Here is a 144,179-nt window from a genome sequence, read left to right as displayed (position 1 = left end):
AGGAAGGGAAAAATGTATCAGTGACATCTGCTTTTTGCCCTCCATAGCTGAATGCATTTTCACCTCTCTTATCTATACCCTGATGTGCTTATGATGTATTCCAAAAAGGTACAACAGCTCACAAATTGATGGATAGCAATTTTTCCCCATGAAAATTACTGTGACACAGGAGTGATGCAGGAAGGGACTTAAGAAATACATACATTCTAAATAGATACAGCAAGTGTGCATGAGGTGGGGGATGGAGAGGCAGGAGTCAGATCATCCTTATCATCTGGAGAAGGTGTTTTTTTTAGCAGCTGGTTTTACAGCAGCTAAGATCTTTTGAAATCATCCTTCACCAATCAATTCATACCAAGCTCTGCTATCTCTTGTCACTGTGCTGTTTTTCTGTCCTTCCCTCTGGATGGTCTTGCTGACCTTGATTCAGCAGAGGAAGATGACGAGGATGAAAACAGCAGGTGATCCTGATGATTATGCTGTATATCAAGAAAAGAAAAATCAGAGCCTAAGCAGCACGGTGACTGAGAGAACTAACAATTACAAAGCTTAATTAAAGCCAGTGAAATTGAGTGTCTGAGAGAGGAAAGAACTTTTAGCCAAATTGTTTAAGTTTGATTTTGTTTCTGCAAGAATTATTACTTGTAGCAATAGCATCTTAACTCATAAAAAGACAACGTTAATCTTTCTATTTTCACACAGTTCAGTACAAGAATATTTAGATTAAATAAGGGTAATATTTTCCATTTTTGATCACTCTGTATTAAAAAGTAAAAAAAGTCTTTAAATACAACAATCTTTCAGAATGCTTACATCAACAAGCATTGGAAAGAGAAAATAAGCCCATTTTTAAGCATTGTAAGATTGCATAAAATGCAAATACATCACCTGTCTACAGTCATACCAGCAATTAAACCCCCCCCCAAAAGCCACAACTTGATAATACAGATTATTTATACTAATGCCTCTGCAACATATTTAAGCAGATTCTAAAAGCATGAAGTAGTCAGTTCAGTTTCATTTCATTTATTCATGTAATCGTTATTGCCACACCAAGTATTTATTGTATGAAGTGAACGGTACTTACTGAGAAGTAACAGAGTGCTATTGTAGCCATGAAAAGCAGCAAGACCTTTCTGGATGTTCTCACCAGGACTGGTAACATGCTTGCTTCAGGATGTCTTCTCACACAGATTTGCAGTTTCTCATTTCTACTATGTGCCACAAAGGAAGGAATGCTGTATCCTCACCCTACACATAATTTTCTCTGTTTTACTGTAAAACTGACTAATATGGGGTTAGAGAGAGGAAGACAGCCATGTACCAACAGAATGCAAGGACCGCAATTCTACACTGCCTTTACAATTGTGGCTCAGTGGCAGATGCTTATCTTAGCTTCCAGCCATGCCTTTCTTAAGGTTCTGGGAAAACTGTGGCCTCCAGAAAGTTTGTAAGCTAGAAAGCAGGACCCAAGTCTGACGCATACAGCACTCATTGTCTTATGCTATCAATATTCTTCTTTATGTGTAAGGTAGAAGATTCCTGGCAACACAGTTGCAGTCAAGTCAGTCAGTCCACAGATGGTAAAATATGACCACAGTATTCCTATCGTGAATTCCCCAGGTATCCATAGGACTGTGAGTCAAATTGTGCTGCACTTTGGTAAGGGCTAACTCTGCCCAGCTCTGCCAAGCAGAAAAGGCCAAGTGTAAAGTGACATTGGCTAGACAGAGCAGGTGTCATTGCCTCAGAGGGCTTCTCTTTCTCATGTTGTCAACATAAGCTCTAAATTCAGTGATAAATAGAGAGCGGGATATCAAGCCTGAGGAAAGCCAGGTAATAATGATTCCATATTAGCTGTTAAAAAACCTCATTCAAAACACAAGATCCAGGATCCTGCAGAACTGCAGAGTGTTCTGGGCTTCATAAAGACACAGATTCAAGGTTTTAATTAGCACTGTGACAGTTTCGAAACTGCTGTCAATCAATCTTTGAGAAAAAAAACACTTGTCAAGTTTGCATGCCCAGGGAGAATTAAACTGAAATTAAAGTGAATTTTAAAAGATGCGAAATAATTAGGGCACCAGGAAAAAGAATTCAGAGAAAGAGAAATCTGTGAGAGGAAAAGCATGTTACTAATTATGCTTTCTACTTTTTCTAATTAATCCCCATTCCAGTCTCAGCTCACCTTTAATAAATCTAATGAATGATTATACAGGGAGTGTTATACTGCCCAATATTTGGTTATGCAGATCTGTCACATCATGTCCACACACAAAAGCATGCCCAAATGACCAAGCGTGTGCCCATCGGAAATGCAGTAGATGGTCTACACTATATGAATGAGATTCATATAGTTTATTAGCATATTCACCAAGCCCAGTTTCAAGTGCAAAAGCAAAGTTGTGCATTCCCTAAAGCCTGCCTGAGAAGATTACAGGGGATGTTCACACAGAACAAAAGGGTATTAGCATCAAACACTTCCATTTTTCAGCTGGTGCAGCTCCAATGCAAAATCTGAAATCTGGGAGGATTGCAAACCTTAGCTTATGAAAGACAGTTGTGGGAAAGACATAAGACTCTTGTGAGACAGGCATCCAAAATGGTGAGCTAATAGAGACTATACAAAGCAAAAGCAACAAGGTAGCGAAGCATGGAGGAAAACCTTACATTTTGTTCCAAACAGACAGCTGCGTGAAGGGAATGCACAAGAAACTCTCACTGGAGAAGACAAGCAAAACTTTTATTTCACTAGAGGAGAAATGATAATGATTGTCATAGCTCCTGAAGCTACCACATTCATATAAACACATATATGGGAGTGAGGGGATGTGCACACATGGGTGGTTTATAGATAGAAACGTATACAAAACATACAAAATGTCCTATATAACTATATAAAAAACCCCTTTATCTACAAGGTCAGTAAAGAGTTGCAGTGTCATTTATACTTTTTAAAAACAACCAGCTGTTCTTGGTGCATACCTGAAACATCTGAATTGCTGTAAGGCAAAGATCCGGACCGTATTGTCTTTGCAGACAGGTCTAAGAAACAGAACTAAATTACATACCCAGTGAATAGGAATGATATCTATAACTGTTGTGGTTGTCCCAAAACATAGTTAATAACCTATGTCTGCCTCACTAAGCAAAAAGGAGCATCCTTCTGCAGTGTTTTGTGAACTTGACAATTAAGCAGCAAAACAGGAAAAGGAAAACTCAGCTCCCAGATGGCAAAGCTGATCAGTTCCCACTCACTGTCCTACATCATAAGCCCCAGCTTTATCATTAAAGAAATATGTGAGGTCACTTCAAATTTCCACAAACTGCTAATACCTCAAATTGCCAACATAAACAGATTTCCATGACCCCTACCTGCCTTTATGTACGTACAGTTCTTCAATTGGCAAATATATAGTATCTGAAAATGTATTGCAAACTGAAATGGTGTCAACTACTTATTTTAGCCCCGTTGCATTGAGGCTTTATTTGCTGATACTTCTAATAAATGTCCTGTGAGAAGTATGCTTCTAAAATATATTTATTGTCTACAGTTTTAACAGAGTTGTCACTGCAAACAAGCACAGACAAATGCTGTGACACTTGAGTTCTTCATTAGAACAAATACTGATCTATATATTTTTCTTTTGTGTATAGAGAGTAAAGCATCAGATAGCTTCAGAAAGTCAATTAAAAAGAGAGATGGTGCATCTTAATCACAGGGCTTTTCCTATCTGTTTTTTCCAGTAGTTACTTAAAACCACTAACCTGAAATCAGTCACATGCCGTCTTCAGAAGTTCACTCAATCAAAGGGCCAAGCTCTGAGTAATCAAAGATCTTAAATCACTGGAGCGCCCAACATCAGCCACAGGAGGATTAAAAATCCAGTAGCCAGAACTCAATTCTTCGATCTAGCGAGCACCAGCGCATTATGAGAAGTCCCTAAAGCCCTAGATCACAGCCCAGCCTTTGCCTACTGTGGAGCTAAGTGGAAACAGTCTTTAATTCCTTAGGAGATCCTATCTTGCCAGATGAAAATAGATATTGGCCTCTGTGTGTAGGATGATTAGAAGAATGGAAAAGGATTAAACAAGATGCAAGGGGAAAGGCTCAGAGTGGCTCATTTACATGGTATTACTGCTGACAGATAGGTGTTAACAGAACAGAGCAACCTAAAGGCAAAACTGTATCTGAATTAAAGCTGTATTTATTTACTCAAGTTATAAAGGGATTAAGTCCTGTTTATTTTACCACATCCAGCACTGTTTTATCTATTAAGCACTTTGATGCTTACTCAATTGTTCTGTGTCATGCATTGCACAGCTGTTTGGGGATGTGTTTATCTTTATTTAAAACAGAAGCTTTTAAATGTTTCAAACATAAAATATAGATGCTAATGGCAAGTTAAACATTCACGGCTGTCTTCTTGTCTCCCAAAATGGAGACATTTTTAAAACAGACAATGGGAAAAGTAAAAAGCACATTTATAAGTACTTTGAAGATTCCTGACAGGAAGAACTAGGTACAGGAGAGTATGTGCGAGACATGCGAACAGAAAGGCGGCATCACTGACAAAAAAAATCATTGTATTTTGATTAACCTCTAATTATTCAAAAAGCTTTATTTAGGCAGGAAAATGATTTAGCAAAATTTTGATCCAACCCAATCTATCAGTCATTCTGGGAATCAGTGAGTCTTCTCTACATTTCACTCTGAGTGAAGCCTTGCCGCAGCTGCTCTCAGGTGACCCAGTTCTCAGGGGACTACAGAAACTTTCCCTGTTCTGACGGTACCACCAGAAAATCAGTTATGTGTAAGACCCAGTCTCAGTGCTGTGCGATTGCTCTTATACCCTCAGCTGCTTCACTTAACGTCTCAACTTTGCACATGATCCTTATTGTCTTCTGGGAACTGAAAAGGCAACTGTACTTCTTTGCTTGCCCATCCCTGCTTGTGCTTCAGCACACCTACTTTCCTCCTCTTCTCTTTCTTCTTCTCCTTTTCATTGCAGTAATACCCCTTTGCAAGCATTTGTGTCATAGTCCAAACCTTGCCAACGCATTTTGCACGAGGTATGGTGAGAGTGGTGAGAAAAGAGGAGGGGATGAAGACAGACAGGGGAATAGAGAATCTTTCAGAGTTTGATTTTTCAGTCCCATACAGACCTACTGTTGCTCGGCCCTGTTATGGATTTGCCTAGGCTCATAGTCTCCAGAAGATCATATTTACAAAGCCATCAGGACTCACTCAAGTGCAATCACACTTAATCCTGTCAGTAACATCAAGAGTTTGGTCTTAAAATGCTACATTTCCTGGTTCCAGCTGGGACAGAACTGATGCAGTTAGCTGTGGGAAGGGGCTTCTGCATGTTTCTTTTCAGCAGGGGAAAAAAAAAAAAGAGCAAGTAAAAGACAATGGAAATAAATTCTATCCCAAATGGTCCAAGAAATAGTAACATGTTTCTACAATCTGAACACTCATCTCCCTGCAAACCCTAAGTACTTGGTAGGAAAATCTTTTATTAAAGGCGTCTCAGTCTTCTTTCTGGAAGGCTTGTTACTCCTAGGAAGCTATCCGTGCCATGATGGACAGTAAAATCTGTGCAAACACTTATGAAGCCAAGCCCCATTCCCCAGAAAGGTCATCATCAAATGGGCAAGAAAAACAAGCAAGCAAGCAAGCAAACACCACCCCACCCTCACCCCACCCCAAAACCCAACAAACAAACAGAAAAAGTATTGAAGACTTAAGTAATAGATTCAGTCCTGCCTTGAGAAAGCACCTGGGAACCTTCACGCCATGTAGGGCAAGCAACCCCTTATAAGGGTCTAGCAGCTTCTCTGTAGCTGGATTCATATCTCCATGTTCACCACAATTAGGTCCTCCTCCCAGTCACCTGAGCTGTCCCCAGATCTCTCAACATGCTCCTCAACCATCCCAAGCACTTTTTGCAGTAATGTTCCTGACCCTGCCTGCAGCTGAAGCATGACCTACTTACAGTTCATTTTGAAAGAAAGTGTGACCCTGACATTGTTGAAGATTTTTTTCTTGGTAGTGCAGTTCCTTGTAGTCTCCTACAAAATCAGACTTTGCCATTAATACTTTAGATGTGAATACTGGCCCTGTTACATCAGGTACACTATTATGCACAAAGGAAACAAGATTGAAGTAAACAAGATTTCCAGGCATTAAATAATAATAAAAGAACCCAGAGACTTTAACTAGCCTGTTTATAGAGCTTCAATGCCTCTTAAAATAAATAGGTCAGTGTTGATAAAAGACTGGGCTCTGATTTTATCCTTCTATATTTTCAGAATGTTTTCCAGCATCCAAGCACAATATGAAGAAAAACCACAGGCCTATCTGTTCATGCTTCTCTAGCCCTAGTATTGATATTAATGCCAACAAAATTAGTAATTTGACAATTAGTTTTCCACTTACCTGAAAAGACATGAAAGGCAGAAAGAAAGTAGTTTAACTAGATTATAATGTGGCTGTGACAAGTCAGGTTCCTGTCATGTTACAGCCTTCCAACTTTAACATTTTCATGTCTGCTTGGCAGGTTATTAAAATAAATGAGGGTGTGTTGGACTGCTGTTGCACTTTTCTCTAATGGGAGTTCAGGAATTTGCAAGCCACTACTGTAAATTGACCGATCGTGAAGTCTGAAAGAAGTTGGCTAAAGTGGACAATTAGGAGCATTTCTCCACAGCTGAGTGAAATACTCCTTGTTATTTTAATAATTCAGGCACAGGCTAATTTTCGGAGGCTGAGTTTGTCAAGATAATGTGCCTTGTGCTTGTCTGCTTGTCATTTTTAACTCAATCCCACATGTTACAGGTGCAGTCTAGCTTACAAAACAGGCAAATCACTCACAGTGGAATTTGCATACGGAATATAGATATATTGCACTAAGGAAAAACAAACCAAGAAGTCAACAGATAGCTGTGATAAGAATGCACATGATGGTAAAAACTTTTGATGTTTGATAGTTGTTGCATCCCTCTTTATGCTGATATAATTAAAGGTTTTATTTGGCACTATGCATACACAAATATGTATAACGTAAAGCATCATGTAGATTTCTTCACAAAGAGAGATGGTAAGGCCACAGGAATCCCATGTGACATGCAGATGTTACTGGATAGACTCAGTTACCTTTTTCAACGTAAAACATCTGAATGTCAAAAAATGTGGAACAAGCAGGGAAAAGTTACTTCCTTCAGCTGAGAGGGTGAAATCTTTATGAAAGATGAAGCAACTTCTATAGACATTATACCCAGCTTCTGAAAGCAAAGGCTACACTACTGAGCCAGAATTTTGAAACCTCTGATTCTCTTTTCTGTGTCTGAGAGACAGAGACACACTGTCTTCTTCTCTGAGAGACAGTGAGAATGTGATTCTTGTCATGCATTTACCTCTCATTTTCTCAAGGTGGCTTTTTGGCCATATAGAAGTACATGTCTAGGTCCAAGCTGGTTGAGAAATTGTCTAACTTGTTACAAGCTTCTGCTGAAGATTTAAGCCTTAGCAATCAGCCAGGAGAACTCATTCCAAGACAAACCAGTTGAAAACTTACAGTAGACAAAGCATTTCTAGGACAGCTTCTTGAAGGTCAGCTCAGACCCCTAAAATATCAGCCTATAATAAAGGCACCAGGAACAATATCATCCTAAGAAACACCTTCACACTGCAGCAACTTCAGGGAAGGCACTGTGTACCCTCTTTTGCATGCCTTGCTAGCTTCACAACCCCAGAAGCCCATTATGATGACTGTCATGAATGGACACCCAGGGAAAAAACACTGTACTTATGAGAATGCATTTAAGACGTTTACACAGAGGATAAAGAATTTCAAATTACTTGTGAAGGCTGGGCAATAGATGCTTCTTAGTCTTTTCCACCATGAGAAACACACACATACATATATATGTATGTGTATATGTATCTGTTTACTTATTTATGTATACATGATCCCATATTTGTACATATACATTTACCTATTTTAAGGTGCAGAAAAATTCATTTCATCACTGCTGTTTTATCACCCAGATTTCTCCCTTGAGGTCATGCAAAAGAGCTCTTTGCTAGAATGCGACTCAACATACCACTTTGATCTCACCAGTAAAAAGAGTCATGATGCCACCTGATCTCTGATGTTGCCACCACCATCCTATATTCCAATAGTGATGGAGCAATACTACCATCTTCTACTATGAAACAAAACTGAAGGCAATTTTATTAACTGGATTGAGAGATGGATGATACAACGTGAATCACCAATGGCAACAAAGAAGAGCCCGTTAAAACTTCTAAGACCTTGAAAGGTGTGGCAGAGAGTGGTATCAATTCTTAGAATAATGCACCATGAGAGTTCCTGTTCTCAAGCCATTCCTAGAGACACTCTAAAACACAAAGAGCAATATGAATTCCAATAGTTGCATGTAAACCAGGCTATTCATGTGCAAATATGAGCATTCCCCATATATTATTCATTTCTGATTGCATTTTGAAAGTTTCAGTCATTCGGTCAGGAAGCAAAATCAAGCCTCAGCAGCTGAGGTGGCCACTCACTCAGCATGAGGAATGAACAGCACAGAGTGAATAGCTGAACAAACAGTTCACTCTCCAAGACTATACATATAAAATAATTCCTGTAACAAAGCATATCCATAAACAAGCAACTTGCACTCTGCAATTTGCAAACAGAATTCACAGAATGGATTCTATGTTAGAAATTAGTCTGGCCTCTGATCTTCACACATAAGGAGCAACAGTCTTTACGTCAGACCTAAGATGTTGCTAAATCATGGAACAGCAGAGATGAGGATTTTAAGTCTATGCACACTATCACTTTTCAAGAATTTAACTTCAGAAACTTCAGAAAGGAAACCATTGCTGTTGCATCTGGACTTGACAGAAGAAAATGTCTACATACAAGCCAAAGAACTTGCTATCTCTGCAAGGAAACAATGAGCAGTAAGGGCAGCCATCAAAACTCATGACTGGTCAAGTAGAGAATCCCGAAGACCAAGAATCAGAATCAACACAAATCAACACCTCAGTTCAAGAGGTGTCTTCAACTGGGAATAAACCAAAGCTAACATATCACAGTATTACTGAGATGGCAAAAGAAATGTCTACAGTCTCATTCTCTTTGCAACTATCATCCTATGGTATCTCAAGATGAAAAAGTTAAAATCTATCCCAGGAAAGGCAACAAAATGAGCAGAAGAAACATGTAAGCTGGTGGCTTCACTCCTCCTGCAAAAGAAATGTCTCATCGAGTTACTAATCCCTATTTACTCATCTTTTTTCCCTTCTCTCCAGCAGATTTTAGCAGAAAGTTTCTTTCCAATGTGTTTTTCAGCCCTGCCTGGTCCTCTTCGAGGAGAAGAACTGCATTTCTCTTTGTGTATCAAGCTTATACTGTTGTAAATATGATAGTTGTGTTGCTTTATATTAGGTTGCAGGATCAAGAGGCATGACATCACTTCTGATAGTATAGATTCCATGCCTTTTTGGGACTAGATAGCATATACTAAATTACTTTTGAAAAAGGTTGGAGCATCTTGCCTACCTGTGGTTCAAAAACATAAAAAGTCTCAAAACCCCACAAACAAACAAACAAAAAAGTAAAATAAGTAATTTCTGTTAAAGACAGTCAACAATACAAATTAAGTACATGATTTAAATATCAAGAACCTTACACCTCACATTTAAAATTTTTAAAAATAGCAAACATGGTACATGTTTGGTCCTAAAAAAAACATCTTAGTGGCCAAGGGGAAGGAGGGAATGGCCATTATCAACAAATGAGACCAAAAACTAACCATAAACAATTCCACAATATTTAGAGGTTAAGGAACATAATCACAAATTATAGCATAATTGTTTATATGTCTATCATCAAGCAAATCTGGGTTTACACACACTTAGTCTCTTTAATACTAGAGGGAAGATCTTAAAGCATATCAGTTTATAGCTGTTACTTTACAGAATGAGAGAACACTAGTGTCTATGAATGCAGATATTCCCTATATGTACATGCAGATGTAATATTTTAATACAGATGCAGCGAAAGTCCTTTTATAAACGTAAAAATCTTAAAAATACTTACATTAAAATATTTGCAGGCGGAACTGATTTTGAAGCAGAATATGTACATTTTTGTGTACTGTACTCTCAGTCTGGTTAATATCTGCAGTTGTTATTTGCAGAAGCATACAATTGCTAATGTCTGCATTTTATTACAAATATATAGATTCAGAACCCTGAATTTTCCAATAGAACATCAGAGCAACTACATTTCTATTATCATGTTTTACTCCTCTTTTTATTCAACATAATTTCTAAACAATTGTACTGTCTGGTCAATTTTTACAGCTTCATCTGATATTTAATAAACAGAAACTGCAACTCTCATACACAAAAGATATGATACCTCTTTTTAACAGGAAAACTGTAGTTCCTTCAAGTATTCATTTATGAGTCTATATAGAGAAAAACATAAGTTCAAGACCACTTAATTCTGCATTGTTACACATAATGAAGGCTGAGAGAATAAGCATTTAACATTTATAGACATTTTTTAATATAAAATACATAGCATGACTCACCTAGTATGTTTGTAACAGAAATGTTAAAAGATAATTATCAAAGATGTTAAAGAATTGTCTTGATATTTCTAAATCTCCTACAGAACTCCAACCTGCCAACATACAAGGACAAAAAGCATAACAAAAGCTTAATGACTCTTGTACATCATTATGTACTATTAAAAATAATCGTATCTGATGTAATCAGTTTATGTTCAAATATATATGGCACTTGAAGCTACTTTGTGATATAAAGGTTACATTCCTTGGTGTTTGAGATTTTATCTACCTCAGCCCATTGCAAAAATGGTTGTCTAACACCTAATAAGTGAGCCAGTGGAAAATGTAGAGGTATGCTAAAGTGTATTTTCATACATTTCCCCCCAAACTTTAGGGTGACTGCAATCTGGTTTGGAATTCACAATTCACACTTTGAACATAACAAATAAGATTGGTTATGTCATACCATATTATACCATGATATATGTGGATGATAGTATGCAATCATATATTATTATACACTTACATAACTTTGCAAAATATAAATAAGATTGCATATTAGCATAAAAAGAACCTTTCCACAAATAACTTTTCTCTTACTGTCTTTTCCCCTTCAGGAAGCTCTTACAGAGAAATCTGTCCTTTACAGAAAAATTGTAGTTGTTAGTTCCAATAACTTGGACAGCTAAATAAATATTTACAATATCAGAACATACAGTAAAAACTCATTTGCATGGACCTAGGTGACCTTATATGGATTATCAATTTTTGCAATTAGTGTGTGAATAAACAAACAGGATTAAAAAAGTCAAGGATACTGCATCACAGAGTGTACTTTGTTCCTTTATTTTGACAAGTACAGTTTTGTTTACATTGTGAATAATAACACTACCAATCATTTTATAGTTAAAGTGTTATGGGATGTTGTTGAAAAGAATGTACTTTGAAAATACATCTGCAAGGATACAACGGGGAGATAAACTCAAAAGAAAATTTGATATCTGTCTTTTCAAATGAGTTTGAACTTTTTTCCTTTCATTTCACAGCAAAATTTCTTTATATTTCATTTTAATTTCAATTAACCACAAATTTTTTTGCAGTTATCAGTTGCTGAGGCAAAATAATATTTTTTTTTTAATTTCACACTTCCACATCCTTTTCCCTTACTTTACTCTTTTTCCGCTGTTTTCAAGGGTATTAACTTAGTTGTGTAATGTCTGGCAAAGCAGATTCTCCATGCTTTGGCTTACTCACCTACAAAAACTGAATAACACGCTGATTGTGCAGAATTAGTATGATGTTTAATCAACCTTCATAGAAGCACTCAGCTTCAGAATCTTTCGAGCACGTACATAGGAAGTACCAACACATTTGACTTCCTACGTTTGCAGCATCGACAGAGTGGTAAAAAAGGAGTGGAGTTCCACTTATTAAATGTTAAAATTATTAATGAGTCATGCTTTTCACATTTTAGAGACAGAACATTTCTCCAGGTCAGAGCTGCGATTTTGCTAATGCAGCACTGAGTGTACTGGAAGCGTATTAAGGTATAAATGAAACTCTGTAGTAGTGCTCCTGAGACTGATTGTCAGAGATTTCACAGTATGTTCCATTTTATTTTTCTCCAGTGTGTAAAAAATGTTAATGCTTAAGAACAGGATGTGCTATATGTCATCAAATCATCTTTTTAATGTCCTCTGTTCTGAACTATGTTTCCTATGCCCAATACTCTTATCAGATTGCTAACAGAGCAGCTGCTTAAGTAACTGTTAAAGATTTCCAGAAGTTCATTCCCAAAACATATCAAATGCTAGACAAACTTTATAGCAAGATGTTCCCACCCTCAAGCCCCCCCCCAACCATATGATGGGAAAATGCGTCAGTGATGTTCCTAATTCATCACCTCTGAAAGGTGATGGACAATCAATCAGGCTATATTCTTGCAACTAGAGATCACAATTAGAAAGTTTGTAACACTGTACTGCTTCATAGATATGATAGCAGTTGTAGTACAGATGCTTAGTAAGAAAAACACCATGTTTTTCTCACCGTTAATGTTGTTTCTACTTGCTAAAATACATCTCTTTAAATAGATTTGTTGGTTAATAATATTTTAAATTAATGTGTTCTGTTGATCATTAAAGAACAGATTGGAAACTGAAGTAGCTGTGCCTAATTGAGTAACTATTACTACTACAGTAATAGGATGTGTGAAGCATTTTATTGGCCTTCTTTGCAGATTGTTAATTTAAATGGATGGCATAGCAATAAACCAGTTCGAGTTAATCAGCTGAACAAAACTGTAGAAAGACAAGTAAGGATAATTTTAATGCTAACTCAGAAAACTACAGCTGTTGTAAAATATAATAATTAATAATTAATAAAGTTGATGAGAAACTAATTTCTGAAAAATGGAACATCATTCTAAAGCTACTCATGGGTAAAAGTCCCTGAATTTCTTCAGCATAATGGCCTGAAAGGGTCTCATATTCTAATGAGAAAGACTGAACTGTAGCAAAGGAAGCTGGTATTTCTCAGCCTCTGTACTTGTAGTGAAAGCAACTGCAAGGGCTATGTACAAGCCAGCAGCCCAAAAGGGCAACACTTTCAATTGTAAAACCACAGAAAGCTGCTTTATGTGCTTTCAAAATGAATTAAAAATTTCTTTTACACCTACCCAAGGTCTCAGTTTTTCACAGACCCTTAACAAAAAGTGTGTGTTCAAATTATCAGTACTAAATAATATTTTTTGTACAAGTTTTCTCAAATATGAACAGAAATTTTGGAGTTTGGGATTCTTTTTTTTTTTTTCCCCAGCAGTTAGAAATTTATAGTATACATCCTAAAGGACTAGGACCCTGGCCCTACTGTCATTATTAATATAAATTCATCTGCAGTGTGGCACCAGTTCTATCAAACTTTTAAAAATTCTGTATATCCTACTTCTGTTTGGAACTGGAAGGGCAGTGGAGGGAAGACTCTTGTCTCATTATTAACATCTGTGTAAATAGTTCCTCACCTAAACATTCACAGTGTTGGATGCTCATTGTGATCCATTCTTTGGGAACCTTTGCCTATGCATCCCTCACAACCTACAACTTCAAGGACCCTACAGCTATTAGAGTGTTCCAAAACAGCACTTCTTCATCAGAGTGTATGGGAAACAAATAGAAAAAATTACATTTTTAACAGACAACGTTTACAGGTTGCAAAGTTCTTCTTGAAGTCTATTCACCTTGTGACCACCATAGCAATGGGTTGTCAATAACAACTGTTTGTTGCCTTAAAAGACTGCAGAGAAAAAGACTCCAGGCCAATTTAGTGTACAAGATAAGATATTGTAATCTCAGGCCTGAGGCCCAGGGAATACACATGACACGTGTGCTTCTAGACAGTGGTTCTATGATTTTATAATAAGGTCCATCCAATCCCAGATTTGTCCACTCCCGGTTCTGGCCCCTGACATGCCCCTTCTGTAATTGGGTCTGGGGGCATATGGGACCCCTTCTTCCTCATCTTTCTCTTCATCACAGCATGTCCAGTTCTTGGAGCTCCTCCAAAGTTCTGGGGTTTGAAGGATGCTTTGACTATGATGTATCTTGTTGTCCAGGCCAGGGTACAAATGTTCTTAAACAGAATGATGGTCTACCTTGAGAGAAGTCTAATCAAGCTAAGGAATTTAGAAAGTTTGATATGAAAGGGGGTAGTAGGGTTGGGTAAATGGGTAAACTACTATGTTAAGGGTAAGGGATATAATACAGTTACATTAAAATCTACATTCACTACACAACTACTTCTAAAATCTACAAAAGTTAAAAAAAACAAAAAGCTCTGAGGCATCAGTTCAATAAGTCAGTGGAAAAATATTGATAGCAATTTGGTCCTAAATTCTTGCCTGACATTTGTTCAGGTTTAAACTGGAAGTCTCTTTAAAGTTGGTGTATTGTAATCTGATTACTCAAACCTGCAGAGCACAAAGGATTACAATCTGTAAACACGGTTTCTAGGTTAATGTGGGGATCTCAAGGGGAACGCATCATTACATAAATGCATTGAAATCAGTAGGACCAAACAGCTGTAAATGGTCTGCTGAATGTCAATCAAGTTTAATAATGGTCTGGATTTTAGACTAAATAAAATCACTATAATCTGAAAGCTTTTACCCTAACTCCATGGACGTTTGTTGGAGGTCCTATACAGAGCCACTCACTTCAAATCATGAACAAACTTTGGACTGATAGCTAACACTGCCACAGAATAAAATTTGTAATACCGGGGATAATTTATACAAAACAGACCATGACTCACATATTAGCAGTTTTGATGTTTCATAGATCTATATTAGAGGAGACAATAAAAATATCTTTAGTGAAATTATGGGCACAACAAATATTGCATCTCTTCAGGTTCTATGAGTATCAGCTTAATAGCAGGGGATTTAATATTACATCTTATAAAAAACTCTGCTTACAAGAATAGAGAAAGCAAGAAAGCTGGCTTGTGTTTTTGCATAAATTCCCAAAGTGGAAGAAGCAGCACCTATGTTAAGGCACAGACAAGAAAGATATGTATATGCAGGCTTTTAAAGGATGACATGTCAAAGACATTGGCACAAATACGCACTGGGCCACTTAACCCAATAGAATGAGGACTGCAACATTTAAAAATTCCCTTGTCCTGAGTCTTCTCAAGATCAGAGAAATGTTTAAAATAAACTACAAGGTGAGGAAAACTAGAAGACTGGGTAAGCAAAATGTTGTATTTATCTGCTTTGTCAGCCTCCTTTGAACCAGCAAGCAGAACAGCCATGAACCAGCACAAACTCAGAATGCCATGGAGATGCAGATGCCTTTGAAATGTGTTCTTAAACATCTGTCTGGGCAAACACATCAAGAGGGCTTCTCCTCTTACCAGCCCTTTGCCAGTCTGACACTGAAAAGTTGTCATTTCCATGAAAATGCCAGTCTTTACTCAGGAATGCATCCTGTCCCTGTGAGGGACAGAGGGGTCCATATTCTTTATGTGCATACTGATGGTATCACAGAACTGGACAATGTTTTTGTTGTAGTTTGATATGCTTCTTTGCTGATATACTGTAAATGTACAAAAGTATTATTGCTCTTTCTCAGATGGAAACTACCTTTTATTGGGTGCAATTTTATGATTATCACCAAGAAAGGCAAATACTGGGGAAATCATTATTAAACACAGTAGGCATGACTTTTCCCATGAGTCTTGTGGCAAGGTTTTTTTTTTCAGTAAGAAATCACTCAAATCTCTTCATTAAAGATTCCTTAAGTTTTTGGAATTATTGTCCTCAACCTGCTAAAAAAACAAACAAACAAACAAAATCAACAAAAATAAACCACAAAACGCCCACAAAACCAACAACAAAATATTCCTTTTACTCTTCTAATCATCATAATTTGACAGCAACACTGATCCATAAAACCCCTTCCTGCAGGGAAGCCAGCTGCCACAGCACTCCCAATGCATGACAGAGATCAGTGAATGATGGTGCACACCCCTGACCTCCAGCTATATATACTATATATACTGTGTATATACTATGTGGGCACACAGATGGGCAGAACCACTCTGCAAGTCTCCACTATAATGATATTGCAGAAAGTAGGAACGGGAAGTTCTTCTGTGATCCCATTCCCATTTCTCCACTGTTGTGGTGGACAAGGCTAATTGGTGAACAAACCAGTAGAATCTGCTAGGTCACCTAGGGAGTTATGAAGGAATGGTAGTTTTACTCCCACCCTGCTCCTTCTCTGGCAAAAAGAACTTAAGAAAACTTGGCTCTTCCAGGTGTAACAGCACTCCTTCAATTTAAAACATTGACATTCTTGCTGAATACTCCACAACTGCATCAAAAATCATCCTGCCTCCAGATATGAAATAAAAATCTCTTATTTCCCTGCTTACATTGTGGCACATGATCAATATAGGCACTTGCATTCATGAAGGTACAGTCATCTTAGCAATAAAAAAAGTCTGTAGAGCAAAAGCTCCTGCTCTTTAAGAAGCAATTTATAATAACCACCAAAAGCTGAATAACCAGAGAAAATTCATAATGAATCTTGCCTAACACTACATCATACAGATAACTCCAAATAAAAGGAAAGTTTAATTTATAAATATAAAACTACTCTCATCCTGTGTTGATGTCCCTTTTCTCATATTCCACAAGTCACATAGTGAAAACAAGAATCTGATGCTTTGCACCCTTGGGTCCTATTCAAGTTTGTACAGAAATGTAGCTATTTTTGATGCTGAAATATTTTCTGGCATCAGGGCCTGCTTGCAGCTAAGTGCCAAATGCTGCCAGAATATCTCCCTCTCTCCTCCACGCAGTATTGGACAACACAAATTGCTGCTCATCCAGACATGAAAACCATATATGGATGCAGCCTTCAAACAAGCGCTGAGCACTCCAAATCTTCTTTTGGATCCAGCTGCTATACACATCTGTCTGTAAGTACCAAGCTAAAGCTTATTTATGCTTTGTCAGCAAGCAGACTTTCTGCTCCAGGCTTCCTCAATACCCATATTATTAGTCCATTCAATGCTAAAGTATCAGAGGATAAGCAGGAAGCAAAGCTGCTCTGGTTCCTTACTGCAGTGGAGAGGTGGAAAAGTAGCAGGAAATCAGGATATTCAATAACTGCACACATAGGTGGCTTCTCCTCTGAAAAACATCAAAACCAAAGGAGGGAGGAAAGATTAATTCCTTCACCAGAAATCTTCTCTTCACTTCCCCTAATGGCAGCATAGTCTACCTCTTCACAACATCAGTAATTTCCAAAACTTAAATACAATTCTCATCAAAGACCAAACACCATACCGATTAAAAACCAAACAAAACAAAGAAAAAACCAACCAAACAAAAACAAACCAAAAAAAAAACACTAGCAGAAATAATTTTAGAAGAGATTGCTAATCTTTTTGTCATCAAGCCATATTTCATAAATTTAGCATTATTTTGGACTTCTTCAGGGAGAGCTCTCTGTCTTCCTTGCCTCTTCTTCCTTGCTATCTCAGTCTCAGTATGGCTGTTGTGCTTCCCCTACCACAAGAATGTGTTGGAAAGGGTTTCTTGGAATTGGCACCTTATACTTCCTGCCTCAGAATATCCCTGCCACCTTATCTCTCACTGCTTGCTGAAAAACTGGCTTCCCTGATGAATAATCAGTGCCCTGAAACATTTAGGAGTCAATGTGATCTCTAAACCACCCATTTTTGAGAACTTAGAGACATTGGTAGAGTAGCAAAAGTGAAACAGTGTACCTAAAAGGAAGGAAAGGAAAGATGAGAGGAGCTACAAAACAGCCTGATTTCAAGACCCTAGGACTATCTATTAAGCAATCAGCATTTAATCATATAAGAGACAAAGAATTTGCCAACACATCAAGAACCTGTAGCATCAGTTCGAGCTACTTACTTTCCTTGACAACATAACTGGAAAAATGGGAAAGGAAAAGCAGCAGATGTGATACACTGATTTTTCTAAAACTTCATGACAGTCTTGTAAGTGGACCAGCAAAGGCAGTGGAGATTAACTCACAATAGAGTGAGCACGCACTTGATAGAAAAAGTGCTCCTTAGGAATATCAATGTTAGGTTGGGAATACATTTCAATTGGAATAGAACATGAATTTGGCCAAACTCTCTTCAACACACTAATTTAAAATTTGAATGTCAGAGCAAACCAAATTACCAGTTTGCAGATGCCACTGATCTGAAGACACCACACCAGGGATCGAAGTGGTATCAAAATGACCCTAATAGGTCAGGAAGATATTCCATAGGCAAATGCAAAGAACTGTGGCCTGAAGAAGTGAAGTGCATAATAGGATATAAAGAATAACTGAATAGCTAGTGCATAGAGATCCATAAATTGACAGACTCAATATTGTGATGTTGCTGTTGTGAAAGGAAAATCTTTTTTAGCATTTTAGGACTGTCATATATATGACCAAAGTGATAAAGACCATTTTACTCTGTGTTCAGTCAGCTTGGCTGGAACACAGCAGCCACTTCCCAGCACCATACTTTAAGAAAGCAGAGAAATAATGGAAATGCTCAGGAGAAAAATGGTGATAGGTTTGGGAAACAAACAGGGACCAGCAAGGGCTGGTTTCTCCACAAGGTAAAGGGAACCAGACAGCAAGGTAGGCAGAGACTTCATCAGCAAGGGCACAGACCTGCAGTACCTAAAAAGGAAGAGCAAAGTAGGTCTAATGGCAACAAGATTCCAAACTAATCAACAAATCTGTAATGCTGAGGCAGGTCTACAGTGAAAACAGGGAGTTAAATCCACAAGTCCGTGTTTGGTTTAATGGAGTATGTAGCCATAGCTGCAATAAGGGTCAGGTAGCAGCAAGGAGCAAGGGTCTGAATTTAAATACAGCACTCAAGCAAAAAAAAACCAACAAAACTTCTGACAGCTCTTTCTCAGGCTTCCTTTGCCGCATCTGGATCCAAGGCCACGTTGCTGGGCCGTATCAGCCCTCGTGCCCAGGCTGCTAAACCCACAGAGTGGAGTGGATGCACTTGGAGACCAACAAATATATAGGAAGTGACATGAAAACCAGTGTAGCATTGATTTACCTTTCTTCAGTAGGTACCTCCTAATATTTTCATGGTTTTAATAAATACTATCCACAAATTACTACTCTGGCAAAAATCAACATTTTTAGTTGCCTCTTTAGGAGTGCTAGTACAATTCCAAGGTAAAACAACTGAATCAGCATAGTAATATAAATCCTGACATATGCATGGAAAATACTAATATACTAAAAAGAATGTCTTCTTGGAAAGAATACATATAGAAAATTATAGCAAATGAATTTAAATGTTCTGATTGCTGATAGTAATTGCAATGTTTTTAAATGTTAATATTGTTTTAATAAGCTAAATTTTGTTAGGCCAATTGTGAATGCATTCTGTAACTGTAAATATCATTATTAAAGTCAAGAGGTTTGCAAGTATTCTTAGTGATAAAATGAAATTACTTGAGAGTATGGCATCAGTTGAGTAAAAATCATAATCAAAATGAATTAAAATTGTATCACTAATTCGTAGCAATGCACCAAATATTTCCTTTTAAAAAAACTTCAGTATTTCCCAGCTACACCATTACAGGAGTGGCATACCTGGATTCCATCCGGGGATCAACTACATCCCTTTATAGTAGATATTTCACCTGACCTTCTAATCTAAAGCTTGTGCTTGCTACTTTACAGTCAGCTTTTCTTCAAGCCAACTTGTCAAACACATGGGTCATGTTTTTCAAATGCCAGCGATAATCTGAAGTACGATCACCCAGAATGCCTTATCTTCGGGAAAGCAAGAGGTGGGGTCATTCTCTTCTGTTAAGAAAACAGAAATAAGTGTTCAACATGACAAGTCTCAGATCTCTGAGACTCAGCTAGCCATGCAAAGCTTCACTTATCAGAACCCACAATTCCCGTTCAGCTCAGATTCCTCTCTCCTTTCGAACTAAAAAGCTATCTGCCAGCTCAAACTGCTGCACTGGGCCTGGGCCTCCCCACAAAAGTCCTCTAAAAAAATGGAGCTGTTCCCCAGGCCTGCCATGTTCCTACTGCAAAATACTTTGCTCAAGACTCAACGAAAGGGTCAGCAGTGGCTGATAATTGACTGGTGAGAAAAACAAATAGCAACTCCAGTACCAATTATTGTTTTAACTATAAGGAAGTTCCAACACTGCTGAAATCAATGGCCAAAGATCCAGAATAGGATTTTAGTTTTAAGATCACCTCATCTTTATAATAAATGTGAGAAGTTCTCCACTGTGTCTAATTCAAGTGTTGCAAATTTAATGTGTTATCTGTTGGATAAGACTGTGATTTTCAGAGCTAGTCTATGTAGGTGATGGAGATGATGTTGCTTTTGCATTTGCATTGTATCTGTCCAACATTAATCTTTACATGAACTGGCACATACATGAGGAACTGTGCTGTTTGTGGTAACTGCTATCAAATCATTCAATGTATACAATATTTGCAACTGAGTCCTTTTAATATTCTACCACAGAGTGTATAATTGAATGGATTAAGTCAGTTTAGCTGATGCTTAAAATGACAGAACTTGTCATATTATACTATGCTGGGATGTTGTAAGAATGTGTCAAAAATTAAACCTAAAGTTTGGTGATAAATCAGACAGATTATGAGGTGTTATGTTAATCAATGACATTAAGATACCTCCCGTTCCCTGTCTTCCAGAGCTCAGAGTAGTTTCTGATACTCTGACACATTTTTATAAAAGGGCCTTTACATTATTAACCAAGAAGAGTGAATGATTGAAAAAAAAGCTCAGAGTTGTGAGATCAGTTTGTCAGGCAATAATATCTGGAGACAAAACAGTGAGCTGACCAAAAGTACTGAAGAAAAAAGGACAAATAAGGACCTTTCCCTTTGGATATGAAATAGGGCAGCATTTGATATATTCAAATTCTCATCATTTTCTCAATCTAATGCTTTCCAAATCCTGCCCCCTCCCCAAAAGAAAAGGTGGTGTGGTTTTTCATGTTGAAGCTATTCCTTCTAGATCCTGGACTCCAGTCCTTGTACTCCTATTTTCATAAAAACTTACTGAAGTGTTTCCTCTAGTTCTTCTTGTTAAAAAAGACACATAAGATACTTTTATTTCATGAAAGTTACGAGAATTTAACAATTAATAGTATATTTTTCATACTAGTAGTGCCAATTATATGCTGTTTAAGCTTATCATCTAATTGCATGGTAGTGCTGGCTTCAGAGACAGCATGACATTAAGTCAGACTTGTGCTGCATCCCCCAGTAGTGGAATATTCAATTATTTGTTCTGACTCATGTAATTCCCTGTATTCCAAGCTTGTTAATGTCATTACAGGGCTGAAATAAAGTGATTACTCTAAATGAGTATTTATCCAATAGGCAATGCAATTCCTGCCTCCTCTGGCTGACAACAGATGATTGCAAGTGTTCTCCTCTACTCCCTCACCTGCACCTCCCCCTCCTTCCTCTGTCAAGGAGGACACCATAACATTGTGGTGCTCTGTGAAATACTGTCAGACGGTGTAAAATATATATAATAAAATAAAAAAAACCTGCAACCTTCCCCAGCAGAGTTAAAGCTAATGACCACTGCTTCCACTCCCAGTCAGTGATGACAGGTTGAACTAACTGATAATGGCATGCCTGCTGTTGAGCTGGCCACTTATGTTATTTCTCTTGACATGGTTCTGGGGAAGGCCTAATTTTTTTGACATTTGACCATGCAAATTTGAGTCCTGATACATTATTCTGCATTTACATCCTCCCAGTGTTGCTGTTTAAAATGTGCTACAAGCTCCTTGAGCTCAGCTAATAAAGGCCACAGAATGAAAGAAAGTTAAATATGAATGTAAGAGGAGACCTAAATGAAGGGCTAGCTTGTACATCTCAGAGATGACCTTCTGGAAATGAGCAAGTGCAAAATCCTTTTTAAAGCAAATGGTAAGAAGTGTAACACTGATTTTTTTTCTTCAAAATTTTTTTCAAAGATTCTAAAATATTCACAAAAAGGAAAACATTAAGTTTTACATAGACATTTCTTCAGTCAGCAATTCAGCTGTGTGTATTTTAAGTCTAGGTTCCATTAATGACTCTTAGTAATACACCTTTTCCAAAGAGACAGAAATTCATAGTGCTTCATTAAATATAAGGAAAAAAATATGGCTTGCTCTCTAATTCTTTTCACTTGGTCTTAAATTTTTCACATTGTTGAAGTCCACCTGTGAGCAAACTCAACTTTTTTCCATCTCCTAAAATTAATTTGTATAAATTTACTGCTTATGAACAGCAATAGCTTGACAGCTCTGAGAAAAAAATCATCTCCATTAATTACAGAGAAGGTACAGACGGACCTGTGGCTCCTCGGCTAAGGCTTTTACATTAAAACTAAATGCATCATATGCAGGGAGACCTCAGAATTACATGGGTCTTTTATACTTCTGTAAGTCAGGGAAGTTGTGGTAAAACTTTAAATCCCAGGCTCTTCTCTGTTGTCTTTTCTCTTAAGTGACTCTGTTTACTACAACAAACCTGTTGTTGCATAAGCCAATATGCACTGAAGTCAAGAGAAATTTTGGGGGGTTTTGTGTTCTGCTTCACTCTCACGTAAAAACTCCAGGAATGACATGGCTGCAAGAGGATTATGCTGCATCCAGATTCCAGTGTCTGGCATGTGGTTAGCACATGGAATATATCAGACTTCCCCCGGTCAATCACTCTTGAAAATAATGCATTTTATAAAGAGCACAAATCAGCATCTCTACAAACAAACAAAATAGAAATCTAACATAATAAAGAAAACTTTAACCACTGTGCAATCTGGACCTCCAAGGGAGACATCCACAGCTTGTTTTTAACTATACTCATTTATACTCTCCTTACTTTCATTTTAAGTTCACCTGATTTCACATTTGCCAATGACTAAACACTGTGCAACACAAAATATAAGACACTGTCTCTGTGATCTTGGTATGTTTCAGCTAGAAAATTTGAAGATATTAATATTGTGCTGTATTTTGTTGCAATTACATTACACTATATCGTATCATTACCAGTTTTGGATATCATTTTATAAGGAAAGCAAATACCAAGAGACTGATTTTATTTTTGTTTTATTTCTGATATCAGCTAGTATCAAGACCTGGTTTTCAAATTATTTTTTGGTACATATATTAAATAGGTACCTAAAATTTAGCTCATACTGTCCAACAGTGGGGAAAAAAGCCATCAGTGATCTTATTATCAGTCACTAACCATGTAAATATGAAGGTACTTCCTCCAGTTTTCAAATAAGTGTTTCTTTTGCAAGACCAAAACCAGTAACAACTTGATCAGTTATCTTGTAGTAACACTGAGGTCAAGGAAGATGAATTTTTTTCTTACTTACTTTAAATGTATGGTCCCTTCAGAAGACTCAGTCAATTTGCAGAAGTACCTGATTGTTAATCCTCAGTATCTCTCCTTCTCACCTGATCCACAAGGAATAGCTCCACGACAAGGAAGCCATTTGTCCTATCTGTTCCCAAGACTAAGGCAGAGCCACTCACCAGTCTCTTCTCCTGTCTCTGTGGCTTACATGGACAACAGGAAAATGCCCTCTCTTGCCCTGTGAAGAAGGAGAGGACTAGCAGGCAAGCGCACAAACCTATCAAAAAAAGGTGTATAGCAGTCCAAATAACTGTCTGCATATGCCCATTTTTACCAGATTATCCCTGCTTCTCCTATGATACCTCCTAAGTTGTTTCTTCAAACTACCTGGAATAACCCAGTTTCTTCTTTCCTTTATTTTTACGGAAACATAATTAAAAGTAAATGGTGGATTCGTAGCACAGTATGGACCAGAATTTGCACATCATTTAACAGAAGCAAACCAAAACAGAAACAAACTGGAGCATGCATTCATTGTGCTGGATAGTGTTGTGAGTGAAATAAAGGGAGGAGAACAGCCAATAAATTAACTCAGAAATTAATTAGATTTCTACTAGAAAGTCATCACCTGAGCAATTATCAATATCTGTAGTTGCTGAGAAAGTAGCAGTAACAGCACCCAACACATTGAAAAATCCTGTACATTTTTCTATTTGTACATCTGTCTAAAATATGTTCTCATTCTGCTAAAGTATGAATCATCTTGAAAATCCCGCCATGTGAAACAGCTGGCTATGTAATACCTTCTCACCATTTACCTCACTTAAACTACAGAGGATATAATATAAGGCACCTACTCCAAATTAAATAGCATTTCCCACTGTAATTCTTTAATTCCATGAAGACTGATACCTGAGATACAACTTGAACATCCCTATCAGATACCCATCCGACAGTTTTAAAAATGACAGTGTGGGTATGTGAAGTCACAAATTTGCTTTGTAATTTCCCTTAGAAAACTCAACAGACACCTGCAACATTTGCTGTAGTAAAGGGAAATCACATTTTAGCACTGTATTTCCCTGGAGGGAGAAATCATGAACATCCCAGAATTCATCACCAGTCTGGTTTTGTAATCCAGTAACACAATAGCCATGAATCCAGTGACACAGAAAATAAAAGATCTGAAGCAAACAGTCACCAGTTTTTCAAAGAACTGTGGTGCAGACAGTTTTTAAACACTGCAAAGCATGTTTGTCTGGGAGAAAAGAGTTCCAAAGGCACAGTGGCATGAGTGGAAACTAGAAGAGGGAAAAAGGACACTGGTCAAAGGTATAAACACCCTCATGATCATGTTTCCTCTCCTTTTACTATTGGAAAAAAATTCCACTGAGTGCAAATGCTGCTCAGTAGTTATTTAGTTAGAAAGGCTGATGTCCAGCTTTGGACATCAATGTAAGCTCAAGGGTTTCTAGATCTACCCAAGCTGTCTCCATTTCACATCCAACAATTATCACCTAAGTACTTCCCAGGGAAATGAAGAACTAAAATAAATGCTAAGAGATGACAATGGAATGGGATCATATTAACCCCTTAGAAAAGAGTAAAAACATGAGAGTTGCTATTTTGTTTCAAATACATAAAGTCTCTTCTCAAGGTCCATTTATTACACCTCTCCTATACCAACAAAAGGCAAGTTGGAACTAACAAATACCCTACAATTCCAATCTAATTAGTATAGCACATAACAGCACTGCCTAAATTGCATGGGTTGTCTTTTCACAGCTTCAATTTAGCCTATTTCTACAGCAAATTACTTTAAATATTAGCATTTTTCCATTTATATCTCAGCAAATAATCCACATTTTGTAGCCATATTAAAAACCAGCTACTTACTACACAATTCATCAGCTTTTTTTTAATGGAAGGTGACTTAATAAAGAGTAATGCAAATATTTAAGTATTAGATACACATATATATATATACACTGCCCTCTGCGGAATGGAATTATACCACCTGGGATGTTCTCTTTCAAGTAAGATCATGTTATTAAAATACATAAAACAGATTTACAAACATTCAACTGTTATCTATGTACTCACATAACTTGAAGAATACATTCCATCCTTTCCTGAGCTAGGATCATGTTTTATGGAATCACACTATATACATTGAGATTTTCCCACTGTAATTGAAAAGTATTTAGCCAGCAGCTGCATCTTTAAAAACACATCCTGAACTGCTGACCAGTTATGACAACATCAATAAATCTCCCAAACTGGGACGTCTAATGATCAGTAGAATTTAAGAGCTATTACAAGGATTTCAATTAAACTCACAAAACTCACAGATAAGTGAGCAGCAAAGCTTAGTCAGGTTATCAATAATAAAATCGGAATGACAAGTTCAGTTAATGCCTAAAAAGAGAAAATTGGTCTATGCAGAGGAAGCAGGTAGATCCCTTCCAAAGACCACTACTTCTTAAAATCCCATCTCTTTACAAGATTAATACAGGATTAATATAAGTGCAGCTGTATTTTTGTCACTTTAGCTATCCACAAATATTCTGCTTCTACATGACATTACCTTAATGCTAGCTAGGTATAACTTGCCATGTTCTGGGGTTATTTGCTGTTGCAATTTTAGCTTGCATTCATACTTTGTCCCAAGCCAATAAATAAAAAAAATCTTACCTGACTAAAATAACTTTTGCCAGAGCCATTTTGATCTTGCCTGTCCCTACTTGCAATTTCTGCTACATTTGCAGCTTCTGTTATTAATATATATAACCTCGATTAAGCAATAGAGTTAGGCCACAGGCTTTCTGCTCTCTTCTGCTTTTGTGCTCTCTTAGACTACAGTCTTTATGCTCAGGCTACAGAGTTATGTGGATTTTCCATTTTTCAGAGAATCTATAAAGTAGCAGTTAGTTAATTTGGAGAGAAGAAGGAACAGCAACATACAATGCCAAACGTGTAACTCAAAGGCATAAAAAATAGTTTAGAGCCTAGCCTGAACCAACAGAGAACAAATTAACAGCCAGAAGGTGGACAGCAAAGATCAGGTAACCAACCTGAAAGAGCAAGAATGTATTCCTGACAGAGAGGCTACAGTGACACAAAGTGGAAAGGATATGGCAATAAGGAAAAATTGATAAAATCTCAAAGACTCTATGTCAAAATACACTCACTGGTTGTTGCTTTTGAAAAGAAAAATCTACACCAAAAGTAAGAGAAAGACCAAGGGCTGCAAGTGCCCTGAAACACAGTTCAGCACTGCAAAGGGAAATACCTCCTGGATTATCCATAAAAAACTCTACCCAGTTCTCTCTGCAAAAAAAATAGGAAGCAGTATGTATTGAAAGTAACATGAAAGGAGGCAGGGAGGCAGACTTGGGTGGGAAGTGGAAAAGAGGCATGGTTAAACAGTGAAGCACATGCTCCAGATAACTTCAGGAGGCTCAACAGTAGCTGCAATAAGGCATTACCAACACTTCAGACAAATCTGAAGTAGCTCTGCTGTAAAAGAACATCCTGGTATAGAACCCATAACTAACTCCTGGCAAACCTAAAAGCACCAGTGCCATTTCTGTGTAGGACTTAAATGGCTGGACTCCCTAGGAGATGAAGCATGTAATGACAGCAATGTAATGCAGAATGTGCCACAGACAGAATATTTCAGAGTGTTGTCAAGAAGCAACTGGATCAAACACAGTCTGATCTCAATACAATGTTTTATCAACATGCCTGATCTTCCCCAGATAGGACATCTTCTTTGACTTGGAGCAGTTTCCACTATTCCCAGAGGAAACACGGGATTTGGACATTTTTCCTGGACTACAGAGCAGAGGCAGTAGCTTGGACTACTTGCCAGATGCCCAGAACTCAGACATAAATGACTACTGTGTGTATGCATAGCACCCTGGATTTACCACTCAGATGCAGAGGAGACACTCTGGGTGCACAGTGTAAGCTCAGTGAATCCACAACATGTGAGATTTGCTACACACACGGAGCTCGCACACATGGCAAGCCTGGCACGACCAGTCTGTCAGAGGCATTGCATGTGCACAGCATTGCGTGTGTGTGTCTGTGTGTCTGTGTGTGTGTGCAGGCATGTATCTGGGTGTTAAGCTGCTGGGCAACTGCAGTCCCAGCTGCACTACAGCCAGCCTGGTGGGACATTTACAGGTTCACTGTACATACAACTGACTTGAGCGCAGCAAACCTACCTGTAAATGTCAACACATTCCTGATCCAACAGCCCTGCAGCCAAAATCATCATGGAGGTGTAGAGAGTAGCAGGTGCCGTTGCAGGAAACAAAGTGACTTCCCTATAAACAAGAATAGGGATGGAGTATTTGTGAAAGGAAATACCAAATTTCTACACTCTTTCCCTCCATTTCATGAACTTGCTTAAATACATGGTGGCTAAATCTCCTTTAGTTTTGCAAAGGATATCAAGTCTGCAGAAATGTGATGTCACTCTTGACCTTGCAGTTGAAAATAACAAAGCAGCAAATAATACAGATCATAGTTTAGTCATAAATAAGCTGGCCCAAATGAGTTGGTCCATCTATAGGAACCAGTGCTATGCAATGAGACTGTCCTGAAAAAAAAGATATACTTTCATTAATCCACATAGCTTTCTGTGTAGGCCAATTGCCTCTTTATGGAGCTAATTAGAGCAGAGCACATTAATCCAGGCACTCTCCTTATCTTGCCAGCTGCTCCACTGAGATGCAGAACACACTTGTGTCCTCGCGGCCAGCCACAAGACAATCGCATGAATGTCTGCTATGAAAAATTCATTGTTAATACCCATTCCATAGCTGGCAAGCTCTCATTTGTTACCAGTCCCATCGAGTGACTTCAAAAGATGAAGAAACTGTCCTTGCAAAACTAACAATCTGGCTGCACATTTAAATATGACAAACACAAAGGTGGATGCATTAACCAGATCTTTTCATGGAGATGATGCCTTAGAATTTTTAAGATTTTGAGCTTTTTGTGGATTTTAATGTAGCTGTGTAGTAAATACGGATTTTTAGTATGGCTGTGCAGTTTCTCACATTTTAGAATAGCAGTTGACACTTACCAAACTCTATTCTCACGCTTCATAGCAAATTTTCTAAATTCCATAGGCTTATTTAGTGTTCTTCTCAAGGAAAGACTCCAGCAAACACATCCTGTTTAGGACATATGCACCTAGACTGGAACAACAACATATCATTGTAGCCAAAGCAATCTTGAAGGCCCAGAACCTTGGAGAAGCTCCAAAGACAACGCGTGCCGTGAGGATGAAGAAGATGAGGAAGAAAGGGGTCTTGAGACCTCCAACTCAATTCTGGGGAGGCATGTCAGGGGGTAGATCGGAGGAGGATCTAGGGGCAGATAGTTCTTGGATTGGATGGATTACTACTATAAAATTGTAGAACCCCTGGACACGGGTGTGCAGCTTTGTACTCCATGCACTAGAAGGCCTTCATTCAAAGAGCTGCTCTCTATCTTATCTCTACCAACACTGTCTGGACACAATGTTTTTCTCCCATTTTAGGCATCAGAGGCGAAAGCAGAACAAACATCAGGGAAATGAAACTGGCATCCAGGCTACCCAGCTTATAGCAGTGATGCTAGATGAGTGAGTTCAGATACTTTACCAAGGCGTTCACACAAACCATGAGAAAAAGTTCTTTCCTATGTGTCACAATCTCTTCGCTAGTGTTTCTGGAGTGTGAAAGTGCACCGCCCTGTTGTGGGGAAAAATCAGGCATTCCTCCTTCATAAAACAGCTGCCAGAATCTTCTCAGAACTGGCCTTCATATTTGATTACACTCCTGAAAAATTATTCTATTTGTATACAGTGAAGGAGGTATAATTCACTTCGGTTTCCATTTGACTCCCAACTTCCATTCGAAAGTGGTCCCTCTGCTAACATCAGTATTGTTTAGTGTTGTTTCAGAAGTCAGATTCTGACCATTTCATGGCTTTGCTATAATGGTCTGTTGTGGTTTAGGAATGGTGTTCTCCAATGTAGTACTCCCATTAAAACCATGTGCTCCTCCCCCCTCCCTCTTCCCCTGCGGGGCGCTGGAGAGGGGAATTGAAAGCACAAAAAGCAAAGATCACAGGTTGAGATTGATTCACATATCAAAACGCTCACCGCAGAGCCTGCAACCCAAGTGCAGCCACACCACCCCAACTGCAAGAGAGACCTTCCCTCTGGAAAGAGATTACCTTCCCCTCACCCCTGACAATGAGGCAAGGTGGTACAGAATAAACTCTAGGTCCTGGCCATGACCCCTCCTGGCTACTGCAAAAATCAACCCTGTCCCGGCTGGAACCAGAACATGGTCATACTGGGGAAAACTGATTATTCTAAGTAATAAAACTATAAAGCACAGCAGCATTTGAAGATATTAAATCTTACACTTAAATTTTGTACCTTTTAAAAACTTTGGATAGCACATAGAATTTGAAAGCATCTATTTATTTGTTTTAATTCTCTCCTTGCAATGCCATTTTTCTGATAGTCTTATGAGGATTCGGCTGAATCAAATGTAAGTCTTTTTTTTTCTAATTTTTTCCCCAAAAGGAGATGGAATCTGTTCTGTAGCCTCATTTGCAGTAATCTGGAGCTGCTATCAGGCTTTTGATCAGACCAAGCCTCACAGATGGGAAAGTTCTACTTTAAAATTCCTCACGTGTTTAGAGATGTCAATAAAGTTCTTTTAAAGTGTCAGAAGCAATTGCTCTGTTTGTAGTTTTGCAAATACCAATTACAATGGTATCGTCTCCAGTCAGGAGAGGGTATAAAGAAACAACTAAATGAACCTTTCCTATTCCCCTTCCCACTCAGACACTAGACTGCACACAAACACCTAGGCATAGAAAGAGATGCACACACGCACATGCATGTCACCCTGCTTCTTTGGAAGGAATATATTAAAGTATTTGCACTGTGGAATAATGAAGGAAGTATGTAAATACAGCACTCTATTCTTTCAGGAAAAGCTTTTAAAATGCACATACTCCACTCCCCCTAAATTATGGTAGAAGATGGGTCATAATAGCTAATGTAGTAGGCAAGAAGGGAGAATTGAGCACAATTCCCTAAACTCGATAAAATAAGCAATTACTCTTGTTATCTGAATGGCTCTGTCAGTGGAGAAGTTGTCTGTGTCATAACAGAATCTAACAAAGGCTGTTGCCTTTAAGCATCAAAGGCTTTGGCCTTATTATCTTTCTAAGATGTGCATGTATAATAAGTTTTCCAAACAAATGGTGAGGAAGCATCTCTGGCAAAATATAAAATGGTGATAAACTATGTCCAAATGATTAATTCACAGAAATTCTCCATCACACTGCAGCTACATGTGCCCATCTCTTCTGTTATGCCCTTGGAGATTTTCATACTAAACGTATGTGCATATTTTTCATGGCCACTGATATTTGAATTGCAGCCTGCTCCCATGCAGAACATAAAACACTTCAAACTGCATAATGCTGACTAAATTATAAGTTCTCCAGTGGCCTGAGGTAGCAAGGGCCATAATAATGAGTGTGCTTAAGTGGTTTGTGTAGATTTTTTTCCCCTTTAATTTTAATGCCCTGACTTGCTGCTGCCTTTTCTAAAGCTAGGGATTGTCTCATACAATCATAACAACAGGGAAATAGAAACTGCATTATGCTTTGAAAAAATGCAGGATGCAAAGCAGAAGCTTCCATCATCAAGCACAGTGATAGCCAATTCAGCCCTGTCGGTCACAAGGAATAGAAAATGCTTTGGTGACTTTGTCCATACCTGTAATTATATTTGGACTGTTTCATACACAAAGTCGATTCAGACCACATTTACTGCATACACCAAAAAGCTGCGACCCTTCCAACCACATTCATATTGCACATGCAAAAAGAAAAAAAAAACACATCTGAAATCTCATTTGATTAAAACTATAACGAAACCAGGTAAATGAAGCCTGCAAAAATACCGAGAATTTTATTTATGGCATTACAATAGGTCAAAGTGGACATCTGTATGAGCTGTAATGAACACTTAGTGATTTTGCAATGTTTTCAGTGTTCTGGTATTGGTTATTTTTCTTGGGTTTACTCAAAAGACAAATGGACAGAAATGCTTACATAGCAGCAATGCTCACTTCCATGGTAATTGGAAAAATATACACAAACTGTGCTAATATCCACGGATGTTTACAGTCAGGCAGATAAAAAGAGACTGGGCACATGTTAACTGTTTCCATCAACTTCCCCCACCTCTAAATAGAGACCATATTTGGCTAGCACATCGAGGAGCAAGGAGCTATTGATTTCACAAACCAGCACAAAGGAAGACAGGCTCCTTGCAAAATCTTTTTCATGTGCCCCTCTTTTGTTCCACAGTGTTTTGGGAAGTTCATTTCTACATTCCCTGCTCTACAGGATTCAGGCAGATGTTTAAACTCACTTCTCACAGGAACCAGATTGACCCCCATCTGCACCTAACCACTTTATCTAGCCTTAGGTCTGAGGCCTTCTTTGCAGACAACTGCAAACTGATGAAGCTCAAGTTCTCCTCTATCAATATGGCTACACAAATCTTTCTCTGGCAGCAATTCCTGGACCTCTTCCTCACTGTGAAAACACAGACCAATATTCTTTTGTAAGAGTTAAACGGAAGGAGTGAATATGACAGACTTCTGCCCTACATCCAGGTTGCTCCAGAATCCTGGTGTAGAGCTCCTGGGTCAGTAAGCAGTAAGGGCAGCTCTGCTGTTGCAGCAGAAAAAGATCTTCAGTGGCTCTGACAACTGTCTACAACAGGTAAGAACTGATGCAACACCAAGACCTCTCAGGAAGTATCATCTCTTCTCTCTGGCCTCTCTTACACATCTTGCATATTCTCTTTCCATAACTGAGAGAAATGAATACATCTTTCATGTGGCTGTTTAATTCCCCATCGTTTTGGACACTATTCAGCCATTTTACTTACTCAAAGCAAGTCCAAAGTGAGACATGAAAACTACCTGTTAGTTTTCAGAGAGTACAACCCTACTTGTTGCAGTGTCTTGACCCTCTGCAGCTATTTTCTTCACTTTAATTTTATACTTTGTGATTCAGGCATTGGGTTGCAAATATAGATTAAATTTATTTATTTATTTTGTCCTCATATATGAAATAAAAGTATGGTTAATTCACTGAGTCACAGCATGGCTGAGGTTGAAAGGGACCTCAAGAGGTCACCTGGCCCAATGCAGGGCAACCTAAAACTAGCTGCCCATTACCATGTTAAGATGATCATTGAGTAACTACAAGGATAGAGACTCCACAACCACCTGTCTCTGTCATCTTTGCACCCTCCTTTCAAATATTTGTACGTACTGATGAGATCCCCTAAGTGGTCCTTTGCTGAACTCTCTCCAGTTTTCATTCTGCCTCACTTTCTGCTCAGCCATTCTATACTTCATCAGCTTCTCCATGAGAATCTCATGGGAGTCAGTATCAGAAGCCTTATGGAAGTTGAGGAAGACAATATCCACTGCTGTCCCCTCATCTACTAAGCCAAACATTTCATTGTAAAAGGGTATCAATGTGGTCAAGCATGACTTCCCTGGTGATGATTTACTTGTCCTTCATATGCCTGGAAATTGTTCCCAGGTTTAGTTGCTCCATCACATTCAAAGGGATTAAGATGAGGCAGCAACTGGCCTATAGTTCCTTGGATCCTCCTTCTTGCCCTTCCTGGAGACAAAAGTGACATTTCCTTTCCTCCAGTCCTCAGATACTTCAAGTGACCATGTTGCTCAAAGATTATCAAGAGTGACCTCTCAATGACGTCAGTTCCCTCAGCTCTTATCAGTGCATCCCATCAGAGCCTGTGGACTTATATATGTCCAGTTCGATTAACTATTTTCTAACCTGATCCTCTTCAAGCAAGGATAAACCTTCCTTGCTCCAGACTTTCCCCTTGGTCTCTCAGTCCCCAGATTTCTTACTAGTAAAGAGGTGAAGATGACATTCCATTCAGTACCTCATCCTCTTCCACGTCATGTATTACCAGGGCTCTTGCCCCATTCAAAAGTAGACATGTATTTTCCCTAGTCTACTTTTGCTATTTATGTACTATGAGAAGTCTACTTGTCACCTTTAACATCCCCAGCTAGATTAAATTCTAGATGGATTTTGGCTTTCCTAACATCATTTCTGCATGCTCAGACAGTTCCTCTTCTTTTTATGTTTGAATTTTGCCAGGAACTCTTTGTTAATCCATCCTGGCACTTTTGCCTGACTTCCTGCTTCTTGCAGTGGATTGTTCTTGACCTTGGAGGAGGTGGTCTTTGAATATCAGAGCTTTCTTAGGCCCCTTTTCCATCCAGGGCCTTATCCCACAGAGTCTATCTGAACAGATCCCTGAAAAGGCCAAAGTCTACTCTCCTGAAGACATGATCTTGCTTTTTGCCCTCTTTCCTCTTCTTAAGATTCTGAACTCCATCATCTCATGGCCCCTGAAAACCTCACATCCTCAACCAGTCCTTTCTTGTTTGTAATTATGAGGTCCAGCAGAGCACCTGTCTTCACTGGTTCCTCAATACTCTCCAGGAACCTCCAGGACTGCATATGTCCGTCTGTGTTGTTCCTTCAGCATATATCAGGTGGTTGATATATATATATATAAGGCCTACAGAAGGCCTTATCCGTTTGTTCTTCCTGCTTATGCCTGCATATGCCATATAGCACACACCTACTACGGCGTCAGCCACATTGGTGCGCTCACTAATTGACACCCAAAAGCTCTCAACTGGCTCATTGTCCATCCTCTAGGCAGAGCTCTATATACTCCAGCTGTTCTCTCACATTAAGGTCAACTCCACCACCTTATCTTTGGAGCCTGTACCCCTCCATTGCAGTACTGCAGTCCCATGAATAATCCCACCTTGTCTCTGTGATTCCAACGTCATAGCCCTTCAGCTGCACAAAGGTCTCTCCTTCCTGGTGTTTACTCGCCATGCTGTGTGCATTAATGTGCATGCTCTTCAGAGAGACACCCCAGGAAGCTGACTTCCCAGAAAAGGTCTGAGATTTTTTGATAATGATGCCTTGTAAGCATTTCTTTGCTTATGTACAAATGGTTGAGGTGACCCTGCATAAGCCCTGTTTTGTTTACTTTGTTTACTACCATTCTGACCGCTGTTAATATTAAACAAGGTCCTGAAAGCCCAGTAAACAGGACGATGTTTGATGTCTGAGCAATTATTTTGACTATAAGCATACATGGCTATCCGTAAGTAATGACACATATCATTATAATTATTCATGATTTTTGTAGAAAAAAATAGGCAAGGCTTACTCAGCATACCTGATTTGATTTCAAGGGGTATCAAGCATATTTCATAATTTCTTGAAATATCTATCTGCATATTTTGTTACCTTAGGCTGCCTGAATTTCCAATCTTCGCAGGCATAGATAAATCATCCATTTGGTTTGGGCCACTTTTTCATTTTATAATCTGTTCAATACATTGTTTTTACTGGCAAAATTAAATCAGGCATGTATTTTAACAAAGGAAAAGTAAACTGGTATGCTGGTTCATCACCTGGATTCATTTGACAGAGATTCTTAAACTGCAAAAAACTTAAAATTATTCTATTCAGGTATGTGAAGATCCTTGCTTGCCAAATAAACAAATGGGCAGTGATCTGGCTTCAACCTTTTTGTCTCTTTTTCTGGCATAACTTGTCCCATATTTTAAAGTGCAAACACCTGCAGCACTTCAGACTTCTTCAAGTCAAAGGTGCTTTACTCAGTCCAAGTTGACAGCTAACCTTCAAATAGGCTTTTTGAGGAAAGTGTGATTTTTTATTTGTATGCTTATTCAGAGAACAGTGAGCTGAGAACTCATCTGTGGCTTCAGGCAGATTTTAATTTAAAACTGAAAATACTACTAGTACTACTAAAAGAATAGTCAGCTCTACTGATGGTGTGACACATCCCACATAATACTCTTCTGAGGAAGACATCCCAGTTCTTAAAGCTGAATAAAATGTTTTCTTTATCATACTAAACTTCGCTTATCCACAGAGGTTTTTCAGAGGTTTGAAAATAAAAGTGTGTTTCAGAAAATGTCATTCACAAAACAGTATGTAAAATAGTCAGGTTTCATTACCTTTTAATGAGCAGGTAAGCTTTGTTTAGACCTACCTTCAGAAGCAGAATATTTATATCACCTTCCTCAGTAAAACAATGCACTGCTTATCTCTTGGGCATTCACATGTGAATTTTGTCAAGATCTATTGCCAGGTTTTCAAGTGTCATTTTTAGGATGAAAGATTCTTAGAGAAGTATCTCACAAACAAACTTTCAAGAGCTGATTGATGTTTGAGGCATCTCGCTGTGAGTAAGACACTGTAGTTTGTTCAAATTAGTTTACAAGATTTCTCATTTTAGCTCATTAAAACACAAATGCTGGATGTTAATGACTTATAGAAGTAAGGTGCTTTTTATGTATCCCTTTGGAACACACCCTGTGTTCTCTAGCTCTCTTAGGACTTAATACGTGATGAAAGGTTCAATTTAGAAAAGAGAAGGCTAAATTAACAGTAAAAAAGGCTTCCAGACAGTACTTCAAAAGGACATTTAATTCATGTCTTTAAAGTTCAATCCCCCAGAACTATACAAGTTTTGAGCACCTATCTCCTACAGGTAAACTAAATCTATCCTTTTCTAAATCCAAACCTAATGCTCATCATTATTCTTCAGACAAACACTCATAAAAAAATCAAAAACACATTTTTCAAGCAAAATGCTGCACAAAACGGTCACTCAAACTGAAAGGCTTATTTAACAAGGCCTTGTTTGTGTGGCTTAGCCTCCTTGTTAAGGATTTCCTTTCCCCATAAGAAACAAATACAGCTTTCCTACCACAACCAGCCCTAATGAAACACTTATCAAGAGCAGGAAACAAGCTGATAACTTGGTAATGTGGCCACCTGTCAGTTAGGCACTGGTCCAACGTTACTGATTACACAGAGGCAGCCGAAAAAGCTGCAGTAGAAGCTGTAGGCCACAGTAATCAGCTTGTAGTAACTTTCAGGTGTAACTGACATAGAATTAATAAATCAGATGTCTCAGAAGGGAGTAGATTGCTTATGATGCAAAATTTTAGTCTCCCCGTCTTGGAACCTCATCTCTTTGCAAGCTGAAACAAACTGCGGACACATGTTCCCCTTTCTTAAATTACTCTTGCCTTGATGTCGTTCATGCCATGATTTTAAGACTACATAAATAAAATGCATGCCTGTATGTTAACCAAGCACTGGGCAGAAATAGGAGTATAAACCGGTTCCACTCGTGACTCTTAAGTAAATGTAAGCATTTTAAGATTTACTTTCTAGCTTCTGTGTAATATCTGGTAAAACCCTCAGCCTGGGTCTGTGAGAAACTACCTACAGCCAAACAGAGGACACAAAAGATGGGTATTTACACATGCCCAAGTAGTTAGGCACCTCATTCTGCTTGGATTTACAGTAATGTCTCCCACATGTTACAATTACCTAACAGCTTACCAATTTTTATCTAAAAGCCAGTCAGACCATTTCTCTATCCACCAACTCAGCAAATGTACTAGATATAGCTCTTGTGGTTCAAGAGACGCCATTGTCACTATAAAATTTTCCTATTAGCATAGTTGAACACTTTCCACAGCAGTTTTGCCCATCTTAAGGAATCATTGCTGAAAGACATAAAAAGGAATAACCCTGATTACAAAAATATTCTATTGTCAGAATTACATACAGTGTTTGCTCTTTATGTTTTTTAATTCAGTTTGGAGACTGCAACTTTTCTGATGATGAAGACAGGTCATAGAGCTTTAGTGATGAAAATGAGCACCTTCAATCCCCTTAATTTATTAAGTATTTAAATCTTTGTACTTCTGCAAGGGCTGTCACTTGCATTATTTGTCCTTCTCTCTTTAATGGATAGTTGTAGTTCCCCTACGTTGATCTGAAATCTGACACATTCTTTTCTAATTAAGGACATCTAATGGGGAAGTTACACTTTCCCATGATGCCTACTACAATAAATCCTTCTAATTATTAATGTATCCAGGCAAGTGACATCTCATTATTTTGGGTGACTTCACGAAACCATTTGGCAGGGAATAATGATGACTCAACACCAAAACTAAATTTGGAAAAATTTAAGCAGATCAGAGATTTTTCACTACCACAAATATTTTTGATTCATATGGATTAAACTAATAGATACTCAAGCGGAGGGTTCAGATCAGTTGTACTTCTTTTCCACTGCTTTGGGGATGCCGACTGCAATGGAGAACAGCGCTGGTGTGTTTTGAAGCATACGTGTGAATATGCTGTTCCTGTCACAGTTCCCTTTCTTGAGCTTTCTAGACCTTATTTCTACAGCAAATATGTAGCATAATGACTGGAGCAGAGAACGCACAAGGGCAATTTTAGATAATACTTAAAACTTGGTTTGCCAGTCACTCACCAGTGTTATTTTGTGGGTTCTCCTTTCCCGTCCGTAAACAGGGGGGAGCTCAGATCCCCGGCTCTGTTCGGAGAGCTCACCCGCCACCCCGCGGAGCTGCCGGAGCATCCATCAGCTCACACGCAGCGACCGCCTCACATGGGAGAGGACTGCCAGAAAGGCTTCGAGGCCGGCATTGAGCCGCTGTGTCAGTGCAAGTGGACTCCTCGGACTCGCTCTCCCAGCAAACCTGGGGACTCTGCTCAGGGCACAGCAAAACCAAGATGCTGCAAATGCTTTGGGAGCCTCTCTCACCGCCCAAAGCCACCGCTGTCGCTGCCAAGGCAGCCACAGGGACACTTTCCCAGCCTCCTTCCCGCTCCTTGGGGCACAACCCGGGGCTGGAGGTCGCACCAACTTCCCACACTGTATTTTCGGAGACCCAGCGTGTTCGAACAGCCCTTGGCGCTGGAGGGGAGGGCTTCTCCCCTGCTGGGAAATGCCTTGCCCTGAGGCAAGGCGAATCGGAGGGAGAGCCCATTAGCTCCGCAGCAGTTTGCTGAGGGAAGTGCCACGCGGGCGGCCAGTTACCCCGAGCTATCCCGGCCCAGCTCCCGCCCGGCCCGGTCCGGCTGTTCCTCATTCCCGCCGGTCTCTGCTAGCACGGACGCACCGCCAAAGCCGGGCCGGCAGCTCCCCCTGGCGGGCGGCCGCCGCCATGGCGCCCTCCCGGCCTGGACGGCCCCGGCGCTGAGGGGGAGCCCCAGTAATCTCACCTCATCTTTGATCATTATTATCAGGGTGCTGCATTGCGCTTCTGCTGAGGGAGCGTTAATTTCTCTGATTGTCAATAGCCATGAATAATTCAAGGCGCTGCCGCGGAGGCTGAGGAGCCCGCGATAAGGGTATCGAGAGATCAGCAGAGCCTCAAACTCTTTGGAAGTGAAGGGGAAAGTGTCCAATTCGATCCCTGGTTTGCCTGTATCAGCTGGCAGCAGTTCACATCCTGGCAAGCAGTGAACACTCCTGTGCCGGCGGGATGCTGAGGGATGTGGGGGTCCAGCAGCAGACCTCAGGGTGTCCAGTGCTCTGGTCCAGCTCCCTGCTCAAGGCTGGGTCAGCTCAGAGGTATGAGCAGCCTGTCCAGGGCTTCATCCCCTCAGGTTTCAAAGTCCTGCAAGACTGGGGAATGCACAGCCCTATGGACAACCTGCTGCACTGCTTGGCTATCTTTGTGGCAAAAAGCACCCCAGATAGGCAGTCTTGTTTCAAGACTGTGACACTGCCTCCTGTCCTCCCACCCTGCAGCACTGAGAAGAGCCTGGCTTCATCTTCTCAACAACCTTGCTTTAGGAATCAGAGGGCTGCTGTCTTCACTAGCTGCATAGCTATCAGAAGGTCCCACAAGGCCCTCTTTCCCCCATGCTAAACAAACCCCATTCCCTCAGCCTCTCCTAACAGGGCAACAGCTCTAGTGCCAAACCATTTTCATGCCCTTGCTGAACTCATCCCAATTTATCCATAGCTTTCCTGCACTGTGGGTCCCCAAACTGGATGCAGTGGGGTCTAACAAATGCTGATCAGAGTGGTATTGTCTCCTCTCATCCTGCGGCTACTACAACCCAGGATGCTGTTGGCCTTCTTTGCAGACAGTCTGCACTCCTGTCTTATGTCCACCAGGGCTCCCAAATCCTTTTCCTCAGAGCTGCTGCTACACCGCTCTGCCTGTATTTCTGCTCAGGGTTCTTCCTTCCCAGGTGCAGGACTTGGCATTTGTCCCTGTTGAATTTTGTAAAGTTTCTGCTGGATTAACCACTAAAATACTCCACTTTCTACTACTTACTGCTGCCAGTAAAGCATGAACTATCACTATCTGAGCTTGACCATCCAACCCATTTTTTTACCCATCTAGTTGTCCACTCATCTAAACTATGGTATCTCACCTTGTATGTAAGAATATCACGAGATACGGTGTTAAAAGCCTTGCAAAAGTCAAGGTGCTGCCCTTGCATCCACAAATCCAGACATTTTATCATAGAAGGCAATCAGGTTGGTCAGGTAGTTGGTAAACTCATGCTGACTTCCAGCTTTCATCATGAATCTTGGGAAGGTGCGTGATCCAAAGCCTGGGGATGGTGGTGTTCCTGTCTGGGCACTAACACACTTACAAATATTTTTGTAGTGCTTTTACTTTCTCATTTCAACACCTAGAAAATATCAAGAATGTCAAAGAGCAGTTTACCACTGCCGCCAATGTTAATTGGTGAAGGGAAACTGGCAGAAAAGCGATTTACTCAACATCACACAATGTGTGTGTTGTCAAGGCAGGAGCAGAACTTAGGATGTACTTCCTTCTGGTCACATACTTGTCCCCAAATTCACCACATGACAACTATTGCCAAGAACATACTCTTCCATTCAAACCTGTGAGACAAATAAATACTTATTCTATCCAGTGACCTCAGCTTGAGGTTTCATTGCATTCAGGTCTAACACGTATAACAAAAAAGCAACACAATGGTGAATTATTTGGATTGCAACATGCACTTGGCTCTGGTAACTTACAGGGAACATGAGCTCATTGGGGAATGTTAAAAAACCTGGGATGACAGACTGAAAAAAGCAGGTACGTGAACTAAAAACAGTAAAGCTGGCAAAAATATTTTTATTGGAAATGGAAAGTAAAAATTTCTTGGTTTATGGGAAATTTCTAAATGTGTGTGGTTTTGTTTTGATTTTAGAAATACTACATTTTAACAGAAATGTAGTTATACAGCTCTTATTCATGTTTTAAAACTTTCTGTGCAATTTTTAAGTGCAAAAAGCACAGGACAGTGTCTTTCTCCTCTTATTCCCTTCCTGAATCATCCTTGTTCCACCTAAAAAAATCACTGGTGTGTCTTTGCCAGAAGTCTTCTTAAAGGTACAAAACAAAGAATCTAGGTTTTCTGTGTCTGTGTGGAAGTAAACCAGAAGGAATCCCATGTAAAATGGGAAGCCAGACATAGAAGTTGAAAACAGTCTAGCACGGATTCCCAGCCTATCATCAGCTCTACCTTCTGTATTTGCTTTTCCTTTGGCTTTTCCTGATTGTGAAGAAGAAAAAAGTTACAACAGAAAGTCAAGAACACTTTTGTGAAATGGCTGTGCAACTCTTCTTATATTGCACGTTGTCTCCAGGAGAGAAATTAGGAGTTTGTCATGTTGTGCTTATGCACAGTTCTCCCAAATTAATTTAAAATATACACATGTACATAATGGCTAACATATGAGAAGGCTCTTCCTAATTTCCAAAGGCTAAATCAGTGGCTTAGTTTTGTTGATATATCTAGCCAGGTCAGGGGTTTCTGGTGGTTTTTTTTTAGTTTTCTTTTATCCTCTTAGTCTCCTCATCTCTTTAAATGCTCTTTGTGTTGTTTTGATCCAACAGAAAAGAAAGGCATTATAAAACAAGTCTATTATTAACATTTGTAATACTTACCAAATAACTACTCACCAGATTAAAGAGTGGCAGGGGCTTCCAAGGGGTTAAACAGTGGCAGAGTGAATGCCAACAGGGAGATGAGCACCAACAAATTAAAGAGATATCTAAAGCGACATGACACTCATTCCGCAGCTCCTTGTCTAAGAACATACCAATGGTCTCCTTGCATATTCCATTTCCAGACTATCTTAGCCCAGATTCTGTTGCAGTTCCCTGCACTAAAATCCAGAGTGGCTCGGATGTGGTGGAGTTACAGCAGTACAAATCAGGTCAGTATTTGGCTTTTTAGTTTAACACACAAGTTTACCCGGAAGGTAAAAAGGGGCATTTCTTTTGTTATTACAACTTTTCAGCAAGCATTTTGCAACAAGTAGTAAACCACTATTATGTTTAAGCAGTGCTATCACAAGCCCCAGCACATATATGAGCTGTCACAGGACACTGCCTAATTCAAGAACACCACTGCCCTCTAAATCGAGCAACAAATTGACACTATTAATGTTAGAAGTCAACATCTTTGTCTGATTATCAAGGATTTCAGGATACTTCAGAAGGTGCACCCCTCTTCAGGCAGAGGAAATGAGGAAGAGCTTGGCTGCAAGTAATTGTTGCTGTGTGGAAAATAGCACCTGGAGCAATTGGCTTCCCTGAGAGCTGGGCCCAGATCTGCTGGCTGGCTGGCTGGCCGAATCATATGACTAGTCAGCACGACTTCACAGTCTGTAATCTGAATAAAGCACAGGAAAATACTTGTGGCTACACTAAGGAGATGTATTCCGTTATTGCAGGATTTGCTATGTTTCTAAATCTAATAGCTTGTTTCCTAACTGTGCATGTATTTGAATGAATTTGTTTTATTGTACTCATGAATGTGGTGAGTGCCAAGAGTGATGTTAGGTCAGGCTAGGAAATATAGGGTGTTGCAGTCTTCAGTACTAGTTCCTTTTCCTCAGAATATTCAGAGCCCACCAAAGTCTCAGCATTTTGAAATGGATCCTTGCCCACTTCATGATGATGATGGGTTTACTGGCATGCTGATAACACAAAAAAGTGCTGGCAAATTTTAGTTGCAACCTGTTCACTCACTCTGTCCAAGGAATTGGAAGGAAAACCCAAAAGTTTATATATCAGTGATATGTTGCTAAGAAGCAACACAGCATGCTCAGAGAATGGTAACCATGAATGCTGTTGCTGCATAACTAAAATGATGGGAGCTGACAAACCACTATGAAATTCACTTGAAGAGGATGTCCATAAAACACCAAAGGACTAGCAGAGACGTAGTACGCACAAGACCTGTGGTATAGTCTGAGTGGGACATGCAGATAACAAAATGTCCTTACATGGCATTCCAAGAGATGTTGTATGATAGAGGTGAGTCCATAGGACCTGATAGGATGCACCCCACAAGTACTGAGAGAGCTGTCTGGTGTCACTGCAAAGCCACTTTCAATTATCTTTGAAATGTTGTGGTGATTTGGCAAGGTTCCTGCAGAATGGAAGAAAGCATGTCATCCCTATCTTCAACAAGGGTAAGAAGGAGGATTCAGGGAAGTGGAACCAATCAGCCTCACCTTGACTGCGGGGAAAGTGAGAGAGAAAATAATACTGAAAATCATTTCCAGTTATTTTGACGTGGTGTTTGGGAGTAGTCAGCAGAGATTTACATAGAGGATATCATGTCTGACCAACCTGATGGCTTTCTGTGATGCCTCAGTGGATGAGGGGAGACCAATGGCCGTGGTCCTGGACAACCAGCTCTAGGTGGTCTGCTTGAGAATGTAGATGTACTTCAAAGGTCCCTTCCAGTCTCAGCCATTCTGTGATTCTGTGAAATGGATCTGTGGCACTGTTAAAGACTACAGGTTGTGTGTGTGCTTGACACATAAACCAAATAAGCAATTAAAATGCAGGATAGGAGATAAACAACACAATGTATTAGGAGCATCTATAAATTGGAGCTTTATTTTACATTCAGTGGCCCAAACAGCCGGAAAGGTGGACCTCTGCATACACTATTTAATTACTAGCACAGAGGATGATGCTTTCTGTTTGCTCTCTGTCTGAGTAAAGGTATGTGAGCAACAGATTTTGAGCAAAGTCCGTGATAAAAAGTAACTGCTTTTGGAGTCCTGAGCTGCTGAGGTAAGTGAGTCCCAGGGCATTCACTTGTGGTGGTCCAGTATTAATTCTGACTATTCAAGAAACAGCCTAAAGGAGAGGCAGATCCTGGAAAGAAAATGAGAAATCCCAATTTTGTAAAAATACTACCCGTGCTTCTATGCCTAGCTTTTTTCATTCTGTTTTCCTTTCATTCCATCTTCCCCTTCTTAGGACAAACTGGCAGCAGAGAATGACTTAGAAAAATCATATATGAAGGAATCTTTTGAGAACAGTTGAAATAGGGCCCATGGTGATAAAATCCATTGCACTTTGCTGGCTGCTCTCTGTGCAGTGATTTTGTTCCACAACTCAGAAAATCAGAAATCTCTGCACCAGCTATTGGAGGCCACCGGTTCTGTGGGGTAACAAATCACTTAGGCTTACTAAAAACAAGAACTCACAGCCATGTATCAAGTATATCCATGAACACAGAATATTTTTAGGTTGTTTATAATGAGGTACCTCAAATGGGCCTGTTTTTCTACATGCTCCTTTACCTGTTTATCACCTTCAAAACCCTGCTCCAGGTATAGCAATAGCCCCTCTGCTAACAGCCATGATAGCACACTCCTCTTAAGACCAGACAGACTGATTTTGAGAGTATTTTACCCACCTATGGATAAAAACTGAGAGAAATAAGAGGCCAATTAAACTGCTATAGATACAGTGTCGAGAATATGGCAATCATGCTTCAAAAATCTGCTTTTGTTTTTATGACTGCATGTTAACTCCATTAAGTTTTAACGCACACTGGAATGCTGTGAATGACAAGTGGCAAAAATCACTTTGAAACAATTCTTTGCTGTGACACTTTAAGGAGGACATTGCATTAATGGTTTATTTCAATAATACAAACTTCTGAGAGACTGGAAATTAAGTGTTCCAAATGAGCTTTAAATATAGCACAAGAAGTTTCAGTTTTAATGGACAAAGCCTGTTCCCACTAAATGTACCCTTGTACTGCCAAGAGGGCTTTGAAATAAAATAAAGTGGCAAGTTTGAGGCTATTAGTGTCAGAGTCAGACCAGCCAAGCAGTTCTAAATTAAGCTGATCTTGGTATTAAAGAAATCTCTTTGCATGAACTTTTATGTTCCCCTTCACTCTGGAAACCAAAGTTATTCCCTTGAGAAGCTACCTGGCTTCTGAAGCATTTGCTGAAGCATGAGAAATACTACAGATGACTGCTTGAATCATTTCCAGATAACAAAATATCTTTATTTAAAATCTGATCTTGATTAATGCTTAAAGTTCAGAAAGAAAAAAACTAAATTCAAAGAAACTTATAAAAGCTTCTTGTAAAATAACAGTACTCCTCAGCAAAATATTAGTGTTAATTACTAAAGATTAGTGAAGTCCATAACTCTAAACTGAATCAGAACAAGAACTGTTTCTTGTAGAGTTTCCTTCTTTGGCAAAACCCAGAAGGTATCACTTTTCATTATGAGGTAATCGAAGTTTGCTAACAAAGATTTTCATTTAAACTAAAAAGGAGGACATAGACTATGAAGAGCAAATGAGAAACAGTTTCTCACCTTTGAAAGTCTGTGACAAATCAGGACAAGTCAATGAGTCTCTATCTCTGAATGGTCTCTTTGTCCAAGTAACTGCAACAAACAACGTGATCATAACCTTCATGTAATGTCATATTTGGCACCTCTTACGGGTGCTTTGGATGCCTTAGGGCCTGGCAGGTGCCAGTGGACGTCTCGAAAAGTGAATCAAACTTCTGGCCTAGGCCGGTGAGATACTGGGCTTTGAGGCCCCACTGATGGTACTAACCAGACCTCCACTACCTACCGTGGAGTTTAAACAGCTACCCACATCAGCCCTTACACACAGACACATAAATGCAGGTGTCCATCTCAAACTTACCTCCTCTCAAAGCCAGAAAAAGCAGCCATGGTAAGCAATCTGTTTTGTTTCTCTACTTACGATGGCAGCTGAATCAGGAAGAAAAAGCAGGCCACCTTTAAGAACTGAGTGCAGCAGAAAATAGGAAAGGTTCCCAAACTCTTTTTGTTCCTGTGTTAATAAAGCTAACTCTTCACAAGGTGGGACTCGTTCATGGGACAGCCTGAGGAGCCCTGTCCACCTGTTGTGTAAACACAGAGCCTACACATGTATGCTGGTAGGTCTCCTCTGACAGTGTTGCATTCCATTTAAATCCATTTTCTGCTTGTTCTTTGATGCACTCTGGTTAACATTCCCAAATTTACAGCACTATTTATCTTCAGTCACTATGCAGCTTAGGAATTGGTAGATAAATCTATCAACTAGAGGACTTAAAGCCTAACTCCTCCCTATCCTAGACCAGTGTCTTACAGGGCCACAGTCCATGAATCTTGAATTATCTTCTTCACAGTGAGACAGATTCAACCAGAGGAATTAAGCATGCCCCTACCTTGCCTTATAGCCCTGAGGTTATGACAGTCTTCTGGGCAGTGGCATACATGAATCTGAACCCTCTTAGATTGTACAAAGAATGCCTCTCTCCACTTTGCAAAGTGTTTTCCACACTGAACTGTTCAATGTCTTACTAAAAAGGACTCGAAAGAAAATGAACACCCACCCTTCAGTCTATTGCAGGTGAGTCCGCCTTTCGAGGAATATGGCCCACAAGCTCTTCACAGGAATGGCTGAAGTGTTCTCACGTTGGGGTTTCCCTATCAGCAGGCTTCAGGTGATGCTCTGCTGAGAATGTTGGATGTTTGGATTAAAAGCACAAAACTGTACAGGGAAATTGAGCTGCCATAGGGCCCCACAGGCACTCAGTGATAAGTGAGATGTTTCAGCTCATTCCAGATCATCTATTCCCAGTTACACTGACAGGAGGCCAAAGGTGCCACTGCAGTGTTTTGGCTCCAAAGCAGCAACTGTTACAGTTTCCTAATCTTAATAAGAAGCTGCAATTATTTATCTGCTCCATTTTGAAGTGCTTTAACCAAAACTGTCTAGGTTTCTTCAGGAAAGGACAGGCCATTAGCTTGATGCTGTATGGTTTGCACTCAACATTTCTGTAGATCTGTCCTGCCCTTATCATCTTTGGCTGCAGCTCTTGAAAACTGTGAAAGCAGAAACTATATATTTTTATGCTAAAGCTGAAATAAATCCTGAAGCACAATTCTGCCTAAGGAGTGATTTTCTTCAGCCTAAGACATGTCAGAAACATAAAATACCATGCTAAATGTTGATAAGTGTTCTAAATTTGGTGACATATGTGCACTGAAAAAGAAAAATGGAACAAAAATTATTTTGCACATGGCTATACCATTACACCTGAAATGTTATTAGCACAACCACCAAGGACCTCAAGGTACTAACAGGTTCTGATTGCCCTAATCAGCTCATAACCATCCTTTTTTCTGAAACACTCCTCTGTAATCTCTTCTCCTCTTCCTCCTAGAGATTTAAACTTACTGTATTCAAAGTCAGCTCTCACAGCACAGCTGGGTAAGCTGGTGCAGCTAAGCCGCTCTGCTGTTTGCGGGCAGCAGCTTGGAGCTGTACCTCAGATGGCCAAGCCAATGAAGCCATCACACAACCAGCTGACACATTCAGGCACCCGAGGGACAGCAGGGCACCACCACTTTCACTGGTGCTGTTATCTCTATAATGCACCCAACTTCTATCCCTATTTTTGCTAAAACCAGTACAGTGAGGAGGGTGGAGAAATGTGTAATCTTTAGGTATGTACTGAAGTAACTACTTGAGATCACTCCTCTGCATTGGAGCTCCGCTATCTTCTTGCCTTTACTTGTAGTACTCCTGGACTCACATTAAAAGTCACGCATTTGTGAGTCTTCAGAAAGATAAAAAGAAGCTTCTGATGACTTGTATTTTAATTGCTCAATAAAAATTGTATTTATTAAGCAGAAAATTATTTCTACTCCTAATTACTACAGCTTTCCTTTTAAAATTGCTACAAAAACAAGTTACAAAAACGTATTTTAAGGATATGCTAGCGTTAGCATTCAAAAACACCCAGCCAGTGTCAGTAGAATGGTTTTATTCTCAAGAAAAAAAAAACAAACAGCAACATAAAATATTTTAACACTATTTTTGTTTAAATATTGGTGACAGATTATGCATTTCCTCAAATAAAGTGCTATTTTTATAAATAGGTATTTCATATTTACTTTTACTGTTGTTCTAACCTCATAATATTGAATAGATAAAGTGTATTTCAGTTAAAGAAGAATGCAGCATTACTCTTCCTCTTCCTTTATATTCCTTCTCATGAAACCATGACATTTTCAATTTGGACTCCTTTATTTGTATCCAGTCAATAGTGGCATATTCAATTTATATACTTCTTCATGTAGAAGCTGCCATAATTTGTGGTGTTTTCCATCCCTTCTTCTGTGCTTTTGTTATGTAGGTCTCCTATGGGTTGTTAATTTATGGGTATGAGTAGAATGAAAACATCCATCTTCTTGTACCATCATTCATTTTTCTTGCTCTTCTGACTTGGTTCTTCTCAAATCCAGACCACTGATGCCTTGAACAATTCAACACTTAGGTCGAACTATAAAAGCAACCTCTTTATTATTTTCTTTGATTCTTCGTGAGGTTTGTATTTTACTGCAGAAAGTACTACACAGGTGTAGTTAGGACTAACTTTACAAATTTTCATTTGTACGCTTGGATTTACTTAGTCAGATGCCAAACTTCAAGATAAGAAAAAAATCTTTTGTTGCTACCTTTTAGGAGAAACAGCTTCTTGTGGTTTTAAAGAGCAGCCAGGTGCTATAAGAGAAAAAAAAAAAAGTTTGAAAAATTTCCACCAGCAAGACTTACCGCTTTAAAGAAGAGAGAAATTCCACAACTACTGGAACCAGGCCCACATTTCCCAGCGTAATTGTTACACCAGAATCCAACAATTTGACCCTGTAATTCTTTGTACTCATCTTAAGTTATCTCCTGTATGGAGAAGGTATTAAAAGTCAAATTCATGTGTGAAAAAGGCATCTACTAATCTTTCCATTATCCCTCTTTTTTCAATTTGTACTTTTCCAGCAAGTGACTATCTGAATCCTGTATGATTTTTATTTCCAAGTCTATATTGATTTTGCTCCTATTTTTACTTCTCACTCTACAATCCCTAACTTCTTCCTCTGGATAATTTCCATTTGATATTTTTTGACTCTGAATCCAAAAGTGGAACATAAATATAAAAACAACTCTCTATCTACAGATACATATGTGTAACTATCCATCAATATGCAACATACCATAATATGTAAAGAAAAACCAGAAGACCAGAATTTCCACAAATTATAGACTGAATGGCATCATATTCTTTTTATCATAATCATAGGCATAGTTACTCCTCATTTAACTTTTGTCTGGAAAATATTCAGCTTATCCAAATCCTGCCTTTTTTCACTGCCCCTGCAGATGCTGGTGTGTTCTCTTCCATTGCCACCTGTTAGAAAGTATTATGTTTAGATGGGGAGACCACCTGGACACTTGTACCAAGTGACAAGGCTCATTATTTTCTTTCAAACATTTCAATTAACTTGGTATTAGAAGGCAAACTGAGCTAATAACCAGCAGTTAGCTTTACCTCCAACCAATCTTAATGGTTTTTTTTCCTAATGAGGTTTGTGTCCTTCAGAGTACAAACTTTGGGTGCTCTCTTGCCTTTTTCATGTCATTTTTGCAGAAATGGCAAATTCTGTTACAAGCCATAGACTTGGGAAAGGGAACTTCCATGAAATGTTTCCATTTTTTTCTCACAGATCTAACATGTAACACTTCCTTACATATCTATTAATAACTAGCATATAGGATTTTATTTGTACTCTTCTGGAGGAAATAATTTCAGTTGGTTTGCTCCCTTTTTTCTTTCCCATAGAATCCACATGAACTTTTTTTTCCTTTTCATTTCTGATTTGGCAAGTTTGTGTTGAGATGCAACTCCCTCTCCTTTGGTGCCATTTCTTTCAATTAACCTGCAGACCACTGCCAGATCTGTTCAACCTCTTAATTATCCAGTTGATGACTGCATGAATCTTGACACACACATCCAGAATAAACTACACAATTAGTCTTGGCAATTAAGCATTCAAAAAGTCCTTTTTCTTTTTTTTTTTACCAGAATCATGTAAGCAAAAAGGTCACCTCAAGCTACAAACAGAAACTTTTCCTGAGGTGATATAATTTCTCAAATCTCTTTCCTCAGAAATCTGGACTTTATGCTGCCACTTACTGTTTCATCGAAGCTGAGAGTCCACACAAAGGAGGACCATTTTGTTCCACAGAGCAGTCATTTTGCCTTGGGCTGGTCATCTGCTCTAAATGGTGAAGCAACAAGCTAATTCTGTGTTTGCTGGACACAGTTCACTGGGTTATTAAGAAGCACTATCTTCCTAGTAGTTTGTCTTACCAAGGACAGAGTGATTCCTATGCATTGGCAATTTTCCAAGCCATAATTTTTTTCCTTGAAAACCAATGAAGGGTCAAAACTTGTGGTAACATGCACTCTTGGAATGAACTAATTTCATCAGAATTTTCTGAAGGTGACCGATTCATTTCCATTAAAAAAAAGAGATGGAGGCAACACTCCCTATTGCAAGTACTGTTCACCTGTTCAGAATACTACGGTGTCTCTGAGCCTAATGGCTTACAGGTCCAGTAACCAGTGCATTATTTACACTGCAGTCAGGGCAGCCATCTGCCTTATGCCAATAAGGAAAGGACTGGAATGTGGAGTTTCCATAGCCTAACCTGGTATCCCTGGCATGGGGTGGGGAGGAAGTAGTCTCAGTATCCCTCTGACAGAAAGCAAATTGTATTTTGAAGCCTGTTGTTTTTTGCAACACAGAATCATCCCACTTCCAGCCCCAGGGATGACACATTAAGTAATGCACAAAAGAAACTTTCTCCCAACCGTGAGCTTTATTCTAACTTAAATAGCTCACCTGCCAAACACTCAACAACTTTTCTATGAGTTCTTGTAGTAAATATCACAGGGAGCTCAGAAGCAACAATCTCAGCAGGAGATGCTCAAACAGAAGCTACAAGAAGTCAGCAACTGATTTTGAACTGCCAAAAAAACATCCGTAGGAAACTGTGGTATCTTCTGTGAAGGACCAGGAATCAGAATGGGGAAAATCTCAGAAGTGGAAAAAGATGTACAGTGATTGAAAGGACTTTATGATACAGACATTACAGTTATTATGTATATACGCATTGTATGCTTCCCCAGAATTTATATTTCCCGGGCATGTCCCGGTCTGTCCACCTCCCTGCTCCTCTGTTTCTCTGCCGATTGGCTGGAGAAGCTGCAGAGAGAGGGGACAGCCTCCATTCACCCCTTCCCTCCCCGGTTCTTCCCACGTTCCTCCCTCTTTTGCCCATGTCCCTACCCTGGTTTGTCCCCCCGCTTGCCTGTCTCATGCTCCGCCCTATGTTCTGGCCCTTTCCCCTCCCGAGCTGATAAAAGACTGGATGCACGCTTGAATAAAGCATTCTACCTGCATCCCATCCTCGTGTCCCGGACCCGTGCTGTGCCACGGTCTCCCCCCCCCCCCCTTTTCGGACCGCAGCAATCTTCCTAAACAAGCCCATTGTGTGAAATTAGTTATACCATCAATCCTCTACTTCTGATGGTCTTACTTTTATTTATTCTGCCTCTCCTTGTTTTCTTTCTACTGCATTCCTTAGAAGGGTGAATGTAGGTAATCACTGCAGCTTTTCTTTCCATTCTACAAAGACTCATCCAGATGTGTATCTATTTCTGCTGCCTTCCAATCTCTTACCAGATTTGACAAGCAGCAACAGCTCCTGACTCAGGGGTAGCAGGGGAGGAACTGAGCCTGAGCAGTGCAGATTGTGGCATTTTGGGCAGAACTAAAGCTAAGGGGACACTGGAGCTATGGATGGATGAGGAAGGGTGTAAGAAGCTGTAGACATTTACAGGCTTGGTGTTGGTAACCAGCCTACAGACCTCCCACAATTTCTGGAAGGTAAGGATTAAGTTTCTTTCCCTCCTGCTTTTTCATTTCTGAATCTTATGGATATATTCGGACTGTATTTCATTTTCTTCTTTACAGCCCTACAGGCTGGAAACTTCATAAAAGCAGAGCTACACTGAGAGCCACTCTGGTTTAGGTACTAAGCTTTTAAAATGACTCAAAATCTTGAGGAAATCACAAGGATAGTGTGGAAAACAGTGGTACCAACATAGCTGGAAGAGCAGGATGTTTCCATCATCCTGTGAGCTACGCCTAGCTTTCTAGAAAGGCAAATCATGATGTACCTTTCTTGCTAACGGTGTCCAGACAGGCTCCTAGAAAGAGCTGTAGAGAAATGAGTGGTTGTGGACCATGCAAAAATGATAAAAATGTCACATATTACTTTTCAAACACACCACAAGAGGCAGCCAGTTACAAATGACATGATGTCAATCAATGAGACCGTAATGAGCTAGAGAAGTAAGCTCACATCAGGAAAAAAATGGTATTCACCCTGGAAAAACTTGGGAAGGTTCCCATTTCAGAAGCTTTCTTTATGTGGGAGTCCAAGATATCTTAACCTGAGGTACTAGTAAAACAGAATATGAAACAAATACACAGAGCAAGTAAAAAGCAATTTTCCAAGCCAGATGTCCTAAAGAAGCAAAAGGATTAAGCAGCTAAACTGCTGTGTACAGAACACAGGTTGTTGTTTAAATTGCCACATAACTGAGATGTGATAAAACGAAGCTAATTGTTTTAATAGACAGTAATACCAGGCAGATTAGCAAAAACTGTAACAAAGGATCTGAAATTTTGTGCAAAATCAAAAAGGGATTTGAGAAGTCTTGCCTCACCAATCTACTGGAATTCCTTGAAGGTGCCAACAGTCTTGTAGACAAAAGAGGTCCGTTTGATGCCTGGATTTTGACAAGGCATTTCACAAGATCCAAGGTTAGCTCTTAAGACAATAAATAACCCACAGGGTAAAAAGAAAATTTCTTGTGTGGATAAATAATCTGTTAGGGAGGCAGAGGACAGAAGGTTGGAGGAAAAAATTATTATTTCCATAGCAGAGAAATTCACCCCCAGCATTTCAGAAGGATCTACATACGAATATTCAGGATATGAACAATATATTCAATATATGATTTCGAAAGGGCATACAGGGTGAAGGGACAAACCTTCTTAAGTTATCCATGTAAATAAAGAGAAAGACAAACAGAAGACTGGCAAAAGGACTTCATGTGACATCAGTGCCCAAACAATAAGATGGCAGACAAAATTTGATGGAGATAAATATGAAGTAATATGAAGGCAAATGGAAAAAAAAGATGTATGCATGGTTATATAAAATCATAGGCTGTGAGCTCAAACTCTGTAGACCACCAGGGTTACAAGACATAGTTCCAACTAACAACAATTCAGAAATAACTAGGAAAGGGCAAGAAAACTGAAAGAATACAACTGAAAAACAAACATCACTGTGTCGTGTAAATCTGTAATATGCCTACATTTTGAATATTGTATGCTGGACTGGTATCTCCCAAGTCTGAAAAGATTATAGTAGAAAAGAAAAAGAGGTGAGAAAAACTATGGTATTGGGAATGACAAAGCAGCCTGTGAGTCTTCCATCTAGAAAAAACATGACTGAAGAAAAGTATCACTGTTATTTGTAAAATCATCAGTGGCATGGAGGCAGTGAAGAGGAAACAATTGCCCACTGTCTCTTCTGATCCAGTAAGATGAAGCAAAAGAAGTCAGGACATGTCAAGTTCACAGAAAATGAAAGCAAGCAGCTCTTCACATTAGTGTCAGATGAGACCGGATGAAAAAGTTGAACACAACTGTATGTACCTTGGATCTGACTTGGTACCGGTGCTCTTATGCTCTAAAATATTACACATTCCTGGAAATTTCTTCAAGTTCCAGAGACTGCATAAGGGTCCCACTGCTACTTTTTACAATAAAAAGCAGCTTACCTGGTGCAGAAACTTCTTTTATCTACATGCTCTCTTCCTTCTCTGTTAGTGCTTCTGTTGCTATTTCACAGCCAAATCTGTATCATGGAGCTCTCATACACAAAACCCCAAAAGCTAGATCTCTCAGGGCAGCCTCCTTTCAGCATCCTGTCAAATGGTTAGCAGTAGCAACTGTTGCTTCCATTCTTACAAAAGGATGTTCTCCCCAACTCTGTGCCACCATTACTGTCCTTTGCTGTCTTCAAGACACGTTCAAGCTCAGTGGTTAGGCTCAGCAAGTTGCTTGGAGACACGTTACATCTCTATGCTTCTTCGGTTCTCGAGTAATTCCAGTTCATTACACCATGTTATCAAATCCCAAATGGCAGCTTCTGCTCACCTAATGGTACCTATAGAAGAGGCTCTTCAAGTCTAGGATGTTATCAAGAGACATCCAGAAGTTCCCACACATGCTGACTACTACTCTGAGAACGGGAAGTAAGCTGCACAGTGCATACAGGGATATCTGAAAGTGGCTTTCAGACGAGCAGACAATACAGAATACTGAAAGCAGCCCACATTCACTAACTACCCCAGCAATTCCCAGTTTTCCCCAAGACACCAGGAGGTCTGCAGTTAGCACCTGCTTTCACATATGTAGTGATAAGCAGCTGACTGAGACTGGAACAACTGGGACTTGTTCGTTATTAAGGTCTCCTAAAGCATACAATACCTGAAATATTATTTAATATAGCCCCTAAACAATGAAATTATTTTGTGAGTGGATGCAAGCAGCAAAATGAGCAAACGAAGAAGAGGCACTTTTAACATAGTGAACTTCTCAAGGCCATTCAATGGCTTCCATTGTTTCTCCTAAAACATGGATACAGAAGTACAAATCTGAATAGGTTTTGCCCTTTTCCTTAACCTTGAGTAACAGATGAATATCTGCCTTTGGCCCAGGTGGCTGGCAGGACAGGGATTTGCAACTTTTATATCTGTGACTGTGATAAACGTATTCATCAGTTATAGGTCAGCAACACCTTCCTGTGTGTTTTGGTTATAGGCAGTACATTTTGAAAGGCAGTTTCTCCAGCTTTGCTAGCAGATAACACTGGTGGTTGGTGTAGATGTATTCCAAAGAAACCAACTGTAGACAATCACATAAAAATACTACCTATGCAAAATAACTAAATGCATGCATACAAAAATACATAATTAACATAGCTACCTAAGCCACTATACTAAACTGTAAATCTTGTATATTTATTCTACTTGATCACACTAAAGAACTGTCTCCTATAAAGAGTGTGCAAAAGTAAACTATGTATCATAAAGAAACGCACCTGCCACTGATGCTATACATATACACATACACTATACATGGTATACTGGATACTCTAGTTTGCTATACTTACATCCATTTGCAGTGTTTAGTAAATTCACAGCAAAAATCTTATGCTTATTTCCGATAGTACTGTAGTGTGTATAAACTTCTTACAGATTTCTCTACCTTTTTAACATTGAAATCTTCTCTACAGTCTCAGTAAGAGACAGGGACACATATGAATCATTAACCAGGAAACCAGTTAACTGGCTTGTTTGTCACATTCTGTCTTCTAGCCAGTATTAAATGGAAGTATCCATACATTTGGACATTAGGAAGAATTTCTTCACAGAAAGGGTAATTACACATTGGAATGGGCTGCCCAGGGAGGTGGTGGAGTCACCGGACCTGGAGGTGTTTGAGGAAAGACGTGATGTGATACTTAGTGCCATGGTCTAGTTGACAAGGTGGTGTTGGGTCATAGGTTGGACTCGATGGTCTCAGAGGTCTTTTCCAACGTAATTGATTTTGTGATTAATTCTGTGCTTTTGTGATTAATTTTTCAATTAATTTCAGGTGCTACTTACATTGAGAATGACCTGGTGGTCGTGTGTTACTAACACTACTCTCAAAGGAAGAGTGGAAGTTGTGTATAGTTTCTTGTAAAATCTGTCTCTCTCGACCCTGTAAAAGAAAAAAAAATAAAACAGTTCTTAAATTTCTGTTTAAAAAAAAAATTTATGAAGAGTTCACAAAAAATGTGTAAATACATGTTTCCGTGCTAAATATACTATTTGAAATAATTAGAAATCCTTACCTCACAGATATATATATGGAGAAAACCTCAAAGTAATCTTTTCCTGAAACTACCAGACAGCAATAGAAACATTTTTATTATTTTCTTTATCTCTTTATAGCATGGAGCATCATCCACCTCCCCTAATTTTTAGCCTCATCACTTGTTACTGTCGCTCTTAACCTGGGGAAATTATGTTTTGTTTATCCAAGCTTCCACTATCAGAGAGAGAATGGACCTCAAAACTGAAAAAGCAGCTGAGAAGTGTCAGCAGGCCTAATCAAAGTCATGTTCCAGTACCAAATCCCTCCACTAAGAACACTGCTTACTATATAACATTCTTAGCAAATTTGTTTCTGTCATTAAAAAATTCAAAGGCAATGAAAGTGTAAGAAATTAGAGAAGGGCTATTTACCTAATCACAGAGGAATCAAAAACTGTTAGGCTAAACAAGGGACACCCTTCCTCTTACGCTATACTCTGCAGCTGGACTATCGCAGCCAGGAGGTTCTTTTTAGCATTGCTGAAATCAATATTTGGTAACTGCAATACTGCTCATGTTTACCAGTAGCTTCTTCACTGGACTAGGAAAGAGTGATTGAAAGACAACAGGGAGTACCACAAAGGAAAATATTCTTCACACTAATCAAATAAATGAAATACTTTGTTTGGAAAAAAATAATTTAGCTTTTCTAAGTAACATCTGCAACTGAATTTCAAAATGTATGTTGAATTAACAATATAAAAAAGCCTTGAAATAATTTACTAAGTACAGTACTTCAAAACACACCTTTCCTGCATTCAGTTCAGAAATAGCTGCCAGAATTTGCTGCCTTGATCCATCGGTTTTAATACCAAGCTCTTTCAGATCACCGTCAGTAAGTGTAAGGAAAGCTTCCATATCCACCTGCATATGAAGAAAAAAAAGAAGAAAAAAAGATAAGACAAATTTACCTATGAAAAGATTCATCACTGCAGGTTAAACATGGTTTGTTGGGTTTTTTTAACTGTATAGACTTACTGTAAATATTTTGCAAAGAAAAATTTTTAATGAAATACCAGCAGCAAATGGTACATATTTTAACACGCTGTTGTAAGGTTTTTAATCTGTAGTTACTCATTCAACTAATTATGATAGTACATTTAAAATATTAATGGATTTTAATTTTTTTTCAGATAAGCTCTATTAATATACACTCTCCACAAAAAATTCCTTTATCTACTGTAGCAGCTAGCTGAATAAGCCTAAGGTTTCTCTCTCTTCTTTTCTTCCCCCCTTCCCCCAAGTATTTTTGGAATTTCAGAATACTGTGTTTACTTTTACAGTGTATCCTGAGAAAAACCTATGTTTTGTTCATATATCAGTTTTTATTATAACACCACATCCATAAGGCTGTGATAAGAACAAACATCTAAAGCATTTCATATTGATATAAACTTCACACATAAAGCATATTAATTTCTACACAATGCTCCCGTGCCTGTCATGCAGGGGAACAATAATAACCCATTGTTTTGTGATGCAGCTAAATAGTCTGTGTTTGTGGTGCTGAATTCTGAACTCTGCAGCAACGTCTGTTTATTGTATGTCCATTCACTACTCTTTGCCTTGACCGAATAAACACACAATATTTGCTCACATATGATACTGTCTTAAACATTGTAATGAATTAATTTTACTTATTTTCAGCAATATTTCTTTTCATTGCATCCCTCAGCAACTGTCACAGGCCTCACCTACAAGGATGCCTACGTTCCCCCAGTTTAATTCTCCTGTTGCTTATTCATGGTGGATAAAAAAGATAAAGCAGCCATCTCAGTGACTCATACCCTCCTGTTCTCCATCTGCAAATGAGGATCCAGCTGTGACTGCAGGGATGATACAGTATGTCCTATAAACTGTTTAGCCACATTGGATATAGACATATATAGAAAAGCCAGAGTGTAAAAACAGAGAGAAAATAAAAACCCTGAAGCACCTATTTATACAAAAATTGTAGGTTAAGCATAAAAAGCTCTGATATTTGCAGTATCCTGGAAAATGCCATGAATATTGCTTAGTCCATGTTTCAAGGTCATCTGCAACTGGAAATGGTTGTAGAACTTGAAATCTGAGATTCTGGATCACAATTCTGATGTAATGTGCATCGCACCCCACTTTTGCTAAAACGGTACAAAAAAAAAAAACTTTTAAAAAAAAGACATACCTCTTGTTCCTCAAAAATAGGCTGATATTTCTCAAGAGACAATTTTTTAAGGATGCCAGTCAGCTCATCTGTAGTAACAGAAAAACAGAAAACAACCCGTACATGGATCAGAAAAGATTTTAACGATCTCTGCATTATGAACTGCTGAAAATATATATTAAAACATACATTCCACACAGTCATATAAAGTCATTAAAAATCACCACATTTATTCTCCATCAGAAATTGAAATATTTGCTTACTCTGTTCTCACCTACTTCCATATACTGTAACTCTGTCTAGCCTCACCTTGCTAGGATAAAATCTTTCCACTGTATTGCCCTTTCTTCCTCATTAGAAAGGGCCTTACAAAACCAAACCACTAAGGGCAATTTAGGCAGTTCAATCCCTAAAACGCAGGGGCTTGGCCCCAGATGGCTGATTATGCAGGTTATTCAGCAAAACTCCTCAAGCAGACAAGGAACTGTACAGCATGTTTCTACATCATCATCCGGGAAGGCAAACTGCAGAGCAAACAACCACCCAGCTGCTCATTCAGAACCTCAATACAACACACATCTGTCTGAACCTCTTCTCCTTAAATGCCTGACATCCAGGCAACCTTGAAGTCCAGGTAAGATGAAAACTGGTCCGAATTTAAGTTTTATAAGCTTACCTTCCAAGGCTAAGAGCACTGAATATTGGCTTTCCTCTCAAAGTCTAAAGAAATTAAAATTTGGAGGACCTGATAGTGACCCTTCCCACATATTTAAAACGTGTTAAAAAGCATAAGTGCACTTTTAGAATAACTTAACATTACCTCTCTTAATTACATGCTACCTCTCTCAACTCAGGTTTTCTTTTTATTGCTTTGATGTCACAAGTGACTAATTATCTTTGTTTTCCCAGAAGTACCAAAGTGGTCAGTTAAACTAAGAAGTCGGAGTCAAAATTAAGAACATGAATAATTTACATTATACAACAAAACTATATTTAAATTCACCATATAAACTCACTTTCACTTTAAAAGACACCAGTAGTCCATTCCCAAATGTACTTTGGTTTTATTTATTTCACTTCTTTGTCTTTTGACTGTCACTTTTCTTTCATCATCAGTAGAAACATGAAAGAGAATCTCTCTCTCCAAGCTTTTCAAAAGACATCAAGTATCTTGAGATAGACACACTTTCGTGTACTATTCGGAAAGACTCCTTCTTTACATAGAGGAGTCCACAAAAATCTAAAGAGAAAAATTCTAGTTGAGTCTTATTTTCTGCTAGGGTTTTGGGTTTTTTTTTACCTCAAGTTCAATTAACTTGGTATGCTTAACATGATTTGCAAAAGCTGGCATGGTCTCAGGCTAAAAGCTTTAGTACCCTGAGGTTAATCAATAAGAAAAGGTAACCAGTTTTAAAAATGTCACACTGTTTGATGAAAAATACCACCTTACAGAAAGAAAACTTCTTTCATTAGAAGACCTTAGATATATTATTAATTTTAGATATTTTATTATTAATTTTAGATATAGTATAATTTTTTTTCTTTTAGGTTGTTAGTTAGGCTTCTCATTTTTCATCACATTGGTGGGCTTAAACTATGGGCTGTGATATGGGAAGAAAAACAGTATCTCTGAGCTCAGAGTCTTGTTGCCATAAACAACTATAACATCAACACCTTTCATGCACAGAGAATGCTTTCTGCAGTAGGAGCTTCAAGTTTTCTCTTCATCTTCCCCTCTTCCAGTTCCTGTATTATTACACTAAGTTTGAACAAACTCCCAAACCTCTCAGTTTTACAACTCTTGCATAACATGTTGTTTCTCCTTTGCTTTATCATTCTCATTTGCTCTACTCTTATCTTGTCTCCTTACCTACATCCCTGGAGAAAGCAAAGGTGCTTGGAGCTCTTACTGCTTCTGCCACATTACTCCCATTTAGCCCCTCATTTCATACTACTCTGTAGTAGTAAGGTAAGATTACCTTTCTCCAAGTTTTCAGAGCCTCCTTTTACTCTCACATGGCTTCGTCTTTCATGATTCTCTACATCACTGGTTCTCAGAATAGAGACAAGCTGTTGATGGTCCACCGAGTGGTTGCCTAAAGAGAAACCAAGCACACCTTTAAACCCTGCTGCCTACTGTTCCTTCACAGTAATATTCAATACAAATCAATTTATCTAATTAATTTGACTTGAAAGAAAAGCAAAGTTAACATTGCAGGCCTTCTGTACTTACTCTTCTGATTCCTATTTGGCATATAAGCATTTGTACTGTTGCTACTGAATCAAATCACAGTAAGGGAAGCCCTTGAATTAAAGGACCACTTAACTACAAAAGCTTACAAGCATAATGAACCCAGAGCTACTCAGGCTTCTGACAACATTTCCTCTGCTACACAGAGAACTCACTGTATCATGGCATTAGTGGTGCAGTCACAAAGCCCAGCTTCACTGGGTGAGATAAGAACAGCTGATAGCTTGGGGAATTCCCTCTGTTATCCAACAGTGAGTTCTCTTTCTTTTATATATTTCTAAATTGACAACTCTTATGGTATCAAGCCATCGTTATAAATTAAATAAATGTGAAACGATTTTCTCCAGCGGTCAGTACAATATGTCACAGTTAAGCCATGAGACGAGGACAGAAAGAGGGTCAAGTATCAGCCCTCTTTAGTGTCAAATGGAAGTAGAGTGTCCATGGATAAAGTTAGCATAAATGAAAACAAACCAAAATCAATACAGACAACATCAGGAAAACCAAAAATATTAGAAAGTGCCTCTCGCAGAAACCAGATAAGGTGCCTCCATATCTTATTTAAAAGATTCTGAGTCCGGTTATTTTTTTTCACATTTTTGAGATATTTACAGAACAAAACGAAGTTACTGATATCCTGTTTCCAATGTAGTAACATGACTTTATTTTAAAAAGTATTGTAATGTAGACCTAAAAGTTTAACTTAAAAGGTAGTAATCTTACTGGAAAAGTAATAACATTATTATTCTTTCATATGACTTTAGGTTAAAAATAGGTTGAAATACAGCTATTTTTGCCATTTAGAAAAATAAATGCACTACAGCTCTTAAAAATCAACTTCATGTAGCTATGACTTGCTATTACTCAAAAATGTATTTCTGTAGTGAGGTGCTTTATTGCACTTACTTAAAAAAAAATAATTTCTAACGTGGAGAAAGTGCATTTTCTACCCCAGCAAAGAGTGAAAAACAGGATTTCAGCCATCAAAGGGCAAAGGAAGGAGGCCACGTAAGAGCGGCCTACCTACATGCAAGCTTTGAGATGGTACCAGTCTCCCTCTAAATGGAAGGGATCACAGGTGTTGGGAGAGAAAAAGGCAGTTACTGCAGAATGCCAAACTCACTGTAAGAAACACCATAATACATTTTCTAGAAAGAAAAAAGTTCTCATTGTCACACAGATACACACTAATTCAGCACAGTTACAGCTTTAAACAGTCGGTGCTCTTGACTAATGAATCTCCTATAACTATAGTGACCTACTCACCATCTTCTGTAATAGTACCACTGCTGGAACCATTGCTTTTGGCCTGTCTGTGAGAAGAAGAGAGAGAAGACTCTGCGTTTTGAACCTTAGGAGATGGGGAAGGTGATGGGGAAGGTGTGAGAGTTGGTGATGTGCTTTTAGATGTAGATGAAGTCCCAGATGGAGGTCTTTTGTTCATCTCCAGTTTTTGCTGTAGTTAATGATACAATAATTTCAGTTAAAAAAACCCATGAATGTTTACCTATATATGATGCTTCATTATTACTTAAGTTGCATATCATTTCTGCAGAGCATGTAGTCATAACTAGAAGTTTCTGCTTGATCCATATTGAAATAATTGGAGCAATACTGATTTATCCCAGATGAAAGTCTGTCTCCTCAAATTCATCAAGAAAAATACATTTAATAAGGCTGTAATTTTATAATAAGAAAATTATTTCTTGTAAAGCAATACCGCACACAAGCACTACAATTATTCTTTTCCTAAAAGGACTGTCCTGGTTTGAGTCCATCTGGCAACTATGTGGCTTGCTCACCTCCCCCCCTCCAGTGGAATGGAGAGGAGAATCAAAAGTAAAAATTGTAGGTTGAGATAAGAACAGTTTAATAATAGAAACAAAGTAAATTACTTTGACTCTGATAACAGGCATATCAGATGCTCATTTAAAGTAACATTTCATGCTGGATTAACTAGAAATATGTGGTAAGCATAAACTAAGTTTTGGGTGCATTTAACAACTTGCTGCACTGGAATGAAAGTTTCCAGTCAACTCTTAAACTCGTTATTACCTAACACAAGTCAAATGATTCAAAATTATTAAGTATTTTGTACATGTTTAACACATTTGGAGGCATGGAAAACAGGAAAATACATGAGTTAAAATGAGGAATAAGAATATATATGTACATATATTGCTCTTTTCCAAAACAAGTCCCTGTACCTCATCTCCTAAATTCCTCAATCTGTATATCACTTCATGTTCTGCATTCACGTTGAGCCTTTGAAGGGAAACTAGCTACATCACTTCAGAGTAAAGTCCAGGAATAACTAACACAAAACACTGGATCTGGGCCATAGAAAGAAATAATGAGAAACCAAACTAACAGTGCAGATCTACCCTAAGATCAAGTATTACATTTACTGTTTTTTAAAACAGAATTAAATTAATAATAAAGCAAAATCACATTTTATTATTAGGTTTGATCTTCTGTAGGCTTGTAATTAAAAGTAAGGTCTGTGGAGCCGAAAAGTTTCCACTACTGTAACAGGTGTTCATTCACTTTAGGCTGTGCAACGTCATGTATCAGCCATCCATGACTGAGACATGACCTATTATAATTAGCCAATTTGGAAGTACAAAAATTTACATTTCTCCATACCTTTACATGTCCATTGCCAACAATCTGAGCACACTGCAAATCAGACAGAGTGGATGAAGTAGTTGACTGGACTGGACTGTGCTGTTGGCTGGGTCTCTGTTCAGGAAAGCCTGCTGCTTTTCTTCTTTGGGCCGCAATCTGAGACAAAACATTATCTGCACTGCCACCTAAAACAAAAAATATAATAAAACCAGTCAAGGAAATCAGAATTTTGAAATACTTGTTAACTTTCAATTCTCCCATCTCTACCACAACTCACTTTTGTTTAAAAACTGACTGGATGAAGCAAGAGAGAATTGTAAGGTTCAGATCTATCCAGCAGGTTTCAGAAAAAGGAATAAAAAATCAACTGCAGAAGAGAGAAGCCAGCCCTGTCTATATACACACAGCGTTGACTTTCATCCTCTTGGATATGGGTTTTATGAGACACTTCATCATATTGTCTTCAACAGCTGCCAGGTACAGTGCTTGCAGCTTTGTTTTTGATTGAAAACTGATTTTTAATTAAACAACAAGTAAGCAACATGGGTAAGAATCAGTGCTATGAAATGCATGTTGCAATGAACTAGCATCCACCTGATCCACCATGGGTGGACCCAATAAAATCTGCATGTTTTTCTGAGACAGAGGCTGGCCAATGAGACTTCTGTAACAGATGTGAGGCTTTTCTTCCCTTATGTTCAAGTCCAATCCTGGTTCAACAAAATTTACAGAAGTTTGGCTCTACAGTAGTAGGAGCTCTCAGAAAAGGTTTGTCTTCTACCATCATCACAAACACTAATTTTTTTAGCTGAACCAGATACAAATTACTTTCTTATTAAAAATGGTACCTGATCTGTTATGCAGTTCTCCTCCATGCCTGTTAATTCCTGCAATGTTATTGGATCCACCAGAAGAATGAGGAGAATGACTGAAGTTGTTGGAATTCGAAGGAGATGCTGGTCTTCTTGCAAATGTTGGTAATTTGACTGGTCTAGTACCTTTGCTAACAGATGTCTGGAAAACAAAATGAAGAATAATTTTCTTTCTCGACTGAGCACAATAAAGATCAACTGCTATTTTACTTATTCCACATTCTGAAACTTCCACTGAAGAACAAAAGGGATATCAGAAATAATCTTATTTTACATATACAAATATACTGAATATATTCTATACTTACATAAATATATATACATTTAACATATATACTCAGTGAAAGAAATTATACCATATAAAACCATTAATTCTTCTTAACCTTTGGTCAGCACAAAATGAGAATCCACGATGCCCCTGAGATGGGCTGTACAGAATATTATGAGCAGTGGAGAGGAAAAAAAATGGTCACTTGTGAAACTGCTTTCCTGAGAAATCCTAGTTTTGTCTCTCCAATCTTACAAAACAGCTACCATCTATTTCTCATCCATCATATTTCTGTTTCTTACAAACTAAGCTGCAAGAAGTGAGATAAACTTTATCTCCACTAGTTGCATTTTTGTATTTTGTTCAATCTAAATTCATCATTTGACCGACTTCCACTGAGGCACTACTGATCTAGCTATATGCTAGCCAAATCCTCAGCCACATCCTCCTTCATTTCTTTTGCTTTTACACCACTGGCCACTGCCAGACATCTGACAAACAGCTTTTGCAGCTTAGCTTTTTCATGTTTCTTATCCTGTTGCTCAAATCACTTCTTCCAACTCTGACTTACTATGTTTCTCTCCTCCCTATTCCCTTAGCAAAACACTTCTTGCCTCACAGAAGTACTGATGACTAGTCCTCCCCTGCTTCTCCTGCTCCTCTCTTTATAAAGTGAGCTAATTATCCACTTATGTTACTACAATCATCTTTTTTTAGGATGACAGACGTTTACCTTCCTGTTATGTCAATTCCCTTCTAAGACTCCACCTTATTCCACCTAAATCGCCCCTACTGATATTAAGCTAACTTCCACTTAAAAAAAGGAAAAGAGAAAAAAATTCCTCCTAAAATGTCTTCAGTGTCCTGTTTCTAGAACTGACATGAAACAGTTCTGGACTAGTAAAATAAACTCTTCTCTCCACTTGACTATTACAGTCCACATTTAGGGGAGTAAGGATTTCTCTTTTTTCTCCGACTATGAAAGCAAAGGTTGTTGAGGTTGTTTTGTTTCTTGTATCAAGACAAACTAGCTATTTTTCTTTTGGTTTGCGTTTTCACTAAAAACACTGTAGAATCAGGCAAGCTCCTTCTATAAAAACCAGAAGCAATTCAGACTTTTTCCCTTCACAATTTAAGGCTGTATGCCTTCAAGCCTACTTGATCATTGCTTGCTACAATTTTAACAACTGCTAATTTTTCAGAATGTTATGTCTGTATATTTGTCTTACTGATATGACTTACCTCCTGCTCAGGTCCTAAAAATTGATCAGTTCTTGTTCTTTTTTTCTGACCCTGATCTTTTCCAAATCAGAGCAGTTTTGACCACACTCCAGTGCCTGTACCTACTTTGGCTACTAAAAGACATGGAACATGGGTGGAACCAGCAGCCAACTTTAGCAGCCTGCAGCAGATTTGTTACGGTTCTATTTTATTCTGAATAACAGCAAGAAAAAAAAAAAAAAGCCATCTAATTTCATACAAAACTTTTGTTCCATTACGTTCTTTCCTTGGAGATGTGCATTCTTCCTAAACAGCATTGTTTAAAAGGACAAGCCATTACTGAGACTGTGGGTTAAAAGTAATTTCTAATCAGAAACCGTGTGTCTCACCAGTCAGCATGGCCTGGACATAACACAGTATTTTCGTACACATTTAGTTTGCTTACTATATCAGAGTTTCCGCTGCTGTTAAAATCATGCTTGATTGCTCTCTGTGGCCAGGCAGTCCTCATCTGTTCAGCTTTTCCATCTTTGCTGAGTCGTGTTCGGTCAGAATTCCAGAGCTCAAAGCTCGAGGGGGGTAAGAAAGGTGGTATCACTGCCTTCAGCTTATCGCTTGGCAGCCTGGTAAATGGGGCACTACTTCTCAACTGAGAGAGAGAAAAACAAAGAAGGGGGGAGGGGGAAGAGTCACTTCTTAAGAGATTACTAGGAGCTGGTGACGTACTTTCAAAATTTTAAGTTAAGCAAAAAGATGGAGACATGCATTTTTAAATAGAATAAAATGGAAATGAGACATCAGTAGTATTTTTGAAAAAGCACAACATGTAATAACAGAGAATCCAACAAACATCGTTGCACCCCTCAATATTATGCTTATTCATTTGATAAAATGAATATAGATCATTAAGTGGCAGAAACTTCTCTTCCTTCCCTGGGCTAAATATTTTTCAAATTGACTTTAACAAGAATGTTAAAAATTAATTTTCAAAGAAATAACAATGTAGTCCTCTCTGTATTTCCAGACAGAACAACTGCAAACAGTGAACAATTGCCTGTTCCTGCTGTACATGTTCTCCAGAAAGAGCTTAAAAATGACACAACTGATTTGGCTCCCTGGAGTTCTGTCCATCAGTTACATCTGTTCAGTTACATCAAAAGATACTCCAACTTCTTACAAAAGAACATAAAGAATAACCAGTCAAATTTAATAATATCACTAGGGAGTAAGCTGTAGGGAAATTTAAAGCTACAGCATAACAAAAGAAGAAACAGAATAACACAAATGAACATGCTGAACTAAATATTTTGTGGTTGCCTCTACTAGTAATTTCACACTTCCATTGCACCATGTGCCATCCATGTGTTCCTCACATCACACATCTTGTCAGCAACCAATCATCTGTTCCATCTACTTTACTAATTCACTGCTGATCAAACAAACGTATGGGTAACTCTTGAAAAAAGTCAGCACAGCTTCCATATCATACCACTGGTAGTACTTCCTAGTCTAAGAACTACTGATGTATCAAAGCCTGACAGTTCTTGTCTAATGACTATAAACAAATGATAGATCTCCTTCTGAAGGCATCTTGGACAGGAGGTAAAAACCTGCAAAAATTATGGGAGCCGGACACACCAAGAACGCTGCAACATACCATGGTTGTCAATAATTCATCATCCTTTCCTCCTTTTGCAGTGTTTGCGCCTGAAAAATACATAAATGATGTTTTATTGTTTACATGCTCCTACTTTTGTCCCCAAGGATAGTGTATTGTTCTCAAACAGTCAACAGCTTTACCCTCAGTAAGCACACAGAACAAAGATTTCCAGTGACACTGTCATGCACCTAAATTAAAGTTATGCCAATAGTCTTACTTTGCATCACAAACTGGGGGCGAGGGGCTTTCATGGAGACCTGTACAATTTCAGTAGATGTGCTTTACAATTTGGGCTTTTTCACTTTCTTCTCAGAATTCTTTCTTTATTTCTTCAAATAAATTGGTTTTCACTATAAAAATCAGTTTATCAAAGATACTAACACTTCTCAGTGACCTGTCTCTATTCTCCAAATTAATGGTGCTTGCTAAAGAACAGTAACATGGTTATATCAGCGTTTTCCTGCTTAAATGATGCTGCACTCAGTGTTCAGCATGATCAACAGTCAGGAATGCGAACATCTCTTTCTACATACTACAAATACATTACATGTCTTTTCATTTATACTAAGCTAAATAAGAACTAATTCAATAAATTAGAAATAGTATCATCTTGAGTACCCCAGGAGAGCTCACTTCCCATAAGACAATTCTGCCTTTACCACTAGCTTTGTTATTTGTGACCCGAGCTGTAGCAGCATCAAGGTTTCCAGAGGCACCCGTATCACTCTGTGAAACTGCTTTTATAGTGGAATTTAATGATGGTTCAGGCTCATCCGGAAAAGGCACAAACGGATTGGAAGGAAATCCATGGCGCAATGTCTGAGTCAACTTCAGCTTGCGGAATCGATTGGACATCCTGCTCCACCAAGACTAGATTGATAAGAAGACACAACAATTTAGTTCCAACTAAAAGAAAAAATAAGGAAAAGAGATGTACAATTAAGTGATCCTTACAGCAGTGATAAAATAATTCTGTCAAGGAGTTTTTGAGATAAACTAAAAAGCAACATTTAAGTGGTTTGCAATTATCAACAGAATCCTTCACCATCATTTGTATAATCTCTTCCCTTATTTGTCACCTGGCAAATGCATTACAATGTTTTTCCACACTATCCTGAAAGCCAAGGGAGATAGAAACATTAGGGCAATTTAAATAGGGAATATTTACAGCTACATAGCAAATATTTATTCTTTCCATTAGCTTCCAATTTCACCATCGATTCTTATACTCTTTGGCATCAGTGAACGGACATGTCTATTTTCTGCTTTTTAGAAGTGTGCATAGAAGCTTATCTGATCTGAATGAAACTTCCCCTTAAGATTTTCAAAATCACTGGCAAACTGGAAGAGTTCTGATAGTATTCCTGTCAAACTAAAGTCCCATAATCCATACAGTGCTGCTACACAAACAATTTAAACTCTATCAGGCTGGAAACACTATAAACTGAAAAAGAGCAAGGCAAGGAAATATCAGCTGTGAAAACAACACAAACCCTAGGACTACTGTACCTACAACCTCCATCCATACAGGCATCACATATGCGGAAATTGTAACATAAAAGGACTATCTTTGCTCAAAGTAAAATTCATTCAAGTATTCACAGACTTGCACATTTTTACAGGCAGACAATGCAAGATGCTTCAAGTCTTTAGCAGGACATTTCTCCAGACTATGAAAGACATATGCAATCTGCATTAAAAATTACGTGGTTTGTAGATAAATCAGTCAGATTATAAGTATCTTCTGATTATTTCTTAGTAAAGTTTCTTCTTCCCTTTCTGGAACCCTTTTTGTAAAAAAGTAATATAAAAGTGACAATACTTCATCAAGGCAGCTTTATGTGATAGCCAATCTAGATAACAACACTTCCCTACTTTACTCTCTATTCTTAACCACCCCTTCTCACAATATGTATTCTGCTCTCTTCTTTAGTATTTTTCAGCTGCTCACTGATACATGTCTTCTCAATTGTCATATAGTAGAAGTAAGGTAAACTGTAAACTTATCCCCTGCATATTAATCCCTGTAGCAGATCATTAAAAAGATTTTAGATCTGCACAGAGCATTAGTAATGGATAGAGTTCTCAGACCTCTGTGTCTCTTTGGAGTCATAACTGGTAAAGACTTATGTTAATTTCAGCAACAAAGATCTGATGAAAAAAGGCAAGAGAGACAAATAGCTCTGAGAAAGCAATAAAATCTACACAGTTCAGCATTTATTCACCTTCCAAAAGGAATTGAAAGGGCAAAAAAAATCCATCTAGGTTTAACCTAGAGTACAACGAATTTACAATCGAGAGTGCTTGCACGACGTGGTTTGGTTTCGTTCACTGAAGCTGGCTTGCTTGTGTAAGAAAGATCACTTCTGATTGCTTGTCATCTCTGTTACTCCTCCTCACAGTGCTTCTGTTTCTTTAACATGTGCTTGCACCACAAACTAATCCCAAATACAGTAAGTACAGCCACCATGTTACCAGAAAAAAAACTGCTGATCTCTGGCAAGAAAGGAACTATACTGGAGAAGTTCATCTTGTGCTCTGGGGTTCACAGTATGATGGTCTGAGCTCCAGAGTTTTTAGTCCGCTGTTGCAGGAGGTCATGGCCTCTCCATATGCCCCTACCACATCGCACAGGTACAGAGGTTGGAGTAAAGGGCTTTGAATTACATTGAAGCAGTCAAGTAACAAAAATGCATTTATGGCTAAAAACATGTGTCCATCAAGACCGTGAAATCTAGCAGCAGTGGGAGAAGGGAACAGTATCAAAGAACTAGAAAAATTATGTTGCCCCTTGAGAAATACCTTAGACGTTTGTAACAATACTAGGAATGAAAGCATAAGGGGTAGAACTGGAAATCTCTGCCCTAAAACAACTTTAATCTAAAATAGAAACTGAATGTGATAATTCATACTGCTCTAATACTGACATTGAGAGTATAACTTGCCGAAAACAAGCAGGAAGAAAAAAGAGGAAATAAAATTTTTGCATATGGAAAAGGCACAACTTTGTTTTCAAGGCTATCAAATGGTGACAAACAAAGCAGTTAGCAGTTCTTGTGTGAAAGAGGTAAATAATGCCATCATGAATATCCACTGCATAATCAGTAGGTAAAGGAACAAGGGCCTTTATTATGCATAAATAACAAATAAAAGAAACGCATAACAAAATAAAAAGTCTACTAGTTAACAACAAAAGTGATCAAAGAGGAGAGACTGAAAAGGGTTTCTTTTTTTAAACTCCAAAACCAGCCTACCTGTGATCAGATATTTTAGTAAGAATATCATTAACAGGAGAGGTAGGAATATATATGTCCATTTGCTTAATAGAGCAGGAGTATTTAAATGAGCTTGCACAAATTAAAACCAGACAAGATTGATTAAAATTACCCTAGAGTAACTATAGACAACACGATCTCTGAACAAATATTGCTTATCTTCAATAAAAGAGGATGGAGGAAGTTACAGAAATCAGGCAAAAGGCAAAGGCACAATCACCCAAAGAGGAAGAACTGAAGATTTACTGATCAAAATGCTTAATCTGAAAGGATATAATTGAAAAAACTTCAAACATCATCACAGCTCATATGACATAGCATATGACATGGGTTTGTCAAGAATAAATACATCAAATTAATATCTCTTTTTGACAGAGTAACCAGTAAGGTGGGCAGAAGGGAGGAAAAGCTGTATTGTAGCTTGACTTTAATAACATTTTTTTTGCTATTTCATGTAACATTTATTGAATGACTGAAAAAAAATTCACAGGCTGGTCAAAAGAGAGATGAGTGTTACGACACTGCCCTCCACTCAGACAATTTGAAAATACCATTTTTACCCTGTTTCAACATTTGTAGGGAGAGTAGGATATGTAACATACTCATGGTCAGACAGGCTGGTTAATAAAGCATTAAGCAGTGATGGAAGAAGGGACTATATTGGCTTCCAGGTTATATAATTCTCAGAGAACTACAGAGAATATAATTTCTGCTGAAAAAATGCTTGATTAAGACTTGTAAACACTGTAATATTTTGTAGTTTTGAGACCAAATACTTAAATATTCCCAAATAAGAAATTTGTGTCAGTATTCATTTGTATGTCTTTGACAATTTTTTTTACATTTCACTTCATAATCTTTTATGATCTTAATTCAAACCTTTGTGTCATAACACTGCAAGAGCTGGAATCCAATCTATTGTTGATCTGTATTCCATAAAGCAAAAAGCTATTCTGACAATTTCCCACCTAAGTAACTGCATTCTTATATAGACCAGTTTAAACTGATACTGATATTGCATCATATTGAATAATAGTGTAATCATATGAAACTAAGCACTTGTTCATTCATAACTAAAACTGCAAAACATAGTTGAGCTGAAGTAGAACTTTAAACAGGCTTTAAAATTCATGTCAAAAATAGCCAGGAAAGTAACATGTCTGTTTCCAACACCCTGATAATATTTATACTTAAAAGATGACATCACGGACTCAAGGAAATTCTGAGGTACATCACAATTAAAAGCTATTCAAGTAAATGGACAACAGCAACAATAAAAAAATTAACTAACACTTTTCCCTTCTCTTTTGCAAACAGACAACGTAAGTCCCAATACCTTTGTTTAAATGGCACACATTTATTCTAACTCTATGTTGTTTCCTACTGGACCACCATCAATTTGGAGCTAAGGATACAGCATGGCAGAGGACATGTAAGCCTGAATTGCACACTCTTCTACTACTCTTCATATTAAAATCTCTGCTGTGATTTTCTTAATTTTCAATGCCAATATCCTGTTTCCATTTCTGGGTATAAAGGCTATCCTCTGTACAGATTTAAAATTAAGATCCTAATGGAAACTGAGTTCCAAACTTATGAACATGGTACCTTCCTCTTAATTATGAGATCTATTTCTAAGCACTGAAATGCTTCAATGCAAACTTCCTTAAGTCTTCCTATTGCATTGCCATCTGAGAAAAAGAATGCTCAACACATGCTACTCTATAAAACCAGGAAGCACTGTCAACAAGAAACTCAGAAACACACATACTCCCCCAAAAACTCAGTTATGTATTAGATCCAAAATACTTCTTAGCAATTACTTTCTCTGCTTATACATTGCAGGAATATGTAATTTAATTTAATTTGTGTTATTTATCAAGAGTGAACATATTTACCTTTAGACCTCCTTTGTCATCTGGCAACATTGGGACATTTAAGGATTGCCTACTTCTGGAACTAGGCAAAGATGATCTGTTGTTCAGTTTATTCTTGTCTTTGTCTACTTGCATGCATGCTGATGCCAGTAGTCTTACAAGCTCTGTATCTAAAAGAAAGCAAATTAAGACAATGTTTGGTCTGGTTTACTTTCCTAAATTATGACTCTGACACTTTTCCCTATAAATCCCACATAAGTAGTAATGGATCTACCATTACCCCAAACCTTCTTTCTTGACCTACATTTCCCACACCTTCTCCCCACACAGTGGGATGCAGTCTTATCATCACCTCTCTAAAGGTATTTATCAATATAAATAAGCAAGCTACTCAGTCAGAATCAGTCACGAGTGACCAACTGAACTGCCTCCTCTCACACTTTGTACAAGTTAAGAACAACATTGTGATGCTCCCTTTTCTCACCTGACACAGAAGAGAGTAGAGAAAAATGAATATTCTTTCTTCAAGTGCAGGTTGCAGAAAAGAAGCTCGAAATTAAATCCCAAAGAGAAAGAAGATGTTCAGCCTGGACAATGAAGGGACTGAAAAGAAATGGTAAGAAAAAAGGTGGACAAAAAAAGAAATAAAAGTAAGAGGAAGAAAAAAGAACAAGCATGACATGAGGACAGGAAAGCAAAAAAAATATTCTGTAAATCTGCATTTTATATGGCACTCAGGTAGGATTTTCAGAAGAATAGACAGAACTGATCAAGAGAGAAAGGTTAAAAGACAAACTATTCTGTCACAGAAGTTAGTTCTAAAACAATTCACTGTATTTCCTAAAATTTCATACTATTAATGATCTATTTTTGACAAGGAAAGGAACCTGCTAGTGACCAAAACCATTATAACGTGTAAATACAGAGAAAAGAAACATTAATTTCATTAGCAGTAGTGGGTTTTGGCTTCAGATAAATCAATTTAGGTACCAAGCAAGGCTAACAAAAACAAATTACATAGGCTAAACAAACTAAAACAAAAACTATATGTATTTCATTGAAGTCTCCCCAAAGCATGCTGCTTTTTCTAGAGCACTCCCTTTAAAAAAGTGAAAAACAACCTGAACCCTGAAGTGTGATTTATTCTCAGCCTTTACAAAATTAGTGGGAGGTTCAGCCAGGAGTTCCCTACTTTTGTTCCGACTATGGTCTTTTTGTCCTGTCCCTTTGCTGCTCTTTACCAAGGGGAAATTTCTAGCTCCAGTTCCATGGTGCTAATGACACCATAGAACACCTGTGCCCCCAGAAATGCCATTGAACTGGCTCTCGTGAAACAAACACCACATTTTTTTGAGCATCTTCAAAAACGAAGTCAAGAGGAATGCATAAAATCTGTTATCCCATAAACGTATACACTCATCTAATTAACTCAAACCCCACCATTTTCAGGCAATGTTCTTTCTCGGTCCAGTCCAGCCTGGACATCAGAGGATACTTCCTAGCAACTTTCATGTATTTTCTAGATTGGAAAGGAAGTTTGTTTGTTTATGTTGTACATTTCCCCAGAGCTTTTTGAAATAGCATACCTGGATCATTCAGCAGCATTATGAGGTCAAAAGCCGTGTATCCATTTTTTGCACGAAGATTGACGTCCGCTCCTTGATTTAACAAATACTTTACAACGTTTTTGTTTCTTTAAGGGAATAAAGAAAAGGTGTTGATCACTTAAAAAAATAAATAAATAAAATAGAAACACCCAATACTCCATTTTCAACCTTTTATAACATTGCTCCTCAATTAGAGATGTTTTACCTTTTCTGCAACTAATCTAGTGTAAAATTTATTCACAAGCTCTTTAGAAGCTCCCATGATTCCCTTGTCAGTCACTGTTTTACTCACTACAAATCACATTAATCGACATGCAGAAAGTCAGCCTTAAAAACCTAATTTGAATAGCCAGTTTCTTAAACTGATCCTTTGGAACTGACTGGAATTTGTTGCCAAATACCTTCCCAATGAAGGGCCATCAATGCCCAGGGCACAAAAGCAGATGAAAAGACAAAGGTCAGCTCAGTAGTTGTCATATGCCATCACTAGGACTTCAACTCAACCTCACATTCACAGCTTGCATATTAAGAAATTGCACACAGAAAATTGACTGAAGATAATTATAAACTTCAAACAGTACTTCACTTAATTACAGATATAAATTATATAATTAGAAAGCACATTATCACTTCCTTGAGGTGTTTAAAATGCAAAACCAATCAGCATTAAATGTCAACCAACACAAACACCTTCCAACAAAAGCTCCTAAAAGGCAGCTGCATAAAAGACACTCACCACCTCAGCTCCATTAGCCCCTCTCCCCTCTCATACACCTGAATAAATAAGCAGGACTTGCCTCCTGAGTTAAAAACAATACTTTAATTCTGCCTACAAAATAATTGAACAGACAACAAAGCTATGAAAAAATATATTTAATACAAAACTTCTCTTGAGCAGCAACTGACCTTGTATTAAAACAAACTCTGACATGCATAAACAACACAGAGCAAAAACATACTCAAGCAGCAATAGTGACTGCAAATTCTAACACTGAAGGCTGACAAACAGATCTCAGTATCTCCAGAGCATCACTTATCATACACACAAAGTTTTCACTGCTGAACTCACTCCAGACAAAAATCAACCCAAAATGGAGGAGGACTGTTACTCCTCTAATAAAAATTCTGCTTATCCTAAGCACAGCTCCTCTGCATACTTCCCATTACTTCTCTTCCTTAAAAATGTATCATCCCTCCATCCTGTTTTCCAGTCCTGAACCTTGAGGGCACACAGAGATGCAATCCTTTAGCGCCCCGGCTCACAAAGAACTTGTCTGCTCCCTCCTTCAAGCCTGAGACCCTCGACATCACTGATGTTCCTCAGGAAGGGTTAGCTGAGCTTCTGTGGAGGTTAAAGATTTCCAAATGTTACGAAAATTTGCAACTGGTCCATGCCAAGAGAAAAGGCTAAGATGCAAAGTACAGAATTACAAGGCTAAGTATTTATTTATGCACATGAGGTGTTCCAGCCAAACTGGGTCACCCCAAATGTGGCTTTACACACAGGACTCTTCTACCCTTCAACTGTACACCAGCACTCACACTCCCAATTGCTCATCACAGTAAAACTGTATTCAGACAGTGCCAAGTGTATAACAGAGATCATACGTGAAGTACCAGCCAGGCAAATTTCTGAGGTCTGACTCTTAAGCGTCTACCTACATTTATAAAGGAGCTTTAGAGAAAATGACAGTTTGGTTGCATTTCTGAAAACTCCATGAAAACTAAAGACTGAATAAGGAAACACAGCAATGGTTTAAGACTGGAAAATATGGCACATGGAAGGGTGATTGCCTTGAATTTTCACAGCTTGATGTGGCTTACAACCCTGGCAGGGTGATACTATCTTTCACAATGCTGAAAAACATCAAAGGATGGAAACTGAAATCTGCACCAAAGCTCCTGGAGCACTATGTTCTCAGCATTTATTTAGCAAGCTTCAAGTTCCCTAATGTTTCACTCATTCTGAAGTCCAAACATCATTCAGGTCTGAAAAGCTGAGGACAGTGCATAAGTCACGGAAAACTGAGGTCACAAGTCTCTCAATTTCTTGTAAGACCCCTCTGCTTCCACAGTCAGTATCAAAAAGGTTTTTTTCTATTGGGATGCAAGAAGAATTAAACTTCTTTACTGCTAGACCCAAAGACAGTACATATCTTACCCATGGTATGTGGCCTGCATCAGTGCTGTCCAGCCATGAACATTATCCTGTTTATCAACATCAGCATTTTTCTCAACAAGGAGCTGAACAAGGGGTAGTTGTCCAGTTACAGCTGCAATCATTAATGGAGATGCACCGTCCACATTGGTAATATTGACCTGACTTGGGTCTTCATCAACAATCTCTTTAACCAGCTGGAAGTTTCCTGCAAAACAGGCATAAAACATAATCTACATGGGCAACAGAGAACTGCTCAGCCACTGAATTATTAAGTATTTTGATTTGCTGACACTGCTCTACATCTAGTGGAATTAAAACAGAAAAAAATAAAGTACTAGAGCAACTGCAACACTAAAGCTAAAAATCTGTACTGATCTTCGGTCTTTTAGTTAATTAGTACATCTTTTCAGCCTACATAAAATTGTGGCATAAGCACGGGACATTGTATTTTCCTGATTTTCCCTACCTGTACACTCACGGTGCAACTCCATTAGAAGAATTATTTTCTGAAATGAACGACTAAGCTAGGAAGCTGTACAAACTGCAAACCACATGTGAAGACACAAATAGGGAATATTTCTATTAAATTGTGCTAAGATGATGTTGTGCAAGAAAAACTAACGACTCCAAGATCCCTGTTCCATTTCCACAGGCTGAAATCACAGAAAGTAACAATTTTATAACCAGACTAAGTGGGTAGAAAGGTACTCTAAAAGGTGTCGGAGGAGGCCATGCCTTGCCTTAAGCAGGTAGAAAAATGCTTTGTGTCACACTAACCCATAAGTTCCTCGAACAGAAGTAGTTCACTGATTCAAAAAACCTCTACTGATAGAATTCCACAACCTTCCAAGGAGTTAATCTACTCCAGCGCTCAACTTCCTTATATTCAGAATGATTTTTTAAAGTTCTGCCTCCAGTATCTGAACTAAATCTCCAATGCAAAACATCCCTACTCCCCGCTCAAGAGTAATGCATCATTTGACATCTTTCTAGTTTTTTCAAAGTGAAATTAATGTTCCAGTTTCCAAGTATAAGGGTTGCTAGTCACTTGAGTTCCTGTCTAGATTAGGAAAAGCAGTACAAAATATGTTACTGAATATATTTCAACAAGGTTGTGTTTTTTTCTAAACTTAAATTAGGAGCAAGCACTTTTAAAAAATATATGAAGTAGTGAGGGTTGTCTTAGAGAGCTTAAGCTCACCCACCTCCGTTATTTTTTTGATGATATATGGCAAGTAAAAGCAGGGAAGTTAAAGGAAAGAAAAGATCTCTCTGACTGTACGTACCACCATAGGAACAGAGGCAGGAATAAGCAAATCATAACTGTCGTGCAAATGAAAAAAGTCTCACCTTTTGTAGTGGGTTTCTGTGACTGGGTTTTGGTAGCAGGGGGGGCTACAGAGGTGGCTTCTGTTAGAAGCTTCTAGAAGCTTCCCCTGTCTGGTGGAGCCAATGCCAGCCGGCTACAGGATGGACTTCCTGCCACTGGCCAAGGCCAAGCCAATCAGGAGTAACGTCTTTGTGATAACATATTTAAGAACAGAAAGCTATTGCACAGAGAGAATTCCAGCCAGGGAAGAGCAGAGTGAGAACACAGGAACAACAATTTAGACACCAAGGTCAGTGCAGAAGGAGGGACAGGAGGTGCTCCAGGCACTGGAGTTGAGGCCCCTGCACCCCGTGGTAAAGACCATGATGGAGGCTGTCCCTCTGCAGCCCATGGAGGACCATCGGGGTGCATAGACCGTGAGGAGGTTGTGACCTCGTGAGAGGCCTAAGATGGAGCAGGGTCCTGCTGGAGACCTCCAGCCTGTGGAGAAAGGAGCCCACGCTGGAGCAGGCTTTTCCCAGGTAGGACTTGTGGCCCCTGTGGGGGACCCACATCGGTACAGCTCATTCATGAAGGACTGCACCCCATGGAGAAGTGATCCATGGGACAGCAGTTTGTGAAAACTGTTGCCTGTGGGATGGACTCATGCCAGAAAGGTCCATCAAGGACTGTCTCCCATGGGAGGGACCCCATGGGAGCAGGGAAGGACTCCTGTCCCTGAGCAGCATCAGAAACAACAACTGACCATAACTCCCTTTCCCTGCTTCCCTGCACAACTGGGAGGGAGGAGAGAGAACATGAAAAGAAGGAGGTGTTGGAGGTGAGGAAATGAAGATTGAAAGTAGAGCACCAAATTCAGCATTCTTTCTGACTTTATAAGCAGATACAGACTTTTGTGAACTATTGAAGAATATGCATTTTGGATTTTATGTTGTGTTTCAATGTTGTGTTTTGTTTTATGTTGTGTTTGTTGTACAATTCCCCATATACTGTACCCCTAACGCTGGAAAGTTCCACTCTCCCTCATGGCCCTATACCCTGTCCCCCCACTGGTTAATTTCTACTGCATTGCAGTGGTTTCCATACTTAGTTGTGTTTTCTTGTTAATTTGCATGCACCGCCCTTACCCTTCCCTAATTCTGCCCACCTTCCAGCATGTTCTCGCCTTACGATATGTAAGGCAGGAGCCATTTTGAAGTCCACCTTCAGTTCCAGAAATCAGTTCAATTTAATAAAGTTCCTTGACCATTTCGCATCTGAACCCTTGGAGTGTGTAGTCCCTCATTTCCTGAGTGAACCGCGGCAAGGAGGGGTGGGGGGAAGGTGTTTTTAAGATTATTTCACTTCTCACTCTTTTGCTCTGATCCTGTTAGTAACAAATTTAAGTAACATCCCTACTTTGAATCTGTTTTGTTCATGAAGGTAATCAGTAAGAGACCTCTCCCAGCTCTTATCTCTACTCATGAATCCTTAGCGGGGTTTTTTTCTCTCCTCTGTTCAGCTGCAGAGGGAAGTGAGAGAGTGGCTTTAGTGGGTACCTGGCATTTGGCCAGGGTCAACCCGCTACACCTTTATACAGATGGTAAACTGCTTCACAGCATGGGCTGCCTTCAACTCAATCACAGGTGTGTACATTTTCCTTGGAAAGTCAGTCAGACAAACCAGACAAACCCTGCAGGCACTTGAGTGCACTCACTAGAACTAACATCCAACAACAACACTCAGCTGATTTGTTGCAATGGGAATGATACAAAAGCACAGAACTAATTTTTTATGTCCCAATTTGGTAAAAGGCAGCAGGTGGCTTTTTTAATACAGACCCACATCACAGACTTTGTTAAACAGAAACCCTGGAACCTACAGAGACTCCAGAATTTACTTTGAACCCTGGCCTGGACAACCCTTAACCTAGGGAGTTGCTTTTTTTAACAGTGCTGGCAAAAAAAAAAAAAACAGATAGAGTATGCTGACCAGTATTCATGTGGCCCTTCCTCTAGTATTCCTTCTGACCCAGTACCAATATTTGTGAATCTCAGTAATCACAGGGGTACAAGAGGGGAACCTGAACTCTCTAAAAATCTAACAGACCTGAGGCTTTCCCAGGAAGACGTTTTGGTAGCCTACACCTGACGAGAAGAAACAGAAGTCTGTTTCCCGTGTTAGGAAACAAACATGCTCAAAAGTTACAACAATTAGACATGGTGGAAGAATTGTTCAGTACTTACCCAGTTTCAAAGCATGAAAGACATCAGGTTGCTTCTTTTCTGTATCTGGAAGGTATATAAATATTTTTATTAGCAATCAATAAAAAAGCAATAATTTCTAGTAATTTTTTTATAGCAAAAACTACTAAAAATTACATAAAAGTACTATAAAACATATGTTTAGACATACATTTAATAATAACAAAGAAACCACTGACAACAACCTTATCCCCTTTGGGAAGAGTAACTCACCTGTATGGTTCTCTTCGCAGAGCTAAAGCTACAAACCATAATACAGCACCAGCACAGGTTTTTCAAATTCCATTCTCTATCGGGAAATTATATTTGGTAACTCTAGAGTTTCCTGCCTGGAAGACTAAAATATCCATTAAAGAACCACAGTATGGTTCTGTGGTCAGGTGTAATCCTCTGTACAATAGTGAACACTCAAATTGTACAGGATTATTTTGCAAGGTGTTTTAGAAGCTGTCCCAGTTTCATTTCCTCTTGAGTATTGCTGGGTTAATTTGTGAAAAATAACAGTGACAGTTTACCTACACATCTTGTTATTTGTGCATCAATAGATATCTTTCTGCTCCCAGATTGCCATTCCCATTAATAAGAACTGCAATTATTAGAAATTGTAATATTTTGAGTGAAGGATCATTCCTCTGACATTCTATTCTCCTCGCTTTAACAGCCTTCTTCGGTATACTTTAAGTGGTGTGACCACAGAAGGTTTTTCAAGATTCATCAACCCAACTCTGTCTGCACATACATCCTGTACATCCATGTGTATATTCATATATATTCATGTCTATTCCTCAAGGGACTGGTCATGAGCAAACATCTACAGTCAACCAGTTCTGCCTGGCAGTGTGGCTGTATGAAAGCCTTAGAGCTCCAGCTTAACTCAGGAGTCAACACCTGACTAACACCTTCCCTGAAGCAGAAACAAACGTCTGATTTTTGTCCTTACTTCTTCAAATACACAGGAAGCTTGACCTGCAGGAATGGCACCAAATGTAAATAAAAATTAACAGTTCTGGGGATTGTGGACGTGTCTACATGGCAGTGCAATATAGACACAAATAGGTAAGATTTAAGTTAGCCTATTTAGGTATCACAGGTGGCATAGAGTTTAAAGTGGACTATCCTACCCTGCAGAGTTTCTGCCACCATGGCTGGATGGGTGGTAGCATCTACAAAAGGATCTTTCTAGAGCTAGACACATCCTTAGATTTTATAGCAAGCACTCCAAAGCTGGAAAATCCAAATATAGCTCTTCCAAATCCTCTTGCTGAGCACCTCTCAGCATTGGTTTGCATCACAAAGCATAAATATCGTGAAAAGTGTCTCGAAAACAGCCACATACAGAATAAGGTCTCAGCCTCTGAAATGACTTATTGACGTTCAAATGTCCTACACAATGTTCAAATCAAACTGATTAATTAAGTATTCCCCACTCCTCCAAGGATCAGAGAAGTAGGGGACATGCCGACCTGCTATTCATCCACATTAATACTCAGTTTTCTTAAAATACACAGTCCACTTTCAAAGGACTTGGAGTAGGTTTCATATTCAGAGTGGTAGAAGAAAACATTAAGTTAACCTCATCTGATTTTCAGTGTGTCACAGGCCTTGTATGCAACACCCAATGAAGACAACCCAAGAACAAGTTTTAGAGAGGCATTTAACGTTGATTGCAACTGTTAGAGATTGCACACCTCTATCAAGTCACTTCAGCTCAAAGCTTCACCATAGTATATTATTTCCTGTTTAAATTCCTTTAACTTTAAACTCACAGTTTTTTAATTTCACAACCACATAAAAAGGCCCTCCACTATTTGACCTTCTGTCTTTAACACGGACACTTTATTAACCTCTTAATCACTTCATCATGAAACTAGACAGACTGAACTCTTCAGTCTTTCCTGACAAGTCACGTTTGCTAGATTTTCTGTCTTTTAGGTTTTCATTGAGTCTGCAACATCCTTTCTCTGATATCCTATTCTGGTTTTTATGCCACTTCTTCCTGTCATTTCAAATAGGCCTTTATAATTTTCCTCCTAAATGAGCACCTGGATCATGTGCTTTAAAAGTAAAAAGTATGTTTCACATAATTCTTATTATGTTTCACATGACTCTTATTGCAAGACAATAATCTCACCCTGCTAATGTGGAAAAAAATCTGTTGATGTTGGGGACTCGTGCCTTACCTGAAGTAGGTGTACCTACTATGATATAGAGAAAATAGTCTAGTTACAAACTATAAAGAACATCATGCACATACACAATGAGACTTTCCATTTCTAAATACACAATCAAAACTGCAAGAAAGTGAAACAAAAAAATAACACTCCATACCTGCCTGAGGTCTGATCGTTGTGAGAGATTCCAAGTAGTCCTTCATGTCTTTGTGTTTGAAGCCAACAGAGATTTCAAAAGGTGTTTTATGTAGTACATTCAGGTGATCAGGATTGGCACCCTTCTCCATGAGCTGCTGTGCCAAGCTCACCTTTCCACTAACAGCTGCCAGCATTAAAGGACTCCAGCCCATTGTCTTCACAGTGTAATTACAATCAGCTCCCCAGTCTAGTAACAGATGTACCACTGCCTCATGTCCATGCTGAGCAGCTGCCATTAATGGAGTGATATCGGGAAGGTCGTCTCTGCTGCTGTTAAGTACATTTGTGCCGAAATGGTCGTAATTGTCTACAAAAGCTCCGGATTCCAGCAACAACTTCACCATGCTGACGTGGCCACCTCTGGAGGCCATTGTGAGGACACTGGCTCCTAACTTATTCTGTGCATTGAGATCAGCACCATTTTCCAGCAAGATGTGGGCCACACTTAGATGTCCAAACCTTGAGAGAAAGAGAAAGGGAGAAGAATTAACACCTTGGATGGCCAAAACCAACATATTCTGAACTCAGAAAACTCTGTCATCGAATTGGCCTGTTGACTAATACACTATGAGGGATCATACACACAACACTGAACATGACAGTGATCACCTCATTCGAGGAGAGCAATTGTCAGCTGAGGACTGTAAACTAAACCATTCCACATATACCAGTGACCATGCCCATAAGGCAGACCCCTATTTAAGAGGATGGTCTGGTTAAAGCAGCAACCTGCCAGCCTCATTTTCAGCTGCATGGTACCAGCTCATAACTAACATGAACCAGAAGGTCACTCTCATTTTATTTCTAGGGCTGTATCACATTCAAGAATCAAAGCCAATTTGTTTCCAGAGATCTTAATTAAGTATCCTCATTACTACTGAACTAGTAGACTAAAAACTGCAAAGAGTCAGTGCTAAATAAAAAAAAAAGAAAAATGGCCATTTTATGAACTGGATAGCTAGTCTTTTATATTTGCATTATCCCCTGTTTTCCAGTTGTGAACCATCAATTAACGCCCACAATGAAAGAAGACACGAATGTGCCTATTAAGCTCAGATGAACAGCCAGTGGCCACAGCTGTTGTAGAGTAACCTGAACTTCACTCAACACCAAGGGGATCAGAGAGAGAAACGGCTCTATTAGAAGAGTGGGACAACTGTCTGTGTGAATGGCCTTTCCTACAACAATCAATGGAAAATATTCTGCTTCTAAGTCAACCAGACCAGCATGGGGGAAGTGTTTATACAGTTCAGCCCAACATAGAGCATCAAAACTGAGCAACCAACAAAATGAATTTTGAAGAGAGCAAGGCACTTGAGCTGGGCTTGGCTTCCAGTCACATACTCCTCCCTGGTAATTGGGGATACCCAGTGTGTGAGTTGACACAGACAGGCAGCTGTAACCACCACAAATTTGCAGCTAAAATGCAAAAAGTAAATTCATTTCTGTTAAATTGTGAACCAGGGAATCCACAAAGCAACACACAGGCAGAGGTAAGCAATCAGAGACACAGGCATCATCATCAGTCCATGCTAGAGGATCACTGGCTTGCTGTTCACACAGGCTTATCAAGAGTTAGTCCCAGCTGGAAGGTCTCTTGGGAGATTTACAATCCTGCTGGACAGTCTTCTGATTTTTAACCCATTCCTCCCAACACCCAGCACTGTGATGGTGAGCCTACAGCGACTGGTAATGGCTGTGCTGTTTGTCTTCTGCTTTGACTGTCTATTGTGCAATTGCTATGTCAGGCTTGTGCTACAATTTCAGGAGACTGCTGTATCACTGGGCTAAATCAAAACCCTATGTAACATCCAGTATGTTCCAATAAAGAAAGCTGGAATGAAATCATTAAACCCTCCTTGTGTAGAATATCTACAAGAACTTGGTCAGAGTACTGAACTCAGACACCAGTTTTATCAGTAACCAAGCTTTGATACGACTTGATTATCAGAGGCTCTGGTAGTTTGTCAGTAAGCAAAAGACAGTCGTGCAAGCCATACACCCAAACAGCTAGGTAACCATGAGGAAAAGGAAAACCTTTACTGTTCCTCAGGTGAGGAACCCCACATTTTAATAAACCTAATACTTTGACAAGATGTGTGTCTTGTGCTCTTGTTGCAGACATTATGCATAACTGTATGTTTGTACAGTGCTTGTAACACAATCCAACTTCAACACTAAAAGCAGTCTTTGTACACTGCAGCAGAGCAAATGTTAGTTGAGGAATTCCTGAATAATGCTACAAACCACTAAAAGCAAACGTGAGACCAAATGTCCTTAGTTTCCTTTCAGAAAGTACACAGTTGCAGGAGGAAGCCTCCAGGGCCTGCATAGTCACAAGGTCTATCCTGGTAGCCTTCACTGCATCACCTCAGTAGAGCCTGCAACCCCTGTACACGATTAATTTTATGCACATATGCTATCTCCTGTGCAATTTCAGACAGCCAGAAAATTAAACACTACATAGTCTCAAACTTACCTTGGTATAAACACTATGTTTCCTTTTTGGTTATCCATTAAAAAGAAAAAAGAAACATGCTCTTCTACTTTATGCTTTCTGCACAGGTTTCAATAATACATACAATACTTTTCAAGTGTCAGCAAGTAACTTCTTGAAATCAGTGAGAGGGTTATAGTGATTTGACTTTATTGTTTTTAGAGGATGAGCATATGGTTTTCATTAAGGGGAAAAAATCGAAGACTGTTTCTGCAACTATTTTTCCTTTTTTTTTAACCTTCATAAAATAACAAAATTGTTGAACCTTGTCTTCCTTGTTCTTGCTGGGGAACCAGCTGTGTGACTCACTCTTTGGGAACTTTCTATGGCCGTTAATTGAAAAGAGAAATGTTGACTTTGAAACAGATTCTTTTCTTTCAAGTATTCAAACGCTATGAAACTGAAAAAAAAAAGACCGAAACACAAAAAACATTTCTCCTCTCAATTAACCATTCAGTTATTATAGCAAAGCACTGCCCTCCAACCCCGCAAAACATGCCTGTGAGCCCAAGGCATACTTGTACGTGTAAAGATAAGCACCAATACCAGCATGAGCAACTCGAGGACCTCCCACAGTCTAGCAGTGGGTTACAGAAAGCACAGCATCACCGATGCAGAAAACAACACAGTTTTGTCATTAAAAACTCTCAGCAATGATTTTCCATGTCCTCCAGCGAGCCACTTAGGAACACATGGGAAAGCCAAGGGAAATTAATTGTGTCTGTTTGCTTCAGTATGTTTTATGTCGGACGTGACTTTTCAACAACTAGGTAAGACACATACATACCCTCCCCCCAAAAAATAAAAATTAAGTAAGGGTACGTGCGTATCCTATTGTCACAGAAGGAAAGAGGGGAGCAGTGTTTTCACGTTCGGGTTACCTTTGACTGCAATTCTGCGCTGGCTTTATTCAAGAAATAGCGTTCACTGCTTCAATCACCACAAAAGATAAAAACCTAATGCCCCAGAGCAACACTAACCCAAATCTACACCAGACAACCCCTCCTTACCCACCCCCAGGGACGGGAACAGGTGACGGCTCGATCCCCCGACATAACGCCGGGATACACCGGCGACGACCGACCGCAGCCTCCAACATGGCGCCCGCCCGCTCTCCCACAAGCCTGACCCGCCTGGAGCTCCCCAGCGCTCCCGGGCGCCCTCCCCTGGTCCGGGGACCGGGATTAGAAGGGCAGGGGAGTCGAGCGCCCGCGGCAGCCCTGGGGCGGGGAAGGCTCAGCCTCGGCGGCCCTCCCTCCCTTCCCCGCCCCGGCGCTGCCGCCGACTAGGCCGGTGCCCCGCGACGAGGCGGGATAGCGGCCGGACAGCCGCTCTGGTCCCGCTCCCCCCTTCCCGTACCTGGCCGCTTGCATGAGGGGGCTCCATCCGTAGTGGTTCCTGCTCTGTACCGAGGCGCCCTTCCGCAGCAGGAACCGCACCAGCTGCTCGTGCCCGCCCGCCGCGGCGAACTGCAGCCCTGTGTTCCCGGCCTCGTCCGTGCAGTCCACGGGCACGGCAGGGGTCGGCGGGGCCGCCGCTTCTCCGCGGGGCTCCGCCGCCGCCTCCTCGGGGCCGCAGGAGGAGGAGGCCGCCAGGTCGGCGGTGCCTCCGCCGCCGGCGGGCAGCCCCAAGAGGCGCCGGGCGGTCTCGCAGTCGCCCTGCTCGCAGGCGCGGAGGAAGAGCTGGACCTGGGGGGGCACCCCGCTCTCCCCCATGGGCAGCGCCGCCGGGCCCCGCGCAACTCAGCCGCCCGCCACCGCCTCCCCGCCAGCGGCTCGGCGGCCGCCGGGAAGGCACCGGGAGGAGGGGACTCCGCCGGCGGGAGGAGGCCGGCCCAGGGCGGCCGCTGCGCCCCGGCCGCGCTTCGCAGGGCGGGAAGGGGGCGCCGGGCTGGGCCGCGCTCCGCGGAGCCGGCGAGAGGCTTCCCTACCTGGCCGGGGCCTCGGCGTCTCCCCTGCCCAGCCGGCAGTGCCGCCCCGCCTCGCCCAGCCAGCGCCGGGGTCCCCACGGCTCCTGGCCCAGGGGGATTCTGTCATCTGGGCTGCAGACGTTTTCCACACCGTGACTGACTCTCACACAAATAAATGTATCCGCCCGGGGTCATGGCAGCAAGCCTTCGCTACGGAGCTTATTCGCTCTCGCCTGACACAGTAATCCCTTTTCTTTGCTTCACAACGTGACTTCTACAGCTTGGCACGGTCCCTCTATCAGCCCCACTCTGCTTATGTGATACTTCAGCCTTTACTTGGACCTTCCTACTTTGTCTTTCCTTTAGCTCCAAACCAGTCTCTCCCTTCACTAACAGGATTCAAAGATGAGTCTTCGCTAAAGAACCCCCATACTTTTCCCACCGCCTGACAGCACTGGTTAGTCTTTCAGTTCAAAGACTTTGAGCATAAAATTTGGATTTTTCAGGTACCTCTCTTTAGCTTCAGCCTCCCAGGTAACCTGAAATTTTTTCCAGGTTATTCTGGTTTACAAGATCTAAAGCGAGGGAAAAAATAAAGCAAACTCTTGAATTTAGTCACTGAAGAATATCAAGTTGTGTACCTGCAAGTTCAGGCACATAATCTTCTACGAAAATCAGTTACTTCAATGGCAGAACAGGGCACTTATTACAGTGGTGAAGAGTTTGGGGATGAGAGGACTAGGAAAGCTTATAGGGAGTGTAGTAAAACCACCAAATGCCATTAAAATGAAGCAATCCCCTGGTTTTAGGCAGTGGCATCCTTATCTTCCAAGTTACACAGCTTTTTGACTTGGAGCCACTTGTGAATCCAGATTGCCAGACCATCATGGCAAAGGGCCAAACAAGTTATACTTGGAGAAAGTCTACAGCAGTCCTAGCTGTGGTTATGGCCACTTTTCCTCTGGGAAAGTACCATTCACAGCAAAGAAAAAAAAATTACTTATTTATCGTTACAGAAGTAATAGAACAAATTCCTAGTGAGTGCACATATTCAGTGATGCTTCCTTCATTATAGATGTGTTAACTCATAGAATATTTAAATATGTAACATATATACTTAGGTTAAATAATGTCCTTAACCGTAAAGAAGCTTACATTGGCCATCTTCAGAGGGAAGATGCATGGCTAGGTAGACTTTTGATCCAGCCAGTACAGCCATTCTTAAATTACCATTTAAGCTTGCCATTATCAATAAAGGTGGATGGTGCAATTTACTCTATTATTTCAGAGCTTGGAAGAAGGAATGACAAGAGTTATTAATGTAACACATTATTCATGATCGAAGAAAACTGGGTCATACTTACCATGTCAAAGTGCATGCTCAGATAGTCAAATTAGTGACACAATCACTCCAGTTTTTCTTTGAGATAAGCTAATGTACATAGTGATTGTACAAATTTATGTTATGTAGCTGATGATTACGATATCAATTTCTACTAATGGTTTGAAACTCCAGACAAAGATATCATTAATGTAATTAGGAACCTAACAGCAAAGATAAAACTCTTATTTTAATAAACATATAAGTAATCAATAGGAAATCTTTGTTGGGGGTTACAAAATGACAGAAGAAATTATTTGTGATGAATTTTGCTACTGTTATCTGATGGTCATTACTATCTTCAGTTGGCATCCTAGGCATTTATACTATTATGATCAGTCAGTGATTTCTGTCACTGAATGAGAATCAAGGCAAGGAAAAAATAATCAGATTTCTTCTGAAGTTAATGAAGTGCTATAGAATATTCTCATGAATGATGCAGTACAAAGCTCTCTGGAAAATACAGTATTTGATTTCTTCACCAATGAAAGAACAACCTAAGCCTTTCAAACTGTTCATTAGGGTAAGCTGATGGAGAAAGCTTAGGTTGGAAGATCATAGAATCATAGAATATGCAGAATTGGAAGGGACCCACAAGGATCATTGAGTCCAACTCCTAGTCCAGTACAGGACCATCCCCAAGAGCCTGAGAGTATTGTCCAAATACTTCTTGAACTGTGTCAGGCTTGGTGCTATGACTACTTCCCTGGGGAGCCTGTTCCAGTGCCCAACCACCCTCTGGGTGAAGAACCTTTTCCTAATATCCAAGTCACCTCCCCTGACTCAACTTCAGGCCATTCCCTCTTGTCCCATCACTGGTCACCACAGAGAAGAGATCAGTGCCTGCCCCTCCTCTTCCCCTCACGAGGAAGTTGTAGACAGCAATGAGGTCTCCCCTCAGTCTCCTCTTTTCCAGGCTGAACAGACCAAATGACCTCAGCCACTCCTCATATGGCTCACCCTCAAGGCCCTTCACCATCTTCGTTGCCCTCCTTCGTATTTTCTCTAAGAGCTCAATATTGTTTTTATATTGCGGTGATCAAAACTGCACACAATATTCAAGGTAAGGCCACACCAGTGCAGAGTTTACAGTACAATACAGATAATACAGGACAAAACAAAACCAAGATTCTCAAGTGCAGATTGTGTGTTGGTTGTTTAGAAGATTCATCCAAACTGCATCTTGTTTGTCCAGTCAGTGAAATTCCTTCCAGACAAGAAATTCCTTCACATCAATTCTGTGCTAATCTGTATAGGTCAATGTTGGATTGCTCTGAGGTAAAAATAATTTAAAATGACAGAAGAAACCCTAATGAAGAAATTACTTTAGAAAAAAGGAGATGAGAAGAGTGCAAGGAACAGGACAAGCCTGCCAAAAAGTGCCGAACAGATAAAGCAAGAAGAAAAATGTGAGCTCAACATTTGTGAAACTTTTCTAACATAAGTCTCCACTGCTAATGATATCATCTTGAGCACAATCATGTGGCACATGCAGGATGGCCAGGGGATCAGACCCAGCCAGCATGGATTTAAGAAGGGCAGATTCTGCCTGACCATGATCTCCTTCTATGACCAGGTGACCTGTCTGGTGGATGAGGGGAAGGCTGTCGATGTAGTCTATCTAGACTTCAGCAAAGCCTTTGACACCATCTCCCATAGCATACTCCTGGAAAAGCTGGCAACCCACAGATTGGACAGGGGCACTCTCTGCTGGGTTAAGAACTGGCTGGTGGCTGGGCCTAGAGAGTGGTGGTGAACAGTGCTGCATCCAGTTGGCGACCAGTCACTAGTGGTGTCCTCCAGGGATCAGTGTTGGGCCCAGTCCTGTTTAATATTTTTATTGATGATCTGGATGAGGGGATCGAGTCTACATTAGCAAATTTGCAGTGACACCAAGTTGGAGGGGAGCGTCGGTTTGCTGGAAGGCAGGAGGGCTCTGCAGAGGGATCTGGACAGGCTGGATAGATGGGCCAAATCCAACGGGATGAGGTTCAACAAGGCCAACTGCTGGGTCCTACACTTTGCCCACAACAATCCTATGGAGCACTACAGACTGGGGACAGAGTGGCTGGACAATGGCCAGGCAGAAAGAGACCTGGGGATTCTGGTTGACAGCCAGCTGAACATGAGGCAGCAGTGTGCCCAGGTGGCCAAGAAGGCCAATGGCATTCTGGCCTATCAGCAACAGGACCAGGGAAGTGATTCTTCAGTACTCAGCACTGGTAAGGCCGCACCTTGAGTGCTGTGTCCAGTTCTGGGCCCGTCAATTTAGGAAGGATGTTGAGGTACTGGAGCGTGTTCAAAGAAGGGCAACAAGACTGGTAAAGGGTCTGGAGCACAAGCCCTATGAGGAGCAGCTGAGGGAGCTGGGGTTGTTTAGCCTGGAGAAGAGAAGCCTCAGGGGAGACCTTATCACTCTACAACTACCTGAAAGGAGGTTGTAGCCAGGTGAGAGTCTCTTCTCTCAGGAAACTAGCAATAGGACAAGAGGACACAGCCTTAAGCTGCACCAGGGGAGGTTTAGGTTAGTCTTTAGGAAGAAGTTCTTCACAGAAAGAGTGATCAGACATTGGAATGCGCTGCCCAGGGAGGTGGTGGAGTCACTGTCCCTGGAGGAGTTTAAGAAAATAATGGACGTGACACTTAGTGCCATGGTCTAGTTGACATGGTCATGTTTGGTTATAGGTTGTACTCAATGATCTCTAAGGTCTTTTCCAACCTAATTGATTCTGTGAGTCTGTGAGAACACCAGCAGGAAGATGTAAGCTTTATGGATGCTACTCATCAAACAAAGTTACATAAAGGAGATAAACTTAGAGCCATTCTTCTGCAAGACATAGAACTCACCATTTGCAAAACAAAGACTAGGAAACCATTAGGGCACGTAACACACGGGTGGAACTAGTAAAGTAAGTATAATATGGCAAAAAGCAGGGATGTAGAGCTACAAATTAGCCAGGTAACATGACAAAAAATTCTGTTGCCCTTACGGTAATAATAGGTTGTAATACATATGGACATATACCTTAATACATGAGCAAATTTCTACAGGATCACATAATATGGAAGATTGTAAAGTTACCATCATAATCAAAAGCATCAAACAGAAATGTAAAAATGCAAATAGTCAAGCAATCTGTTTCTGAAGAAATCCATAAAACTAGAGCAGCCGACTCACTCATACTCTGCATTATGAAAGTCTGCGGATGATGGCATCTCAAATCCCCAAATACGATGGCCTTTTTTCATGGCAATTCAAGGAGTAAAAGGCTTGTTTTCTACTGTAAAACCTTACTGATGTGAATCACAAGGAAGACATACTTCTAAGAAAAAGAAAACTGAAATTTTTATTATTTGTTTTGTGTGACGACACTTACCTCTGCCTTAACGAAAAGGCAGACATATATTAGAAATACCATCATAGAAAAGCAAGTACTTGCCCAGTATCACTGGATTCATATATGTTAGCTTTGGTCCTTTTAGGCATAGAAACAGAAATAACCTTGAAAAAATTACTAAAAAACACATGGTAGTAAGTGGCTACAGTGTAGGATGACAAAGATGAATTTCATGACATAATATCTGTTTGACTTCTTGGTCAGAATTTTGATGGTGTGTATAGCAGTTTCCACTTCGTCTATTATAACCAGCTGCTATAACTTTGTGAGGAATTTACTTCATTTATGTGTTTCAGAATATGCCATAATTTTGACCAAACTTTCAAAAATTATTTGCAATTCAGTATTTTAATTCACTGTGTCTGTACAAGTATGTATGAAAACTCAGTCAGGTTTCCAATATAACAGACCTTCAGTAACATGTAATGTCATGCCATATTCCATGCACAGAACTGCAGCTTTGTTCCAGTAGTTTCTGAAAGCTAAGCTTCTGGCCCTGGCTTCCTTTCAGTACAATATCTTTTCCACTGCCTGGAGTTCATGCTGGCTATTTAGTTAAAGAGAACATTTATATACCAACAATACACACCTACAGCAAACAAATATACTGATTGAAGCCTTTGACATATTGTTTCTTCCTTTAAGGTATCCTGACTTGTATGTGACCTTTTGAGCAAGGTATTTTATGTGTGTGTATGTGTATGTCTGTGTAGACATACATATGCATATACATGTACTACAGAGATCTGCAAGCTGGTACAGGTGAGGTCTTGCCTAAGTAATCCAGTGAATGCCACCTGTTTTTATTGGCATGTCAGTAGGAGAATTGCACATCATTCATCAGTCTGACAGAAGATCCCTGAAATAGCTGACAGTTTCTATCTCACACATCAAGTCTGTGGTTTTAATCTGTTTTATTTTTAGGCCTCTGTACCCACTTGTTCTTCCTCTCATCTAAATTCCCGATGCTCTCTGCCTCCGCACTATGCACCCAGCTTCACTCTTGACCCAAAACCTACCCTGTAAAGCTGAAGCACTGAGGACCTCAACACCCACCCTTTGGTGCAGACCTGGAGCTGGGGAAGTGGGGTCCAGCCCATTTCATGTTTTGCTTGTGCTACACAGCTGTCTCAAATAGAGAGACTTTCAACACAAACACATTAATAAAAAAATCCCTTGGCACTGGTAGGACAGTGGGCTGAATAACAATATTTAAAAAATACTTGTGCTGACAAAGGAGAGAAAGAGCACCAAGGTGGGAGTTTGGGGGACTTTTTCTATGGAGGGCAGTGCTATTTTATGCACAATTAAAGCGATGGTGAACAATGATCCGTAGGTTCAAAGCTCTCTCCATGGGTATGTTTTATAACTTGGCTGACTGTTATTCGCCTTAAACAAATTTCTTATCTATCTGCAATGTACATCATGTTCCTATCACGTTCCTCTGATAATTTTTTCTTTTTTTTTAGAATACATAATTGTTGGCTTTTTCTAAAACGAGGATCATTATTCTGAGATACATTATTTGATATTTTCTTTTTACCCTGAAAGTATGAATTTAGGAAGCTGTTGGAACTTAATAAAAATGCAGTCCTTAGTAGCTGACACTTTTTCCCACCCCATTTCCACTTCAGAATTTTGCTTCGTTTTGACAAAGCAGAAATACAGATCTAAAAAAAAACCCCAAAACATTGGATGAAGTAAATTTTAAAGCTTTTGCAAAATTTAATAGCTCTATTTTTTTTCTGTGTATATCATTGCTACAAAATAACTTTTAATAATTATACACATGTAAAATAGTTCATCTTAACTTACTGCTTTAAGTGTTCCTTGTATGTAGACCATCTCCCTCAATCAGCCCCTGTATTTTAGGTGACTTAATTACTGGCTGCAATTCAAATAGATATTTCAGAAAGCAAGATACATCCTTAATTTGAGCTATTACATTCACTATAATGTAAATTCTTATGGACAATTACATATTGTTGTGCTTAATTTTCTTAGTGCTTTTTGAAAGGTTTGGTTAATATCTTGATTATTTTGGGGGTGAAAAAATAAAAATTCACTTTTTAAAAATAAACTTTTAAAATATATTAATTATTTCACTGTTCTGTTTTGATTTAGACAATGGAGAGCACAATGGATCTTTCTAGATAAGTAATTATGGCTTTTATATGACTTGTTTGGTTACTCTACTTATCTCTGACTAAAACTTCTGAAGCAACTGAAATTACGGCTCGCTAAACACTAATATTAAAAAAAAATCAGAACAAATTGTTTTAACTTCCATTGTTAATAAACCTAAAAGAAACAACAGAATGGCTTAAAAGGAACTTTTCCATGAAAATTTTGCTACAAGCTTTATGAATTGCAGTAAACTCATTTGCCTTAATTGTAGATTTTTCTTTTTTCTCCTGGGGCTTATTTTTATATTTTTAAGTATTTCAGCTCAGAAATTTCTGTTTTCTCAACACAATTAAACCCCACAAACTTTTGAAAAGGTTTAAGAAAATGTGTCTTTGCTTTCATATTCTTTACATCTTGTCCAAACTTATTTGTGAATGTAACTGATTGATTCTTAATGACTTTATCCAGTTATGTTACATTTCCAGAACATGCCGAACCTGGGCAGTAGCCGCAGGTGAGCCAAAAACAAACAGACAAACAAACCGACCAACCGTTCTGGCCCCCGTACACATCCAAGGCTGGGGTGCCTTTCAAGGCCCCAGCCTGGCTGGGACCCCCATTACTCTAAAGGAACTCCACTATTCACCCTGACCATATCCTTCCTCCACTGTGTTACCATGTATCTTCAGTTCGCGATGTCCTCCATACCCGCGTGATGCCCAGTGCAGAATGCCAAACAGACCATCGGCTTGTGCACTGTAAACTCAACTTCAATCTCACATTCAAACCTAAAAGGGGCAGTATCCCAAGGAGAAGACTCCAAGTTAACAATCTCCAATCAGCCACAGTAAGAGACAGATTGCAGGCTAATCTTCAAACTAGGCTCGAAAACCATTCCACAGATTCTGCAGATTCCTCCCCTGAATCAATTTGGCACCATATTAAAAACAGCATCCTGCAATCCTCCGAAGAATCCTTAGGGTTCTCCCTCAAGAAGAACAAGGACTGGTTTGATGAAAACAATCAAGAAATCCAGGACTTGTTGAGGAAGAAGAGAACCGCCCACCAAGCACACCTTGCATTGCCATCCTGTCACACAAGAAAAAGCCTTTCGTCTTGCATGCAGCAAGCTCCAACAGAAACTCCGTGACATCCAGAACAAGTGGTGGATCGATCTAGCTGTAAAAACTCAACTATGCACAGATACAGGTGATCACAGAGGATTCTATGAGGCCCTGAAAACAGCATACAGGCCTACATACCAGGTACAAAGTCCTCTACTCAGCGCAGACGGTCAAACGCTTCTAACAGATAAAACCTCCATTCTGAAACGTTGGTCTGAACACTTTCAGACTCTTTTCAGTACCAACCATGTAGTCCAAGACTCAGCAGTTCAGTCCATCACACAACAATCGGTAAAGTATGAATTGGATACTGCCCCCACTTTAGGAGAAACCCTTGAGGCCATACAGCAGGTGAAAATCGGCAAGGCAGCTGGGGTTGATGGAATTCCACCCAAAGCCTGGAAACATGGGGGGCCTTGCACTCCATACCAAATTTCACGAGTTTGTGGTATGCTGTTGGGAAATAGGCGAACTACCATCAGACCTTCGTGATGCAGTCATCATCACTTTGTATAAGAAGAAAGGAGTTAAATCAGGTTGTTCAAATTACCGTGGTATTACTCTGCTCTCCATTGCTGGCAAAATCCTGGCAAGAATACTCTTGAACAGACTAATACCCACTATAGCAGAAGAAATTCTACCTGAAAGCCAATGTGGTTTCAGAGCCAACAGGAGTACCACAGACATGGTGTTTGTTCTCAGACAACTGCAAGAGAAGTGTAGGGAACAGAACAAAGGTCTCTATGTAACCTTTGTTGATCTCACCAAGGCTTTCGATACTGTGAGCAGAAAAGGTCTGTGGCAGATTTTGAAACGTTTAGGTTGTCCCCCCAAGTTCCTTAAAATGATCATCTCACTTCACGAGGATCAGCACGGCCAAGTCAGATACGGCAACACACTTTCTGAGCCCTTTCTAATAAAGAATGGCGTGAAACAAGGCTGCGTTCTTGCTCCTACCCTATTCACAGTCTTTTTCAGCATGATGCTCCAAAGGGCCACGGCAGACCTCGATGATCAGGACGGTATCTACATTCGATACCGTACTGATGGAAGCCTTTTCAACCTAAGGCAACTGAAGGCCCACACCAAGACCTTAAACCATCTTGTCCAGGAGCTGCTTTATGCTGATGACACCGCCCTTGTTGCCCACACAGAAACAGCTCTGCAGCGTTTAACATCCTGCTTTGCTGAGGCTGCTGAGCTCTTTGGGCTGGGAGTCAGTTTAAAGAAGACAGAAGTTCTCCATCAACCTGCACCTCAGGAAGTCTTCCATCATCCCCATATCACCATTGGCCAATCAGAACTCAAATCAGTCCAGCAGTTTAATTTCCTAGGGAGCCTCATCTCCTCGGATGGTAAGATTGACGGAGAGATAGACAACAGGTTAGCAAAGGCATATAGTGCCTTCAGAAAGCTTCATAAAAGAGTTTGGCAAAATAAACACCTGAAGAAAAGTACAAAGATCAGTGTTTACAGAGCCATAGTGCTGTCTACTCTTTTATATGGATCTGAATCATGGGTCATCTACCGCCACCACCTGCGACTCTTAGAATGCTTCTATCAACGCTGCCTCCATACAATCCTAAACATCCACTGGTCAGATTATGTGACCAATACATCTGTTCTTGAACAAACAGCAGTCACTGAGGCCATGTTACTGAGAACAGGGCAGGGCATGTCTCAAGGATGAAGGACCACTGCCTCCCTAAGATCTTGCTTTACGGTGAACTTGCCACTGGCTGCCGCAAGAGAGGAGCCCCAAAGAAAAGATACAAGGACTCCCTGAAACAACATCTCAGCCTTGGCCATATTGATCAACATAACTGGTCTACTCTGGCCTCCAATCAGGAGGCCTGGAGACACACCATCTATAACACTGCTGATGCTTTTGAGAAAGCACACAGGATCACCCTTGAGGAGAAAAAACAACGCAGAAAGAATCGTGCCTTGCAGAATATACCATCTAAGGAGTCTTTCTGCTGTGCCTTTTGCAACCGGACATGCCTATCTCATATTGGCCTTTTTAGCCACCAACGCACTTGCAACAAACGTGGGTAGAGCCCTTCCCAAATCTTCGTTTGCAAAGCCTAGCCATGATGATGATGATGATGATGATGTTACATTTATAATAAGGTATTTCAAATGCAAAATGGGAAATTTTCATGTAATCTCATGGCCTCCAGATCACAAGTTTAAACAGGTGGGGCTGTATCCTATTGGGGGCTGAAGTAAAAAAAGCCATACAAATATGTTGTTGAGTATGAATTACATATGAAGATATTGACTAATGACTGTTGCTTTTTTGTCCCATAATTCTGTCAAGCCATGGATTGGACTGCCCATTATCTGGATAATAAATCTGGGATTTTTGTTTGTCTTCTGGATTTCTCTCAATGAGGCCACTTTGGTTGACTTCATTTTTCAACTAAGACCATTCCTTTTTCAGCAAAAGAGCTTGTCATTAATGCCTGTGGCTTCTTGGTCCATGTTTTGCTCTACTCCTAAAGGACATGCTATTCTAGAGGCAGAAGAATTGTTGAAGCCTGGTTTCCTATTGATTTGTTTCCTTCAGCCCCAAAGCTCTTCCTAGTCCCTTGCTGTTCTCCTGCAGCCCTGGCTATTTCTGTCAGGACAGAGCAATCCTTAGGGCTGTCACTTCCAATGGCCAAAGCAGCTTGCCCCGGCAGCTCTATGCTAGCCGAATTTTCCCTTGTTGGCGTACCCCTGAGTATCTGCCATGCAGCTACCAGTGTTTATGAAGGTCCCTATAGCTTCAGGGTGACCAGATCACCTTTTTTTTGAAGGGTGATAGGAAGCGTGTGAACGGAACATGCCTTCCTCCCTCCTCCCCACATCCCAGCTGTACGTGAACCAGCAGAATTGGGATGCCTCCCTGCCCTGGGCTGCGTTAGGACCATTTCTAGTTCCATAGGTTGGATCCCCAGGGTGAGCCCGGACCGGGCTGGAGCCGTGCGCCTTCCCTGGGGTGCTGGAACCCTCGGTGGCCGAGCAGCCTTACGACCACGAGGAAACCGAGAGGCATCGCTCCTAGTAAGATGGCTGAGTGGCGGGAGGGGCGCAGCGCCCCTGCCCGATCCGCGGCTCGGGTTCCCTGTCCCGGGGGAGCGTTCCCCGCCCCGCGGCAGCGCCCGTGCCCGGCTCTTCTGCGCCGCGCCCCTGCGGGCTGGCCGACAGCGGGGCGGGGAGGAAGGAGGAGCCGCCGGCGAAGGAGCCGGGCGGGTTTCCTGGCGGAGGCAGCGCTGGCGGCGGGCGGGTGTCGCGGCTTGGGCAGGTCCGTGAGAACTTCGCCGAGTCCGCCCTGGGCGGGGGTGCGCCCGTGTCCGCGTCCGTGAGAGGCACCCACCGCCCGCTCGGCATGGCCGGCCGCCTCGGCCGCGGGATGTGCTGCGGCAAGCGCGGCCGGGGTTGCCGGGGCGAGGGCGCCCTGCTTGCCCTGGGGCTCCTGGCCGCCCTCGGCTTCCTCGTGTGGTGGCACGGCCCGCCGCCCCGCCACGCCGCCCGCCGCGCCCCGCCGCTGCCGCCGTCCCCCGACACCGAGCTGCTGCGGCGGCCGGTGTACGCCAAGCCTGCCCTGGACCCGGGGGCGCTGGGGGAGCTGGGCCGGGCGGTGCGGCTGGAGCTGAGCCCGGCCGAGAAGCGCCGCCAGGAGGAGAGCATCCGTCGGCACCAGATCAACATCTACCTGAGCGACCGCATCTCGCTGCACCGCCGCCTGCCCGAGCGCTGGCACCCGCTGTGAGTACCGGCGGGCTCCGGCCCCCTGCGGCCCCCAGGGCGCTTAGGGCCGGGGCAGAGGAGCCGTGCCTGCCGCAGGTGTGGCTGCCAGAGCCGCTCTGCCAAACCGGAGTGTCTGCTGGCAGCGGCCAGCGAGGGGTAACCGCGTCTCTCTCGGCTGCATCTTGCTCAGGAATGTGGAGGGGTTTGAAACTTTCTTTCCCCTCCCAAATGCTCTCAGATCACAGCGTTCGCTCTCAGAGTTAAGTCCGTCGGTGACTGACTGGCTCACCTCTGCGAGGCAGCACACGTAGGGTGTTGGTGGTGCGTGTGCCAGTCTGTTGATGTCCCCCAGTAGCCCTGGTAGTGTGGTTTCAGCCTTCAAGCAACGGCATGCTGCCGTGTTTCTCTTGCTGCTGTCCCCTGTGTTAGTCACCGTAGGCAGCAGCGTTCTTTTCCAGTCACTCCCAGCTTTACAGATATTACACTTCCCAGACTTCAGCTGTTCATTGTATCCGAATGTCTTGTGCCACACAGTATAAAGTAGATTGTTTTATTATCACCTGGAGTGAGCTAGAAATGGTGATTGCAGAGGTGCGTTAACGTTATTCTGAAGTGAGACTGTTTGTTCCGGGATGCTTAGTTGTTGGGACAATTTTCATTTGCAAGTTACATTTACAGTTATGAAACCAGTGCCAGATGACGTAAGCAGTTGTAAACTAAGGATTAAATACTGTTTGATGAGGTGATTCTAGTTTACAGGCAATGGTTCAGTGCAGCTGTAAAGCCAGTGTAGCACAGCAGGTCTGATTGTCCTGGCCTAATGCAAATACTTGGTTTAGCTGCATGTTCACTGCAGCGTGGGCTTTCCTGTGAGTGAGTGACCAGCTGGTGAGAGAAACAGGATACCCGCTTATGGGTGAGATTAATTCAGTTGGTTAAAGCTTGGTGCCAAGGTCACATGTTCAATCCCTTGTATTTGGCCGTTCACTTAAGAGTTGAACTCCAGTGATCCCTGTGGGTCCCTTGCAACTCAGAATAATCTGTGATTCTATGTGCCATCTGGCAAAGGGCTCAGGATGGAGCCGTGGATGCTACTGACTCCTCAGGAGTCCTCTCCTCTGCTTCGCCTGAGCTTGGCTTCGGCAGGTTTATTTCATTCCAACAGGTTTGTGGGATATGGTAGCAAAGAGCTGTGAAGAAAGCAGGGCTCTGTCTCTCCCATGCATTCATTTCACATCAGCGTGTCCTGGCCAGTATTTCACCAACTCTAGTTATAAGTGCTGAATCTAAAATATGAATCTTATGATGGCTCTCAAAAAGCTCAAATGCAAATGCAAGGCCTTTTTATTGTAAGTTTAAGCCTGACACTAGCCTTGTTTTTCTTAGTTACGTATATTCACCCCTTATAAGCAGTCTGTCGACCATAGGTCCAAAAGGACCATTTTAGTTGCTTTTCCATGGGAAGAATTAAATAATTTCAATTAATTATTTTGGACTTGTGCCATTTCTTTATTACAAGATGTCAGAGGAAATGAGAGATTACAGTTGTTGAACAGTAGACATTATAGATGTGTGTGGATGACGATTCTAGAAATGAAAAATTGTAAATAGATGAATAGATTTTGCTACAACGACAGACCCTTTTTGATTTGAATATTTGGATGTTGAAATGGCAAACTATATCCAAACCAAAAGAATCACAACGCACCAGTGATGTAACCTCTGAGATAATTGCCTTCTGAAGCTGGGGTTGTATTGCCCTGTTGTAGTATCTGCTGGCAGGTGTTTAATTTCTTTGTACACAGTTAAATCTAAATTATGGCAAAAATGTTACAGAGCATCTGTCCAACTCACACAGGAAATGTAAAAAAAACTTCTCCAAAGGCAATTTTGCCATGAAGTTGTTAACTCCCTCTCTTAAGAGGGAAGACCATTTAAGTGATTGAAGTAAAAAAAAAAAAAAAAAAAAAGAAAAAGGTATCACAGAGCCTATAGTGATAGACATTCATTACACTTCATTGTAAGATTAGAGGCTATACAACTTTAGGGAAAACATTACTTAGTTTTTTTATTTTAATTTTGGTAATGACCTCTAATGAACATTTTGGTGATAGGTGAGGCTGTAATGGTAGACTGAAATTAAGCTTCAACTGTCCACTAAAATGGTGCAAAGGCTAAATTTCAGGTGTGATCAGTGAAACAATTTTGGGACCTGAAGACCAGAAGGTGGCAAATACACCTTTTTTTAGTGGAGTCCCAGAGGAGAACTAGAGAACTGTGTGCTGGCAAGCCTTGGATCTCTTTCAGCCATGTTATTTACAAACTGTGGTAAGGGAAAGATGGGTAGGCATGATCTATTGAGAAAGTCAACTTGGCTTTTGTCAAGGATGACGTGTCTTACAAACCTATTTGAGTTCTTTGAAGGTCATAATTATATGGATAAAAAGTTATTTCCAGATGTTTTTGATGAGTTCCTAAACAACTGTTAAATAAGATGGAAATTTCTTGCATTTATAAATAACTGAATAGAAGCTAGAAAGCATTTGTTCTGGACTTTTTTATTTGGTTGGTAAGTTTTGGGGATTTTTTTATTTTGTTTTGTTTTAAATAGTGAAGGGTCACTAATAAAGTCCTGTAGAAGTCTGTGTTGGACTCAGTGCTGTTCAACTTACAGCATGGCTTTCATAAAGAAGTGACTAATTGACAGGTCTTCAGCCTGAAAGACAGATGTGTTACTGGTACCTCTTCCTGGGCTGCTGCAATACATGGTTGATGAAAAGTGGATAAAACAAATTCTGCCACCTCCTTGTTCCAAAAATCCATTTACTGTAAAGAGTAAGGAAGTCCATCTAGTAGAAAATTTAAATCAAGCGTTCAGGAGATATTGGCAGATACTGTACTTGGAGACTGTGTTCTGGGCTATGGGCTTTTGGTCTGTTTCAGCATATTCTTTTGTGTATGGAGGCATATCTGGAAATTTTAAATGCCAGTAAAATAGGAGGATGAAAGAAGGAAGAATAGAGACAACATTACCACCACCTGGGTCCTCCCTGCTCCTTTTAACTTTAATGTCCTCCCACACTCATCAATGAGCCTGCTTTCTGGGTACAAACATTTGAATCCAATGAAAACTAGAATTTTGCTAATAAGATTGAGAGTATCTGAACCAATAAGACATTAAACATGATATGCAAAATTATGGCACAAAGTGTTTCTTTATCAGAAAATGATGGCAAAAAACCATTTTCTACTGCTACCTTTTGTACATCCCAGACCTGCTATTGGAACAGAAATGTGGCAAGTTACTTGCTAATACCTATGTCTGGTAATACTATGCAGGAAGAGAAGAACAGTTTGGCTGAGATTACTGTCTCAAATAATGTACTGACTGATGATATTTGACTATGAATCCAGGAAGTTTCAAAGTAAGATGTTTCTCCTACTAATAAATTCCCAACAATGCAAATATTCAGAAGGTTTTTATTCCTTCTTTTTCTCACCACTGTAGCATGCTTTTTGTGACAACTGATTCTGTTTCTATAGAACCATAGACCTGAAGAACTCAACAACTTCTATCGTTTTCTTTAGACAGTTTCTGCTTCCTTTAACTGTCTGCTCTTGAGATCAGCAACTGATAATGTGTTTCATCACACAGGAACTCTAGTTTTATTGGTGGCTAGAACTGTGCGTGTGATTGTGTGTGTACGTATTTATGAACATATATTTATTCATATACACATAAATATATATATTTAATCATACATATAAACAAACATAGTATATAGACAATCTATAAAAGTATTATTTTGGAAAAATCTTATGAATAAAAATGTGAGGAAGTTACTAAATGATCATACAGTTTGTACAAGGCTAGAAGTGAAATTTGCTGTAGGGTCAGAGGACAGAGCTTGGAAGGAACCTCTGGGGTGTCTACTCCAACCTCCAAGTCTTCAAGGATGGAGTTTCAGCAGGTTCTTTGGATACCTCTTTCAAGGCTACATCACTGCCACAGTGGCTTTTTTTTGCACCTCCCTCCCCCTCTGTTCATAATGTTGTCTGGATGGCCTTGCTTGTCTTCCCAACATCTATTTTTTAACTTCTTGTGTTTTCACTCATAAGGGAAGCAACAATTGTTTTAAAACCAACAAGCATCTTCTATCAGACACTGACTTAGTGAGGGCCCCATTGGGGCTGATGCCCTGTGAGTGCGATGCGATGAGCTCTGAGCTGTGCGGTTTGGGCAGTGCTGCTCTGCCTTTCTTCCCCCGCAACAACACGTCTGCATCCTGTCCCATGGGGCTTCTTGTCATGTGCTTGTTTTACAGGACTGCGAGGTTAGGCAGACAACTGATATGTTCTCTTAGACAGCCTTTTACAGGTTGTTACGGTGTTTAAGAAATACATTTCCAGGTTTTCGACTTATGTTCTTTTAGATTAAGGGCTGTTTTCAAGTGCTGTTCCTGATTTTAGACATTCTAGCTTCTTTTTTTTTCTTTCAGTATTTCTCACAGGAGGAGTGCATTGCACGTTTATTTTGGGGATGGTTTCTGTTAAATCACACCAGCTGCCTTTTGGCTGACTCTTGCCAAGAAGGAACAAGTCAGGAATACGCACTTTTGTGCCAACTCAGCATTTTCGTGTTGTCTTTTTCCTTGTAGAAACCTGAATCAACCCTTGGGGCTCATTTTACTTGTGATCACAAGGAAATGGATTTTTAATTCTTTCCTGTATTTCCTTAACTGGCAAATGATTTTAAGTAGCCACAAAAGTCCTAAAAGTGTTGAATGTGGTCTGCATATTTTGCAGCTATTAAAAAAAGTTTGAGAGGTTCATTCTTTAATTCTAGGTAATTTTCTGTGTTTTGGAGATAGAGATAGAGATTCTTTATATGAAAGTTTTTTAGATGTATGATTTTATATATCTATTTAAATATCTGTGTTTATATGTTTAAGTGTCTTTATATAGATAGCTAGTTTACACAAATACTTAAACTCTTCTGTCTCCATCATTTATGCCTGTAATATTATTTATTTTGGGGGAATATTGTGTTTGAGTTTAGCATAACTATCTTGTGCTAGGATTTTTCTGACTTTCAAAACTCTTTTTCCTGTTTGTTCCCAGATTTCAGTGTGATCCTTTTACAGTCTCACTTTCGTCTTTGGTTTGTTTTCTGGGCTGTAAATACCAAATTACCCAGGATGCTCATCTGATAGTATCTTGCCAGCAAATTCCCATAATAAACCTTGATATTAGGTTTTGGTCCCTTTTCTACTCCAAAATTCACAGCATCTGATTTTGATGAGCACGCTGCTCCTGCCAGGAGTTTTAACCTGACTCTATTCCGGGAAAAGGCGCAGCAGCCAGGTGTTTCCTCCTCAGCCCGCCATGACTGCCAGACTTCACCCAGGAGCTTTTCTTTCATCTCTTATCTAGAGGTGAAATAACTGCAGTGACTTTTTCTTTTTGTTTTGCAGTGGTCCATATAGGAAATATGAACTCTTTGAAGAAGTTAGCTGCAGCAGCTTGACCTTCCTTCGCATCCCTTCCCTCTAAACACACAGCTGATGATGCATCTTGTGCCCAGGGCTGGCTTTGGCATTGGGTATTCCCATGCTTTACATCTAATCAGAGTCCAGAAGACACAGTATGCTACTTCTTACGAGCAAATACTTTGCATTAAACACTTAAAAGTGTATCTGGTATAGTAGTTCTGTAACACTATGTTCACTTGTTTAGGGTTGGATTTTTTTTCATTTGTCTTCTCACCTTTTCTGGTAGAGGTTATTGTAACTAGTAACTACATTAATTGTAACACCTTTGAGTTATTACTTTAGTGTTAGTTGGCAGGATTCCTTGCATATATAAACAGGCTTTAGATTGTAAAAGCAGTGTATCTCTGGGACATCTCATTCCTTCCTCATACAGTCAAGTGGGGGAGTAATACTTCATCATTGGGTGGTTTGGTTTGGGATTTTTTTGTTGTTGTTTTGTTTTGGGTTTTTTGTTTTGTTTTGGAGGGGATGTTTTGTGGGTTTTTTGTTTGTTTTGTTTTGGGGGGTTTTTGTTTATTTGTTTGTTTTGTTTTTTAATATTTTTCTTGTCTTGCATCAAATTACTATGATGAAAGTAAGTTTCTGAATGCAGGTGTAGGAAATGGTATGGCTATGTGCCATAAGGTTAAGTGTATCTCACTACCTTGGAAGCATATTGCACCGAGGTAACCATTTGAGCAAAATGTAACCACTGTGTCAAATCAGGAAACTAAAGTGAAAATCAATTTGTTTTCCCCATTGTCACATGCACAATTTCCTTCTCATCTGCCCATCCAGAATATGGGCCAGGTAGGAACTTCTATAACTTTTCTCTAAAAATTTGGAATTAGGAGGCTCTATGGATTTCTTAAATTTGTAGATTTTAGGATACAGATTTAGTCAACTCTCATAGGTGGGCTTTCTAGACATTTTTTTCTTAATTTTTTTTAATCTGTCTTACACAGATTTGCTTTTCTCCCTCCCTTCCAAACTTCTTAGCAAATATTTTCTTCTGTTTAAGGCTTCCTATCTCTTTCTTTCTTGCTTCTCACCATGTTTATATACTAGGCTGTGCAGCCCTTTATTATCTGAAATCTTAAAACAGCATTTGGCAGTCTGTCTTCTCAAGACCTTATTGTCACTGAGAGAATTGTTCTATAAAACATCAAATAACCTGGAAAACTGTTTCACAATCTAGCTCGCCTCTCTTTTCAGAGAGTTGATCATATCACAGTGTTGTAGAGTGTACATGGGGGCTCTCTCTAATGTGGTTTGTTTCAGCAGGCATAATTTAGGGATCTTTGAGTTAGGCTGCTGGGCTGGGACCAGGTGGTGGGGAAGTGTAGGCCAGCATCACCTGAACTTGCACTGCTTATGTGTTCCAACCTTGCCCCTGAATAATTTGGGCATTATGGCAGTTATCTGCAGCTTGCTGCTATCTGCCTTGCTCATTGGACCAAGACACACCTTCAGCAAACGTTGCTGCCTTTTTCTGTAATAGCCAAACACACGTGGCATGTGTAGGTGTGCAAAACCAGTGGAGCCTCTCCTGCTTAAATAAGACTTTTTTTTTTTTTTTTTTTTAAGAGAAAACCCCAGAACTGACAGTTGGCTCAAAGTAGTTTTATGTGAGAAAATAAATTTCACATGAAAAGTTGGGTAGTGTTTGAAGAGGATAAGAATAATGTTATTTATCATATCCTTAAATTTCACTGGAAATACCATGCTTCTATATCCCAGGCTTTGATTGTATAGGGTGGCATTGCTTTTTGCTCACATGCTGGATTTTATCCATGTGTCGATTTCCCCCCAAGGAGGGGGAAGGAGCAACTGTTCAACTGTATGTTCAGCCTGGAGTAGGTGACACAGCCCTGATAACTCTGTGGGGTGGCTTAGAAACCAGTGCTGCCATCTGTGTCATGATGCAGAACTTGGGATGCTTGTTAATGGATGTGCTGAACTCTGAGCTGCTGCTGGGAGCAGTGGGGAAGGCAAAACAGAAAAGGGGGGAGAAGACCCCAGTACAGCTGTGTTCTCTACCATGACGTGGGGAGGATGGGAGAAGGAGGTGTTTTCTCTTGGGTGAAGATACCTGGCAGATCCCAGAGCCCACACTGCTGGCTTTGCAGTTTATGGAGTGACAGTGGAGATGGTGAATATGGATTGAGATGCCTGTGGCTGCTGCCATTTGTCCCCATCAGCTTTATTTGCTTACAGCCTACAAAATTCCACATTTGAGCACACCTCTTACTAAAAAAAAATCTGCTGTTTAATTCAATGTTTCAACCATTCAAATTAGAAAGAGAAAAGGAGATTGTGTGGTGAGTCAACATGTCTACAGCCCATCATAACAAACCCATTGAACCTAGTTCCTAGCCAACCGTGTGAAAGCCAACCTGAAGTAGGATCCTGGCAGTGTTTTCCAGGTGACACTATGGTGGGGCATATATGGCAATGTCACTTACTGTAGTCACATAAATCACGTTGAATCAGATACAGCTTCGACACATGCTGGTTTGCACTTCTTGAGAGAAGCTACGCAATCTTGAACTTGCCTCAGGCATTCACATTGAAATTTCAGAAGTAAAACTTATATGGTCTACCTTTAGAAAGCATTAAATAATTTATGAGCAGTTTTTATTCTTAACAAATCTTTGAAAACTCACAGAGCATATAATATTTTTTTTCTTAAAGTATGAGTAACTGCATATAGAAGATCAAATTTGGAGATTAAAAATATATTTTCCCTTGCTGTATCGTTGTCACAGTTGTGGTGAAAGTCTTAAATAAGAGCATGTCAGCAACCATTCCTAATTAACTCATGGCAGCATGCCCGGTGTGCACACATTCATGCTCTCTCTCCCTGTGTGTAGATACAAATCTCTAAGAGAAAGAGCTCCTTACAATGAAATAAATTGAGTGATTACGTTAATTGAAACAAATGTTCTTCAAAGCAGCCCATTTAATTTTGTTTAGGCATTTCCTGACTGATGTTTCCTTAGTTTCTAATAAATAACCTATTGTAAAACTTGCTAACAGAAGATTTTATAGTGTAGTAGATTCCAAGGTTAATTTACTAAACCTTTCAGCCGTATACTCTCGGTTAGACTGTGGCTTAAAAATGTGGTGTAAAAAAGGCAAAACCAAACCCACAGGAATTTGGATGTATGATGATGCACTTTTATGTGCTTTGCTTCAGTTTGCATTTGTCGACTGAGATGAGTTGCTGTAGTAAAAGATCCAGGAAAGATGGTACACAGTGAATGTGGTTTTATGTTCAGGTGCGTACCAGCATTATTTTCTCTTTCTTTTTATCTAGAGATTTAAAAATTTATGAATGAACTCAATTAGAATTTTAAAATGTAGATGTTGTCTTGGTATAAATTGATAAACAGAATCTTTGTCTCTTGGCATTTCTTGTTTTATATTGGTCTTTTAAGTCACAGTAATCAAGCAAAAGAAACCTTGGAACACCCACCCAGCATGGCATAGAGTGCCTGAGGGAAATGGAGGATAATGCAGAAGCGGGCTGCTGCTGGAGCAGAGCAGTGTCCCAGGCCACTCCTTGGGAGGTGGTTAGGGGCAGCCCTGGCCACATTTTCTCTGGGTGCCACTCTGCTGTGCACAAGGATTATGCTTGTACGTTTTCTAGTGGGTCTGCAGAGAGCAGGAGTCACCAGAGGGCAGACGCTGAGCAGGTGTCACTCCTTTGCATTACCATGCCTTTTATGGTTATTATCCAGTATGTATCAATGTTTTTCAGTGAAATCTGAGTTCTCTTTAAGACTTTATGCATTTATTGACTCTAAAAAAGCTCCTCAGATATGCTAGCATCAGGTTTTTCTTCAGCGACTGACCCTGGTATTTCATAACTGTTTCCAGAATCAGCATGACTACAGATATTGTATACTTCTCTGAAGAAAATGAGCCCATTCAACATGCACACGTTTTTAATTCAGGTGGTTGTTTATTTTAAAATGTATATAATTATTGCAAAGCAGTAAAGTTCCTGTGGTTGAATAAGGTCATGAGAGTAGTGAAAGAATATATTGAACTTCAAATGCATCTGCATTTATTGTCCATGCTTGGAAATGTCACACTTACAGGCAAATCTATTTGTTTTGTGTCTGTGTTATGCTTTTACAAAGCATTTGCTAGTTATGATAATGAGGTTCAAGGTGATGTATCAACTGCCAGTAGTAGAGACTCTACGTACTTTAACTTTAGTCATAGAAAAGTTAAGCAGCTGTTCTGTAGATGGAGGTGGGAAACCACAGATGTCTGTTTGGCTGTGCTAGATAAATGGCTTAAGAAGGGTGAGGAGAGTCGCCCTCTAGATCTCTGTTTATGGACATGCAGAGTCTGGATGATTAGCTCAAAAGTAACACCTAGCTTTTAGGATGGTTAATGTGAGATGCAATTAATCCTGTCTTAACATGATCCTCTGTATTGGAAAGGACAGAATTATGGGTTTGAGGGTGGCACTAAAAGAACGCCTTAGTCAGAAGCCAAAAGCAAGTTGCAGTATAGGCAGCATAAATATACATTCCCAGTGTCTGCAAAAACATATTTTGGGACTGCTCTCACCAGTTTTTATCCCCCCTGTCATTTTAATGACATACCACAACCGATACGCATTTGTTTTTCTGAATAACCCAAAGTAGGAGTGAAATGATTCACTTGGAAAGTAGCAGCCTGGATACTTGGCTGACACATGGAGAATTAAAGTACATGAAGTTTGCAAAGGTGAATACAGAAGATGCGCTGCTAAGGTGTTTCTGTGGTAAATAGGCATTGAGGAATGGAAAAGCTGAGTTATGACCGCTATGCTTCAAGTCAGGTTTTGTACTCGACATGGATTTTTTGAAGCTTCTATATCTTGTGAAGTTGTCCATATGCATGCCACTTAATTGTTATTCAGCAACACTTCCAAGTATTTCCATTTCAGGGATTCATTAGCTTTTTAAAGATTTTCTTGCACTATAATTTTTGCAGGGTTTAAATGCTTTGGGTTTGTAATCTCTCCAATGGGATTAATTTTTAAGGCTTAGCAAAACTCTTTGAAATTTCTTTCATTACCGACAGATGAGGAAAAGTGTGCCTCATTTTAACAGCCATACTTGAGACTGCTAACAGTAGAGATCTTGTAGCAATTTAGCAAGAAATATATGTCTTGGAAATAATTTTGAGATAAACATGTAAGTCTGCATAGAAGTTGAATAATGGATTTTTCCTATTTTTTTAAATTTTTTTCTAATTTTCCTTTAAAGAGGAAGTTTAAAACCATTCCTCCTTGTCCTATCACTACAGGCCCTTGTAAAAAATCCCTCATTGGCTTTCTTGTAGACTCTGTTTAGAGACTGTAAGTTTTAGTTTTGACCTCTTTCTTGACTTTAGAAACCTAAAATGTGTGCTCTGTTATGTCCTGTAGGAGGCTGACCTTTTCCTCCTTTCCCTTTCCTGCAATGTGAGGTGTGCTTAAGGAAGGAGGCAGCAATACACAGTGAATCACAAACACTTTGGGGATTGCCTTGCTGTGTGCCAAATTATGTTTGCCGTCTCCAGTATGTAATTTTCAGGCAAATCTGTTGAAGTCTTTAATCTATAATTAGGCTTATAAGCTTCTTTAGACCTTTTGGATTTCCTTCTTATTTAAATAATGGAACACAGCATTGTTATTCTGCGAATCTTTCTGCCATATTTTCCAGAGAAAGTTTTACTGGAGGAGTTTTTATTTATTTATATTTTCCTTCAGTTCTCTAAAATAGGTATGTGAAGATCCTATTTTCATCAAGAAATTAGTTCAAAATTATGTGGTACAAGTGACTGTAATAAAAAGGAAGAATTTTTTCCTGGCAGTACTGAGCATAAATAGTTTTTCAGTTAGGCTAAAGTAAATATGAGTTTTCAAAACTGGATTCATACAGTAGGTTTTTCTGCATTAAAAAAAAAATAAAGTTAATTAAAATGTCACTCTTTTTTCATGTGTTAATGTGTGAACGTTTGGCTAAATGAATGAATTCTGTCACCAGCCAGAGGTGAGGCAGTTCTCTGTGTGAATCCCCCTGTTTGCCTCAGGACAAGTTACAGCCTGGAGGAACAGGCATTTTTGTACTTCACTAGATAAGTGTGTGTGCGTATGCGTACTTGCCTATCTGCGTATATCTGTTTTGTGTGTATGTGTGCATACACATGGTATAAGAGCGTTGTTGCATAACATTCCTTTCATGTTTGAGAAGCAGCATTCTGTGAGCCTCCTCTGCTCAAGTGTCATTTCTCCTCCTTCCTTCCTCATTTTCAGGTATTTATTACAGAAATATTCTACAGACCTTTTGTTTTCCTCATAAGAATTTTAATTCTGCGAATATTCAGATTCAGACTTTTTTTTTCTTTCTGTACAATAGATCTTAATAGTTGCATAATCTTTAAAGAAACCTACAAGTCTTTTTTAATTGGAAACACAGCAGTGTTAAATAGTTTGTAAACACTTTCTCAATGTGCCATAGGTAAGCAGTTTGCTTTTAATGTTGTTTTCTGAGTGTTTTGGGGAATTTTGGTGCCCCTAAATTGACCTAAGGGATTTTGCTTTCAGGTTTCCTACTGATCAATTTGATTTCCTTTTTCTGCTCCCAGTACCATGGGTTTTGGAGGACTCGCTGCTGTTCTGTTTCAGTAGGAGGGATGTCCTGCCTGCTTTGGTATCTGTTGCGACCTAGCAGTCTACAGGAGTTGAAGTATGTCCTTCTGCCCCTTATAAGCCCTGGTGACTCCAGGCAGTAAGCTGGAGACATAAGAAAGTTCCAACATCTCTAAACCATTTCTGTTGAGTTTTAATAAAAGTGCTAATGTGTAATGCTCTAAGCAAAGGGGAGAAATTGCAATAAATACGATCATTATTTTAAAATTCTTTCAGACCAGTGGATTCTTTTAACAATTTATACATTTGGCTCAGTTGTAATTTTCTTGGCATCCTTACGATCATTTAGGGAAGTTTCTATATGTATTTATAGCAAATACATTCTGGAGCTTAATTCAATGGCTTGCAAACTTCCTGGCTCTCTGTAGACCCAAAGTCACGCATTTCTATGTCTGTTTACAGTTTTTCCGGATTTCACTATTATATTTTGGCAGTTCTATGGTCTTTCCAATTTCTGCTTTAGTGTACATATGTCTCAGTTCTGTTGCTGGTTGTTTTTTTTTTTTTTTCTCTTTATATGTTGCTGTTCCTTCACAGTTATATTTTTACTGTCTACATTTGTTTTACTTTCCAAAGCACAAGTGATCAGTAATTAATGTTACTGGTTTTACTGCACTTAGGTTGCTGGGGATTTGTTTGTTTGGTTTTTATTTGTTTGTTTTTTAATATTCTTTCTGTAATCTGAGGCATGTTTTGGCTTTTGCTTCTTCTTCTACTTGAATTAATATTGTACAAAGACAGCTACTGCATGTACAGCAGCCCATAATACCTCTTATTATTTTTCTTTTTAGACATTTTGGGAGTTTGCAAAATTTCAGTCATAAAGCTTCTAAGAAAATAGAGCTTCTAGAAGAGCAGCTTCCTGAAAGTGTTTGCATGACTTTTCCACAAACATGCAGTTCTTTTAAGATCCTATGTTCTTGCTTACATTTAGTAAATAGCATACAAATTCTTCATTTGAGAATCATTTTCTGAAAACTAACAAATGTTTTTGCACTTGTACTAAATGTAATACCCTCCCTTACAGGTGCAGAGAGAAGATGTATGATTATTATAACCTGCCAAAAACCTCTGTTGTGATAGCTTTTTATAATGAGGCTTGGTCAACACTTCTGCGAACTGTTCACAGTGTTCTTGAGACATCCCCAGATATTCTTTTGGAAGAAATTATTCTTGTAGATGATTACAGTGACAAAGGTAGGAAGAATAATTCTAAATAATGTTGATTGTTGATGGGCTTTTTTGGTCAGCCAGTCCACAGGAGAAAGTTATGCTGTTTAGGTCACATACCATAATATTGTACAACATAGGCATCTAATTGGAAAATATTTTTTCTTGTAGTGTGCCAGGGAAAAATTTGGCTTCTGAACCAAATTTAGTTTAGAATGGGGAAGCATGTGTTGTATGTGAGTGCTTGCCTGCACAGATAACCTACAGTCTGTTGAAACATTTTAGGTTGCCTGATTTGAGCAAGTTTTGATTGCTCTAAGGTTGCCCTGGTGTCCCAAGTAATGACAGCTACCTAGTTCTTTGGTTTAGTTTGAATAATGGGACACAAAGGCGCTGCTGGCATTTTCCACTACACATGAATTGTGTTAAGAGGAAAACGCAGACAAATCTTTAAGTAACATTTGAGAAGCACTTAACAATCTGAAAATGAATTGCAGGGCCAAATGTAAAGCATTTGATTTCTTAAAAGTAACCATTATTTTTGTCCATCTAGGTTCTGTGCTTTTTCCATGTCCTTTCTTAGGAGTTCAAACTGCCAGTATCTTTAGGGTACTGCTATAAGCAATATGCTACTGAGGAGATAACTTTCTGTAGCATGATATTAACAAATTGTTCCAGAACTATTATTACTTTTCTTTTTGTTTGTTTGTTATAGAACATTTAAAGGAGACTTTGGAGAACTACGTGGCTGGTTTACGCAAGGTGCGTCTTATCCGGGCAAATAAGCGAGAGGGGCTGGTTCGAGCCCGGCTGCTGGGGGCATCTGTGGCAAAAGGAGACATCCTGACCTTCCTGGACTGCCACTGTGAATGCCATGAGGGCTGGCTGGAGCCACTGTTGGAAAGGTGAGCTGATGCTCTGGGCTGGTTTTCTTTCCCACTGGAGAAGAAGAGACAAGACAATTTGGCACTCCTCTGCACTGGAAAAATGACTTGTAGTTTACCAAATGTTACTGCAGCCTAGTTCCTGAGGCACTGCAAGTGTTTGTCTCCTGGCTATGGGGAAGCAAATGGAAGTGTGAAAGATCAGGAAATGGGATTTTTTTTTTTTTTTTTAATCCTGGGGACCAAGCTGCTCTTTTTCTTCAGACAAGGGAAATTTTTCAGGAAGAGGAATCCCCGCACTCTCAGCTTTGAAACTACCTTGGGAAAGGTGGCTGCTTCTGTCAGCCAGGGTTGTGGATGAGAAGGAGGTCTGGAAAGATGCGTGCCCTGAGACATGCCCTATTGCAGGACAATGTGCACATACGCAGAGTGGAATACAAGTCAAAAAACTTCATCTTCCTAGTCCTGAGGAAATCCGTCTTTCCAAACTGGTTCTAATATAGAACATGATGGGGTAGGATAGGGAGGAGTTAATGCTATGTCAACACTGACTTTTACTTGGAAACCATCTGTCCTGGGATGCTGAACTTTACACCTATGTAGTCTCTTGTCTATACTGCAGATCTGCCAGGCTGTTCAGAAAACTCCCATTGATTAAAAACAAACAAACAAAGAAAACAAAAACCCCGAAGAACTCTCCAAAAGCTACAAGAAAAAAACCTGGAAACCAGAATACAAGCTCTCCATTACAGCTTTGAATATTGAAGCCTCATCCATGCATATTCATCAGCCATACATGCACTTCTCCTGCTGTCAGTTCCGCCCCTGGCACGCCTCACCACAGCACCCTGCTGCCCTCACATCACATCCATTGCTTTGTCCCCCTTACTGACAGCTTATGGCTTTACCTCCTTGGATACCATTAGGATATGCTGATGCATAGAGTACCTGAATCACACTCCTAAATAGTCTGTATAGAAAACCAGTTCTCTTTAAAACACAGTTAAAAATAATTCTTTCCTCAAGGCCAGTGGTTTGATTTGCATCCTGTAAAGATTCCCACGGGCTACTATAGACTTTGGATACAGACTGGAAAAAACAACCCTATGCAAAATGGAGAAAGACCTCCAAAACTACATGCTGTCTTGATGTATGCAAGTCTTCCTGATACCTAGTGGGATGTGTTCTCAAACTCCCCAGGTCCATCTGAAATTGTATCTAGAATACTATTTTAGTTTTTTGTTTTCTTAAAATTGCCATACTTACCTTGTTTCTAAATTTCAGTCCGTACATTCCAGATGACTGTGGGTTAACTATGATAGTTTGAAGAAAGGAAAAAGGGTAAACATCAAATAATGAGCATGGGTTTAAACGACTGGCTTCTAAAGAAACAGTGTGACTGTGGAGACGATTCTGAAATTTCTTCACTTCTTTAGCACACCACTAGATGGCAATCTTGAGGAAGGATTGGGATAATTTTACACGTTATAAATCACCTTCTGTAAAAAGTTAGCCCTGAATGTGTCTTGCAATTCTTGGTCTTCTTGCTGCAGATGCAGATGTGCATCTCTAAGGGGAATTTTCCATGGAATTTCTGACTGAAATGTATGGGAGCAATACAACAGTGCATTTTATAGCACAAACATGGTTGTATTTGTAAGCCGCCTGTGCCTTGTACTATCTAATTAATTCTTAACTTATGGAAAAAGAGATGGATTTTCACTTATGTGATTCCTTTCATAACTAAAATCATATTCCAGCTACCTAATTTTTACTCCTTTTCCTATTTGTTACAGGAGCAGCAAAGCATTTTTACATTTTATTGGGATTTTTTTCTCTGTGTACATATGATTCTCATTGCTTTGTACATTAGTTTTATGTGACTGAGAGAGGAGATAGCAATATTTGTATAAGCCCTTTTGTGTGCTCAAGATTTCAATGGAAAATGATAATGAAGAAAACAGCTGTGTTGCATATTCCCTCCAGCAACAAGAGACCATTTCATACTTAAGGCAGTCTTTGTCAGCTCAGACAATACTTCTGTGGAACTGCTGCTGTTCTCTGCTGCATTTAACCTTCACAAGCTGCTCTAATTTCAGAGTCTGAGCCCTTGGTCAGCCTGCGGGTTTTAATCTTAATAATCCCATGAGGAACTGGCTCTCTTTGAATGACAGATACACTGCATCTCTTACTTATTTGACAATATAATATGTTCATTTTTCCTTCACCTCTGGAATATGTAAACCAGAAGACTAAGGGCTAAATCAAGTACTAGCATCTTAAAGTCAAACGTCACTTCACTGCACTCAGCTATCAGGGGATGTCTAACACTAGTGTAGAGAAGATGCTAAACAGTGATTTAGAAGAAAGACCTTAGCTTGAGCTTGTGTGCTTGAAGTTGCCCCTAGTACTGAGACAGGCCTTTCCAGAAGTTGAGGAGAAGGCAAAGAATCCTGCTGCCATTTGTAAGGGCAAATGGCTTTCGAAAGGAATCCAGAAAACGGTGCATGGTATTAAGAAATGGGAGGAAGGGGTTTATCTTCTTGAAGAAGTAGACCTGCAAGAAATGTCATCAGCTCTGATGTATTCTTAGTATGATAAAGATCTTGACTATCTTTAGATCACCCTTGCTGATAGGTATGTAATTCTGCAGTGCTATCTCGTTTCTCCTCTTCATCTCCTATGTTGCCAGGGTTTCTGGAAGCCTGCTTTATGTATATTTCACTGTTGGAGATCTAATTCCAGTGTTGTGTGTTCAAAACAACACGCAACATTTAAGCTCATGGCTTCTTTTTGAGTTATTGTTGTAGTACTTAGTGTAACTTTTTGTGGATTATCACAAGAACAACCATGACTTTGAGGGCCAAGAGGCTGGCTAATTTATTATTCACCTTGGCAGAACTATACAATCATGCTACTCTCTTAAACGCAGCAACCTGTACAAAAAGAAAACAGACTTTTTTTTGTTGAGAATGTGATGCTGGCTATGGAAGCCAAGCCAGATGCTTAATGTGTTATCTTAAGTCATCTGACATTCCTCCCTTCCACTGTCCAGGAAGATTGATGCTTACCAGATGCCTATAGCCGAGCCCATCCTGATGCATCCTCAGTAGGAAACTGGTGGTTATTTCTGTAGCCATCATTTCCTTGTATTGCAGTGTGAATTGAAAAGGAGCAAAACTTTGTGTTTGGTATCTGTAAGCATTCCTTGTTCTTGTCAGTTACAGCTTTTGAGAGAAGTTTCTAATGGAAGTTACCCGTTTGTTTTAAAAAAATACCAGGATTGCGGAAGAAGAAACAGCCGTCGTCTGCCCTGTTATTGATGTTATTGACTGGAATACATTTGAATACTTGGGAAATGCTGGTGAGCCACAGATTGGTGGATTTGACTGGAGGCTGGTCTTCACTTGGCATAGTACCCCTGAAAGAGAACAAAAACGGAGGAGGTCCAAGACTGATGTGATCAGGTTAATTTTTATGCATCTTATGCTGTGAATGTGTTTTTGATTTCACCTGAAAATGCCAGGTACTGAAAAATATTTGAGAAATAAGCATATTACTAAAAATCACTTATTTTACTTAGTTCCCCATTTTTTACAAAATAGCTCCTGCTTACCATGGTCTTGGAAAAAATACTGGTCTAAAAGCTGAAACTCCTATGTCATCTTCCATATAGAATCCTTATTACAAAGTAGTCTTTTGACTCCTCTAGGCAAACTCCGAGATGTTTATCAGCGCTTGGAAGGGGTGTAACTGATAAATACTGAAGGATGTTCTCTGTGCAAATCGAAGAGCTCCGTGTTGTAAAAAACATCACGAGCAATGATGAAAAGAGAAAAAAATCATTAGCCAGTTAGAATGCAAAAGTTATTTTGAAGACTTTATCTGTGCTGTAACCATAGTGGTGGCTATTTTCAAAGGTGAGCCAGTTTGCCAGTTTTTTATTGAGATGAAATGATACAGCTCTATCCACCAAGGTTTCTCTTAAGGGCTATCTCACAGGAGCTCACTCTGATGTCTTCCTTGTGGGTATTAGTTTTGTTTTAATTTAAGATTAGTTACAATCGGTTGGTATTATTTGTCACTCTGTGTTGTGTTTTTAGGAGAGGTAAGGTAATAGAACAAACAAGACATCTGGAAAATGGGCACTGTAGATAAAATCCTAATAGTTGAGGGTCTGCTGTGTTCAACTTGAAAGTTGCTCTATTTCAGCAGTGTATTGTAATAAATTAAGCTGTTTGGCATTTTTGTTAGTACTTACTTCTATTTATAATGTTATCTTATAGACTACAGCAAATACAGAGTGATTAATTTTTCTCAGTCTTTTCTAGGTGGCTTATCATGATAATAATACCCAGTACTTCACAAATATTAATGAACTTGTCCTCAACTGAGAGAACAATTTTTTTACATGAGAAAAATGAGGCAGTAGTTTAGTCCTTCTCAGCATATATTAGTCCACATCCTCCTTCAAAAAAATTCAAAATAAGAGTAAATGTTTTAAAATCCTTTAGCTCAAATATGGTGCTTTTTTCTTCTTCATGACAAGAAGAATTGTTTTTGACAGGCTAAGAGGAGAACGATGAGGGATAAAGTTTCATAGTAGCCTGGGGACTGTGAGCTCGACAAGTGTCTGGAGAAAGCAGCAGTGCCAAGAGTGGTGTCACCAACAGCTGTGTTTGGAAAGATGAGTTCTGGAGGGAGATAGAAGAACTTGACTGGTTATGAAGTTTGGTTTTTTCCCTTCTGTCTTGCCTCATCTCATTCCATTATTTGAAACAGCATATGACAATGTGAGACAGTGTTGCTTCAAAAAAGATAGCTGGTAAAATTGGTTTTGACAGATTAAGACTAATTGATCACTGCACCTTGCATTTTTTAATATTTACCTCAACAGCAATTTAGTAAAATTCATAAAATGTCATCTGAACTCAGTTCCAATCAGCATTATATACTTGGTACTTTAAAGAGAGTAATTTTCTAAGACTATGAGCAATTAGGAACAGTATTGAACAAACACAAGTTTATGTATGTGTGCACATGCTACCCTACTGAAAGTACATCCTTTAAGTGCACTGTCACTCTGGGCCTTGTGATCTTCCATGAGGATCCAATCTTGACTCCTGATTTTTTTTTTCCTCAAACTTAGTAAAGAATTTAAGAACATACAAATGGGCAGATCTTAGAAAGAATACAAATCTCTTTAGAGGTTATGTTTACTTAATTCTTAATTGATGTCTGAGAGTTTTTTCACTTGATTTTAATGGGATCTAGAATGTTGTTATTAATTACCAAAGCACAAATATTTCTTTAATTATTACTTAGGTAAAATACATAAAGGTACAGCACTTAGAATTTCAGAGCTGACTAATACAGTTCTGCTACAAAAAACCCAAACTTATGTTCTATTATGTGAAGGTAAGAGACAACTCATTTATACACAAAGACACTGCAATTGCAAAAAAGTATTTTAAGACAATATTTGTACATTCTGGAGCTTGTTTCAGATACAATTTTTTTACTACAAAATTAAATTTAAATGGCCTCATGATAACCAAGCAATGTCTGGCTTTTACTTTGTATCCAGAAAAGACTGAGAAAATAGAAAATAAAAATATATGGGGGTTTTTGTCTGTTTGATTGGTTCATTAATTTTTTTGCTTCTTATTTAATTCAGAGTTACTATTCTCTTTTACAGGTCTCCAACCATGGCAGGTGGATTGTTTTCTGTGAGCAAAAAGTATTTTGATTATCTTGGTTCGTATGACACAGGAATGGAAGTCTGGGGAGGAGAAAACCTTGAATTCTCATTTAGGGTAGGTGGCTTAATTGAAAGTTTCTTTTCCTGAGAATAAAACAAGTTTCTTATTTCTTTCTTCATGCCCTTTTACATAGTGAAATAGCTGTAATAAAAGCAAGTGTTAAGAAGAGAGTATTTTGGAAGGTCTTTATATGAATGTTTTCCTCACACTTTGGTATAGCTGTTATTTTCCTTCCAAATAGGCATTTTAAAGCAATTTTTAAAACATGTCTTTGTTTTGAGTGCCAGTATAAAACACAAGTGGTGGTGTGATACTAGCGGGTAAAGTTTACATTCTGTGGCTTGAAGAAGGTCATTGGAAAGAAGCATTTGTAATTCTTTGATGTGGTTGATTGAGTGAGCAGGAGGCAGCTGGTAGCTGGTCCCCGTGGGGCAGGACAAGCAGCCCCTGTACTTCTTTTAAGGCTTTATTCTGTTTCACCTCAGGAAAAGTTTATGTAAGGGTTATATAAGATGATGGGGAAGATCTCCAGGAACTGTAGAGCTGCAGCTCACCGGGGGTGGGCCGTGCTTAGGTGTGAGGCAGATAGATAGCTGTAATGAAAAAGATTTACAGCAGGAAAAAAGAGAGGAGACACAAGATAGTCCAGACTTGATAAGCAAGATAGTCTTGTCCTCCTCAACTCAGCTGTTATGAGTGCGTGGCTGATTCCTACTGAGCACTGGCTGCCTATGGTTTGCCCCATATCACACTTAGCTCACTGAAGCAATCCAGTCATGACGTAGGAGGGACACTGTAGGGCCGCTTTTGGCTTTCATGGAATTCACAACTTATTGTTCTGGATTTCCCTTGTCTGTTGTGCGCATCACTAGTTATGTTTTATGGTCATATTTGCCTTTCTGTGAGTCACTGAATTGTGGTACCGTGTGACAACAGATTTCAGGGATAAATTGCATTTTAATGTTACAAACCCACTTTCTTGAGAAAGGAGCCATCAGCAGACTGTCTCTCTTGATGTCTGCCTCTCTTGATGTCAGAGAAGCATGGAGTCTTCCTGGCTGCTGTTCCTGTCTCCTGCTGCCTGTAGTGCAGGAATCCTAGCACAGAGGGTACAGAAATATGGAAAGAAAATTATTAGGAAAGATAATAAGCACAGGCCTAGAGTTGACATGGTTTCTTTCTGGAGGGGGGATTTCTCAGCTGAAAATGCTGTTTGCATTTATGGCCACTTCCTTTTCCACACAGGGAAAAGTTTCTGTCACGTAAGTCCAAACACACAGCCTACTTAGTAGTCTTGGTCTAATTCAGCAGGCCTCCACCTGAAGCTTAAAGTAGTTGACCCACCTCCATCAGCACTGTGTCCCTCTGAAGCAGAAGTCTCCCAGCTGTCTCCAGTTCTGGGGTATCCAGAACTGCAACTCCTTTTAGAAAATCTAAAGACAATGTGCTCGGCATGCAGTTGTTGGCTCTCTGCTCTTTGTGTCGCTTTTCAGGAGACAAAAGCTTGCAGGCAGAACAAGCCTGATCCTTTCCCTTTATGACCTGAAGTGCCCCTGTGCTGCCTGCTGCTTTAGAGCCAAGTTTTCATTGCCATAGACCTCTATGAGGCTTCAGCAGCCAGTGTCATTTTTTATGAGGTGCAGCAGCCTGTATGAGCAGTGCTTTTACTCCTTTAGCATCTCTGTCTCCTCATGGGACAGAGAAAGTATCAGAGGTGGCCTAGTGCACAGGAAGACCACAAAGGAAGCAGCAGAGTCTCCAGGAGAGAGCACATGAGCACACTGCTGTGCCCCACAGGGGCCAAGCAGGCACGTGGGTGCAGGTGGATCAAGCGACTTCTGGGACACAAATGATTTTACAGGGCAGACTATGCAACAGCCAACCAATATGCCTTGTCATGTCAGTTTTGCTGGTGCAGATTGCCAGTAGGATCTGGCAACATGCTTTCCTCTTTTTGATTTGGAGCCCCTCTATTTGTGCTCCCTGTGGTGAGGATTTTTGTGGAAAAGAGCAGAGTGCTATGATGTTATTTAACTGTGTTCTTTGGCTGCCCACGATGCTTGAAGAGGTCAGGAGGGATAAATCAGTGTTAATGCTGTTGTCCTTGTGTTTTCTAGATGTGTCAGACCTGAAAATTAGGAGCAAGACTACTCAAAAACACTGTAAATTAATTTATTTTTGTTCTTCTTTCTGTAAACACCGTTCTCTCTTGATGACATGAAAAGACTTGTCCTCAAGCTTCCTCTTTCTTGTACTTCAGTCATTCTAAACCAAAGAAATTCTCTGTGGTTTTGAGAGGTGTAACAAGGAAAAAGCTTTTGCTAAAAGCATGATGACTAAGAGAGATGGAAGCTACGTGCTGAATGCAGAATTGAGTCAATGTACCTTGATTTTGGATTGCTTAATGCTATTTAGCTGGATAAAATTTCACTTCATGGGCATAATGGGCATTCAAACTCCTCTTTCAGAGGGATTAAAAACATACTCTTTCATCTTCTCCCTCTTGTACAAGGAGCAAGGGGAATCTGATTGCGGCTTCCTTCCTCCCTCTGCTCTTAGTCCTGCTAGTGGCACTGCAATGTAAGTTTGTTTCTGGAGACTGAGGCTTGATACACCTGAGGTCTGTTCTTTAGCCCGCTATGTGTGAAAAGACCTTTCTTCTTTTAGAAATTGTGTTGCCCATGAGCCTGGATGATATGCCTCCGATCACCTGGGGTCTTCTCTTTTCTGACCTTTTTGTATTGTTTCTTTCTGTCTGGATATGGAAATCTGTCTTGTGTCAGGAGTAGCCAGGATGGGTCCCTGTGTCTGAGATGCCTCCAGCCACCCAGCTTCCAGCAGATTGTGCAAGAGAACCACTGGGGTGGGGGCTCAGCTGCAAATCAGCAAGAAAAATTGTAGCAGAGAGAGGGGCAGGAACATAGTGGTTTTTACATTTTGTCTTTGTTCAGAATGTAGCATCCTTTTTTTATTTTTTTATTTCCTCTAGAGAGTCCTAGGATTAGAATGAACTGGTAGAGCTTATAGAGCTTTTCTTCTTCAGCATTCACTGACCCAGCATTATGTCAGTTGTCCAATCCCCTTCCCGTCAGGGAAGGGGGTTGCAAGGCAAGATCTGAGCATTTTCAGTAGGTTTTCATAGTGCCACCACCTGTCTCTGAAAACAAAAGAAAAAATACTGGTAGTCTGCATGCATCAAGATGAAAATGAAAGTAAAAAGGAATGTGACCTTGTTTTCTTCTCGAGGTGAAGGAAAAATGTATGCTTTTATAATGCGAGCGGTGAGTTAGCCAGACGTAGTAAAGAAACATCTCTTTATGTATGTGAGCATGCAAAATATGCATGAAGCCTAATGTGCTTTCCTGTTACAGAAGAAATAGTTTCATGGGAGAATCTTCTCCAGAGTCACTTATTTAGCATTTAGTAATCAACTTTAGTTTCTCTATTAAATTCCTTGCTTTATTTTATGTCTGTTCATTTGTACCTGATTTTATATAGAGGTCATGTTTTCCATTCAGATGAAAATAAATAAACCTTTTGAGGAATTGTTTAGCTGAAATATATTTAATTTGCTTTTGTAATGGGAAGACAAGATAAGTTTTGACTGTTTTAGTGAAATAAGTAGAATTCAATAAACATTGTTTAGCAACCTACAATTATTTTTTAGAGAGTTTTAGCTATTGAAAATTCAGCTGTTATGGACTTCTCTTTTTGTCATCAATTTAACAGAGTATGGTCAGTCTATTTCATTCCATTGAAATCAAATTTTATCAAGGAAGAGTTGAAGCATATGCTTCCTTTAGCTGTACATTTTTACTTCAGTAGTCTTTATTGTCTGTTCCTCATATCTTGTTTAAAAACAGACTGATCTAAAAAGTAATGATGAATTAAAAATGCTTATGTGGACTATAACAAATTGGAAATTGTTAAACTAATAAATTGAATGGTTTTAATATTTGCTAACAAATTTTGCATGATAAACTGCAACTTAACAATTAATTTTGAATATAGAAATAATAATTATGAAAAACACTGTTTTGGAACAACTCTCAAAAAGGGAGATCTTAAAGTGAAAATGGATAGCTGGTTTCAAAGCAGCTTTCAAAATGGCAGTAGGGTAACTTACATGTGAAACTATGCAAATTGTTTAAAAGATCAGTACAGAATTTTAGATTTCTTGTATAATTCCTTTAATCATCTTTCTGTTCAAATGACAAGTATACTGTTACCCTGAAAAGCAGTGAAAAAGAAGAGAGAAACCTCACATGAAAAACAAGAAATGTGAATTTTAAATCCAGAAAGTAAAGATTATCCACTGCTCCCTATAGTTGAATAATGAATTACCTATACCTTTAAGGAAACAGTTTGTTTCAGAAGTAAACATATGTATGTGAGTGCTTACACTTTTGTAATTAAGCACAATATTGTGCCACACGCAAAGGTCTGATGTCATTATACAAAATCAAATCAATAGAGACAACGTTCATTGTTTTCCAAATTAAGAAATCTGAGAGAAACTCTAAGTATCTTTTTAAAAAAAATAACAGTCTAAAGAAAAGCTCCATTTTATGTATGCTGAAAGCCTTCATCTGTAGTGACTTTTTAAATCTCTAAAAGTCCCAAAGAGAGAGGTGGGAAAAATCCCATCACTGATCTTTTGACATTGTTAGCAACAGAACTTTTATTTGCAACTTATATGTTTCATTCCTGCTGTGTTCATTTGAATAACATGTAATTAAAATTGTATGTCTTATACAAGAAGGTTGTCAGGGAGCAAACCTCTACCCCTTAAACCTATTTCAGCTAATTTCTCTTGTCTTCCATTACAAAGGAATGATGAGCTGCCACTTACGCACACTTGAATACGCAAGGAGAATTCTAAAAATCTATAGAAAGTCTATCAGAGTCATTGGTGATAGCCTCAAGTTAGTTCAAGTGCAGTAACATGTCCCGCCTTTCCTCCCATCTGACCAAATTTCAGAAACCTTGTTTTAGGCACCTTTCAGGAGCAGGACATCTGCCACATTGTGGTCCCACACAATATTAAATAGGAAATACCTAGCTGTGCTTTCCTTTCATTACCTCAAATCTGAGATCAGAATGGGTAATGGGAAAATGGGAGTGTAGGTGAACTGCCAAAAGTCCGTGGTTGTCAGAGGAGAAGAGTATAATTAGAAAAATGTGCACAGAGTGCTGAGGCTAATGGATCCACTTGGTGATTACTTATGGGCAGTACATTTCCTGACCTGGGGAGCCAGAGGCAGGAGGATGAGCACAAGAGCAGAGTTAGTTCTGCCAATTCCATATTCAGATGCAAGTACTTTCCTTGGCAGCAAGTAGGAATATTGGTTTAGATAAAAGGGAAGTTGTTTCACTGTTGTTGATTGGACCACCATAAGTTAGTTACAGAAATAGTTTGCTTCTTCTTTTCATTTTGTTTCATTTTCGTTCCTTTGCCAGCATTCCAGTGGAAAAGGTTAGTTTGATTTTATCACCAGGCACTTATGCCTTTCTTCTACAGTGCTGATTGTAAAAGTGGGAATACAACTTACTGTTCTCCAATGATATGACAAGCTTACCTGTTTGGTTAAGTCAGCTTTCCAGTAGAATATAGGCAAAGATTTCTGGTAAGGATTAGTTATCAACCATTGGTTTCTTTCAGAAGTGGCTATTCACATGGTTAATTTGGAAATGAAACAATGCCTGCATAACATATATCATAGACCATATCCTATCATGAGTACATAAAGCTAGGAAAGGGATATTGCACACCAGATAAAACCAGAGATGAGGTTATCTCCTTATGAAGTCAGAGCAAATTACTGACAGCAACAAGAATGTAGTTTTATCTAGTTTAATTATCAAGTGACACACAAAATTATTGTATGTGTTACTTACAGTATGGTGTGATTCTCGAGAAGGTATCATCCTTACACAACATCCTTGTTGTTACTATATCCTTCTTCTTGCAAAGTTTCAAATTAATGATACATGCAATGTCAATTCCTTGCTCAGATATGGCAGTGTGGAGGAAGTCTTGAGATCCATCCTTGCTCCCATGTAGGTCACGTTTTCCCCAAACAAGCTCCATACTCACGGTCCAAAGCTTTGGCAAACAGTGTGCGTGCAGCTGAAGTGTGGATGGATGAATATAAAGAACTTTATTACCACCGAAACCCACACGCTCGCCTGGTGAGTTCAAGTCCATTGTTCCTGCAATTTCAGTAGGCTTTGTTTTCAATGAACTATTAATTAAGCTAATATTTAACATGAAGTGCTTTTTATGTTCATTTCTTATTTCTTCTAAAACTTTTTCTCAAGCATAGAATAAGTGTATAATTTTTAATTCCTTGGAAAAAATTTGAAATTCTGTAAGACTACAAGAATGCCAAATCTATGTCAATATTAAATGAATGAATGAAAGGAAGAATAATGTTAAGTGAGGTGGCCAAAATAAGGAGGAGTTTAGCTTAAATTGTACACTTCTGTGAAATGGCTGATACAGGATTCTCTCAATAAAGAATTACAGAAATGCAATTAATGAATGCAAATTGACAGTAGACCTTTAGATGAACAGCATGATAATAATCCTTAGCAAAATTACCTGTCTTGTGATAATTGTAAAACTTTGGACTGATGTAAAATAAAATAGATATTTCTGTTTGCTTTACTGCTGCACCACGTTTGTTAAAGAAACTTCGAACCCAAAATCAATATTGAAAAGATTAAATTAATTAAAATAAGTCCTGGGAACTCAGATGAAAATGTTCCCAATAAAATATTTAAAGTATCGGTTCTGTTGTTTTGGGTGGGTTTTTTTTAAATTAGTATTTTTATTTGCTTTGAAATGAAAATACAAGATGGTTTGTTAACAAAACTTTTAAAGAAGATAAATACTGTGAAAATTGAGTTTGTCAAAATAGTAAAGCAGTGTGCAAATTAATAACTTGGACATATTTATCATGAGAGGCTGGAAGACACATAACACTGAAAATGTCCTCACAGTGCCTAGAAATGGCACTGTGAATGAACCTCTGACACAAGGCCCAGAATTCAGGCCCAAAAGAAATCATTCTGTGCTGTTGCTTGTTTCTGGAGGTGCCTGATCTTCCCAGGCCCTACTCTTTGTATGGAAAGTTTTCTAAGCACTGGCTTTCTGGTTTTGTTCCTCAGGAGAGCTGTCCTGCAGTTGCTGCTGGGCACTCGTCTCCTGCTACACCAGACCAGAGCTTAGGGACTGAGGGACAGGGAGCTCCCAGCACGTTTGAGTGACCTACCCCAATAGATATGCCAGGGGAAAAAATGCTCTTGAAACCGTTAGGCTTAGGATACTGGAGGATACTGGGGAAGCTGCATTTGGTTAGCTTGTGTTCCTTTGGATTAAACTGGGTAATTAGACTATTATAGTCTACACATTTGTAAATTTTTTTTTACTTTAACGTCATAAAAGCCATTTAGGTTTTATTATTAGAGTCTGACTTAGAGAGAAATGTGGGATTCACCCATAGGCAATGACAGGCTGATTCTGCTTGTCATACGCAAAAAGAGCAATGAACACTGACAATTTTTCTTGTAAAATGCTGAGCAGCTTATGTCTCTAATGACAGAGCTTTATCTTTAAAGGATATTTGTGTGTTAGTATTGGAAGTTTCGCATATTGACTTATTGTAGCACCGTGGATGTAAGCTGAAACTCATGTGTTTTTTTTTTCCCATATCAGAGCTCTTGCCAATGAACTGTGGTTTCTATAATACTCTGTGCATCACTTGTTGCATCAGTTGAGTTCAGACCTTTTTACTTCATCAAACCCAAATAATCAGTTCTGTAACATAATGGAAAAAAGATTGAAGCTATGGCTGCAAAAATTGGTTTCATGAAGTTTCACTTCAAGATTAATGTTCAGACCTCAGAACTAATATGTCACACTGTTTATTTATTCCAACAGGCATCTCTGCCTCTGCTTTACATCTGTTTTGTGTTTTCAGTGGTATTTCCACAGCTTTGAGAAATGCAAATAAATTTGTTGTTTGAGGAAATAGTGTGTCAAGTGACCTGTAAAAATCTGGGGGCAGTGAACACTATTTCATGCCTGACTATCTGAAGCCCTAGTCAATATAAAGATAGGTTTTTGAAGACACACATGAAAAGATGTGAACTCTGCTCCAATCCATAGACAGAGAAAAAGCCTACAATGAAAGCTTTTCTCTGGAGGTTTATGACTTCATACTCCTCACCCCCCAAAACTATGAAGTTCAAAGGAAGCATTAGCAGATTTTACAGGTTTCATCAGTTAAGTGTAAAACTGTACAGGTAGTTTGCAAATGGATGGTGACATAATTTTAAATCCTCAAGATTCATTCACTGCTTTTGAGATTTTCAATTATCCAGTTAAAGGAAGTCTTATTTTCCAATACGCCTTCTTGGTCTCCAGCAATCTGTATTCAAGGGCTTACTCACTTGCGGATTCAGGGAGTTTTCTCAGAATATCTTCTGGAATATTTGAAAGTTTTACTTGCACAGTTCCAATTCTTTTTTGTCAACATTTAACGAATGTAAGGGTAATGAAATCAAATCCAGCACCCAAACATGGTGATTTTTCCTGGCTAGAAATCCTACTCATCACTGTAGCATACGGTTCCTAATAATGTATATAGATAATTTAAAAGAGAGCATCTGTTCTGGATGGGGGTTTTTTAATCTTTTTTCTTTCTTTTTCTTTCAGGAGCCATATGGAGATGTGACAGAAAGAAGACTTCTTCGAGAGAAGCTGAAATGTAAGGACTTCAAATGGTTCTTGGAGAATGTGTATCCAGAACTTCACGTACCCGAGGACAGACCAGGCTTCTTTGGAATGGTATGTGGCTGCTGAGAAGGGGCCTCCTTGCAGTTCTCTGAGCTCTCCTACTAACTCCGTGTGAATGTGTTTTTATGCCAAAGTCAGTTTGGGATTTTAGTAGAATTCAGTTAGAATTGATAGGCTTTAAAACATGGTTTCTATGAGAATATTTTAGGGCATGCTGTTTATGAAGGAGTTCTGTGAGAGAGTAGATCAGGTAACGTTGCCATCAATTTCTCCTTCTAAGTGACATCTTGAGACTGTTAAATGTGGCAAAGGATGTCATTTTCATTTCTTTAAACTTTACACAGTGAAAAAAGAGGACGGTAGAGTGTTTTAGTTTTTAGTAGAGTTGAAAGGAGAAAGAGTGTGCTTTGAAACGTATCTTTGCACATTTTATCTGATGAAAACTATGACACTCTGGGGTAATGGGAAAGACAGCTGGTGCTAAGTGCTCCCAAGTCATAGGGGATTCTGTATGTCAAAACCAACATGTTAATTTTTAATCAGGAGGTCACTTTAGACCAGCAAGGGTTGGTTCAATATCAGAATCCACTTCTCTTTTTAAGATTTGACAGCTTACTATGCTATTTGCAGCTTACGAATATATATAAACTATAGCTCCATGCATATCACATTACTGTAATCTCATTTGGTAGGGATGAAGGCAGAGAATGATGCAACAAATAACCTGTTTCTTCTGAAAAATCACCATATACCTGCTGCGTGTTGGGAAGACAAAACTACACCTTTCCGCCAGGCAAAGATGTATCAAATACCTCCCTGATTACCAATGCCACATTGACTTAGAAGTACTTTTGGTGGTAGCTTGATCACTCTGCAGATCCAACTAAGCTGTGTTCCCATACTGCTGCAGCACTTCTAACCCTTGTCTTGCTACCATCTGCCCTTCGGTTACTCAGTCTCTGCTGGATCTCCTTCGGGAACAGAAAAAATCTGATCACTGTGGGCATACAAAACATACAAGAACCAAGTCTCCCCACAGTCTACCCTAATATCTTTTTTACTTCTTAAATGAAAAAGATCCTAATGTGAAAATGCTCTAGTTTCCCATGGGGAACTGTATTTCCCATGGGGAACTGTGGGAGCTCCCACAAGGGAGTGCATCAGTTGTCAGCAAAGCCCTTAGGGGAGCCTCAGGGAGAGTTACCACGCTCTTACATTTGTCTTGGAGCTTGTACTGGAGGTAGTATCTCTGTGTGATCGCTGGCATGAAAGGTATTACCCATTGTTACCCAGTACCTTGAACAAACCATGGTACAACATTAGTTTGGTTTTTGTTGTTTTGTGCTGGATTGCTACTCATAAGGTCAGGGACAGTTGAAGCAGTAAGATATTATAAGACTTACCTTCCAGGAGCAGTTAAGTAACTTCATCTTCCCTCCACCTCCATCCTTCACCCTCCAAAAGAAAAGCTGGACTGGTGGTGGTGATAATCCTTCAACTTCCTGGGGAGGGGGAGGAATTTGTGCAGTTTCTTTCACGATTTGACTGCACATGGCATCCTCAAGCAAGATGTTGACAGTACCTAGAAATAATAGTTCTCGTTCGGAGCTGCTTGAGGTATCTATAGTGTAATTTAGGTGTGCTCTATGTATTTCTCTAAAAACAATTCTTAAATGCTGTCATCTAGTTGTGAACATAATAAGATTACACCATTTTTGGGGGGAGGAAGAATTTAAAATGTGATTAAAGTACAGTTGTACTCTAAGAAACTGAGTGCAAAAATGACACCTACTGATTCAACCGATTTGTGGATTTTGAGTCCTATCTGCTCTCTTTGATGAATCCTTGATCATGTTTTTACTCCTGCCTTAGCTGTGTAATGCTTTTCTGGTTCACAAAAATACTATGTTTAAAAGTGCAGCTTTGTTAACAGCACAGCTTAGTGTGAGGTTATTTAATTGTTCAAAGAGAATACAAAGGCATGTGGGGATTTGTCCCTCCCTTGAAAATCTTTACACTTTTGAACTGAAGTTGACAATCTATCTAAGATTACCCATAAGTCAGCCATGTGTTATTGAAATAGAATAAGCAATTATTGAGCAACATTCAGTGCTGTGCACTGACAAATACACCCTTGTGCTAATTTTTTTTTCTAGATTTGTAGATAAAAGTATTCTTACCAAGTTTGGTCATCTAAAAAGGTAGCTGCCTAAAATTTTATTTAAACATAGTGAATTTTGAATTTGTTCGCCTGAGATATGATTGCATTGCTGCAAACTGCCTGAGGCCTAGAAATGAGAGAAATGTCATCTTACTTCTCCTTGGGCTTCAAGTAGCTTTGGAACTTTGTGTGGGACATGAACTAATCCTTTTGACTTGACTGTGAGACCATACTATGTTCTGACATGAGAAGTTTCTCTTTGTTCTTCTCAAAGACTTTCTAGCTGATATTTCTTCCATCTGAATGTGAAACAACTGAGTTGGTAGATGTCTGTTGAGACTATCTAACCATAAAGGCATCTGTGACTGACTGAATCAATTGGGAGATCAAAAACTTGAATCTTTCTATTGGCAGCTTCCTTCCACATTTTCCTCTAAGACCATCTCATCTTCAATTCATTTACAAATGCTTAGTCATAATTTTCTTTTAATTTAAACCAGATATAACCTTGAGAAAATCAGAAAGAAAGATTTTAAAACCATGAAGAATTTTGTTTTGCTGTGACATGAAAGAGCACATTATATAAATTATTTAAATATCACATGAGATATATGGACCGGCTTACAGAAGAAGAGATCTTAACTATTTGGTTTAAATAATGTTATCAAAGATAACATGTCTGAGATTCCAAGTTCTCAGAGGCTCCAAAACAGCCTCCTCTAGGGTATACCTCTAAAACTGCATTATAATCCAAGTTGTAGAGCTTCCACTTGAAATTGAACTGGTACCCAAGATTATGACTGACTAGACCTGGAGATCTGATGTCCATCACGGGAAAATATGCACTACTTTATTGGCTGTACAGCCTCTGAAAGCTTGATAAAGACTTTTAAAAAGGAAGTGGAAAGAAATTCAAGTGTTTGATAGTAAACTCAAGTAAACACACCGTGGCTTGAACCACATGCTTATATGTCTTTGAGCCTCCCAGGGAGATGTGGACTTGCTGGGGTGAGCAAATGAATCCAGCAGTGAATCCCACAATGAATCATCATTGGTTCCTTAAGAGGATCTTACTAGTCAATGCTATATAGCCATTTCAACATTGCACTTAAGTTAACAGGTGATATGAAAATAGCATACACACAGTAAAATCATTCCCTGTAACTGCGCAGATTACCTTTGTGGTAAAAGCTTATGTCTGGTCATTACTAGTGAAGCTGTTTGGCTTTCCACAGTATCATCTGCCCATATCACTAATACGTCAGCACCACTGCCACTGTGGTAAAATAAAGAGGATTCTGATCTATTTTGTGGATGAAGAGAAAGGTTGGCTGTGCTCCATTGGCTGTATTTATCAACTAATGTAATGAAGTTTTCATGTCAAAAATCTGTTGTTGATGCTTTGCTTACAATGGATTTTATCTTAAAAAAAACCAAGCCCAAACTAATAATTATTCATAGAATGTTGTCTGTATCATGTAGTTATATGCAAGTGTCCAGATGTCGGGAAACAAGAGATTTAAATTTCTCCAAGCAGTAAGGGATAAGGTCTAAGGTGAATATCTCAGTAGTTGCTGGTTTTTACCTATCCCAGCCTCTGGATTGGTGACTAAATGGCATTGTAGAGTAACACCAGCAACATTTCAATAGGAGGCAAATGCTGTACAAAGACGCTGTGAGTAGTCCTGCATGGGTAGAATGTTTTAGAACTTAACTATGTGTTTCAATGGCAAGGTGATCAACATTTTTTCTTGCTTCTGTTTCTCTAATGCAGCATTCTGCAAAAGAATTAAGGTAAGTCACAGACAAAATTTTGTTCTTATTGCATGACTTTTTTATGATAGATATAGGAAAAAAGATAGCTTCAGAAATGAGTGGATTAGCACTGTTTTGGTAGAGTTGTTACACGTAAAAGGATCTTAAACTGTATATTCTCATTTCACAAGAGAAAAATATTTCACAAATTCTCTCATACATTTTTTCTGCCTTATAACGGGGCAGATTTTATTGTTTTTTTGCATAAATGGTGCAGATTTTCAAATCTTTGTGTGTCATTTCAGATCAGGTCATTTAAAAGCTTAGAATATATTATTCCCACAGATTGGGTCTTGAATACCTATTCAGCTTCCTGATAAAGTGTGGGCACAAAACAGCATCTACTGATGTCTGATAAAATGAACTAGAGGAACCAGGTCAAAATATGGACCATGTATATATGTAGGAATATGTCAGCATGTCTCACAAGCATTTGTGCATGAAAGAGACAATGAGAGAACGTACACAGTAGCATCCTGGGAGTGCAGCCTCGTTTTTTAACCACCTGAAATAAATTTAAGTTCAATAAGCTTTTAAACAGCTTTTGTTGTGTGTATTTGGGCATCAAGTAACATACATAGGAGAGTTGCAGTAGTTCTGATGGTGCATGGCATTTTCAAATAAGGTTATTTAGAATTCCGAGCCACAAAGGGGAGCACATGCTTGACCACGTGCCAGGGGCTGATGGCGAAGAGTGGTAGCAGGGGCATTGGGTTTCCTGAAGGGCACCACAGATAAAGGCTTTGCTGGCCTTGGAGCCAGGACACAGTCAGCCAAAGTCATACGTTATTAAACATACTAATGAGAGACGCTGTGATCCCGAAGAGAGCTGCTGACAATGACCGAAACTGATTCATATTTTTAGAGATACAGTTACCAGTTTTAAGTTGTTATGACTTTTAAGTTGACATTCCTTGTTGTAGAAGGTAGAAACATGAGAACCTTATTGTTTGGTTTATGTAGTTCCATGGTAGCTTAAAAAATAATCTCTATAAGACACTTCTCTTTCCTGGTTTTCTAAGTGTAAACCTTGCCTTGCATTAGGAAGGTAAACAAAATGTCCTCTTTTGACTGCTCAAGGAGGTTTGCAGTGGTCTAGTGTGGGAATGGGCACAAATCAGTGAAAAGACGTTGGGTGGCACTGAAAGCAGAAGCTGAGAAAGCAAAACATATGTAGAACACAAGAATCTAATTTTCCAGCTTGTGTGGTTTACTCTGTGGTGGATTTGGGTCCTAGAGGGTTTGTCTTGTTTGTTTGGTTTTAGCCTTCTGCAATTCCTTTGTGTCCCTTCATTCTCCACACTAAGAACTGAAGATAAAATTATCATGACTGGGGAAGAACAGTGAAATTACACCTTGCTAAACTAACTCTTGTGAGATTTACATTGCTTATTCTTTTTGTCTGTGATATAATTACACTCAGCAACAGGGGCATTCAGCTTCTTGTTTACAGAACCTATTTTGCTCTGCGTAATTTCAAATTTGGTTAATCAGTACTTGTTAAGGCATTGTTTAACTTATTTTCAGTTACTTTTGCCTCCTGAATACTTAAATGCAAATCCTTGCTAATTAGCCTGTTGTTTTTAAAATCAGCTAACTTAATACTTTAAAATTTATAAGTTATGCATCTTTTATGTCAAAGCTCAGGAACACTAGTAAAGAGCGTTTAATATCATATCTAGTTCTTTTTCCAGGGATATATTTTGTCTGCTTACATGATTTCTGATCTTAAAATCTGTCTGCTTGTTCAACCTCAAGAGGGTACTGGAGTCCTTTCGAGAACAAATCCTTCTAACATTTCCCATTTGACAAACTGAGAGAACTATGTAGTCATCTTTTCATAAGAAATTTGAACAAGTAGATCCTGGGGGGGGGAAAAAAGACTTGGCAGACTATTTTGTTCTGCATGACTTGCTGGCTTGTTGGGTTTCAACAGTTTTTTGTAGTTTCTACCTACTTCCTTTGCAAATACACTGGAACACAGCGTCATTCCTAGGGGAAACCGTGGTACCTGGCTGTTTCAATGCCCGAAGTCAAGATGGTCCCAACAGCTTTATTTCACATTAGTCTGAGAGATGTTACCATTGGATCCATTTGATCTATTCCTGTTAATTTGCACTAGCTTTGCGATGAATCTCACAGCCCAGCTGGATGGGTGTAAAGTGAGTATAGAATATCTTCCTTACTTCAGACTAATACTTATAAACATTCTTTTGTTTTGTTTAGCTGAAGAATAGAGGAATGGAAAACTTCTGTTTTGATTACAACCCTACAAATGAACATCAAATAACTGGACACAGGGTCATACTGTACCCATGTCATGGCATGGGACAAAATCAAGTAAGATTCATGTTTTATTATCATTTTGATTAACACAGTGGTTGTAATGTAAGTAAGTATGATAAAGTCATTGCAGTAAGGCTGAGAGAACATGTTGCCACAGTAAGGTGATCTTAGTTCTAATTTTGATTCTTGCACTAAACGCTTTTTATTTTGATGTATCTTCAGATCAGGTTTTCTTCATTCTGCAGATGTGTCTACCAAGTCCAGAGAACTCATGCATACCTTTATTATGCCTTTCATCAGAGCTCATTAGCAGGGGTTAATAGCACAGCAGTGCAGCTATAGTGCTTATAGGCCAGTGTTCACTCATCTCCAGCTGGTCTTGGGCAGACCAGCACACCTCTGAGATTTTGTCTGTCCATGCCTCCAAGACCCTTAACAGCTTTGAAAACCTCACCCAGTTCCACCTGGGTCTGTCATCATGTCTCCTCCTCTTGGTGCTTGTGTAAATGTGCAAGAGGTTTTGGACTGCATCTTCTCCCATACTACATTCTCCAGAAATGTCCTCCTGGACTCAGGCTCCACAACCGTGGAGAGCAGGGATCCATTTAACACTTTCATTTTTACTCTCTTGGTTTTAACTTCTGAAGCTGAAAATGCTGGTGTTTTTCTCCATGATGATTGAAACACTGTGTGCAGCAGTGGTTAGTTATGATGCCCATAAGCCTCTCTGCATAAAGCCATCGTAAAAGTGTTGTGAGGCACTGTATTCCAAGTTACAATGGCTGTTTTGCATGATTTTCCATGACCACCTTCCATACTTGATGTTTGCTGTTTGATGTGTGGCATGTGGCATGTACTTGCCTATCGAGCTTGATTTTTGGCTTCTAACCCAGATTACACTAAACACAGTACTTGAGGTGTGGTCTCGCCAGTGCCGAGTATCAGAGGTCTTGTGAGACCTCTTGTACATAGTTCTGTGACAGCTTGGATGGCTTAACTGTTTGGGTCTTTTTTTAAGAAAAATAATCCAAACATTCAATTGAGAATGTTTGGAAAAAGGAAAAAAAGGGAAAATCTAACTTGGAAAAGAACGAGAAATGTGGCAGATAAGCAGCGTATCCGTTGTTGTTCTGGATTCTGCTTAAAAGAAGACATAAAAGCTCAAGGAGTGAAAAACAAGTCTGTTTTGAGGAGAAAGCTTCTAATATGAATTGCATTTTATATGAGAAAGGGAAAAGGAACAACAATCTGAGCACTGTACTTCAGATCTTAAAAGGAAATAGATTTGTTGCTGATAGCAAGTTTATTGTCTTAAATATTAGAACTGTTATTTACTATTATTTATTAGTTCATGTCTGGTTTATGTCTTAATTTTCCTAATGTTTCTGTCCTGGAGGCTAAGATGCAGGGGAAGGCAGAAGGAGAATCTTGCACCATAGAAGCCAAAGGATGTCAATACTCACAGATGTATGCCAGTCATGCTAAGCCCCACCCCACCAACCCATTTTACTCCCTCAGTTCAGTTTCATACCTGAGTTAAGCACAGTTCTATACACCTATATAGAAGAGAAGTTAATAATCAGATAACCCAGTTAAGCTACTTTCTTATAAGTAAGAGCTGATTGTTTTTATAGATTAAGAAGTATTTAATTTATAAGGTTACATGCTAGCACACAGAAGGTGTTTATACATTTATTTTTTCCTTGTATTACAGATTACAGAGAGGAGAGAGGTTGAATATTTGTATTTCTCTGAGTCAAAAAAGTTCATTTAAATTTTATCCCTTTCACCAAGAAAAATAAAGACAGGGGATAAAAGGTGAAGGCAAAAGAGAAGTACAATTGAGAGATGAATTGTCATGAGATGACATTTTTACAGTTATCATTTGTTTAGCTAGCACTAAAAGATGAACTGAATTTACTGCAAAGATATCACATCGCTGGATATTAGTGCTCTTCCATCTCTGCTGATGGTACAGTGCATCTGTGTACCTGCGGTCACAGGCACAAGGATAAAAGCACCGATACTCTGAACTGTGCAAACCGCTCCCTCTGCTGGCATCCAAGCAGGAGGAGGAAGGAGAAATGGAGAAACTACCTGACTGCAATATAAACCAATAAAAGAAAATATGAGATGACTCAAGAGAACTGCAGAGCCTGAGGAAGGAAGGTCAATCACAGGAAATGGATAAAACAAGATTAGTGAGATGGGTAAAAGGCGTGGGAGGGTTAACAGGAGCCAGGGAAAAGGGGCCAAGGTGACAGAGGGCAGTAGTAGTTTTGGACAGAGGTTGGACAACAGGTGATGAACAGTGCATGTGTGATAGAGGGAGGAGTAGTTAGGAGCTACAGGGAAGGAGAATGAAACAGAGTCACTGGAGATTATTTTAGTGGAAAGGGGCAGGGTTACAGAACATGACAGCAGAGATACCAGTGTGCAAATGAGGGCATGAGTAGGGGTGTCAGGTAGTTGCAAGAGAATAATTGGACAGCAGGAAGAGCTGCGGATGGGGGAACAGAGAGAGGCTAAAATGAGAGAAGATGTAGAAGCATAAGTGAGATAGGAAATGGAAGTCAGGGTTGCTGAGCTTGCACCTCCCTTTTTTGGCTCATAAATAGCTGTGAAATCTACCAGCAGGACATTTCTCTCCATTTCCTTCCCATCCCACCACGCTTTTGACAGTTATTCTTAAAATGCTGCTCCTGGTGGTATGAATTCCTTGGTAGATGACAGTGTCAGAACCAAATCAGTCAAATCTCCCATATGTACATCCACCGCTGTCGGCTGATGAAATGATGATGGCAAGGTTGATCATCCTCTTCACTGGAAGCAATTCTCCACTTAGAGTGAACCCTGAATATCTGTGTGCACTGTACTGAGCAGAGAGAGCTCTGTGATCTTCGTTATTTGTAAGGTCCAGCACCTGATCCCGTTTTAATCTCAGTAAATAAGAACCACTCTCAGATAAATAAAGTCCCTGGTGATTTGTAGGTGTACTTCCTTGAACCCCTGGCCTAACTGAGAGGGTTCCCTTTAGTCCTTTTGAGTTGCTTTTGTGTAAGCAGTAAGAAAACTAACTGGGAGTTGCTTAAAATTAGCAGGTTCCTTACAGCAAGAAGGTGAGGATAACACTGCAGTGATAGGAGCTGATTGTATATGGAAGAGAGGCCAGAAATACAGACAGGAAATACAGGCACTGGCTACTCAGTGCTTGCACCTCAAGGTGCTTATGTTTTGTGGAAGTATCTGCCCCAGTAGATGAGAATGAAAGGCTTTGAAATTTAATAGCAATAAAGCCCATTCCTCTTCTTGGTTTGGCTTGGAAGCAGAACAGAGAGCACCAATGCATGATGGCAGGAAGTTGACCTGATGTGGTAAGAGGATGGGAAAACACTGACTGACAGTATCCTTCTCAATACTCCCATTTGCAGCTGAGAGATTTGGTAAATAGTGAGAGGCAAACTAAAGAATTCAGTAAAACCCTTGAGTTATCTGCAAAAAGAGTATCAGACCTGGTAACCTCTCTGCTGGTTCTACCCATGAAGTGCAAACTTCTTCCTACGTGCAGAAGAGCACTAGCCAGGCACAGAGAGGGGTGAGAGTGTTTCAAAGTCTGGTGAGGTAGCCAAAATCTGCTGCTAGACCCAGTACTAACTAGCACTGGTGCAGCTGGGGCATATCCTGTAGATTGTTTAGAAGCCATAGGCACTGGGAAAAAGGCCTCATCAAGTTTCCCAGTAGCACTTAAGGGAATCTACTGATTCCCAGAAGGAAAGAAATGCAGTAAGGCTACTAGTTACCAGATCATGGGTCAGTTTGAAAATGCTTCCTTTCTGCCCACAGAAGGCAAGAAAAGAGAACTAAAAAACACTTCACCTTTTGAGGAGCAACAAATTTATCTCATATATTACCAGAGCTTGAAAAAGCCCAAAGCCTGAAGTATTTATTCAATTTGAAGCAGTATTATATTCATTGGGCAACAGGGCAGGAGTGCTTGATTGTGAATACTATAACCCCATTCCTTAAAGATATCCAGAAATTAACCATTTTACTTACTCTTCAAAATATGGTGCATATCCCTGAGAAACCATTCAGGGAAGATATCAGTAGTAAGAAGTGCTCTGATCTAGTAGCTGCTCCATCTACTCTTGATGCATCTGGTACAATAAGCAGCTTACAGGCTTTCACTGATACTGAATACAAATTGTTAAAAAGTTATTATATGTAATAAATCCTCTAACAAGAGAGGCCCTGTGGAAGTGACAGCTGTAAAAAAAGTGTCCATCCAGACACAAGTGAGCAGGACTGAAGCTTTTTCTTTATACACAAACCATAGAATTAAAATTCATGCCCCTATAGCTCACTGTGGTGCCCAAACTGGCAGACTTTCCATGTGCCAATCAGATACTGAACCTGGGAATAAAGCCTAAGGGCCAGGGAATAGACCCTGGCTATTAGGGTAAATAATAGTAATAGTAATAATAGGACCAATATCCTCACAATTTACATTTTTTGATGATGAGACTTCTTTTGCATAAGGCGAATGTAAAGGCATTACAGCCTACATCATAGGAACAGGCTCTAGCAATAGGTTTCAAGGGGAAATCACGGTCTCCAGGGTGTTATGTCAGCAGGGAGACTTCAAACTTGATGTTGCTTTCTTGAAATAGTCACTTCCTTTTGTGGCTTACTGCAAATGAATGGTGGTAGACAGGTTAATTCTAGGGGGGTCTGTCATTTGCATTACTGCTGGAAAAGAAAAGCCACGAAGCTCTATAGGGTGATGCAGTGAGCAGCACTGGTCTGTGTATGGCAGCAACAGCCACCGTGGCAGAGAAATTCCTGATTGTGATAATGGGAGGGTAAGATTTCATGAAACAACTATCATCACAGAAGTCTAGATCAGAGCTCTTACACCTGGAAATGGATGACTGCAGACTTTGTAACCACAGGGTCCTGTTTACACTGAAACTCCATTTTCGATTTCTCTTTCAAGGTTATTAGCCTTGCTGGTTGTTAAGGATGTTTTTGTGGTATGGTCAAGTATATACATTTCTGAATTGGTACAGCTCCCATCACAGAGCCTTACAGTCTCCAGGGGTGAAACAAAACAAAAAAGGATTCCTTCTCTCCCTCATCCTTTTATTGGTTTCTGCTAATGCAGCTGTGCTATTGGTAATAAGCAATTTTCTGATGTTTATAAAACTCTCCTCTACTCTATTGAGTATTATCTAAATTAGATCTAAACACACATCTGTGCACTATAGTCATCTAAATTATTTACAGGCATGATAAATACAAACAACTCTCAAACTCTGCCACTCTTTAATGAAAGTCCAAAAGTTGGCAGGTGTCCATGATAAATATAAAAATTTTAAGGAAGTCTTCAACCATAATTGCTACAGAAGCCAAGATGTTTTAAAGCATTCTACCTCTGTAGAATATCGTACAACAAGCAAAGCTAGTAAATTTTCTATAAAATTTTGTTCATGTTTAAAAGCCGCTGTAACTTTTTTAGTGTTGTAGAATAAGGTGGTTATCACCATGCATCCTGAGTACTTTGTAACTGGAAATGAACTCTGACCAAACTGCATTTGAAATATGCAGTGAGCAACTCCTTAGTTAAGAGTAACATTGTTTTGTGACAACTGAATTAAGAAGGTGCAGCATCAGGCTAGAAACTGTTTTCCATCCTATTTCTAATAGGTGATCTAGAATGTGAGAGTAGAATATTACAGTCAAATTTTATAAGTTCTTTAATGCTGGAATGCCTGTTTTCCAGGACATTTATTCAGCATTTCATGCACTTGAAGTGCTCCCAGAGTAAAGCAGTGCTGTGATGAGATTGATTTTCTTCAAAATAGTAAGCAAACAGCAGAAGTTAAGGATCCTTGAATATTTTTGGCAGAATTTCCCTCCACAATAGCAACTTTAATATGTGAACTTAATTATAGTATCTTAGTGTATATCCTTATAAATACTCTTATGTGTGCATGTGAAATGACTGCTGTCCTTTGTTTTTTCTCTTGGGCTTGTAGTTTTTTGAGTACACATCCCATAATGAAATACGTTACAACACCCGACAACCAGAAGTCTGTGCAGCAGTCGATTCAGGGACTGACTACTTGACAATGTACTTGTGTCAAGAAAATGTCCACAGTGTTCCTGAAAACCAGAAGTTTGTTTTCAGAGAGGTAAGTGTGCCTCACTGAGTTTGGGTTTGGTTTTTTTGGAAGTGGGTGGAAGGAGAATTGTTGAAGTTTTTTTCTTTTTATCTTAGGCCACAACACTAGCACAGATCTCTGGGAGAAATATGCTATCTTGGCTTTTAATATCTGAACACAGAACCAGGATAGCAGCAGTGCATTGGCAAAGAGTATGCCAGTCATAAAGAATAGGAAGATGAGAAGAAGGAAAGCAACCTTGATAACCTCAAAGGAGCTGGGAACACTCTCTTGCATCTCACCCCTGCTGTCTTCTCCTGAGATCTGATGAGCCTCAATATACCCCTTCCCCAACCAGTCTCATGACTGTCCTACTTCTGCTCTCTTTTCATTGACTTGTTTTATTTCACAGTATTTGTATTACAATATATCCCTAGTACTTCACATACCACCCTTACTTTATACTCTTCCCTGCTTTGGAACAGCTGCTTCTCCTCTGCAGACCCTCTCTCGTAACCCTTCCCACAAGCACCAGGAGTGCTCCCTTTTCTGCAATGCAATGTGCAGTTGTGTAATTTGATGCATCATCAAAAAATACCTTCTGCCCTATTCCTGCCCCTACACAGGACACATCTTACTGGCTATGGGGACTCAGCAGATCTGTACCTCTCTTTTTCAACTCTCAAGCCTACTCCCAAAGGGGGGAAATACTGAGAAGTGTGGTATATTTATTAAGCATAACATGATCTTAGAAAAACTTGTGTTTAGTAGTTTTTAATCTCTAAAGAAGTTCCTGAATACCTGAGAGAAAATAAGCTGGATGAAAAATTATGGCCTTGGTCAGGTTCTGGAGTGTTATTATTTGGCTACGGGAAAAAGTCACATAATATATCAAAATGTTATATTTACATAATGTGTCTGCATAATGCATCCAAACTCTACAGAATCTATGGTTAACAAATTTCATGCTTAGATACTACCACCAGTGGCAGGGTAAATTCTAAAAAACTATGTGAAAATTACTGTCCATTCACTAAATCTAGTCCAGACTGAAGCTCATAGTGGTATTACTGAATAAAAATGTTTAAAAGGCTGACTATATAAATGATGTGTCATTTTAAATGCTGACTTTTAATAAAATTGCTCAAGGTCATATGCATTAATCTATAAGAATATATTGAAAATTCTTCAGTCACTTCAGGAAGTAATTGAGAAAACGGAAATTTTGAAATTGAGAAATCTGAACAATTGAAAAAAAAGTTTTGGAATGCATCTGTTTCCACTGCATTCCTAACCATTAACTTTTAGCATCTGAAACTTTAGGAATTATTTTAAATTTTCTTCCTTCCTCATGATCACTTTGTTCCTGTGTGTGATTTGAACGTACTGCTCAGCTCCAATTCCTCTTCTTATACTGCATTAAATCAAAATCACCAGTCCCTAACTTTCAAGGCAAATGATGGGTGAGGTGTCAGTACCACATTTCTTTTGCTTTGCACAGAGTAATATCAGACAGCTGTCCTTATGGATGTAGCATAATCACAGATTTAACCAGCCTTCCCAGCAGCCTGACAAGAATTAAGTTCTTATGGGCACCAAGTCAAAAATGAGTGAGGCAAATACTGATTAGTCCTCTCAAAAATGTGGATTATCACAACAGAAACAGGAAAGTCATTTAGAAGCTAAGCAAGCCCATGTGCAATAACACGCCACTGGGCATCAGGAGCTGTGGCTCAGGATGCAATTAAGTACAATATTCCTGATGACGGAAGGAGCAGACTTCCAAAGGAGTAAGGGTTATGCTCAGAAGCAGGGCATTTTTCTTTTGAAGCTGCTAAAGGCTTTGGAAATGCTTGCATTTGGGAATGTCACCCAGGCCAAAGGGATGGTCTCAGAGCAGGGCAGTTCTCCATGGCTGGCTACATTGCCTTTCTGCAGCTCACTATCCTAGTTGTCAGTGCTCCTGGACTGGAGTGAGAGAGGTGAACTGGAGATTAAATGTGCTTGGACACTACTGTAACAGGAGGGCCTGAGACCTAAAAATGTGTTTGTTAGGGAATTTGACTGTGGAGGCCTGTCAGACCTTACACATTTGAGACAGCTGTGCTGCCCTCCAGCAAAGCAAGTGAACTCCACACACATCCATAGGCAAGGGGCATGCTTAGATATTTTTACTTTTTCCACCAAAAATATCCCCTATGAAGAAAGGGGAAAATTTCTTGCTAAAAATATGTTCAGCATCTACACTTAATGAACAATATTTACCTTTTACTTACAAGATGTGCAATAAATTGCTGAATTTGGGTAATGCCTGTACTTGGCTTTGGTTTTTACTGCCCATGTTCTGATGCAGTAACAAAAGGCAATGAAAGTGAATGATGTTAACACATACTTTACAGGCTGAGATGTCACTACATGTATCCCTCTAAAGCAATGTTAATGTAAGTTTAAAAGCAGGGTCTTTTGATAAAGTTCAGAGATCCTCAAGTTAGGCATTTTGGCTTTACTGCATGGTCTCATTGGAAGGATATGCGTGATATTTATTTGTGGCAAATGTCTTCTGTTATTTTTAAAACACAGTGATGTGTCTGTAATTTTCAAGACCTGAAAAGCAAAATTTCTTTCTGTCTGTTGTAGGATAGTACCTTGTTTCACCTACAAACCCAGAAGTGTGTACAAGCCGAGTCAAATGTTTACAACGGTAACCCAGCACCATTGTTACGACCGTGTACCAACTCGGACTACCAGAAATGGTTCTTCAAAGAACGAAGTTGATCCAGATGTTGTCTAGGATATAGCTGAATACGAAAAATGTGCTCTTTCTGGTCAGCAGTTAGTCAGCCTTTTTGAAAATCACATGAGTGATATATTTTTGTATGGAAAGAACTGTAATTAGTTTACAAACCTTGGATCTTGTTTCCTGGAGCATTAGAAGGCACTAAGCATTGAGAGCTATGTAAAGTGCTACAGAATCTGCTCCTTTTCTCTTTATTTGGCAGCTACATAACTGCTTCTGAAGTGTCTTAAGTTCTTTTCACAAGTGACAATGTATTTTTTTAATCTACTGTGTGGAAGTAAGGCAGTCAAAATAATTGCACTAATGTTAATCTGCCAATAACTTAAAATGTTTATTTTTCTACTAAAACATTCTTCAGTTGGGCCTTTTAACAGATAGTAGTTAATAGTTATTCTCATCTTTTAAATACAAAGAAGGTAAATGTAGGCCATATTCTGCCCTAAGTGACTACCACAAACTCCTCACTGAAGACAGTGTGGATTTACACACGAAGGCAGAGTATGTCTGCACAGTTTTGCACAAATAACAATCTAGATGCATACAGATTGCACATGCCTGACAATACTATACCTTAAATGTTGTGACAATTTTAGATGCTCGTGGCACTTGACAAGTTTCTAATCATGCTTAAGTCTGGTCTGGGAGTAAAATGGGCATTTTCTCATCTTTCTTAAATAAATAAGGCAATAGTATTTAAAGATGATGCTTTGGGAAAAGCTATTTAGATTCACATGGACCTAGCTATGTGTCTGTGTCCCAGACTGCACAACTCATTTTAACATTATGTGGATTTTTAACATGCATAAAACTTGCAAGATCAGACCTAGCAATAATTCTTTTGAAAAAAAATTCAAAATTACAACTAAAGAAAATGAACCTAAGAAATTCTTTCATTAAATTGTGTTTAAATGATTCATGTAAAAATGATAATATTTTAAAGAATGGTTTTGCAAATAATTGATATGATATGCAGCTAGTATTAATACAAAAAGAATTGTCTTTCAGGTATAACTTGCATTTCATCTGGGGACTTCTGTTTTGATGAGCTGGCCATGTCAAAGCATATAGTCCAGTTGAATACGTGAGGTTTAATCTGTACCAGTACAAGATGGTTTCTGCTGTGGTGTGTGGGATCTGCCTTACCTAATCAGACAAGTAGTGTGTGTATAGCAATGTATCTGGTCATTGACCAACATCACTACAATGCTGATTAGAAGGGTTTCAGCTCATAGGAATAATTTCTTTCTTTATCAGATGAATGTATGTTTATATATAGAAGGATGAAAATGTCGACCTTTTTCCCCTCAGAAGTCTTGGCATCTATTTTATTAGTTTGGGATGTATTTTGTTATTTGCCTTTGTTCATGTTTTCTATAAAAAATGTACAGTCTTTTCTTTGAATCCCCATAAGCTCATGCCATTTTGGCATACCTATTTATATGATTGGGGTGTGGGGGGAGGGTTTCTGCCTGTAGGAGATACATATGTAGGTTCTTCCAAGGTTTTTCTAAACCCGTGTAGATAGAATGTTTTTTTGAGCACCTTTAAAGTTTTGTCTCTGTGGGCTGTGGACTGATGAAATTGATGTTAGAATTAATAAAATATTTTGTGATTCAGTAGAGTGGGAACTGTCTTACTAACTATTTCTTTTGTTTTTCCTATGGTCAGTGGTTTTCATTTAATCACTTCTCTAATCTCTTGGGCCCAGATCCCTGCAGCATTTGGGAGAAGACAGCATTATTTTATGGTGTCTCAGGTTCTGTTTCCTGAACTCAGTAATGCTTCTGTTCACTTGTTAGCAGCAGTAGTTTGCACTTTGAACCACAAATCAAAACTGGATAGCCGCGTGAGAGAACTGTGAGAGCTCTAGCAACACAGCAAGGATTTTCTGTTAATTTCTGCTTTACCTTCTTGACTGTTGATTGAACAATATTAGTAAGTTAATAAAAGCCCAGCTATTACAGTCACAGACAAAATTCTCATTGACCTTCCATGGTCAGTGAGGTTTTCTTAGTTTTGGGATTTCAAGATTTCATCATCATGTGGAGGTATGCAAGTGAAACTTAGTAATTGGAAATTATTTTCCATACATCTTTCCACTCTGCCCTTGTTTAGAGTGAAGTATTGATGTTTTTGGCTTCCACTTACATGCAGCTGAGACATTTTTTTGCATATGCCAGCAAACCTGCCAGCCTGGGTTGCACATTTGCTAGACAAACACACTTGAGTTCAAAAGAAGACACTGAACGTTAGCAAAATCGTCAACTTGCTCCCCCTC

At 39.5% G+C, this 144,179-nt stretch overlaps 2 protein-coding genes across 14 annotated transcripts; one reads left to right on the top strand and one right to left on the bottom strand.

The window, feature by feature from the left end:
• Positions 1-47,656: 47,656 nt before the first annotated feature.
• Positions 47,657-85,961, bottom strand: ANKS6 (ankyrin repeat and sterile alpha motif domain containing 6). 11 transcript variants are annotated; one of them, XR_010431524.1, is made up of 18 exons: positions 85,514-85,961; positions 81,617-82,116; positions 79,271-79,315; positions 75,716-75,920; positions 73,534-73,640; positions 71,969-72,117; positions 67,455-67,665; positions 66,793-66,842; positions 65,581-65,784; positions 63,623-63,788; positions 62,793-62,959; positions 61,413-61,602; positions 59,875-59,991; positions 57,917-57,984; positions 56,500-56,616; positions 55,501-55,597; positions 48,899-54,089; positions 47,657-48,413 (listed from the first exon to the last, which is right to left on the bottom strand). XR_010431524.1 is itself a non-coding variant. In XM_064659363.1 (18 exons), exons 1-18 carry the CDS (start codon positions 85,867-85,869, stop codon positions 48,066-48,068), a joined length of 2,895 nt encoding a protein of 964 aa, XP_064515433.1. In that variant the 5' UTR covers positions 85,870-85,961; the 3' UTR covers positions 47,657-48,065. The 11 variants fall into 11 exon arrangements, 8 of the variants coding, with proteins under 8 accessions (XP_064515433.1, XP_064515368.1, XP_064515390.1 ...); XR_010431525.1 differs by having other exon boundaries at positions 50,591-54,089; XR_010431526.1 differs by having other exon boundaries at positions 53,608-54,089.
• An 11,345-nt stretch (positions 85,962-97,306) lies between these two features.
• GALNT12 (polypeptide N-acetylgalactosaminyltransferase 12) lies at positions 97,307-143,520 on the top strand. Of its 3 annotated transcripts, none has more exons than XM_064659264.1 (10): positions 97,307-97,849; positions 111,087-111,256; positions 111,945-112,134; positions 115,395-115,580; positions 117,812-117,929; positions 123,891-124,067; positions 126,598-126,729; positions 132,881-132,994; positions 138,979-139,134; positions 139,221-141,670. In XM_064659264.1, the coding sequence occupies exons 1-10, from the start codon at positions 97,470-97,472 to the stop codon at positions 139,329-139,331; spliced, it is 1,734 nt and encodes a 577-aa protein (XP_064515334.1). In that variant the 5' UTR covers positions 97,307-97,469; the 3' UTR covers positions 139,332-141,670. The 3 variants fall into 3 exon arrangements, with proteins under 3 accessions (XP_064515334.1, XP_064515345.1, XP_064515323.1); XM_064659253.1 differs by lacking the exon at positions 139,221-141,670 and adding an exon at positions 141,742-143,520 and having other exon boundaries at positions 97,326-97,849; XM_064659275.1 differs by lacking the exons at positions 132,881-132,994; positions 139,221-141,670 and adding an exon at positions 141,742-143,520.
• The last annotated feature ends 659 nt before the right edge of the window (positions 143,521-144,179 follow it).

The sequence above is a fragment of the Pseudopipra pipra genome, chromosome 1 (assembly GCF_036250125.1).
Source record: "Pseudopipra pipra isolate bDixPip1 chromosome 1, bDixPip1.hap1, whole genome shotgun sequence".
NCBI classification, from domain to species: Eukaryota; Metazoa; Chordata; class Aves; order Passeriformes; family Pipridae; genus Pseudopipra; species Pseudopipra pipra.
Note: the sequence above shows the minus strand (reverse complement) of the source record. Positions and strands in the feature narration are given on the sequence as shown.

Excerpts from the sequence above, each read along its gene's own strand:
- ANKS6 (XM_064659363.1), bottom strand. The coding sequence starts at position 85,869 with ATGGGGGAGAGCGGGGTGCCCCCCCAGGTCCAGCTCTTCCTCCGCGCC. Across the intron at positions 75,921-79,270 it reads CTTTCATGCTTTGAAACTGG|GAAACTTCCAGCTGGTTAAA; the intron begins GTAAGTACTGAA and ends CCTGTTTTGCAG. Across the intron at positions 66,843-67,454 it reads CACAAATAACAAAGCTAGTG|GCGCAAACACTGCAAAAGGA; the intron begins GTAAAGGCAGAA and ends TGTATTTTTCAG.
- GALNT12 (XM_064659253.1), top strand. The coding sequence starts at position 97,470 with ATGGCCGGCCGCCTCGGCCGCGGGATGTGCTGCGGCAAGCGCGGCCGG. Across the intron at positions 124,068-126,597 it reads GAAACCCACACGCTCGCCTG|GAGCCATATGGAGATGTGAC; the intron begins GTGAGTTCAAGT and ends TTTTTCTTTCAG. Across the intron at positions 139,135-141,741 it reads AGAAGTTTGTTTTCAGAGAG|GATAGTACCTTGTTTCACCT; the intron begins GTAAGTGTGCCT and ends TGTCTGTTGTAG.